General features: G+C 42.8%; 2 protein-coding genes and 1 long non-coding RNA gene across 4 annotated transcripts; 2 read left to right on the top strand and 1 right to left on the bottom strand.

The window, feature by feature from the left end:
• Positions 1-44,448: 44,448 nt before the first annotated feature.
• On the top strand, positions 44,449-104,077 carry SLC22A4 (solute carrier family 22 member 4). Its single transcript, XM_081893880.1, has 10 exons — positions 44,449-44,963; positions 75,327-75,430; positions 77,864-78,018; positions 83,427-83,598; positions 90,545-90,671; positions 91,991-92,088; positions 93,807-94,021; positions 95,128-95,310; positions 96,159-96,294; positions 99,728-104,077. Exons 1-10 carry the CDS (start codon positions 44,571-44,573, stop codon positions 99,810-99,812), a joined length of 1,668 nt encoding a protein of 555 aa, XP_081750006.1. The 5' UTR covers positions 44,449-44,570; the 3' UTR covers positions 99,813-104,077.
• Positions 104,078-115,936: 11,859 nt separating this feature from the next.
• LOC309360228 lies at positions 115,937-117,454 on the bottom strand. Its single transcript, XR_014163961.1, has 2 exons — positions 117,337-117,454; positions 115,937-116,829 (listed from the first exon to the last, which is right to left on the bottom strand). It is a non-coding gene; the product is annotated as an uncharacterized lncRNA (long non-coding RNA).
• Positions 117,455-117,463: 9 nt separating this feature from the next.
• Positions 117,464-143,523, top strand: LOC309359739 (organic cation/carnitine transporter 2-like). 2 transcript variants are annotated; one of them, XM_081893718.1, is made up of 10 exons: positions 117,464-117,862; positions 128,908-129,011; positions 130,795-130,949; positions 132,404-132,575; positions 133,651-133,777; positions 137,333-137,433; positions 138,804-139,018; positions 140,339-140,521; positions 140,799-140,934; positions 141,950-143,523. In XM_081893718.1, exons 1-10 carry the CDS (start codon positions 117,470-117,472, stop codon positions 142,035-142,037), a joined length of 1,674 nt encoding a protein of 557 aa, XP_081749844.1. In that variant the 5' UTR covers positions 117,464-117,469; the 3' UTR covers positions 142,038-143,523. The 2 variants fall into 2 exon arrangements, with proteins under 2 accessions (XP_081749844.1, XP_081749843.1); XM_081893717.1 differs by having other exon boundaries at positions 133,603-133,777.
• The last annotated feature ends 354 nt before the right edge of the window (positions 143,524-143,877 follow it).

The raw sequence follows: 143,877 nt of genomic DNA, 5'->3' as shown, positions 1-143,877 counted from the left end.
AATCACAAAAACCTGTTCGTGTAGGTATTCTTTGGCGATCTTTTTCAGACTTCTTACAAATAACAACACTGGCAAAGAAACAAAACATTCCTGGGCTCCCATCTGAACACACATTCTTTTAGGAATCAGAATTTCCACACATTTTTCTCCTGGCTACGTGTTGTTTTTTTTAATGAGTTGACAACTCACCAGATATTCCCAAGGCACATCAAGAGAGCCGCCTTGCCCAGTAACATCCTGTAGCTAACTGGCTTCTTTCTAGGTGTGTTTTCTTGTGCTGTGTTGAACTTGTTGCAAATTACAAAAATGAGAATGCAGCTTTACAAACCTCTGCCAGCACAACTGAAAAAGAATCTTTTTTTAATATTGTTTAGTGGCTGCTTAGTAAGGCAGCCAATCATTTTTAGGGAGACAGTTCATAATAGGCTTTAAATGTATTACTAGTCCTTTGGGCTATCAAATTAATTGTGAATGGGCAATTAACTTTATCACAACTGCAGAGGCCATAACAATCTTTCAACGGTATATCATATAATTTTATATTTGTACACTGAGGAATGCTGCATGTGGTACTTACATTCCAGTCCACCTGGGCCTTGCCACGACTATTAATCTATTTTTCTTTGATTCTGAACATATATTTAACTTCTATAACAGGAATTCCTCTTGAATAATAGAAAAGCAAATAAAAACATGTAAACAAACCTAAAACATTCTGAATATATAGTTCAGCTTACTATCTAATGTATATATACCTTTTTAACACAATTAACTGATTCTTAATAACTGTTAGGGTTTTGCAGCAGGCAGCTGTTCTGAAGCACTGAATGCGCCAGTGGTCTTCATCCAGATGTTAACAGGCAAGTGCCCATATTACATTCAATCATATGTACGGGGAAAGATCAGGAAGGAAATGGGCATAAAGGCCATGTCCATGGCACAGTACATACAGTAGTACCTTGGTTCTCAAACTTAATCTGTTCCGGAAGTCTGTTCCAAAACCAAGCCACACTTTCCCACAGAAAGTAATGCAAAACGAATTAATCCATTCCAGACTTTTAAAAACGATGCCTAAAACATCAAATTAACATGCATTTTACTATCTAACGAGACCATTGATCCACAAAATGAAAGCAATAATCAATGTACTGTACTATAAAATAAATAAGACAGTATTGTAGATGATAAAAATGAAAATTAATTTTTTTCTTCTTCCCTGCACTGATGATCGTCATTGTTTGGATTGGGGGGGGGGGTATCCATTTCCGCAGTCACACAATCAATCAATCAATAGCTGAACTGGGTTCCACATAACTGAAATATGTTTCAGTTAACATATTAACTGAAAAAGCCTCAAAAACAAAAACGGCAAATGTAATCCGTTCTGGAAGTCCGTTTGACTTCCGAAATGTTTGAAAGCCAAGCTGCAGCTTCTGATTGGTGCAGGCACTCCAGAAACAAGAGCCAACAACCACATCGGACGTTCAGCTTCCAAAAATCGTTCAAAAACTGGAACACTTGCTTCTGGGTTTTCAGAGTTTGAGAACCAACGCCTTTGAGAACCAAGGTAGCACTGTACAAACTTGCTGCTGCAGCATGTCTATGAGTGGAAGAAACAGGAACAACTAGACTTGGCATCATGAAACGAAGACAATGGCTTATATATGCTCCTGAAAGCAGCAGACTTAGCAAAATAAAAACCATGAGGTTGGAATCCCCGGTTGTGTTAGGGTAGCAGGAAAACAGGCAAGGGCAAGGCTTAAGTAGGTCTTTGAAATGCAACTCTCTCTTATTGCTACATTTCATGTCTGGGCTAAACTCCACCTATGAACATGCAGACTACAGGAGTTCAGAAGCTCCAATGAACACTAATACTGAATCACAGTGTCACCATATATTCAACGAGACCAACCAAAGTGCAGCTAACCTAACATACTCAAGATGTGTAGGACAATCCCATGCATATTTACTTAAAAGTAAGTTGCAGTGTGGGATGTGGGTGGCACTGCGGGTTAAACCACAGAGCCTAGGACTTGCCGATCAGAAGGTTGGCGGTTCGAATCCCCGTGACGGGGTGAGCTCCCGTTGCTCGGTCCCTGTTCCTGCCAACGAGCAGTTCAAAAGCACGCCATGTGCAAGTAGATAAATCGGTTCTGCTCTGGCGGGAAGGTAAACCGTGTTTCTGGGTGCTGCTCTGGTTCGCCAGAAGCGGCTTAGTCATGCTGGCCACATGACTTGGAAGCTGTCTCCGGACAAATGCCGGCTCCCTATAGAGCGAGATAAGCACGCAACCCCAGAGTTGGTCATGACTGGACCTAATGGGCAGGGTTCCCTTTAAGTTGCAGTGTGTTTCCTGTTTGTGGACCCATGGAATTTACTGCCAGGTAAGTGTGGACAGGAAGAAGCTGATTTAGGCTGCAATATCCTGGGAATGTGTACACAGCTTGTGTGTGTAACCAGCAGTATATTGAGATGCCCCCATCCACCATTAGCAGGAGGAAAGAAACCTGATGTGTTAGGGGAACCACAAAATTCACCAAATCATTATTTCAAACAGCAAAAGGCATTCTAGTTTGGGAGAAATTGTCAGTTTCTGAGCTCCTTCTGGGCTGAAAGAAACACTGTAACTGTGGCAGAGCCGCTATCTTGAGGGAAGATTTCGGGATCTTTGGAATGATAGTTGTAGATTTATTGTACTATAAACCGATGGTCTGGAAAAACTCCTAAAATGGGTTATGGGTTGAGCTTTTGAAACTGCACAGATTACAGGAGTGTGATAGCTACAGCAGAGTTCAACATAAGGCTTCCAGGTGAACATACATAATGATCTCCATTGCAGCCCCTTCCACAAACTTCTTTATGCAATGTATCTTGTTCACTTCTCATACAAATGTCTACACTGTGACAAAATATATTTTGAAAGTCAGGGGTGACCATCTTCCAACATATTTGCATGTTGCAGAGGAGCAGAAATCACAGGGTAAAGAGGATTTGCCACCAAATGCAGCTTTTATACTTGAAATCAAAATAACCTCCCACCAAGACAGCCCTCCAAATGGGCTTGAGGCAGATAGCATTTGTGCTGCATTGCTACCTTGGTCTTAGCCACACATGTACAGATATCTTCCTGCACAATACATCCCCATTCAAGAGGGCGGCTTGTTGTTGTCCAAAAAGTCGCTTCATATTGGATGTGGCGATAAATGTTCAGCCATACACTGCATTTGCTATGTAGCCCTTGCCTAATTTTGGCCCATTGTGGAGAAAATTTCAGAATAGTACATCTCGCCAAAATCTGAGCTCTCAAAGAGCCTATCCCCTCCTGTCTCTGTTTGTGAATATTGTCAAAAGAAGATTATCCTCGGAGTTTTCAAGGAGAGGCTGCAGGGCATATCAGTGATGCTAGAGCAGTGGATTTCATTCATCAGCAGGTGACCGAACTACATGGACTTCCAACTCTATGATTACAGGTGTAGGAACCCCAAATGTGGTTCAGACAAGTCCTCTATGCTCTAATCTGGTCCAATCGATTTAACAAATACAATGAGGCAAGAGCTGTACATAATGTTCCGAGTGTGGGTGTACCTGCCACACGACGTCTCATATGCCCTATGCAAGAAGGATTTGTGTGCTAATTAAGCAGGTCTATCACTCAAGTGAAGAGATGTTAATGAGTTTTAATAAATGATTCACTTAAATGTCTTTTTTCTATTAAAGGGAAGATTTATTTGTTTGTTTCTAGATAATGCACACATGTAGCATAGCAACCAAACAGAAATCATTAGGTCCACAGCTAAATAAATATTAAAATGGAAAGAGTAAATTGCTAAGCATGTTGAGGGACTTTAAAGAAATTGGGGGCCATTTTCGCCTGTGTGAACTGGAGCTTTTCACATGGTATCTGTGCTATGTTCAACGGTAGCGAAGGCAGAAGATAGCATGGTTGTACACTCCCACCGATATAGGTTTTTCCAATTCCATTACAGAAGGCGGCTGCCCCAAAAGCACATCAGCCACTCATGTGAAAATGCCCTTTGATTTAATGAGCTGTCTACCTAATATTCATCAGTATGCGGATGTTACCCAGCTCTACCTCTCTTTTAAATTAGAACCAGTGAAGGCGGTGAAGGTCCTGTGTGAGTGTCTGGAGGCGGTTAGAGGAGGGATGGCGGCTAACAGATTGAGGTTGAATTCTGACAAGACAGAAGTACTGTTTTTGGGGGACAGGAGGCGGGCAGGTGTGGAGGATTCCCTGGTCCTGAATGAGGTAACTGTGCCCCTGAAGGACCAGGTGCGCAGCCTGGGAGTCATTTTGGACTCACAGCTGTACGTGGAGGCACAGGTCAAATCTGTATCCAGGGCAGCTGTTTACCAGCTCCATCTGGTACGTAGGCTGAGACCCTATCTGCCTGCAGACTGTCTCGCCAGAGTGGTGCATGCTCTGGTTATCTCCCGCTTGGACTACCTGCAATGCGCTCTACGTGGGGCTACCTTTGAAGGTGACCCGGAAACTACAACTAATCCAGAACGTGGCAGCTAGACTGGTGACAGGAAGCAGCCGCCGAGACCATATAACACCGGTCTTGAAAGACCTACATTGGCTCCCAGTATGTTTCCGAGCACAATTCAAAGTGTTGGTGCTGACCTTTAAAGCCCTAAACGGCCTCGGTCCAGTATATCTGAAGGAGCGTCTCCTCCCCCATCGTTCTGCCCAGACACTGAGGTCCAGCTCCGAGGGCCTTCTGGCGGTTCCCTCACTGCGAGAGGCCAAGTTACAGGGAACCAGGCAGAGGGCCTTCTTGGTAGTGGCACCCGCCCTGTGGAACGCCCTCCCATCAGATGTCAAAGCGATAAACAACTACCTGACATTCAGAAGACATCTGAAGGCAGCCCTTCAGGCAGGGAAGTTTTTAATATGTGACATTTTAGTGTATTTTTCATCTTTGTTGGAAGCCGCCCAGAGTGGCTGGGGAAACCCAGCCAGATGGGTGGGGTACAAATAAATTATTATTATTATTATTATTATTATTATTATTATTATTATTATTATTATTATATAATAAGCCCCTGTTACAGACACTGGAACAAGTTCATAAACTCCACATAGCAACTGGCAGCTGGGAGCAGCGACACAAGACTGGCTCTTTGCCACTTTTTACCATGCCAGGACTGAGCGCCAAGGCCTGGTACAGACTGGTGAGTTTAGCCCACAGAAACAGTCCCGACTTGCTCCCCCCCCTGATTTTGCTGGGAAAGGACAAGCTATTGTTTCCCTCAAAGCAATTTCCTGATGCAACTAATAAGCTTTCAAAGGGGATCAGTCACACTTGGCACTTCATGGCTACTTGCTGGGCCACGACAGTTGCGTTTTCTGCTCGGGATTGTTTGCAGTATCTTTTTCCCAGGGCCTCAAGGTAAGGCATACCAGATATGCTTCTGTGCTTTCTCTTCCACCCTAAGCCCACTCTCATTCTGCGCACACCGAGTAAATGATCACAGCAGCTCCTTGATGACCAGGCTTGCCTTACATAAAACTGGCTGGGTTTCTCAGGGGCCCTTCCACCGCTTCATGTTTGACTACACTGTGCTGCCTCAGTCTCTATTCCTGCCAGTTTACTTCTTTCTTTAATTGTTTCTGACTAAGAGGAATGTGGGACAACATCCGAGGCCAGCCAGGACAGGATGCCAAGAAAGGGAGGGGGGTATTAAAAGGTTAGACTACGCACTGCTTCTCTTGGGAGAAAATTCAAGCCTGAGGGATAAGGGGGTTTCCATTTGGCCTCACAGCCAGATTGCTCCAGCAAGAGAGTTTGAGTTCACTGAGCTGACCAGGCCTGATATGGATTTGAGCAACCAGTGCAGAGTTTGCCACATTCCAGGACCTCAGAACTGGGTGGCCTGGTCTGCATATCATGCAAAACATTTGCCGTTGATGCAAAACTATTATTCCGATTTTGTATGGGAAATGCACTTTATGAGTTTTTAACATTAAAAAATGAAATGCATCTGCGTGCCATTCAATCGAGCGTGAGGCTTCTGCCTTCAGTTAAATGCTGGATTTGGGCCTGGGGAAATTAAACTTTGCTGTGACCTCGGGTGAATTGGAGGTGGCAGTATTTGGGACTGGAAATTCAAAGCAACCATATAGAGCAAGTGAGCAGAAGGAGCGTGATGGGGGTGATCAAAGAGAAAAACTGGCTGTCATAAACCAGTAACAAATATCCTGAGAAGAAGTGATCCTGCAGAGACTGTGTGGAGAATATCCACCCTGGGGGTTTCCATTTCACCCAGTTCTTTTCTCAACTGTATTGTCCCTTACACAGCACAAATGGATTGTAACAGCTAATATGATATTAGGAAAATATGGTGCCAGATTTTGTATTTAATGCTAGTAACCGTGATTCAGTTTGAATCATGCTTAGAAAGGTATTTCCATGACTAGTTCCATTAGACTGTGCATTCCAGATGGTAGTAATGTAAATGGGATAGTGCAGGCATGTCCAAAGTCCATTTCAAAGTCCATGGGCTTAATCTGGCCCGCTGGTCGGTTTAATCTGGTCCCTGTGGCAGTTTATTTCCTAGGGTAAAATCCTAAAAAAACCTCAACAACTTCAATCCTAAAAATAGCTCAAAAATCCTTCAAAAAGGTCAACAACTTTGGTCAGCCCTCACAGCCCTCCACTTCATCAAATCTGGCCCTCTTCGAAAAAAGTTTGGACACCACTGGGATAATGGATAGATGGCACTTGGACTCAGATGTACCGTGTGATGCATATTTGAGCACACATCAGATTTACAGTATCTGATGCATAGCAGATGATAACCCCGTAGAGGCCTGCTTACATGAGCCGATAGCCTGATGCTGGATGAGGGCATTTGTTTTAGCTGGAATTAGATAAGCATTATTTGTGCATGCCTTCAAAATATGTGTTTCCATTTTTCGTGGCAATAAAGAACAAAAGAAGGCCAGATGCGACCTGCTAGCTTCTGTTTCTTCCGCATGTTGCCATAACCGAAATAAGCATTCCGAAAACCACAAACACGGTCTGCAAAGAGCAGAGGACGGGACATTGTGCAGAGAAGCTATTAACAAGATAGGTGGTCCAAAGAGTATAAACAAGTACAAATCATGCTAGGTCACGCATAGCGAAGAGCATCTGGAACTTGGAAATGTTAGCTCTTTCTCTTTCCTAACATTTTTAGACAAGTTTCTCCAAAGAGTCTCACGCACCTGCCAGTCATTTGGCCGGACTTTGATTACTGCTAACAGTGAGTAGGAACAGAATAGCCTGTGTTTCATCTCTCACCAGGAAACCACTAGGCTCCAGGGGGAGAGAGAAACATGTGGGGAGGGATCCAGCAAGAGCCTGTTATAGGTACACAGCTAAAGGGCTTTCATAGATTTCTGTTTTGGCAGCAGCCCTTCCTCTCCTACCCTTGAATTCACAAAGAGAGAGAGGAGTCAAAATGAATTTGGAGGTTGGGGAGAATGGCTGTGGAATAAATGATGTCCAACTAAGTCACTGTAGGAGCAGAACAGAACTTATGCAATGAAACTGCTCTCCCTGCCATGCCCCCAAATCTGCTCTGCGTTTCTTCCCCACATCTCTCTGGAGAAGTTTTGTATAAAGGAGGGATGTGCAGGGAGAGGAGATGGAGAGGAAGTTATGTTGCACCATGACTTTGTTGGATTCAACCCTTTATATATTTATGTACCTATATACTACCTTCTACATAACAACCTAAGGCACACCACAACAAAAATAAAACAAGAAGTTGTTGTTGTTGTTGTTTAGTCGTGTCCGACTCTTCGTGACCCCATGGACCAGAGCACGCCAGGCACTCCTGTCTTCCACTGCCTTCTGCAGTTTGGTCAAGATCATGCTGGTAGCTTTGAGGACACTGTCCAACCATCTCGTCCTCTGTCGTCCACTTCTCCTTGTGCCCTCAATCTTTCCCAACATCAGGGTCTTTTCCAGGGAGTCTTCTCTTCTCATGAGGTGGCCAAAGTACTGGATCCTCAGCTTCAGGACCTGTCCTTCCAGTGAGCACTCAGGGCTGATTTCCTTCAGAATGGATAGGTTTGATCTTCTTGCAGTCCATGGGACTCTCAAGAGTCTCCTCCAGCACCATAATTCAAAAGCATCAATTCTTCGGTGATCAGCCTTCTTTATGGTCCAGCTCTCACTTCCATACTTTACTACTGGTAATGTACAAGAGGTTAACACAGTTTAAAACACCTAAACAGCAGTAACAACACAAGGAATAGTGACAATGCAAATCCTGAGGTGTCCATAGCAGTTCCACCCATTTGTGGCACATATACTTAATATTGGTCTTCCATCTGATATTTGATATAAACTGGTATTTATATGCCACAGACAACAGTTACTGCAACTACAGGATGCTACATCTATTCTCCTCCTACCCTTGATGTTTTTAAAACTGTTCATCCAGTGTGAAAGAGTAATGGCTGAAATGTAAAATACATGGTTTAATGTTCAAGTGGACTCGTGTTCAGTCAGTGAAATACACACACAGAGAGAGAGAGAGACTAAGGTTTACTCAACTATTTTAGAGATTTGGAATTGTGGGGTTTTGTTTTAGTTTAGCTTTTTAAAAAATCAGTTTGTGGTTTTTTTTAAATTAAGATTCTTTTCTGTTACAAATTATCAAAGAACAGTAAAACAAACAAAGCTATCCTTCCCTCGCCCTCTCCAGGAAATGAAATTACTAGATTACCGTGAAGCCAGCAACCATTAGAAAAACACAATTCCAGTTACTTATCCAAATGAATAAACAAATTATAGAATTACACTAGCCAGAAAATTTTGTAGCATGAGGAAAGTTCCACTGCATCTTCTTTAGCTTTATACATAATAAAGGTGTAGCAAACCATTGTAAATGTGTCCTTTTGTATCAAACCCATTGCAAGATTTAATTGGTTAGTAATTTTTCTACCCAAGTTAACTGCCATGCTTTCTTTCACCATGTGGCAACGGACGCTGCTTCCAGAAATTTCCAATACCTTGCTCCCAACAGTAACTGACCAATGAGATGTCTGAAATACAGGTTTGTGTTATCTCCCAAGAAGAGGTTTACACTTACACACACACACACCTTTCTTTATTCTCCACTCAAGTCAGTAACAGGGTTCAAGGACACATTCCATCCTGGCAAAAACACTCAGGGTAAGGTAAAGGTAAAGGTAACAGTAAAGGACCCCTGGACGGTTAAGTCGAGTCAAAGGTGACTATGGGGTGCAGCACTCATCTCACTTTCAGGCTGAGGGAGTTGGCGTTTGCCCGCACACAGCTTTCCTGCTCATGTGGCCAGTATGACTAAACTGCTTCTGGTGCAATGGAACACTGTGACAGAAACCAGAGTGTACGGAAATGCCGTTTACCTTCCCACTGCAGTGGTATCTATTTATCTACTCACACTGGCATGCTTTCCAGCTGCTAGGCTGGCAGGAGCTGGGACAGAGCAACAGGAGCTCACCCCGTCACATGGATTGAAACTGCCAACCTTCTGATCAGCAAGCCCAAGAGGCTCCGTGGTTTAGACCACAGCGTGTCCGCATCCCTCTACTGAGGGTACAATGTAGTGTCAGTGAAAGGTGTGGCCTGGGAAGACTTCAGAGGGCCAGGCAGAGAGGCCTGGAGGGCCTCATTCAGCGCTGGGCCTGAGGCTCCCTTCCCCTGCCTTAGAAAAACGGGTCCCTCCCAAAGAGATAGCAGACCTCCAGCCTTCTGTTCTTCTGATGCACACCAAAGAATAAGTTGAAAATAAGCACCAGAAAAGTGAAAACATGCATGTACTTTCTTTTGCCTGCCCCATCAGCTCCTGCATTTGCTTTGTGTAGGACAGAGACTCTCGCTCAGATTATAGAGCAGCCGCAGTGACATAATCAGCATGCTATCTGCAGATGTTGCTGGCTTTTCTGAAGAATATTTTCCTTTGACCACATCTGTAAAAATCTTTCTCAAAAAGCATGAAGTCACCCTCCTCGTTCAGTCACTGGAGCACATCATATATCCCAAACCAATCTTCTATGATAACATGCTCTAAATTTAAACCTGAAGCTCAGGAATTAAATGGAGAGGCTTTTATTATTGGTCTCCATACTGTGTAATCTGGGTTCCACTGAGGAAAATGTACAAAGAAATATGAGCAGATAGGAGAGGCAGATGCACTAGAGGAAAGGGGCTTTGAAAACTAAGCAGCTTTGTGTTGAGCAGGGCCCTTTTGCTTTCAACTTTAATAAAGGACTTGGGCTTGTAATGATTTCCATCTGGGGACACTTCTGCTTTGGAAAAGGCAATCAAGGATCTCCATCTCCAACTTAGTGAGCTGTAGGATCAGCAGAGTCCCTCTCATCAACGAAATGCTAGACCAGCTATATAAAAGTTTATTGATGTTCCATGGATTATGTTCTGTCCACCAAAGGGTGTCACCCAGAAGAACAAAAAAGAGCTTGGCTGATGGATCAGGTCAACAACCCACCTAGTCTAGCATCCTGCTCTCACATGGCCAACCAGATGTCCGTGGGATGCAGCTGACTGCCACAGTGCTCTGCTCTCCCCAGTCACAATTTCCAACAACTGGTTTTCAAAGGCCTCCCAGGGAGAACGCAGCCCTCATATATGGTAGCCAACAACAGCCTAGTCCAGACATAGGCCAACTCGGCCTTCCAGATGTTTTGGGACTACAGCTCCCACCATCCCTAACAGGACCAGTGATCAGGGATGATGGGAGTTGTAGTCCCAAAACATCTGGAGGGCCGAGTCTTCCTGTGCCTGGCTTAGTCCTCTAATGCAGTGTTTCCCAACCTTGGGTCTCCAGCTGTTTTTGGACTACAACTCCCATCATCCCTTGCTAGCAAGACCAATGGTCAGGGATGATGGGAATTGTAGTCCAACAGCAGCTGGAGACCCAAGGTTGGGAAACACTGTTCTAATGATTTGTCAATTCGTAGCCAGTACTATGAGAGGGTGTTTGTACTCACAGCTGCAGCACCTGTCAGGTGTCAGGAGTTACCATGGGTGCTCTAGCAGCCCTATTCAGGCATTCAGTCTGGTATGGAGTGATAAAGGTGTGCAGGGAGGCAACTCTGAGCATGATGGCCCTGCCCTCAATGCCTTCTGCATGCTGGACATGTCCTCACACACACACACACACCGGTCTTTGTGTGTGTAGCACTAAGATCTGAAGATGGCTTCTGGACATGTTCAGCTGTTTCTAGATCAAACAGAGTCTTCTAACCACAACCAGCTGGACGTGGTTAACAGCGCTCTTCAGACCTTTGTGCTAAATTCTCAAATTTTGTTGGAGGAGATGGAGCCAGCCCTCCCTACGCACACTTAGCCCATCAGTCCATCTCATCACCAGGCTAAGTGCCTGAAGAGGTTATGTAGTATTTGCAAATATTTTCTAAATTATTCTGGGTAGGTTACTGTAAAAGTCATCAGAAGATGCACCACCCATTGGTCTTAATTACAGCTGGCATCCTTTAGCCCAAAGGGAGAGTTTTCCACATGTAATGCCACATGCTATGAACTTGGCTCCAAGCAGATTCAGAATAATTTCAGCTATGTGGACTTCCACGTGACATGTTTCTTCCTCTGCCAACAATGCCTTAACAAAACTGACAAGGGATGGAAAGAATTAAGAAAGCAAGAGAAGCCATTCATGTGTGCTGATTGTCTGCTTGCCCATCTCTACCACTTCCATTCTTTAAAGGGTGTTTCATTTTCTGCTCTCCTTATAATTCTCTCTTATCATGTTTATTTTCATAAGATATATAAGGCCAGGGCTGTCATTTTTCTAAAAGGACCATTTGCAAATATTTTACATTATTTTAAAATGTTGCTTCCCTTATGCAGGAAGCTAGGGTCATCTTTTCTTTAACAAAGACAATGTAGTATACAGTATATCCTTTTCTTACCCCTTTCTGTAACTGGAAAGGAAGGTGAACGATATCTAGAGAACCCTGCTGGATTACTCCAGAGGTCCTTCTCGTTCAGCATTTTGCTCTCACGGTTACCTATAAGAAGCCCATAAGCAGGACATAAGCACAAAATTCTTCTCCTTGGGATTAGTTTCTTCATTTATAGTTAGCTGTAATATGAAAGGGAAATTTTATAGCAAAGGTCACAACCACCAGCACACTTACATCCATGCAACGTCCTTAGGACCACAACATTTGCATTCATGATGGTGAGAAATGTGTTTTCGTCTTAATTTTATTTGTTTATTTATTTCTTGAATTTCTATACCGCCCTATACCCGCAGGTCTCAGGGCAGTTCACAGAATAAAATCAAAATCTAAAACCACAGAATACATAATCAAAAGAAAAGCTACAACAACCCAATAACCCCTTTTCAGTGAAATGTTTCTTGGTGCAGTTTCCTGTGTTATGCAGTCATGTTTTCTGAAAACCCACCTTTTCTGTAAAACCTTTGGCACAACGCCCTAGTTCCCATGCCCTGATGCAACTCAGCCTGACAGGGCCAGTGTCAATATCTGGCAGGGTGAGGCAAATGCCAGGGACCAGCTTCTTATTTTGAGGGGGGTGATGTTCTTATGACCTGACGCTGTGAAGATCTGCAGTGTGCTAGGTAGCTGTGCAGCCTCCGCCACCATTATCCCCAATGATAATTCTCTCCCCTTCCCAAGTACGCTAAAACAATTTTGTATTGCTCCCTGTGGAGCAGCATGGGTGGTGCTGCATTGCTCAACTGGTTTCAGAACACTGCAGCTCACTACTTCTTACTATGACGACAGCAGGGAGGTCATCACAGTGCAGGTGCAGCAGCAGGAATGTCTGATTTGATTGACTCTGCTGCTGCACTTACACTGGCTGCTCTCTCCAAGCCTCCTCTTGTGGTAAGCAGCAGTGGTGCAGGTGTTCAGAAGCAGGAGAGCAACAGTCTCTGCCCTCACCCCCAAGCCAGCCATTCCTCCTTTCCAGGGGCGTCTTACCCATAGAGGCTAGTGGCGCAGGGCACCAGGGCACCAAGTTCTGGAGGATGCCAGGGAAGAGGCAGAGGCTGGATGCGGCACCTCCCGGCATCAGCTCACCGCCCTTGCCCGTCTCCACCATGCTGCACTGAAGCAGCGCAGCACCACACCCAGAGCCTTTGTCTGCCGTGGCCACCACAGCATGAAGCAGCCAGCTGAGCTGGGAGTCCAGTCTCCTCGTCTTCCCCGCCAGAGGAGCCACCCTCCAGCCACTGCCTGCCTCCTCCAGCCCCGCCGGCAGCGCTGTCCTCCCTAAAAAAAGGTTGACAACTCTGGGAAACAGGGTGGGGGCGCACCGGAGGGAGCTTTGCACCACGGCGCTGGATATGCTTAAGACAGCCCTGCTCCCTTCCTCTCTCGTTTCCCAGATGCCATGTTATGTACTGAAGTTCTCACCCTGGGCCAGCAGGGGGATACTGTAGATAGTTATGCAAATGAAGGATCGAAAAGTGACGTTCAGTGATTGGATAGTTTTAGAATGTTGCAACAGTTACAATTGTTCTGTAGCTCTATATAAGCAGGCTGACTGAGCTCCTCAGTTTAGTTCTGTTCCAGCTTACAAAATAAAGAGCTGCTTTGGAGAAATCGCTGTGTCGTCTGCTATGTCAACCCACAACTTAACATGCCAAATTTTAGTTTGCAAAGTTTTCAGAGCAGGGCCCTGACCTCTTTGTACTTGTAAGTGCAATGAACACGGATGGCCCTGTAAATAAGTAAAATTGAAACCTGCACCTGCTGTTGGATTCAGGAAATATTTTAAAAGCCTTTGGGGTGTATTCACCTAACCAGCCCCAACAGTGGAAGCCCTGTGCAAGGACCTCCACTTGTGAAACAAGGCTTTCCCCCATCCCCCATCCCAACACACCCCAAAATTGGCTCAGGAAGGGAGGGGTCAGGAGAACCTCCAGAACAGCATGCAAGGAGAGGAGAGTGGGGGGACAAACTGAAATGCTTATAGAGTACAAATGAAATGATTGGAAGAACACATCATTTAATTCCACCCAATATATGCTGCAAATTTTTCTCAAAGGTTAGTTGGATCTGTGCTGTCAGTTGCACTGAGTATGCAGTGAGAAATACGTTGTGCTATTTTTCTAGAAAAAGATGCCAAAACTCACCATAGAGACCTCTCTCGTTTTCTTAGAATGGCAATGGCGCCTGTCTGAGAGGTGCCAGAACTGAGTTCTGGTGAGTTCTGGCTGAAAAAAAGTCCTGATGTTGAGGCATTATGAGCTAATCAATGTGGACACACACCAGTCACATAATGTATCAGCCAGGATGCAATCTTAAAACTGCAATCTTACATGCACTTACTTTGGCCATACTAAGCTCAGTAGGACTTCCAAGCAAACCTGCATAGGATTAAGCTGCGTAGTAAAATTTCAGTGAAGTGAATAGGACTCTCCCCTGCGTCCAATTATATACTCAAGGCATTTGCAGCAGTAAGTCTTTATGAGACTACTACAATATTTCAAGTCATTAAAATGAAATGTTTCCAAGGGCATCAGGGCAACTGAAAGGCACATTTTGTTTTGAAACACTAATGTTGCAAAACGTTAGGCCCATCCCAAGTTGTTCCTAGTTATAAATGAGGGTATTACTTAGAAAGGCGGGGCTGGGGACCTGGGGAAACCTGGTTGTGATAAAGAAACATTTTCTTACACTGATAAATCACTATTTTTGTATTAGCTAATACTTGGAAAGTAGTTTTAGAGTTCAGCCATCAGTGTAGTTTCATGTTACTGCAATAGATTTAAGAATCAATTACCTGTCACAAGGTCAAAAAAACTTGTAGCCCTGCAGCTGGGATGTTTAGGACAGTAAATACAGCTTGTGAGCCAGCTGTGCACCTAACATTGTTTAATGTCCACCTAAGGGTTTTTGGGTGCAGGTGAAAATGTAAAATGTGAATGTGATCAAACAAACAGGGACATTATACAGTATCAAACAGTGACGCTTATCAGAAAATCATGCCGAGCAGCTCCAAGCTGAGTGTACTTTGAAATCATAGCAATTCCTATACTTCAAAAATAAATGGATTATATATATACTGCTTTGAAGCAGTAGAAAACACTGATTCTCATAAAAAAAGGATACTCCCTTGCAGTGGCGTAGCGTGGGGGGTGCAGGGGGGGCCGGACGCACCGGACGCAACATCTGGGGGTTAGGGAAATCCACAGGTTTTCCACCCAAATCCATGGGTTAGGGGGCGCAAATTACTTGCCTTGCCCCGGGTGCTGATAACCCACGCTACGCCACTGCTCCCTTGCCTACCGCAGACCTTTGTGCCTTGTCCCATACAGTTCTGGAGGAGCCAACCCATAGAAGCAACTTTGAAGAGGGTGGCATGGTGGGTAAGGGGGAAATCAATGACAGTAGAAAGCTACTGCAAAGCCAGTGTGTGTATCTCATGAGTAATGCAACTTGCCACCTTTAATGGACAAATACTTTGAACCAAAAGCAAATATATTGGGCTAGTCTTGTAACAGAAGCGTTGTGTAGCCATCTTAGTTGGACTATAGATTGAGGGTGATTCCCCCCCCCCAAATGTGGATATCTCTCACATCAGTATATTATGATGGGGAAAGTGCTGGATTTCATATGGAACATACATTAAAACACATGTGGCCAGCTCAGAGCCGATAGCTGGGTGAGAAATAGCCTTCTGCTCATGTGCTCCTCATTTCTCTTCTTCTTCCCCTTGTATACTCAGTTTGTTACTTCCTCTGCTGCTGTTATGTCTGAAGCTATGCCAGTCCTACAAACCAGGATGGCTAACTAGCTTTGCATGGCTTGCAATCGTACTTTGGAGGAAAATTACAAGCCTAGGTTGCTGCTATGGAGGGAATGGAAAAATTGTGCTTTGTACTGAATCAGAAGTAGCTAGAAGTATGCCAAAGGAGGGGGCTGAGAGAACGTGTGAGCACAACATTTGCTCCCATAATGTAGCCTTTGCCTTCCAGGTGCCTTCCAGATGTTTTGTACTCCAACTTCCATCAGCCAGCATGGGAGTTGTGGTTCAAAATATCTGTAAGGTGCTAGATTGGTGAAGGCTGCCATAGTAATGAAGCCTGGCTTGGCAATGCAGCTGAACTGAGCCACAGCCACTTTGAGGTGGCCAATCCCAGTTTCCACATACCAGCTGTAAATCTGGATTATATGAGAAGACAGGCTGGCATTTTGATTGCAATAACATCATGCGGACACGGCAGAGGCGAAAACTGTGTGCATGAGAATCAACACCCATCTGGAAGCATCCTCAATATTGTAAGGTTCAACACTGATTTAAGCTCCTTACCCAAAGTAGTAAAATATTAACAAGCAAGTCTTATTATATTGTTGGAATCCACTGCCCATCTCTGAGCAGTGAGAGAATCCAGGGGTTCCCGTGTCCTTGGAATGAGGTCAACGGAGACTGCGATGTCCTTAGGATATACACTCGGGTTACATACACTTCAGGTTACATACGCTTCAGGTTACACACTCCACTAACCCAGAAATAGTGCCTCAGGTTAAGAACTTTGCTTCAGGATAAGAACAGAAATCGGGTTCTGGCGGTGCAGCGGCAGCAGGAGGCCCCATTAGCTAAAGTGGTGCTTCAGGTTAAGAACAGTTTCAGGTTAAGAACGGACCTCTGGAACGAATTAAGTACTTAACCCAAGGTACCACTGTATGGCTTTATTTACACTTATATACAAACTGTGCATAGGATGGAGGGGCTCATAGCATTAACACCTCACCAGATCTTGCTTCCTCACTCTGTTGCCAGCAAGCCCCAAATTCCAGCACAGAGCAGCACGGAGCTAACCATATCTCTCCATCCTCAGCTTCACAGTGTCTCCTCCTCTCCTCCATTTACACAGCAATACTTTCCAGCCCTGCTTGTTGCTTCTTTGTCACCTAGATGCTACAAACTGAAACCCAATCTACCCCCTTTAGAGTGAAGCAGAGCACTAAAAGTGACCATCTGGTCTTCATCTACAAAGGAACCTGCTTGGCCAATTCCTTAACCTCCCCCAAACTCATAATACGATCAAAGAACTTCAAGACATTTTCCACATATGTATGTATTACAAAAAATATAATTAGTTTTGTGGAAAGTTCTTTACTTTCTGATGACATGGAACATCAGGAAGGGTGTGTCCACCATCCCAAAATACACTGTCCAGCCAATTTTGGTAGAGGCTATTGGAGTGTGGTTTTAATTTAGCTGGCTGTTTATACCACTGCTGAGCCCAGCTCACCTGGAGTCAATTGTCACCATTTCAAAACACAACAAAATGGAAGAAATGTGTACTAAAACACCCTTCCCCTGTAAAGGCTGTAACCATGGTACAGAATGGCCTAAGTTAAAACTCCAGCTGTGTAAACTGTTTTAATTCTGGACGAAACTTAATTATAGCAAGAGCCGAAATCTGATCCTCTGCCTTTCACCATATATATTCCTCCTTTTTAAAGGTTTAGATTCCCTGATTCTGATTTCTTGAACTGGGCAGGTCTGCAATATAAATAGATTAAAGGCTTTCTAAAAAAAGGGGGTGGGTTGCAATTTGCTATCGTGCAAAGACGCACAGAGGCGCACACAGTACATTTTATGTTTTCTATCCTGACTCTACGTTTTCCCTGGTCAATTCTGTAAGCCAGCAAATTACCTGTTCCATCGTGGAAGGTTCTCTCTCCAGGGCTTTTCTAATGCTGAATCTATAAACCCTGAAATATCCCTTTCCAAATCTCTTTCCCAGGAGTAAACATTTGTATATCAGCCCAAGACCAAGATGACATAATGTGACTGGACGGATTTCAAGGACTTCCACTTTTAAATTACTGCATGGATCTGCCTGATCTGTGTGCCTGAAGCACAGTTGCAGAAAGACAGCAATCCATTTCCCCACCTGGAATATGAATAGGCTTTATAACTTTGTGGTACAAGTGCTTTGTATTTCAGAGCTATATTGTGTATTGGAAGTCTTTCAAAACCGAGATGTTGATGTATTGTACTAATTGAGCTGGCAGGGGAGTGGGGATCGACGGAGTAAACGCTTCTTAATTGTTTACATTTTTCCATTAATCATTAAAAGTTTCCTACATAACAAAGCCCAGAGCTCAATGTCCATCCCTTTCTGATTCCTTTTCTTAAAAAATTGTTTTAACTTTTTCTCCTGTTGGATGCCTGCCACATCGAGGCACGAACAAGACTGAGACTGTTTCATTCCTATTCAAATAAACTGCTGGTGCCATCCTTAGTTGACAGATGATAACGAAAGATAAGTGGGAGAATGGCTCTATGCTAAAATAATGCAAAATGATCCCTCTTGCTGTTTTATTTTAAAAGAATATCAGGGCTAAAAATAAAAAAGGGACACAATTGTTACGGAATACTGACAAAGCCTTCCTGCATATCTTTTCAGTAGACATAACAAAGATTGTCTTTGCTCATAACCACTTAGAGAACTGTTATGTACTGAAGTTCTCACCCTGGGCCAGCAGGGGGATACTGTAGATAGTTTTCACTCAGGTCCACATATGCAAATAAGGGATTGAAAGTGATGTTCAGTGATTGCATAGTTACAGAAAGTGGTTACTGTTGCGTTCTAGTGGAGCTCTATATAAGCAGGCTGGCTGAACCCTTCAGTTCAGTTCAGATCGGAACTTGAAGTGGGATTCTCAGCTGAGAGAAGGAACTGTGTGTTCTCAGGATTTGCAGTTGTGCAGAATAATCCAAGTATGTTCAAATACAAGTAAGAGTCCATCTTCAGACCTTCCTAGGCATTCAGCGACAAATTCTGACATGCTGCCTTGCTGCCCTCTACACTTTTCTCAGCAATTGCCTGAAGAGGGCTTGTGTCAAATCCCTTTTTATGGCGTATCTACATGACTTGGGGGTGTGTGTCATGAAAACTCCCAGAAAAAGAACAAAGGGAGGAGGATCAATGCATCTGGCAAGCCAAAATGTTGTGCACACTGAACATGCAACATAGTGTGACATTGAATTCCACTCTGTGTGCCCAGAGAGTATGATGATAGGGGGTTTCTGGCTGATAGGTCTTTTCTAAGCCAACATATCTCAGCTATAAGGTTTTCTTTTTTAAAATAATAATAATAAACCCTGACTCAAGATATTTATCAGAGAAGACTGAGGTAAGAACTGTGGGTAGGTAAGGCTCTCAGAAACCTACATATCACACTATGCCATGTTTGAATCAACAAGGGAAGTAGTATTCCAGGGTGTCTAAGATGCGGCATAAAACCCCATTTTGTTACTGCTGAGCTGTGCCTTGAAATCAGATTCAAAAAGCCATGAAAATAGACTTCCGGAGGCGGCGCGAAGGGTAATGGCTGCCCTTTCCTAACTGGGAAGGGAGCTCCGACCGAAAACGGGTCGTCCGCTATGGCGAAGCGGAGACCCACATCGGAAAACTGCAGGCGGCAGAAGCCTGCAGCCTTGGGACCCGGCGGGCGCCAGAAGCTGCCCCCGAAACGTTGAAGGAACCCCGTAAGGGGCTCCGGATCGCGGAGGAGGCAGCGGCGCTGAGGGTCGTTCCGCAATCGGCGGAGAGAAGCCGCGAAGCCGTTGCCGGTGAGCGCCGACCTTTCTTCCTGGATCTGGCACTTAAAACACAACAACCCGTGAGTAACAGAGACTTTTAATCAATTGGAGACCAATTTGAGACCAAAGCTATTGAATTTGGCGGAAAGCGGAGGACGAAAAGGAAAAGGAAGTCCGTCTTCCGCTGCCATTGAACTTGAACGCAAAGAGCTGGAGGAGTGGAGGCTGTAAATAATTTTTTTACTGTTTGGATCTGAGCATCTATTGAACTGTATTTAAAGCCAGAAAAGGAGCTTAAGCATTGGATTTATGTGCTAGCATGGACTTTGAAGCTTTCTTCTGCTGAAGTTACAATTTTAAGAAGGAAACCAGGGCTGGAACTGCCTGGCAACAGTAGCAATCAGCTTGCAGACCCAAGTATTTTGATACATAAATTGGGAAAATTTGAGAGGTTTGGACTTGGTTACTTTATAACATCAACTGAAGTACCAGTAAGCACTGTTCTGAGACATTGTGTTTTTATAACACCAACTCTGCTAAAGATTTAACATTTGAAGGTTTTTGGGACTTTAACTTTTATTTTGTGGTAACTCTTTCTGAAAGACATTCTAGGCTCCCCCTAGAGGTTTTTGGACTTAACAACAGGGATATTGTTTTACTTTCTATTTCTCGGCCTGCTGGCGAAGTGCTGCACCTGGGCCGTCTTTTTCTCATGGGAACAACTCAGCCTGACCTTGACTATTAGATAAGTTTGGAATGAGTGGCGCAAAGAAAAAAGAGACTAAGGAAAAAGAGCAAAAAGAACAAAGACCAAGAACGAGACAAACAACTCTGGCCTCAACTTTACAGCAACGTAGATCGTCTGTGCCTCTTTCGCACTCTGAGGAAGAAGCTGCCTCCCTGCCACAGGCAGGGGGTGGAGAGACAGAGGATTTACAACTGGAGGATATGGCCTCAGGATCAGCTTCTTCTATTTTAGAAAAAATCTATGAAAAATTGGAATCTCTGGACAAGAGAGTGGAATCTTTGGACAAAAAGGCTGATGAGCAAACTGCGAAAATAGATCAGAACACAGAATGTCTAAATAGAATAACTGGACAAGTGGCACAGAACACTCAATCGATCGCAAAATTGGAGGAGGCTTCAGGGGAAAATAGGAAATTGGCTGAAGACACTAACCAAAGATTAGGACAGTTGGAAAAAGAGGTAAGACCACTCAACAAACAAGTAGGTGAACACCAGACCTACCTTTCGATGACTGAATTGAAAAATAGGGAGACCAATTTAAGGATAAGATCTGTACCCGAGGTGGAAGAAGATAAACTGGCTGAGTTCCTGACTAAAATATTTTCTGTGCAGTGGAAACTTGAAGAAAAAGACTTTAAGATTACATCAGCCTTCAGGCTGGGAAGATTGACAAGAAAAGACAAGCCCAGAGACTGTTTGATTACAGTGAGATCAAAGGAGGAAAGGGACAGAATCTTGGGCCTACACTACAAAACTCCATTGGACATTTTGGACAAAAGAATTGAATTTTATAAGGATATCCCTAGACAGCTGTTGGATTTGAGATCAGAATATTCGGAACTAGCAAAATTATTGAGGAGCAACTCAATTATCTTTAGGTGGGAATTTCCCCAAGGATTATCGTTTACTTTTAGAGGGAGGAAGATCAAAATCAGAACATTGGAAGATAGAGACAAATTCTTGAACCAGTACGGAGAAGACCTTCATAAAGGACTTGGATTATTGCCGGAGCCTGGAGCACCAAGGGAACCGGCACCCCCGGAGGACAAAGTACCACCCCCTGAAAAATAACCAGATATCTACAGGATGTCTCTTCAACTTCTGAGCTGGAACATAAATGGCTGCAACATTCCCGAGAAAAGGAAGAGAATCTTTCATATATTAAAAAAGGAACAATTGGACATTATTTGCTTGCAAGAAACACATGTGACTAGGCTCCATAGAAAAGTTTTGGTAAAAAAAAGACTTGGCCAGGAATTTATATCTTCAGACAAAGTAAAGAAGAGAGGGGTGGTGATATATGCAAAGGAGAGCCTTTCACCTAAATTATTATTCAAAGATGAACACGGCAGAATCTTGGCAGTTGAAATACAATATCAAGGAGAAAAAATTATGTTATTAGGAATTTATGCACCAAATGAAGGGAAATCGGAATTCTACAAGAAGTTGCATGAGAGCATGCTGGAGTATCTGGACTTTGATAACATCATTATGATGGGAGATATGAACGGGATTGTATCAACTAACATGGATAAGTCGCAAGGTCAAAAGGTTACTAAAGATGGCAGACTACCAAAGACCTTTTTTGAAATGACAGACAATATGGACTGGATTGACATTTGGAGAACGAGAAACCCCTTGGGAAAGGAAGGAACATTCTTCTCTGAAGCCCACCTGACTTGGACAAGAATCGACCAAATATGGATTACTAGAGGTCTGGCACCTAAGGTTAGGAAAGTGGAAATCTGCCCAAAGACCTGCTCCGACCATAACGCTTTGAAAATGGATTTGACACTGCTCCCAACCGGTTCCTTTCGATGGAAGATGAATGACAACTTACTTAGAGATCAGGAGATTATCAAAAAGGCCCAAAAAGCTTTGAAGGACTATTTCGAAATAAATTTGAATACAACGGTGGAAAAAAGAACAATTTGGGACGCAAGTAAAGCTGTGATGAGAGGGTTCTTAATACAACAGAATGCCATTAAGAAAAGGAAACAAAATGAAAAGAAAGACAAAATTTTGGAGAAAATAAGAGAATTAGAGAAGAAGTTAAGAGCAAATCCGAAGTCGCAGCCGATTCTGAGAGAAATTAAACTTTACCAGGCACAATATTCTAAATTGATAAATCAGGAAATAGAATGGAAGATTAAGCTAATGAAACAAAAAACATTTGAATCGGCAAATAAATGTGGGAAACTGCTGGCTTGGCAGTTGAAGAAGAGACAAAAGTTGAATATAGTAACAAATTTAGAAATTGAAGGAAGAAATATTCAGAACCCTGTAGAAATTAGAAAATCCTTCCAGAAATATTTCAAGAAACTATATACTCAAGGGCCGCAAAATGAAGTTGAGATTGAACAATTTTTGAAAAAACATAGTCTTAAAAAATTTACACAAGAAAGTAGACTACTCCTGAATAGTCAAATAACACGACAAGAAATTGAACATGCCATTCAGAACATGAAGCTGGGCAAATCTCCAGGACCAGATGGTCTGACCTCCAAGTATTACAAGACAATGAGTGACTATTTGATTCAACCTTTGATGGAGGTCAGCAATGAAATTTTGGAGGGAAAGAAGGCGCCGGAATCGTGGAAGGAAGCGTTTATCACGTTGATACCAAAATCAGAAACTGAAAAGACACAACTGAAGAACTACCGCCCCATCTCCCTTTTAAATGTGGATTACAAAATATTTGCTGATGTTTTAGCAAGCAGACTTAAAAGAGCTTTGAATGAAGTGATTCATAAGGACCAGGCAGGCTTTCTCCCAGGAAGACATATGTTTGCAAATACAAGGAACATTATAGACATTTTGGAACTTTTGCAAACAAATATAAACACTAAAGCAGTTTTGATTTTCATAGACGCGGAGAAGGCCTTTGACAACATTTCTTGGAAATTTATGAAGGGAAATTTAAAAGAAATGGGAGCGGGGCGGGGTTTTCAAAATGGGATTGACGCAATATATTCAGAGCAAAAAGCCAAATTGATAGTCAACAATGTGGTAACGGAAGAATTTAAAATTGAAAAAGGAACACGACAAGGCTGCCCGATTTCCCCTCTGTTATTTATTTCTGTCCTGGAGGTGCTCTTGAACTTGATTAGAGGTGACCGGCTGGTGCAGGGGATTGAGGTCGGAGCGAAACAATACAAACTTAAAGCTTTTGCAGATGACCTAGTTTTGACATTGCAGGAGCCAGAATCTAGTACGAAAAGAGTTTTACAACTGATACATGATTTTGGACAGGTCGCAGGATTTAAACTAAATAAACAAAAAATGAAGGTGTTAGGGAAAAATATGACAGATGCAGAGTCAGAACGGTTTCAGAGAGAAACAGAATTATCATTGGTGAAAAAGGTAAAGTACCTAGGGGTTAATATAACAGCTAAGAATCTGAGTCTATTTAAGGATAATTATGAAAAATGTTGGTCTGAAATTAAGAGAGACTTGGAAAGTTGGGCAAAATTGAAACTTTCTTTGTTAGGCCGAATTGCTGCCATTAAGATGAATGTGTTGCCAAAGATGTTGTTTTTGTTTCAAACATTGCAAATTGTGGACAAAACGGAGTGTTTTCGGAGGTGGCAGAGAGATATTTCTAAATTTGTCTGGCAGGGCAAAAAGCCCCGAATTAAGTTTAAGATATTAACAGATGCAAAGGAAAGAGGGGGCTTTGCCCTGCCAGACTTAAGGCTGTATTATGAAGCCGCAGCTTTCTGTTGGCTGAAAGATTGGCTACTTCTTGAAGACACTGACGTGCTAGATTTGGAAGGTTTTAACAATGCTTTTGGGTGGCACGCATATTTGTGGTATGACAAAGTTAAGATAAACAAGGCCTTTAAGAACCATATTGTCAGAAAAGCAGTGTTTAATGTCTGGACAAAATACAAAGACTTATTAGAAAATAAAACTCCGAGGTGGCTTTCACCCTTGGAAGCTAAGGCTTGGAAAAGACCCAATATGGAAGCCTACTGGCCGAAATATTGGGAACTGTTAGAAAAAGATGGGGACAACTGGAAATTGCAGAGTATGGAGAAAATGAAGGATAAAGTGCGAGACTGGTTACATTACGCTCAGATTAAGGAAATTTTTAAAAGTGATAAAAAGCTAGGATTCCAGGTGGAGAAATCGAAGTTGGAGACAGAGCTGTTAGAACCTAAGACTAAGGTACTTTCAAGAATGTATAATTTGCTGCTGAAATGGAATACGCAAGACGAAATGGTTAAGTCGGCTATGATAAAATGGGCACAGGACATTGGGCATAACATTATGTTTGAGGACTGGGAAAGGTTGTGGACCACTGGGTTGAATTTCACTGCATGTAATGCTTTGAAAGAAAATGTAATGAAAATGATATACAGATGGTACATGACCCCAGTTAAACTTGCCAAAATATACCATTCGTCTGATAACAAATGTTGGAAATGTAAAGAAAATGAAGGAACATTCTTTCACCTCTGGTGGACTTGCCCTAAAGTGAAGGCCTTCTGGGAAATGATATATAACGAGTTGAAAAAGGTGTTTAAGTATACCTTTACCAAGAAACCAGAGGCTTTTCTTCTGGGCATTGTCGACCAGAAGGTGTTAAAGAAAGATAGAACATTTTTCATGTACGCAACAACAGCAGCAAGGATACTACTTGCTAAGAACTGGAAAACTCAAGATCTACCCACACTGGAAGAATGGCAGATGCAACTGATGGACTATATGCAATTAGCGGAGATGACCGGCAGAATCCGAGACCTGGGAGAAGAAAGGATTGAAGAAGATTGGAAGAAATTCAAGACCTACCTGCAGAAATATTGTGATTTAGTGGAATGCTAAGAAGGATGCTTGGTTATAAATAATTGGCCATCATTAAAATAGATTAAGAATTGATATTTAAGCATGTGGTTATAGATTTGGAAATAAGATGATAATTTGCTTGACAAAAATTATTAAAGATGTAAATGGGAGCGGGAGACGTGAGGAAGCTCAAGAATATTATGAAACTTTGTTAAAACAAAGCAATAATGTTTATTATTATTGTATTCTCTTTTTAAAAAACCTTAATAAATATTTATAAAAAAAACAACAAAAAGCCATGAAAATACGTTCACTGTGATGAAATTCATGGTGCTGCAATTTCAGTGAGACAGACAATGTTTCTCTAAATGGGTGCAAACCTTTCCAGGGCCTCATTAGTTTAGTCTGCAAATCTAGGACTGTAACAGAAGTTCAGGGACACACAAAAAATTAGATATGACCTGAGCATTTCCTGAATGCTCTGAATCTCAAAGTATTCTTCCTCTTGTTAGATAAATAAATAAATATAAATAATGAGTTTTTTATACCCCACCCATCTGGCTGAGTTTCCCCGGCCTATAAGCAGAAACAGGTGCAATATCTTTTCTTGGGAAGAAAAGCACTCTTTGGGGAACAGTCAGGTAGTGCAGACATCACCAAAGCTTCAGAATGCAAGCAGCAGGGAGGGATGAGATTTTTCTTGGGATGACTCTGAGTTTGTTTTGTTGGAACCCCCCTTTCCCTTTCAAAAGCTAAGGGCGGCAGCGATTTGTTCCTAGACACTCTCCCATCTGAACAACTTACAAGGTGAGCATGAGACCCACTTAGCTTCAACTGTAGTAATAACATGACATGCCTTTTAGGCTATTCTCCAAGTTCAATACCAGCTAATAGATTTCAAAAGCTATCTTAAATCAGGCTTTGCTGTACCAAGTCCAATCTTACATCTCATAATAAGCTGTACACCAAGCATGGTTTTCCTGCTATACTAGCAATGACGCAGTGTAACTCCACAGGAGTCAAGGGCAGGTTTTCCTGGATCTGCCATTGAAGCAGGATTTGGCTAACTTACATAAACTTCAGCTCTGGAGGCTCAGCACCTCTGGACGTCAGCCCAGTATGCTTTTGTCATGTTTTCATAGGCACACAATAATTCAGACATCCCAAAGAGCTCAAAGTCAGCGGGCAGGATTAAAAGCGGGATTCTAACCTCTTCTGAAAATGTAAGTCCTCCGTTACAAAAGCTGAGATCTTTTGAAAATAATTGCAAGGTCACTTGGCACTGAGATCAGATCACACACTGTGCCTCTATCCTGATAGGAACTGAGATGAAAGACAGTCTGATAAGGATGGAATGAAAATGCTTAACAGCCTTTGTGATTTTATTGAACTAGACTAGTTCATCCCATTCCATTTATATTACATCATAACCATTCTTTGGGGTGGGCTATGCAGACAATGTACCAAGGTAACATGGCTTTGACTCTTCTATTCAATTAGAAATAATTGCCTCCTCAATGCAGCTGCCCAACAAACATTAAAAATCACCCTCTCTCTCTCTTTTGCAACAACATATTGTTAAATTTACCAAGAAGTGTGATCACACGCATAGGCTGGAATTCTACATGTACTACCTCGGGAGTAAGCCCTGATGAACCTAGCTGGTTTTACTTCTCAGTAAACATGGCTAGGACTGCACTAGCAGCAATCCTATCATGTTTACTCAGAAGTAAACCCTGCTGTATTCACTGGCTTACTCCCAAATAATTAGTCATAGGACTGTAACCTTGGTGTCTCTTCTGCAGCTAAAGACTTGGGTTTGGGTGGTTTTATGATTTGTAGGTCCCAAACTGCGGGAGGCAGTGGAAGACACGAGTGCCTGGCATACTCTGGTCCATGGGGTCACGAAGAGTCGGACACGACTAAACAACAACAAACAACAAACTCAAAAAAATAATAATAGGCCCACCATCCCCTTACTAGTCAGGGCATGATGACTAGTTCCTGCTCCAGCGGCATCACATGTCACAATTTTGAAGTTACACCCTTCACTGAAAACTGGATGCTTAGCAGGAGATAGGGTTGATAAACAACAAAGGCCTTTGCTTCCTTACTTTTTTTGGCCTGGATACAAATCAGTTCCATCTCCCCTATGCAGATCCCCTCCCTTCAGGCTCAGCCTTGGTGTTAGGGTGACGACACAGGGCAAGCATTGGGTGATGGGAGTACCGTGGCTTCAGCAATATCAGGGGGTCATGCCTTTTGCGCAACTATACTCCAGTCAACACTCCAAATGGCTTGCTGAGCAAAGGATTCTATTTTCTCAGCAGAAATATATAGCTGTTTGCTGGGGAAATGAGATATTCCTAGAACAAAAATTCTGCCACGAATGGACGATGTTTTGATCCTGTGCAACAAATGGACTTTTGTTGCTGGGCCAAGTGGTGGGAGCGTCCTATGTTTCACTTTCAGTCTCACATGAAATAGGTTTCCTGAAATCAGATGTTTGCGGTTTTCAAATTACTCCAACAGTGAAAGCCTATGCATACGTGCTCCGAAGTAAGTCCCACTGCATTCAATAGAGCTTCCTTCCAGGATCATGGGTTTGTGATTGCAGCCTCAAGTGAACATTTCAGTTAAGAGAGTCTTAGCGTGGGCAAATAAAGTTACGGAGGTATACTTTTTAGTCATGATCCAAGGAACAAACTATGTTCTGTGTTCTATAGTCCTGTGTGTGTGATTTTCTACTGACTTTTTAAAGAAGAGGCTATGATTGAGAGGTGGCATGAAGAGATAGTTGCATAGCAAATGGGTTTCATGGCTGTGCAGGAATTTGAACCTGGGTTTCCTCAGGTCTACAGGTCAAACTAGATGTTACACAAGAGATAAGCTGAACACGTTCCTGATTTTTTGTTTTAAATGTGAAGCAGTCATGGGAGTATATCCGTTTGACTGGAGGAAGGGCTGGAAACTTGCAACCCTCCAGGTTAGAGCAGCCCAAATTTCACACACACCAGCCCTCACATTGCCTTCCGAAATCCAGCTAAGTGAGGTGCTGGGCTTTGGGAATGAGACACAAGTCTCTGGCAAGGTCCTAAAACCCTCCCACCACCTTCCTAAAGCTGGGAATGTGCTCACTAGGAGGATGGAGGACTCCAGGTCCCTGTCAAAGCCTTCACGCTTCCTCCCAAAGCCCAGCGCCTCACTTATCCAGCTTGGAAAGGCAGCGCCAACAGCCACCAAAAAGGTCCTTGAGGGCTACATGTGGCCCTCAGGCCACGTATTGGACTACCCTGCTCCAGATGTTGCTGGACTACATTTCCCATCATCCCTCACCACTGACTTATGGGAGTTGTAGCCCAGGGCTAGCCCAGGACATTTCGCCACTTGTGGCAAAATGCCTCCCCTCCGCAGAACCAGGCCATGGAGGAAGAAGAGGTGGAGGAGAGTGGTGTGGATTTGTTATGCTGGCCAGGGCTGATGGGAGTTTTAGTCCAACAAAATCTGGAGGGCACCACATTAGCAAAAGCTGCTATAGGTTTCTGTAGAAATTGCTTCCTGCAGTAGTTGGCGTATTCACACATTCAACAATAGGAACAGTTACAGTAATTGCTTCAAATAAGCTGGACCAGCACAAAGCAGGAACAGGCGAGACCCAGGAAAGGATTGGGATTCCCAAGATGGCAATACATCAGTATCAAGCAGAAAAAAGATATGAGCCCCAACCGTCTATGAGGCAGTGAGGTCTAGAGCAGGGTGAGGAGCCTGTGGCCCTCCAGATGTTGCTGAATTCCACCTCCCATCAGCCCCAAGCAGCACAGCAGGTGTTAAGGGATTATGGAAGTTGTAGTCTAATAACATATATGGGGGCCACAGGTTCCCCATCCTTGTTCTCTAGAGCAGGGGTGGTTGTTGAGCTTTTTTTAGGGAGGAGGAAAGCACCGTTTTGGGGGGTGCAGGGCTAAAATGTTGAGCTTTTTTAGGGGACCCAAACTTGTTGAGCTTCTTTGGGGGGAGCCAGTGATCTACCAGTGATCTACCAAAGATGCCCAGTAATCTACCAGTAGATCACGATCTACCTGTTGGACGTGCCTGCTCTAAAGCATCTAGCAGGACAAACAGATTTCTTGTTCTGTTGGGGCTGTTTTTTCCTACTTTATGCTCACACTGTAATGCAGGGGAAACAGTCAGCTATTAATATTTTTTTTAAGTAACTCAGATAAATATTGTTACACGAGAACCTTTTGGTGGTCAGCTTGAGAGTGTATTTGTTATGCTGACAAGCCTGCTTTTTTTGTAGATCTAATGGGGACTGGGCGCCCCCTGGTGGCCCTCCATTGCTTGATACCTATATGGCTTTTACTCATCAGCAAGTTTCAACACAAGCGTATTCTGTGGTAATTGTATTGCCGTCTTTTCCCCTTGGTGCAAAAAAGGAATCACTGTAATAAACGAATGTTTTGCTATGTGTGAGAGGGGTGGGGAGCGTGCAGATATTTCTTATTGGTTAGAAAGCCAAGTTAGGAGACACATCAATTGTTAGGTAAACTGCAAGTAGAGAGGCCCCCAGGCCTAGAAGATAGTCAGAGGCATATCTATGCTCAAGCTGTAGATTTATTAACTAAAATATAACAACACATCATAAACCTCCAATAACCTCCTCCTATAGGAAACCCAATCTGGGTAAGTGTTCTACCTCTGGAACGTCTATGAGTCTATCATTCTGTTTCTTCCCAAAGTAGGTCATGCAGAGTTGTGAGATCTGTTCTGTTTGCACAATCTGCTGTTGTATACGGATGATATCAGCATAGACATATGAACACGTACACCAGTGGTGTGCGGTGATTTTTTTCATAGGGGAACAGTTAGGGTAAGGGGCATGCAGGGGGCTGTTGACGTAACCCATGTGATGTCCTAACGTTGTGCACCTGAGCATCGCACCTCCCTCCCTAAGCTGGACAGAAGCTTCCCAGGCTTTGTGAAGGAGGTGGCAGGGCTCTGACAGAATGCTGGAACTCTCCTGCCTCCTTCCAAAAGCCGGATGGGCTTTGTGAAGATGGCAGGACAGATCTTGGACCCATCTAAGCCTCGCGCCTCCCTCCCTAAGCCAGGCAGAAGCTTCCTGGACTTTGGGAAGGAGGCACCAGGGGAACATTTATGGGACTAGCCTAGTCCCCTTAGCCCAATGAACGCACACCCCTGACATACACACATATTGTGAGTGAACCACTCCCAGATAAATTCCTTCATGTAACATTCTTAGCACGAGTACCATGTGAAGCACCGCTTTCTGCTTGGGTGTACCATCTGATATACCTTGCTGAACTTCTCTGAACAAGTTGTTGTGCTTCTCCAACGTGTGGTCTCAGAATGAAATAGGGTGGCCAGGAGAATAGTAGGGAGGGCTTCAGCCTCTTTAACTGTTGTACAAAAGAAGGAATTTCAGCATCTGCTGAAATGTCTTCTCCTATACAGCAATTCGAGGTGTAGGTGCCCTGCCCTCCTTTTCCATCTGGGCTCCTTGGCATGAAACCAACAGATTTGTGAATTCCAGGACATTCCTATAATTCAATAGGACCATAGTGATAATCACTTTTGCAAGATTTAATATGGATAATCTCTGCCTACATCAATCAGTATTGCACACTAAAACATCAATTTATGTTGGCTGAAATGAAAGGCCCACACTGTTAAAAAAAACTGTCATTAAACACAGCTTTTGGTTTACACCAGTGGGGGGGAACCTCCAGATGTGCCCCAATCAGCCCCAACCCTCCATCAGCCCCAACAACCTGGGAAGGTGGGAGCTGCAGTCTAGCAACATTCCCTGCCTCTGAATTACAGATACAATTTTGATTCATCTATAGAATATCTCCATAAATATACAGTGGTACCTTGGGTTAAGAACTTAATTCGTTCCGGAGGTCTCTTTCTTAACCTGAAACTGTTCTTAACCTGAAGCACCACTTTAGTTAATGGGGCCTCCCGCTGCTGCCACACCGCCGGAGCACGATTTCTGTTCTCATCCTGAAGCAAAGTTCTTAACCTGAGGTACTATTTCTGGGTTAGCGGAGTCTGTAACCTGAAGCGTATGTAACCTGAAGCGTATGTAACCCGAGGTACCACTGTACCTAAGCCCCATTGCTGCACTCCCTGACCTTCCTTGAAGAATCCATAAGCAGAACTGAGAAACAAATAAATGGAACATTTATAAAATATTAATCTTCTAGAAACTAATAATGAGTTGAGGGAGTGGAGGACCTAATGGATCTGTCCCAGATGATACTCTCTTTGCCCTCCTGAGCTCTCCCCGTTTCCGAGATTCACTCAGAAGCTCTGCATTCAGGATCTGTGATTCAACAATCCAAGTTTTTCTGACTTAATTTATTTAAATAGGCAAATGGCAACTCCGTTCCCTAGAGTGAGAGTATATTTAGAAAGGCAAACATTACACTAGCAATTTCCACTCATCCAAGGATCAGATTTTCCACTAGTGAATGAGGAATTTATAAGAGTAGGCCTCTTATAAAAAAATTAAAAAAAAAAACTGTAAGCAAGGAAGGCCCCTGGACATTTGTGAAGCTGACAGGAGAACTTGCATTTGGGCTTCCCTCCAGTTTTTCCTGGGTATACAGCTCGCTCTAGCTTGCTCCAAAGATAAAGGGCCCCAGGTGGGATATTTAGAAATCTCTTAGGACAGTGTAATCCTATATGAGGTAAAAGGTAAAAAACATCCCATATATGCCTACTCAGACATAACCTCTATTCGTTCCAGGAAGTAGAATCTAAAAATTGATGTCAGTAAATAGATTTTCTGGGAATAGGAGTATTACTGTCGGTTTGCCTTAAGGTAATTCCTGCCCAGACTTGGGCTTGACAAAGGAAAAACGAATCAAGGAGAAACTGTTTGGAGAAGGGAAGTGGAGGACGCATGATTCCATGCTTAAATTTTTTCATTATTCACACTTTCCTTGATGTAAGCCCCACTGAATCCAATGGTTTCTGGCTTCTACTAGGGTGTTCATAGGACTGAATAGTTAATCAGCAAACATTTTCATTCATTGGTAGCATATGCATATCTATAATAAGTTTGTGAAGCTTCTGTACTAGAAATGATATTTTCCCCTGAGATTTTTTGCAATAAATGCCATTTTAGAAGTCATCTGTCTTCTCTTGAAAATGAACTCACAGTGGAGAGCTTTGCATAGATAAAACACAAGTTAAATACTGACCGCTGCCAGTCATGTATGGTTGCTCAATATACTCTAAGTGTCCGTGTTTACCAGGAATGACCCTTATTTTCCATTCTTCGTAAATCCACTTTCTTGGTAAATCCCAGCCCCATTTTTGCCTTTTGGGGATGCCAAGTTAATTTTTGTTTTCGGTGAGATTCCCTAGTGCTGACATCCTGGAGGGTTTAGCTCCTTTCCCCAGAGTCCCTAAAACTTTGCCTGGAGGTTGGATGCCTCACATTTGCAGTGCACATATAAATGCAAGCATATGAAATAGTGTAGAGCCACTCTGAAGCAGCTGATCTCCTTCTTAACATTTGCCACTGAAGGCCATATGGTTGGAACATGTTTGGCAACGTAGTGTTGTTTTATTGACATCAGGTTATATTCTCTACTATCTATCAGTCTACCTTGTATTTAATCACTGTTATTTCAAATGATACATGCATGGCAATACATTGAGTGAAATTTGTGGAGGGTGAATTCCAGCCAGCACTCAATTCCCCTTTCTCATTCTTATCTATGTGCAATCACATTCGCACTCCCTTGGCAAGACACCACCTCTACCTCCCCTCACCATATACAGTGGTACCTCAGGTTACAAACGCTTCAGGTTACAGACTCCACTAACCCAGAAATAGTGCTTCAGGTTAAGAACTTTGCTTCAGGATGAGAACAGAAATCGTGCTCCGGCAGCAGCAGGAGGCCCCATTAGCTAAAGTGGTGCTTCAGGTTAAGAACAGTTTCAGGTTAAGAACAGACCTCCGGAACAAATTAAGTACTTAACCCGAGGTACCACTGTACACATACCCTAAGCTGAATCCTGGGTAAAACTCACAAACTGCAAGAGCTCGTTTAGAGGTACAAGCAGCCAAGCTAAGTTCTGTGGCCATCTGCCAAGAATGCTATAGTTGCATCTTGCATTCAAGATCTTGAATCCAACAGGGCGTTGAAGTAGATGACCTCTGACATGCTTTTTAAACTCTTAAAATCCTATGGTGTATGGGGAAGGGTGAACAGGGCTCAGGCAAGATATTTTTGCAACATTTTCTGAAGGAGAACCTTCCAGGGTCAATGGTAGAAAACTGTTAGTATGGCAGCTCCATTACCAATTAACATCCTGAGAGTAAGAAAGAAACAACACGCCAGAATAATCCATAGCACCACCTTCATAAACCATGTCCCTTCATGCTATTCCCTCCAGCAGAAAACATATTTGCATAGTGTGAGCATATGTTGCAAGTGAAGATGAAAAAAAACTGCTGCTTGTTCTTTTGGTTACGGCTTTTCCCACAGCGCTGCAAGCAATAAATACATTCCCAAAAGGAGATGTAAAGCCTTGGGTGGAGGCAGGTGGTCTACTGTTACAAAACTAGGATTCTGCCATGATTCATCTCTTGTGAAAGTGTCCATTATGTCTGGAGCTGCCTTAGGACTTGGCTCTAAAGTTGGAATATTTCCTTGAGAAAAAGCCTTGGAGGGAAAGGGCTACTACACTGCACATCCTGTAAATACAGCAAAGGGACAGCTACCCAGACTGTGTCTCTCTATACCCTGACTGATTCAAGGAGGATAGGCTTTCTTAAACTCCTCCAGGATTCTTTATGTAGCTTTGCAAGGACTCTGAGATGCTAGGCTTTACTTCTTAGAAAAGATCCCTGTATTTATTGCACAGGTATGTGTGAGAGTGGTGAATTATGAGATTGCAATATGTTCTTAATTGGGGAGAAAAGCCATCTGTTTGGGCCTCTTCAACAGCTGATTCTTCTTCTGCAAACAAATTAAGCACATGTTTTAGGAGTGACAAAGGACTGTAATCCAGAAAGGGAAAGACTAATCCCCTAGATGAACTACACCCCCTTTTTCATAAGCACATCATCCTGTTTGCTGGAAGGGGAAAAAACCAGAGGGGAGTTGATATAAACCTTCTTCTGAGCTTTAGCGGGCCCTATCTGCTTTCTGGGGACGCAGGTGGCGCTGTGGGTTAAAGCCTCAGCGTCTAGGACTTGCCGATCGAAAGGTCGGCGGTTCAAATCCCTGCGGCGGGGTGCACTCCCGCTGCTCGGTCCCAGCGCCTGCCAACCTAGCAGTTCGAAAGCACCTCCGGGTGCAAGTAGGTAAATAGGGACCGCTTACCAGCGGGAAGGTAAACGGCGTTTCCGTGTGCAGCTCTGGCTCGCCAGAGCAGTGATGTCACGCTGGCCACGTGACCCGGAAGTGTCTCCGGACAGCGCTGGCCCCTGGCCTCTTAAGTGAGATGGGCGCACAACCCCAGAGTCTGTCAAGACTGGCCTGTACGGGCAGGGGTACCTTTACCTTTACCTTTATCTGCTTTCTGAGGCATTGAGTCATGGAGTCAGGCACAAACGTTTGCCACAATTAACTTGATTTATGCTTCTCAGTACATTTTAAGATGCATGCATTCATAGGTGCCAACTCCCTGGGGCCGTGGGTGCCCAAGCACCCATAAAATTCCCCTTGTGGGCCAGGCACCCACAAATTTTGGTGCCAGGGCCTGCATGCTGCATGGCACCCACAGCCCTGGGCACTGACAATCACGAGGCCAAGCTGGCACTTGTGCATGTTTTCCTGTGGCAAGTAATGGTCTTGTGTATGTTCTTCCTTTATAAGGGACCTTTTAATGCATCCAATGAACCTTCTAATGATAAATTATGTATCCTTTCTTCATAAACTGCCTTTACATTTCAACAGTCTTGTTCCTGACTGAGTGTAATATGAATCCACTGTGATTAATGCCAGTGACAATGAAGGTTTCAGCTTAGATAAGCAACAGGCAATGTTAGCTTCATCACAAGGCTTGGTATGTCAACACTGCCAGACAAAATGGGTCAGGGATGCATGTCAAAGCCTGGAATGCCTAAGCTCTTCAGAACTACAAGGAACAAAATCCAGCCAGGCCCTTGTGAATGTGACCTCAGTCCAGAAGAACACCCCAAGATCAACACATACCCAATCACTGGTGCTATAGGACTAACATCTCTCTGACCACGTGCTGCTGACAGCCTGCAGTCAAGATAAGAATATGAAAGGAGAAGGCTTGAGCAACTGATTGCCAGATGGATGGAGAGAAAATAGTACAAAGCCTAGGCAGAAAACAGCATCTTTGGGGCAAGAATTTTGCATCCACTTGGAGCATGGCGCATCTGGCACTACAGCCCTGCTCCTTACTCCTCATTCTGAACTCCTCGCAGGTAGAGAACCTATTCTTGATATCCCTGCAGTGTGTGAATAAGAGCTCTTTTGATTTTCTGAACTGTATTCAATAAATATGCTGTTCTGAACTCCCAGCCCACCCCTCCACAGAAGAAAGGCAATGTGGCAGAATAGTGGTTAGAGTGTCAGACTAGTACCTGGGGAAGACCAGGGTTCAAATCCCCATGAAGCTCACTGGATGACCTTGGGCCTGTCACTGCCTCACAAGCCTAACCTACCACAAAGGGTTGTTGTGGGGATTAACTGATGAGAGGGAGAACCACGTACGCCGCCTTGACCTCCTTGGTGAAAAAGGTGGGATGTAAATGCAACAACAACAACATTTTAGCAGTTTGTTTAAGGTTGGTCTTTACACTCACTAGGGGTAGCCTTCCTCCCAGCTCTCACCACCATCTCTTCTTCTCTCAGTTCATTCCCATCAGGGAGGTAAAGTGTTCTTCTTTCTTCAACTCTAATATTCCTTTATAGTTTTGATATTTAGTCAGCCTCTCTCCATCAAATGCCCAGTTGTGCCCTCCAGCAGCAGGCTTCAGGCACGTTGTGGGGCAAGGTAAGTAGAAATGTTTAGTCCCATTGGTGCTAGTCTCTCCAACAAGCATCCCTTCATATGGTTCACCCTTACAGGCAACCACAGAGACCTCACATCTTTAACCCAGTCCCACGCCAGCTAAAGTATTCACCTGCAGGGAGGTGAGGGCAGGTAACTCAGCAGGTTTTGCAACCCCCAGCCCTTCACCCCCATCACATCCTCAACACAAAGTAGGAGCCTGAATAGAAGTCTCCACAGGGAAGTGTTTATCAGGCATACCAACAAACCGAACCAGGTCCCATTTCATGATATGAGCTTCATCGTGATATGCTGCTGAATAACAATTATTTTGCTTGTTTGTTACATTTATACCCTGCCTAGAGCCAGGGAGACCCAATCAGCCATGATGCTCAGTAGGTGACCATTTTGAGTCATCATCTTTCAGCCTAGTTTACCCAATAGGTTTAATTTTAAGGCAAAACATGGAGAGGTGAAGAACTATGTATGCCACCTTAAACTCCTTGGAGAAAAGGGTGAGTTTTTTTATAATAAAAAATACCCAAGACAGAACTCTTTCACGCACTTAGGCCTTTAATTTTTTTACCCACAGCTCTCAGATTTAGGAATGCTCAGCTAATCCTCCTCCCCCCTGAACCGGCTTATAGGCTCAGAATATTTTAATGCCAAAGTACATGCCTAATTCCACATACATAATTAGCTTTCTCCTGAAAATCCTGATTAAATGATTTGCCCACAAATTCTACAAATTCTGATTTGTACTAATCAGCATTGATGACAGGATCATTCCTCTTTGAAATGTCAGCAAATGATACGAAATCAATCTGTATTCTGCCTGTTCTTTGAAAATGGCTTAATTGAAAGAACAAAGCCATTGGAAGCCATACATAGAAGTATTATAGTATTTCATTATATTCATATTAGAGATTTAAGACATTAAATATTTAAAAGTCAATAATTGTCAATGTTCTTCTAAAGCACTTTGTTTTGATGCACTGCTCGCAATAATGGAACATGGGTAATAAATAATTTCAGGAATATACAGGTATTCCTAATCTAGAGATTAGGTTCACCTGCGCAGTATCCTGTTTCTGGCAGTGGCCAGCCAAATGCTTTCAAAGACACGAAGAAATAAAAAAATCACTTTTCCTCAGATGTGTGCCAGCACATGACCAAAAACAAAACATCTGCCATTGGAGAGGATGAGAGTTATATTCACCTTATGTTTACCCATAGTCACATTGAAATTAATTGACCTATGTTAGTTATGGCAATTTCAATGGGTCTACCCTGAGTAAAAGTTGGCTGAATACAACCCATACATTTTAAGCTTTTGCAGCACTGACCTGGAGGCTTCTCAAGTACAGTATAGTTTGATCATGACATGCTGTTGGCTATCTCAAGGGAGTGGAAAGTTACATTTTCAGCTCTTCGTGATGTGGCCGATCTACTACATGGGGGGAAAGATAACATCTTTGATGGCTACTACTAGAACTGGCAAAGCTGATTTTAAAAGGCCTTTCTATACCTCCATGGAGGATAAGGCTATCAATGGCTACTAGCTATGATGACTATGCTCTGCCTTTGCAGCTGGAGGCAGCAATGCATCTCAATACTAGTTGCTGGAAGCCATAGGAGGGGAGATTGCTAGTGTGCTTGGGTCCTGCTGGCTAGTTTCCCACAGGCAAATGGCTGGCCACTGTGAGAAGAGGACGTGGACGAGATGAGCCAGTGGCCTATTTCTGCAGGATCTTCTTGCGGTGTTTTGTTCTTACCCGTTTCGTTTTGTACATCAGAAAGATCATTTTTGCGCACTCACAAAACGATCAGGCAAGGAGCAAGCCAGGCTCAGTCAACTTATAAGTTAATCTCCTTCTCATTGCTCTGTTCCGGTGATGGTATACTCCATTATTTTGTACCATAGTTTTTGCATTTAAAACTGCTTTAATTTTCCCACTGTTGGTCTGTTAGCAACTGATCAAGTCTCACAATATATTATATCAGGCATTGATTGGTTGTCTCTGTGTAAAATATGTAATCCTTTCTAGACCTGTTGAGGTGTGCGGCATCGCAGCCTCTTGGCCTTTTCTTTACTCCTCTTGAGTTGCAGCCAGAAGGGTCTGGCCCATGGGCATAGTCAAAAGGGACAGGGAAGGGCAGCTTCCCCAAAAAATCAATAAAAATACATGGCTAACTGAGGTTTTGCCTCCCCTAATGAAAAGCCTTTCCTCCCATAGTCTGGCCTTCCATTATCTTTTCACGTCCTCCATACCATCCCATTTATCTCAAGTCACATTCAACCTGCTGTCAATTTTTCTGTCACAGCAAAGTATTTTATCTTTACAAGTTGTTTACAGGTTATTTTAAAAGGGCAACAGTGATTTACATTAAAGGAAATCAGTTTAGCTGACTAGAAAGAGACACAGCCTGCGCTGAGGCTAGGAACTGCATCCTACTTGTACATATTTTTCTGTTGCCAACAGTGTGGGCAACACTTCTACCTTGATTAACATTTGTTAGTCGCACCAAGGGCAACATAAACATTGCTTTGGTTATGTCAACTTGTGGAAACAAGTCATGCAGTTGCTGTGTACTCATTGCACTTTTAAAACACATCTGAAACACACACGTGAATTCTGGGTGCTGTAGTTTGTTAAGGGTTGCTGGGAATTATAATTCCGTGAGGGGTACAGTGCAGGGCTCTTGGGGGAAAGAATGTGCTTCTATTGTACTTTAAAGGTATAGTGATTAGGCAGCATAATATGAAAGGCTTTGGTTCCTGCCCTAAATAACTTGGGAGGTCTCCCTATTGATCATGTTTATGTCTGCTTCTTCATGGACACTTTTTTCCAGGTTTGACCCAGCCCTCCTTCCTGGAAATGGGAATGTCTACATGTCTAGATTTGCTTTTTTTAAAAAAGACATTAGCGCTAACACATATTTGTGCATGATATGCAATTAGCTCCTTTACAGTTTTTAAGTGTACACTTAAGATCTTTTATGCGTAAAGTGCCCTTAGGATAAGTTTCTTCACATTAAGGGAGACTCCTTTTGAAAAGGGTGGAGTGCTGCTGTTGAAACCTGCACTGATATAGAAAAAATAGGGGTGGTTGGCTTTTGCTGCCCAATTCCCCGAGGGACTGAGTCCCCGAAGTCCATGATCAGTGAGAGATGAATGGATGAATCGAGGCAGGATAAAGTGAAAGCAAGACAGATCTTTATTTTTCTGTTGCAACAGAGTTCCCTCCACTCCTTGCAAGGAGGCAAGAGAGACCCAGAAACATGGAGAAGAAGCACATCCCCTCTACAAACATTCAGAAATTATATCACACACAAGGTGAGGTTACTGTGGCTCAGACAGGCCAAGGTGCGATATTCCTGAGGATTTAGCAGGTTTTACATAGTTCCAGACACAGTTTACACAAAACATTAGCATTCGATAAGATGATCAGGATGCCCATCAGACATCCCTCAGTGCAGAGCATCTGGGAAAATAATGACAATTAATACAATGGTGGTTCATAGATATAGGAGAGGATTGCTGTCTGCCTACCTGTTCACAGGCAAGGGGGGTTTAGGAGGCAGAGGAAATATTTAGAGTCTTCAGGAGATCCAAGATGGCTTTTGGATTGCTCTCCTGTACAAATTTAGACGTGTGGTTTATATACTTATGTATGTGTATTTACCTTGTGCAATTATCAAGAATTATTACAAGAACAGTTGGTACCACTGTAAATATATACAGTATGTACACTGAAAGGCAAGCTGTCTACTAGAGCTTAAAATCTTTGGTCTTCATTTGTAAGCAGACTGTTGTCCTGAGGATTTTGTCCTCTCTTTGTAATTAAGTGAAGTCACTCATCTAAGACCATCTGCCAATTCCAGCTGTTCAGAAACAGCAGAATGCATTTTAGATCCAAACGCACATAACAGTATATTTCTTGGAGAAAGGCCATAGCCCACTAAGGTACTTATGTAGACCTACTGGCCTCCATTTTCATAATTAAAGCAAGGTCTGGAAAACCTTGCTTAAATTCACTTTTTTGTAAAAGAAAATGGGAGGCCAGTAAGTCTACACAAGTACCTTAGTGTACTATGACTTTTCTCCAAGAAATATACTGTTATGTGTTTAAACAAGTTGTGTTCAACTTCTTGTATATGCTACCCGTAGAAATTATAGGATATTGTATAGAGTGTGTTAACTTGCTTGACATGTTACAATCTCAAAAGTGTGGTTCCTGATAACATTTGCACCTCCTCTCCGCTTGCTGGAATCCTGGCCGTCCTTACAAGTGAGGCAGCAAAAGCTTCTGTCTGCTTGAACCCTCATCTCTCCTTCTGCTCTTGGCAAGCACACAAACAACATGACTTCTGAAGACCATTACATACCCACTCATTAACAAGAGCAGTTTCTTGCCAGAGGAAAGAAAGAACTGCTGGCCTGGCCTTTAAAGAAAGAAAGAAAAATCTTGTTATCTTTAGTTCAGAGAGTTCCATTCCTTCTTTATTACACAGCATTTCCAGCAAAGGTTACAGGGGCTGGGACAGCAATAACCCTATCTCCCAAAGCAAGCCTATAATTGCTTGATGTAAGTCAGCTGATAGGTGAAAGACCCAGGAAAATGCAGATAAAAGTTAAAGGTAATGGGAGAAATTCAGCATCATCCTCTTCTAATCATTTGGCGCAAGCATTTCTGTTTGCTAAGAGGAACAACCTCCTCTCTCCTCCCCTGCATGCTGTGCTGAGGGTTCTCCTGACTCTCCCAAGTGAATTTGGGGAAATGCGTGGACAGGAGGAGGAGGAGAAGAAAAGCCCCCTTTGCATTAGCAGGAGCCCTTGGACTGACTTCTGCTAGAATGCAGAGTTAGCTGAATCTAGGCCAAAGAATTATTTTTATTAAAACAACTGTATTTTAAACAAAGGTGTAGAGTGAGGTCTTAAATTTTAATAAATAATAATAAATATACTCAATAGTAAGAATATTTCATGGCTGCCTGACCCATTTTATCTGGTATATAGGCAGTGGGATAGCTCAGTTATTAAGAGCATGAGACTCATAATTTCAAGGTCATGGGTTCGAGCCCCACATTGGGCAAAAAGATTCCTGAATTGCAGGGGGTTGGACTAGATGACCCTCATGGTCCCTTCCAACTCAATGATTCTATGAAGATACTGAGTCATAATTAAAACCTAATTTGGAACTGCTTATGATACTATATTTATAAGAAATATGGAGTGGACTTGTAAATATTACACCTTTCCTTTTGATTTACTCAAGCGTACAATAAATTCACTAACCAAACTATGTCATATATTCAATTGTTCTTGTAATCTGGATATTGCCTTAAAAGTAGCATTTAAACTGTTCTTGACATCTTCATTTTATCAACAGTTGCCTCATTGGTGAAATGGGATTCTGAAGACCATCAGGCTGTTGTTTCGTGTGCTTTGTTCAGAATGCTCCAAAAGAGAGGCACAGAAAAGGCCCTGTTGTTTATTTTATGCTCACTTTAGACTGTGGGGAGAATACCGAGCAGGGCTCAGTCCATGAGCAGGAGGACAAAAACAAACAAACAACCAGTTAGATTAATAATACCAGATATGATTTTGGGAAGGTCTACAGACCAGGAGTTGGAAAATATATAACAGACCTACATCATCACACTGTTTTGTGCTAAATCTACAAACTTTGGCATGAAGCAACATAAAACTACCAGATTAAGGGAGGAACAACTGGGAATACAAGACCCAGTGTGCTATTCGGAAATAATCTATTTTGGTGACATGGTTCAAGAGCAATGTGACTTAAAGGAGGAGGCAGTTTAATATGGGTAGAGATTATTCCTGTGCCCTAAAGATAAAAAACAGCACCTTAAATTAAGTCTGAAAACCAGAGCAGATGTTATAATTCTCTCTCTCTTTTTTAGGAGAGTTATAATTGTGACCTTCCGGCTTCACTTAATATTATGGTGGTGGCAGTCTGAACCCATTTAATTTTCTTAACTGTCTTCCTAAACATCCCCAGATGTATTGCAATAATGCAACCTGGAAGTGACTAGAACAGGAGAATGAATGAAGTTAGGCCAGGCTTTTCACAAAAAAGGGAACCAACTGGAACTAGCAAAGAGGGCACTCCACTACTGCATGATCACTCAGGAGCATGGCTGGTTCCAGAATCACCTTCAAATGTCATACCTGATTCTAAGGTTATGCTCTTCTAAACCAAATGTCTTTCTTTGAGATATTTACTGTACCTGTGATGTCTTGCTTTAAGATAATCATCTTGGTGCTTGGGAGAATAATACGTCATACATTTGTGCCCCAGGCAAACGTGTGCAGAAGGACAGCACACTTTATAATGTCATAGCCTACCATAACACTTCCGTCTTGGGATCCATTTATCACTGTGAGGTCCCAGCACTGTATGGGAATTATGGGCATCAAAAGCAGTCAATGCAAAGAACAGCTATAGTAGTGCTTGCTTGATGATAAATAAAAAGGAAAACATTAAAACATTATTCTTAGCCTTTACATGAAAGTGGTGGGGAAGGCAGATCTAGCTGTATACTATTGGAGGGGACTGATTCCAGTGAACTGTTCACAAATTCCCAATGTATTTGCATCTTCAGGCTGTCTTCTGTAACTTGTTTAAATATTTGTTTGTGCACTCTTGCTCATTAGTTCACAAGTAGGCAGAGAAGTTAAAGAATGTTCTCATTCTTTCATTCTCTGTTGGTCTATATGTGAAAAGACTCCTTTATCTTAGGCCTCTTTAACCAGGCCTTGGGCTGATTGACATCCAAGGCCCTTTTAAAATGTGATGTGGAAGAGAGGATTATTGGGTTGTCTTTGTTTTTATTATGTATTTTGTGTTTTTTATGTTATAATTTTTATGTTGTGAACCACCCTGAGATCTATGGGTATAGGGTGGTATAAAAATTTAATTAATAATAATCTTAGGCAAGCCAGTTACTGACAGTGTTTTCAAATTGTGCTCTCCGTGAGTCCAAAGATAACTACTGATATATGATTTGTCGTAAACTCAGGGAAACCCCAAGCTAGCAAGCCCCACTTGGGCTGTGGGTCCTTGCCTGCCTTCCATCAGAACTGACAGCTTGAGGTCAGGGGTGGTACATTCCATTTCACCACTTGAGGCAAAACAGGAAGTGCCATCCTGCTCTGCCACACCACCACCACCCACAGGCAGTCACCACCACTGTGCCACCTGCCAACATTTCTCCGATGCAAATAGGGAAGTCCCATGCCATCATTATAATTTTACTAAGGATTAGGATACCACATTTCATCGTATGTGAATGTGGTGCAGTGGTTAGTGTTGAACTAGGAGCTGGAAGACCAGGGTTCAAATCCCATTTAACCATGAAGCTCCCTTGAGCTGGCCACTGTTTTTTAGCCTGAGTGTATCCTAGTACAAAATGGGAGATATATGCCACTTTGAGCTTATTGGAGGAAAGATGGAATATAACTGTAATAATAAATAAAAATAAACAAAAGGCCTGCCTGTTCAGTCAGCATTCATTTGTCTTGGGAGACAACGGAGGAATGTGCCTTTAAGGGTGAAGTCAAACTGCTGGAAGGCTGCAGCACTTACTGTGGCTGTAGAGACCAATAGAGGAGATACATGGTTTATTGCAGCTGGGGCAGATTAAGGTGTCTAGTTTTGCTATTACAGATGCACCATGGCGTTTCTTCTCTCTGCGCTCCTCCAAGCGGTCATCCCTTTCGCTGGACATAGTCAGGACAAAGAAAATAAGGTTCACAAAAGAAATGCACCCTGCAGATACTCAAGAGTACTTTATCCTTGGGTCATAAAAAACCAGAACAAACCACCCTGTTATACAAGGTGAGGAGCCGTAATTTTTGAAAACGAACATTAGCACCTTTAGAGCGACACCCCTTTCAAGGAAGTGTTTTAAAGTTCTTTGCACGGTGCTTGGCCACCTTTCTCTTAATAAATTCCTCACAGAAGCTATTTTTGCCTCTGGAAACAGCGCGACCGGCAGCCCACCGGGCAGCGAAAACCAGGGCCTTCGTTCTGGTGCGGCGCTCTCTGCCTCACTCCATCCCGCGCCCGCCTGGGCGGCAGCCTCCTCCAGATTGCTTTTCCCGCCCAAAGGCCCGGGCGCCGCGAGGCAGGCGGAACGCCTTGGGGCGGGCTCGTCGCCGGCGCCTCCCTCCAGCGGCGGGAACCCGCTCGCAGCCCCAGCGAAGGTTATCTCGGTCAGGACCGGTTAGCGCCGGTCGCCCAGGCGAAGGGGGTGTGCGCGGGAAAGGCGGAGTCCGCCGGGGGAAGACCCCACCTCCGGAGAGATGACAGAGCCAGTCAAGAGAGCGCAGCGCGGCTGCCGCTGCCTCATACCCACTCGGCGGTGTGCGCTCCGCTGCTGCGTCTCCGTCAGCCCGCCGCCGCCGCCGCCGCCGCCGCCGCCATGCGAGATTACGACGACATCATCGCCTTTCTGGGCGAGTGGGGCCCCTTCCAGCGCCTCATCTTCTTCCTGCTCAGCGCCAGCATCATCCCCAACGGCTTCAACGGCATGTCCGCCGTCTTCTTGGCCGGCACCCCCGAGCACCGGTGCCGGGTGCCGGCCAGCGCCAACCTGAGCCGCGAGTGGCTCAACGCCAGCATCCCGCTGGAGGAGCGCGGCGGGCGGCAGGTCCCGCAGCGCTGCCGCCGCTACAGCCTGGAGGCCCTGGCCAACTTCTCCGCCCGCAACCTGCTGCCCGGGCGGGACGTCAACCTCAGCCAGGTGGAGCAGGAGAAGTGCCTGGACGGCTGGGAGTACAGCCGAGAGCCCTACCTCTCCACCATCGTCAGCGAGGTAGGGAGGGGCGGCGGGCAGGCGCCGCAGCAGCTGCTCCGGGAGGCTGATTATTATGACTGGGCTGTGGCGCGCGTGTGTGTTTGTGTGCAGAAGCGTCAGCTGTGGGTGGAAGGGAGAGTGAACTGCGTGCATTGCCGGCGTGAGGGAAAGGAGGCGCGCGTGTCTGGAGCCTCGGAGTCAGAAAATGGAGGAGCGGGTCGGGGCTCAGGAGGGGCCTGGTCGGCTGCAGCACGCGCAGAAGATGCGCTCCGGGGCCGCCGCGCCGCCGCGCTCCCCTTCCTAAGAGCGGAGGCCGGCTCCGGCGCCTGTCCTGGGGGCACGTGTCGCCGGCGCGGTTGTATTCGTTTCTGCCGCCGCCTGGCTCCCCGGAGGAAGGGTTGCATTTAGGCTGCGCGGGGTCTACTTCTCATGATTTCCTGCTTCTCTGGCATTGTCTCGTGCATCGCGCGGCACCTCGGTCCGTTTGTCTCTCTGAAGTCGTGGCACAAGCCTCTGCTCCTCGCCCTTCCATGCGTAGGGACAATGCTGCTTTGTTCGTGATCTATTGGGTGTATGAGGAAGGGACCGAGAAAGGCCCTCAGGCAACGTGCATGCATACATTGGGGCCCACGTAACAGATCCCGGTCAATGCATTTAGCTTCGTATGGTTAAGATCCAGCAGTTTACCCATCCAACCCAGGAAACATTTAGGGCCCCAACTCTTATAGCCGCTTGATGCCACGTCGCTATACATCACCATTAGACCACTGACTGTTGAACGTGTGGACTGGCTCCATTGCAAAGTGTTGTATGTGCTGTGTGTAGGTGGATGATATGTTGGTTTGGTTCACACGTGTAAATAAACTGATTGCACCCATAACATTTTGTGTTAATGGATTCTGCTCTCAAGGGAATCATATTAGAGAGAAAAAATATAACTGCAAAACACAACACCAGAGTGAGGCTCTAAGTTATCTGATGGATCAGGCTCTTCTGGGTAAGGGGGCCATGATGCTGGGAAAGATTTGTTGTTGTGTACCACTTCTCCCTGTGTGTTGTTTTCCAGCTGTCACTCCCTTCCCAAGCTTCTTCTTACCCTATGGAGGAAAACATATAGGCACCCTTATGATCAGCAACCAAAATACTGCATAGGTACCTCCCATTGCCATCTGTATCCTGGACTGGTAGGCTACTGTAAATAAATAAAAAATACAGCTATTGCTAGCATGCTAATTATGTCAGGTCAGATTAGATCAACTCCTTAGAGTTCTGTTGAACTGTGTAAGTGTGGGCACTGGTGTGGAATAACATCAATGTGGTAGCTAAGGGTGTGTCATATAAAGGGTGTTGTCATAATACGATTTTTAAAACATGTTATTTCACCTCCTTAAGGGGAAGAAAAAAGGAGCACAGTCCAAAACAAATTAGATTACCGTAACTAATCTAGGAAAAATCTGGTAGTAATAATTACCCAATCTCCAGAACTAATCTAGAGATCACATCAGATTTCTCTTTTTTCATTTTTTTAAAAAAATATTTATTTCACAAACAATTGTTCTAATGGAACTGTTTTGTAGATGAGAGTTGAAACTCTGACTCATTTCTGAAACATTCATGCTTAATATTTGGATGATTATGGATTAGGTTAACCCAACACGTACCTTTTGTATATACTCGAGTGGTAACAATAACAGTCCAATCCTATACCTGCTGACTCAAAAGTAAGCCCCATTGAGCTCAATGGAATTTACTCCCAGTAAACTGGTCAGGCCACTGTTCAGACTTGCTTGTTTGGGAACCGCTACATTGCCTCATGTTATGGATGCTATCCGGGAGACTGCTTGAAAGACTTATCAATTTAAACTCTATCCTTTCTGTAGTTTAATACTGTTTAGACATTTACTGTAAATGAAGACTTGACTATTCTTAACTGACTCTTGTTGGTCCTGAAAATGGGGTCAGTGAAACGGAACATATAGTTATGAATAAGACGCACAAGCCCATTATTTTTATTGTGATCTTCCAAAATATCTGAAAAAGCACCACATCTTACCAGTAGTCAGTGAACTGCAGTTTTAAGTTGATGTGGGGTCTTTCAACAAGATTGACTGTGCATTAAGTCACTGGATGCGATAATGTTTCCTAATACCAGTTGCTGGAGGGCACAGAGGAGAGAGTGCTCCTGTGCTCATATCCTGCGTGCGAGTTTCTCACAGGTTTCTGGGTGGCCACTGTGAAAACAGAATGTTGGACTAGATGGGCCATTGGCTTGCTCTTGCTCTTATTATGTGTGCAGTTGTTTCCCAGTCTTAAATACTTCCTCAAAGTCTTCACTTTGCAGAAAGACAGAGAGAGCATTTCCTAGCCACTCACAAAATAGTTTTTCTCCTAGCATTTGTTTCTGTTGTGGTTGCTGTGTTGAATAGAGTTGTACAGGGACACCTACAGTGATAGGCAATAATATTGTCCCTTCGTTCCTGCCCTAGCAGCATTTTGGAAACCTTGTGTTGAGGTGGATGTTGTTGTTGTTGTTAAAAAATGTTTAGATGCTGCTTTTCAGTTTAAAACTCTTGGGGTATCTCACATAAAACAGCAACAGATACAGTATAATAAAACAGTGTTAGCTGACCTTTATCATGAGCAGGAGAGTACCATATAATCCTGTTGTTGCTTGACCGTAGTATCCCCCTAAACTGACTTTGTGCAGTGGGATTGATGGCACTGTAATTCAAAGCAGGCAACAGACTTTGTAGGAAAACTGTGTGTGTTAGTGTGTGTGTGTGTGTGTGTGTGTGTGTGGTGGGGAGAACAGCAATACCGAATTGGCCTGAATATAAGCCTCCCTTTCCCCCCAAATTCTGACCATGAAAAGTTAAGACTTATGCAGAGTGCGCATAAGTCCACCCCTCCCCATTATGCCCTGTTTTCAGTCGTGCATCAATCAGATATGCGTAAAATGGTTGCTGCCTGTTGTTAACTTCTAGCTTTAGGACAGTTCACAGAGTATGGCTTTGTCCAACTGTCCATCAGCCCACTGGCATTTGCACTATGGGGTCCTTCTACCATAAGGAGAACCTGCTGGATCAGGCCAGATGTCCATCTAGTGTAGCATCATGTTCTCTCAGTGGCCAGACTGTAGGAAGGTCACAAGCAGGGCATGAATGCAACAGTGCTCTCATTGCTGTGATTCCCAGTGAAATAGTGAAGCAGCACATGGCCACCTTGACTAGTAGCTACTGATAGCCTTATCTTCTACGAATTTTTCTAATCCTCTTTAAAGCCATCTAAGTAGATGGCCATGACTACCTCTTGTGTAAGCCAATTCCATAGTTTAACTATGTGCTGCATGAAGAATTACTTTCTTTTGTCTGTCCTGAATGTTCAAAAATTCAGGAATCTTCCAAAAGTCCATAGTGCTCTGACTTCTAGTGTTAGAGAGGGAGAACACTGTATCCACGTTGTTTCATACTATGCATAATTTTATACACCTCTAATTGTGTCACCTCTCACTTGCCTTTTCTCTAAACTAAGAAGCGCTCAATGTTGTAACCTTTCCTCATAGGTGAGTTGGTCAGTACTCTTGCTTCTGAGATGAGCCGACCAGAATTGTACACAGTATTCAAAATGGATTCATGCCTTTGGTTATGATATTGACAGCCTTATTTTCAGTCCTTTTCCTATTGATGCCTACCATCTTGCCCCTAATGCTTTTTAACATAACATTGAAGCCTTTGGGTGCAGTCATTGGGATATTTGGAACATATTTGGAACATGGTGTCATCAGTATACTGAAGACACTACGCTGCCACATCTGAAATCAATTGAGATGATGCAAGTTCTGTACCAACATGGCTTGAGTCAGTGATGGGCTGGATGAGGGCCAGTAATCTGAAGCTGAATCTTGTTAAGATGGAAGCTCCATGGATAAGCGGTTCCTAAGTTTGCACCTGCCCGCTGCCTCCTCCTCAGGATGCCACTCTACGGCTGTGAGGGAGGCAGCAGGTGACTGCATGCAAGCTCCGTGTTGTGCGAAACTACTGTAAACTACAATGTGTTTCAGTGATGATGGTTTAGACCTTAGCCTGGGGCTTCCGTGCTCCCTATCCATCCTTCTTTCATGTACTCTGATCCCACCCACCCCACCCCCCGCTGACGTCCTGGTTTGCTGTAAGCATAGCTTCCCCCACTGCATCCAGTCCAGGTGAAACATGTTTTTTCTGCAGACCATAGTTGGAAACCATAGGCCACATTTCTGTGTGCTCCTAAAGGACTGCAGCATTAAAATATATATGTGAACATGTGGAATAGATGCCCTTCCCTCCCTGTTTTCTTCCCTAGCAACAATTCTTTTTGCCACCATTTTAGCTGCATTTACCCTAGATAATAGCTGCCTAGGCTTACCGGTTGGGCCATCTGTTGTCCATTGTCGATTTTTACAGAAAGCATTAGCATGATACAAATCTTTTCATCTGCATTGTTTCAACATTTGATGGTACTTGGGGACTAGGTTCTTGGAAATAGGGGCAAAACTACTTCATTGTACTGCTTTCCCCACATATACTTTGGCCAGCTTCTACTTTGATTTAAAGGTCTTTGTTAATTGTAAAAAAATGAGTAATTAGAAATGAAGCTAAGGGAGGGCACCCTGTCGAAAGGGCTTAGTACTTAGCCAATGTACATATTCAGGGCTGTTTTAAATCAAATTGGCCTTATTTCTACAATTTCCATAAGTGAGATCTGCATATTTTTCTCTGTGTGTTTTGTGTTTCTAGTCCAAATTGAACATAAAATACGTGGCTTATTTGGGATTGAGTTGTCCTGTGTGCTTCCTCAATCCCAATCTCCTAGCTTCTTCCCCGTGCAAGCCAGCTTCAGTACTTTGATTTTGGTCTCTTTAAACTAGTTCCCCATTATTATGCCTAAAACAGAAAACTAGTTTAATTTCACTTTTTCTATCAGAAGCCACAATCAAACTGTGGTTTCGGATCCTGATGAATCAACCAACACTGAAGTACAATTCAGTTTATGATTTAATGGAATAGCAGACCAGATTCAGTCTGGTGCATGGATACGTGCTGGAAGTCTAAGGAAAAAGAGGGTACCTTTTGCCATATGTGGTGGTTATGTAAGATTAAAAAAACAGAAGCTTTACTTTTGGGAATAATAGGTCAGGTGATACCCAAATGTCAGGAAAAAAGTTTATTATGTATGCAACAATGATTTATGATTATTTACGCGCAGAAATGGAAAGAAGAAAAAGTTCCAACCAAGGAAGACTGACATAAAACTGATGGAGTATACAGACAGAAACACATGTGGTTTCATTATTTGTATGCTTTGTTATAAAATTGGAAAGGGATAAATAAATTATATTTAAAAAGGATTAATCTGGTGCATGAGGGGTAGAGCAAAGGATAGGTAGCACAGTGGACCTGACACTTGTTCCTGGCATAAAAAATCCTATGGTTTGTTAAGCCAGGAACATTATGTCAGAAACATCTCTTGATCTTGTTAGCTTTTTGAGCCTGCTTCCATGATTTTATCCCTTTGTTTCATTTTTACTTTCCCACAGGTTTCCAAAGATTGATACCAGCTTTTTATTTTGTCAGGATTTGCCCTGAAGGCAGGCTTGTTGAGTTTTAGGCTCATGGACATTTGCTTCTTAGGTTAATACAGGTGCTCTATTGTGTTTGAACTCTATGATGTTTCAGTTCATTGCAAGACTTGGTTTATTATCAATTAACCATGAGTTACAATTTATTTCTATAACTGTATTTGCCCATATATTGATTGTCTTTGTGTTCAGTGGTTACAAACAACAGAGCAAGGTATTTATGTCAACAATGTTCTGTTCTCACCCTACTATTTTGATTACTGGTGAAGGCTCAGGAATGTTCACCATTATTATTGCGCAAGAAAGTATTAACCTGTTTCAGAATGTTGTTGTTCCTTCTGAAGATGAGAAAGCTTGCAGGGATTTAAACCATTTCCTGTTCCCTTTATGGTTATTATTCCTACAGTTGCAGACCCACTGATATTTCTTTGACTTTGGTCCTGCAAACTACCTGTATAGTACATTTGCCTCCTCCATTAGCCGGACCAATTTTTTTAATTCACAGGTGGCACTGTTGAGCCAGTCAGTCCCCTAGCTAGGATAAAGCTCAGGGGCTTCAGCAGGTGTGGGCAACCTTTGGCCCTCCAGATGTCACTGAACTACAACTCCCATCAGTCTTAGCAAGGAACTTCCGAAAGGCCAGACATTCCGCACACTTGGGCTAGGAGATGCAGCAAGCAGGGTGATATTGAAAGGAGATGGAGGCTGTGAGAAAGCAGCCTTTCCACAAAGTGTGTATTGTGAATGTGGCAGGAACAACATGATTGCTTTGCTTATATGTGATGGAGGGCTGGGTAATTGTGAAGTGAAAAGCTGGAAAGAGCAGAACCATGCCACAAATGCTACTTCGGAAGTATCTATTGTGTGGTTTACTGTAAATATTTCCAAACTGGTGTTGGTTATGGGAAAATATGACTTCTTTTTCCTTTGGGGAGCAGTAAAATCTCTGACGTTTTGAGATTTTAAAAAGTTACATTCTTGGCCCCCAGTTACAGAAGATTTGTAAACGCAGAGAGAAGAGCAGAAATGCCCCATCCCAGGGGTTAGACTGGAGAAAATAAAGTTCTCTCCTTTACTTCTGTTTTTCCTTTGAGATAGAAGAACTGAAAGCATATTACAGGAAATTAACTCATATTGGCCAGCACTGTGCACATTATGAGGTAGAAATAAGAAGAAAGTGTGAAAATCCTGTCTTGCCTTGATTTATAAGTTGTTGCAGGATCATTTGGTTTTCAGGAGCAAACTAGATAGATGCAAATCATATAGATTAAATTCATCTATGCATTTAATGCATAGGCTCTTAAAAATGCAGGTTACATTAGTTGAGAAGGGTTGATAATGAATTGTATCAGGACAGGCTTGGAGAAGAATTCAAACACTTTCCTCCCCTGCAGTGTCCTGAGGAGAACCCCTTTTCTCAAACTGATATCTGCTGTGGGGAGGGATTACCCAGTGACTCAATGCATGGCCAGAAGGAGCCAGAATGAAAAACTGCAATTTATAGTGAGCCCAGAGATATAAACTTTCACTTGGAGTTTCACAGCTTCAAAAAATAAAAGACACTTGAATCAAAATAATACTGTCACGGCCACCCAGGACGGGCCCCAGCTCACAAGAGACCTCACTCCGTTGCAGTTTATTTACAGGAAAAGTTTATTGAAGATTTCTGCTTCTCGTACAGTTCAGCATCGTGGCCGTACGTCTGTCACGTTAGACCGCTGAAGTCCCCTCTGACTCCTCCCCTCTTCCACACCAACTTAATAGCCTGGCTCTAGACCACCTCTTCCTCTCCTTTCTTTTCCGCAGGGTCTTCCTGCCCCCCTGGGTTCCCTCTCTCCGTGACTCGCCTGAGGCTGAATCCTCTGCCGCCTCTTCCCCCCTCCTTCTGGCTTTAGGGCCGGGCTCCTCCCCTGAGCTCTCTCCACTTCCGCGCGCCTCTACGTTTGAACTTGGCGCGCGTACGTTGCTGCTGACCTTTCTTTCGACCGCTACACCACCCCTTGTTCTGCTCTCCACCCTTTCCGGCTGAACACCTTGCTCCAACCCCCTTTCTCTGTTCTCTCCTAATCCTGCTCCCTCCGAGAGGCTGACGACTCCACCCCCTTTACTCCGTTCCGGCTGAGACGCCTCTTGCTGCGTCTGTCTTCCACTGGGCTCCTCTCCGCTTCTCCCTTCTCCTCCCTTTTGCTTGATTAAGGTAACCCCCTTTTGAGAATCCTCTGACTCGCTGCTCAGACTCGTGGATTCCCTCAGAATTCCGTCATCTTCTTCCTCATCCTTCTGCCCCTCCTCCCACTCGCTCTCCGTCTCCTCTGTCATCTCCTCCTCTCTCCCAGAAACCCTGACATCCATCCCCCCCTCGAAGCCCCCCCTTCCCCCCTCCCGCTCGCCGGGTGCAGGTTGAGGAAAACGTGGTTCTTCCGGGGTCGGTTCAGGATACAAGTTGTCCACTTCAACGTTCTCCTCTGTCATCTCCGTATATGTGTGTTCGAACTCGGGTTCCCCACCCACAGACCTCACAGTCTCTTCCTCCATCACTGCTTCTCCTGGCGCTGCCTGCCAAGGACCTACCATCCATCTCTGACTCCATGCCTCCCTTGGCTGATCCACCCACCAACAAGGGCCTGTCTCCTCCCCCCCCAGTCTCGGATCCCTGGTCGGGCTTGTTTCGGGCGTATGGCCCTCGGGTGAGGAGAAACCCTCGAACGTGCTGTCTGACAAAGTGGGCGTGAAAAGCCAATCATCAAAATACTCCTCGGGCATGGGCTTGTGCGGAAAAAGTGCATGGAACTCCTCCTTCAACAGGGGTTCGTCCAACGCGTAACCCGGCACCCAGCTATTGGCAGAGGCCGGAGTGCCTTCCCTGGCTAGAAAATATTCAACTCCCTCCTCCCCCCATCTCGAGTCCAGTATCTCTGTGACCTCGTTAAGAGGTTCTGGTCTTGGCGATTCCCCCCCCTCAGGCGCCCTCCTACGTGGCTCTGGGAGTGCTCCTGACTCTTGAAACCTGTGTGGGGTTTTGTAGGGAGTGAGCACCGACCTATGAAAGACCGGGTGCACCCTGGAACCCTCCGGAAGGGCTAGACGAAAAGCCACCGGATTGATCTTAGCCTCAACTTGATATGGCCCTAGCTGCCTGTGTCCTAACTTCTTCTTGGCCAATGACCTGGCCGGCATCGCGTGGGCTGCTAACCACACCCAGTCCCCAATCTGGATGTCCTCTCCCGCCCTCCTGTGCTTATCGGCCTGCACCTTATACGCCTGTTTTGCCAGCTCCAAATGTCTCCGCAGCTCCTCGTGCACCTCTTGCAACTCCGCTGCAAACTGGTCGGCATCTTGAGGCCCCCCCCCTCCTGGTGCCGCAAATCTCGGGAAGGTTCTGGGATGACGGCCATTGTTCGCGAAGAAAGGCGTCACCCCGGTGGATGCGTGTTTCGTGTTGTTGTAGGCGAATTCAGCCATCGGCAGATAGTCCACCCACGCCGCAGGTCGCTGGTTGGCGTAGCACCGCAGGTACTGCTGCATGATCGCGTTGACCCTCTCCGCTTGACCGTTGGTTTGTGGATGTCTCGCCGATGTCAGGTTGATTTTGACGTGCAAGATGCCCAGAAGCTTTCGCCAGAAAGTGGAAACAAACTGGCGCCCCCTGTCGGACAAGACGGACTGCGGAAGTCCATGCACTCTGAAGACGTGATCGATGAAGAGCTTTGCGGTCTGTTCTGCCGTCGCCACCTTGGCACAAGGGATGAAATGCGCCATCTTGGTGAACAAGTCCACCACCACTAACACCGCCGTCTTACCTCTGGAGCTGGGCAGGTCCGTAACAAAGTCCAACGCTACCCTCTCCCACGGTTGCTGCGGTGTCTCCAGCGGTTCTAGCAATCCCGCCTGCTTCTGGTGCACTGGTTTGGACCTCTGGCAGATATCACACCTGGCGACGTAGTCCGCCACCTCTCCTCTCATCTGGGGCCACCAAAAGTCTCTAGCCACCAACTCCATCGTCTTCTCTTTGCCGAAATGGCCTGCACTAGGGGCGTCATGCAATTGTTGCAGAACCTTGGCTCGAAGATCGTCGGTGGGCACGTAAAGGGCACCCTTACGAGTCAAAAGTCCATCTTGCAATTGGAACTCATCGTTGTCTCGCGACCCTCCGCGTAGCTCCTCCATCTTGGACTGTGCAAACTGATCCCTTTGCAACGCGCGTCGCACCGCGTCCAGGTCGACTGCGATGGTAGCGCACGTCCACGCCTGCGGTGCGAAAATGTGCTTTGCTGCGATTGGAGCTGCTTCCTCCAAGTATTGCGGCTTTCGGGACAGCGCGTCTGCAATAACATTGGAGTCTCCTGGGATGTATTCTATTTTGAAGTCGAAATCCGCAAAGAACTCCGCCCAGCGCATGTGTCGCTGGGTCTGTAACTTAGCCGTCCGCCAATACTCTAAGTTCTTGTGATCCGTGCGGACTTGCACCGTGTGCTTGGCTCCTATTAAGAAGTGTCGCCACGCTTTGAAAGCTGCATGAATGGCCAACAACTCCCTGTCCCATATGGTATAATTGCGCTCCGTCTTGCTGAGCTTCCGGGAGTAGAACGCACCCGGTCTCCAGTTGCCTTGTGAATCCTCTTGCAAAAGAACGGCCCCAACCGCTCTGTCTGACGCATCGGTCTCTACCCGCATGGGTCTGCCGGGATTCACGTGGAGCAGCTGCTCTTCGGAGGCGAAAAGACCTTTAAGCGTCCGGAAGGACCGCTCCGCTTGTTCGGTCCAGACGAACTTCTTCTTCTTGGAACTGAGGGTGTCAGTGATAGCCGCCGTCGCGTTCGCAAAACCTTTAATAAACTTGCGGTAAAAATTGGCAAAGCCGATGAACCTCTGGACCTCTTTCCGATTTCGAGGGCTTTTCCAGTCCAACAGCGCTTGAACCTTAGCCCTGTCCATGGCCAGTCCCTCGTCGGACAACTTGTAGCCAAGGAAATCAACCTCTCTGACATCAAACTGGCATTTTTCCAACTTGGCGTACAGCCTGTGGTCCTTCAGCCTCTGCAGGACCTCCCTCACGTCCTTATCGTGATCCTCCGGCGATTCCGAGAAAATCAGGATATCGTCGAGAAAGCAGACACACTTCTTGTAGAGGAGACCTGCTAGCACGTGGTGCATAAATGCTTGAAAAACGTGGCTGCCATTTTGGAGACCGAAAGGCATGACTCTGTATTCGTATGTGCCCAGAGGGGTGAACATGGCGGTCTTCCACTCATCTCCTTTCCGGATGCGGATGAGATTGTAAGCTCCACGTAGGTCCAGCTTGGTGAAAATCTTGCCCCTCCTGACGGTCGCTAAAAGGTCGTCAATCTTGGGCATGGGGAAAGCTTTGGGCTTAGTCAAGCTGTTTATGAACCTGTAATCCACTATAAGCCTTTTTTGGGGCGTGTTTTTCTTCTTCACAAAGAACACAGGGCTGCCACCCGCTGCTTTAGATTCCTGGATGAAACCTCGCTTGAGGTTATGGTCTATGAACTCCCGAAGCTCTTGCATCTCGTCTTCCGACATGGAGTACAGCTTGGCAGCAGGCAGTTGCGCCCCTGGCACTAAATCAATCGCGCAGTCGTAAGGTCTGTGAGGCGGCAACTTGTCAGCTTCCTTCTCACAGAAAACCTCCAAGAAGTCCTGGTACTTGTGAGGCACTGTTTGCACCATACCCAGATGCAACTGCTGCTCGGCTTCTCCTCCCTGATCGGTCTGAAAGCAATGCTGAGCACAATACGATGAACAAAAGGTGATCTGCCGCTGGTACCACGCAACCGCGGGACTGTGCCTCTCCAGCCAACTCATGCCTAACACGATGGGTGTGTCCGATAAGTGGGTGACATTGAAACTAATAAGTTCTCGATGGTTGCCAATCTGCATCATCATGGGAGGGGTTTGCTGCACCACTTGCCCCCCCAGCAACTTCCTGCCGTCTACCGTGACCACGTTTAGAGGCGTCGTTGCAGGCAGGAGCGCCATGTTGTGCTGCTTAACGAACTGCAGTCCCACGAAGTCGGCGTTGCTTCCCGAATCGATCGTTATTGGAACCTCGAGGAGTCTCCCATCAGGCAACTGGAGTGTTGCTGTGAGCAGAACTGCCGGTCTGGGAGGCAAAGGGTCCACGCTCTGCAGTGATGCTGGGGGCTTGTCTACAGATCCGCCTGGCTGAGCCCCAGTAGCTCTGCTTCCAGCCAGGCACTGTCGTTTCCCTGAAGCTGCTCCCCTGGTTGCACCTCTGCTGTTACAGTTGCCAGTGCTGCAGTGTGCTTCTGGAGCCTCTGGGGGCACTCTTTCGCCATATGGTGCGCACTGTCACAGATGTAACACTTCCTGGTTCCTCTAGGAGGCTTCGCTTTGGCTGCACCAGGGACAGGGCTCTGGGATGGCTTCTGAGCCCTAGCACCACCAATCTCCATCGGCTCCCCGCTGTCCTTCCCCATTGGCGAGGGGTGCGCACGGCTGAAATCCCTGTGCACAAAAGGGAGAGTCCTCGCTTGCGCACGCGCTTGGGGCCCGTCCTCCTCGTGCCACGGACGTCCCTCATGTCGAATTCCAATAGCTAAAGCCCGTTGCACCACGTCTTCTAGGGTCTGGGGTCTGTCCCCCCTAGCGATCTCATCCCTGATGGGGGGGCTCAATCCCTCCCAAAAAAGATCTCTGACCGGCTTACTGTCCTTTGGCCAATCTAAGGCGGTGAGCAATGCAAAAAATTTAGAGTGGTATTGGCGCACAGTCGCTTTCCCCTGCCTCAGCCCGTGCATTTGACGGCGCGCAATGTCCACATCCACAGAGGATTGAAAACAAGAATCCATCGCTTTGATGAACGCAGTTGAATTGCGACGGGCCGGTCCATCTTCGCGCCACAGATTGCGTAGCCAAGCCCTGGCCTCCCCATGCAGGTGCGAAACAATGAACCCCACTTTCTCCTCCTCATCTTTAAAATCGTGACGGAGTAAATGCAGTGCATATACGACGTCCGCTCTGAAATTGGGATAGTCTTGCAAGTTGCCATTAAAATGCGGAACCAGGGCACCCCCCCTCCGTCCAAGCGCAATGCCCTCCGCTCTGGAACCTGGGGCCCCCGCCCTGTCCGCGTGTTCCCACCTTGCCTGCAAATCCTGGCACGTCTTCTCCAAGTCGTCATTCTTCTTCTGCGAAGCAATGACTGCCGATGTGAGAGCGGTAACCTGATCCCGCAGTGCAACCAGCTGCTCCTCAGCGCTCATGGCTGCTCCCGTTCGTGAGCTTCGCAAAAAAAAATTTTTTGCTTTCTGAGAGGGGACTTACTGTCACGGCCACCCAGGACGGGCCCCAGCTCACAAGAGACCTCACTCCGTTGCAGTTTATTTACAGGAAAAGTTTATTGAAGATTTCTGCTTCTCGTACAGTTCAGCATCGTGGCCGTACGTCTGTCACGTTAGACCGCTGAAGTCCCCTCTGACTCCTCCCCTCTTCCACACCAACTTAATAGCCTGGCTCTAGACCACCTCTTCCTCTCCTTTCTTTTCCGCAGGGTCTTCCTGCCCCCCTGGGTTCCCTCTCTCCGTGACTCGCCTGAGGCTGAATCCTCTGCCGCCTCTTCCCCCCTCCTTCTGGCTTTAGGGCCGGGCTCCTCCCCTGAGCTCTCTCCACTTCCGCGCGCCTCTACGTTTGAACTTGGCGCGCGTACGTTGCTGCTGACCTTTCTTTCGACCGCTACACCACCCCTTGTTCTGCTCTCCACCCTTTCCGGCTGAACACCTTGCTCCAACCCCCTTTCTCTGTTCTCTCCTAATCCTGCTCCCTCCGAGAGGCTGACGACTCCACCCCCTTTACTCCGTTCCGGCTGAGACGCCTCTTGCTGCGTCTGTCTTCCACTGGGCTCCTCTCCGCTTCTCCCTTCTCCTCCCTTTTGCTTGATTAAGGTAACCCCCTTTTGAGAATCCTCTGACTCGCTGCTCAGACTCGTGGATTCCCTCAGAATTCCGTCATCTTCTTCCTCATCCTTCTGCCCCTCCTCCCACTCGCTCTCCGTCTCCTCTGTCATCTCCTCCTCTCTCCCAGAAACCCTGACAAATACTTTCAGTTCTTTCATGTCATAGTTTGTTCCTTAATTAAATGTGGGCATCAATATTCATTTGATGCAGAAATCTGAGACAAATGAGAGCTCAAAGGATTCATTGTTCAAGGCCTTGCCACCATGTTACAGGAGCAATATGCTTGTGCAGATACCCAGATTATAAACATCTAAACATGGCACTGTATTCTTCAATATGTAAAAGTGCTTCCACTTAGGGCAGTGGCCGTAGGGAAGCACACACACCCCCAATCTAGGTCAGTGTGCATACATTGCACCAACAAGTTTAAGCTGGGCCAACAAACAGCTGTTTCCCATTCATGTCTCTCCCTTCCTTTGCACTTCAATTGTATTTCTTTTCTCCAGTTTTGTTTCATCTATAAGGCAGCAATTTCATGTTCTGGTCATCTTTAGTTTGTACACCAATATGATCTGGGTTTATTGTTGCTGTCTTTTTTTAATGCAGTGGCCGGACATTGCTCTGATTATTTTTAATACAACCTAACTGAAACGATTTCATTAATATGATTCCATGTCATTTTGATGGGTGATGACAGTTGCTATTTAAAATAAATAAATGCCACAGTCTCTTGTAATGGAGAGCAGAAACACTAAAGCTGTGCTTATCTGTCTTTGCTTCACTAAGTCTTCTATTTTTATATTTATTTATTAGATTTATATGTGTTTCTATGCCTTTCTTATAAAGTCTGCGGCCAACACTCTGGTAACCTCTAGGTTGAATTACTGCAATGCATCATGCGAGGGGCTGCCTCTGAAGGTGGTTCAGAAACTTCAGCTGCTGCAAAATTTGATGGCCAGAACAAGATGTGAGCTGATCCTGGCCTGACTGCGCTGGCTGCCAGTTAGTTTTCAGAGCCAATTCAAAGTGCTGGTGTTGACGTCTAAAGCCTTACATGGCTCAGGACCTCAATACCTTAGAGTCTGGTTCTCCACGTTTGAACTGACCAGGACCCTACACTTCTCATCTCAAGCCCTTCTCTGTTTCCCCTACTCAAGAAGTTCGGAGGGTGACTACATGAGAACAGGCTTTTTTCTGTGGTGGCTCCCCATCTTTGGAATGGTCTCAGATAGGGTTGCCTAGCGCCATCATTACATGTCTTTAGGTACTCAGGTCTTAGGGCCATTAAATAATCTATGACAGGCATCCCCAACCTTTGGCCCTTCAGATGTTTCGGACTACAGTTCCCATCATCCCTGACCACTGGTCCTGTTAGCTAGGGAATATGAGATCTATGACCTGTTAAATGTGTGTGGGTGCGATAGTTATGATTATTTTATTATGTCATTGTTGTGAACCATAAATTATGTTCTTAATGGTGTACACCACCCTGTGATCTTTGAATAAAGCGTGGTTTAGAAATCAAATAAACAAAAATGCCAGACTGCTATGTTGATTTTGCCAAAATAAAATTTTCCATAGAAGGCGGGGGGGGGGGGGGTTGCCATTGTTTCAGTATGTTCCAGACTGCAAAGTATGTTTTGGAAAAGGGCTGGACGTTGTGGGAAGTAGTCCTAATCCACTTTAAGTCATGGGATCTGTGACACTTACTTTAATAGAATTAGGATAACAGCTAATTTTCTTTTTGGGGAAAAACCTAAATATGTTTCATAAGACTTCAAACACACAGCTTTCCCATGGAAAAAAGTCAGTCTGATATCAATTTAATAATGCAGTCTAAGCATATAAAACACTACATTTTTGTTGCCTCTCCCTTTTTAAGCTTGTTCCTGCAGTATTTGAATTACTTGTGTAGCCTTACCGACACCAGCATGCTGTGCCTGATGCAGGCTTGTGCTTCTTAACTACCTAATCTCCATACCAGATGGCAAATACATTTCAAAAGTGAGGGAAATTTTGAAAGCTGAGTGTGATATAACATTATATAGCATTTCATTTTTAAAAAGTTTATTTATTGATTTATAATTTTAGATTATAACCAAAAAGAAAACATTTCAACAATAACTCTTAACATTTTAAGCCTCAACTTCCCTCCCCCTTCCTGTGGTTCCTTAAAGTTGTTTTCATCTTTCCCTGCATATCCTAAATTATCTTGTCTTATTCTTTTTATTCCTCTATTATTATATATGTTTTGAAAACTGCAAGTTTTTACAATAATCCGGCTAACGTCTTAATCTGTTTACAGCTTGTATTTCAATAAACCATTGCCTATCCTTAATAGTTTGTTATCTTGATTTCTAATTCTTCCAGTAAGTTTTGCCATTTCTGCATATTCCATTGATTTCTGTAACCATTCTTCTCTTGTCAGAACTTCTTCTTTCCATTTTTGGGCAAATATCATTCTTGCAGCTGTAGTTCTATACATAAATAAGTTTCTATACTGCTTAGGTAGCTCTGATCCCATTATTCCCAAAAGAAAAGCTTCTGGGGTTTTTTTTTTTACAAATATTATCTTAAAAATACTTTTTCAATTCATTATACAGTTGTACCTTGGAAGTCAAACAGAATCCATTCTGGAAATATTCCAAATTGTTCAAAAATCAAATCGCGGCTTCTGATTGGCTGCAGGAAGCTCCTCCAGCCAATCAGAAGCCACGGAAGCCCTGTCGGACATTCGGGTTCCAAAACACTGTAGAGACCAATATGGGAGAGGCATGTTTTACTTTAGGTGAGGCAAATGAATGCATCTGGGGTTTTGCTATTATAGGCGCATCACAGCTTTTCTTCTCTGTGATCCTCCCAGTTCTTATTCCTCCTATAGTCACTGCTGTGGATACACGACCTATGACTCCAGGCACTACAATAATCTGCAATGGATTCTCATACAGCGGCGTTAATGTTGCCAGCCTTCATGTCATGATTGCAGACATCTTTGTAATGCAGAGATGGTCTGCCATAACAGCAGCCATAACAGATGGCCACCTTCTTTTCATAGACCCAAATAAATATGTGCTAGTTAGATACTTAGAACTGCTTCAGGACCACTGAGTTGAGTGGTTTTAGAAGCTCCATGCCAGCTGTTTTAATAAGGCAAAGACCAACAAGGCATTGGCAGTATCTGAAGCCATGTGTATTAATTCACTTGACTAAAAAGGGAAGGCATGTTTGGGAATCCCAAGATGTGAACCAAGCTGGAACTCCGTCTGGCAGAAGCAGCCCATGTCATCAAGGATAGTAATGTAGGTTTATTCTGTAATGGACTAGTTGAGCATTTTTCCATGGAAAGCAGTGGTATGTAAACTACTTTCACCACGCTCTTTTAAAAAAAAGATAATCATTTAAAAAAGTATTGCGCTGGTATTTCTGACTGTTGTGTGCTGTGTATTTACAAGAGATTTACAGCCGGGTGCATTTCAGCTCAGAGGTTCTGTTGAGTTCATTGAAACTTACTTTCTATGTAGGTGTATGCACATGCAAGAGAGAGAGGGACCATGCCCAGGACCAGGTTGTGTATATTGGTTCCTGAAGATGGCCTACCTCAGATGTTCCAGCCAAACCACAGTTTTAGCTATTGGGCATGTGCTGTGGACTTGTATGTCTGTGGCATTTATTATTTCCCTCCTGTACTTCTTGGTTTGAGATACAGTAACTATAAGTACAGTCTTTGACTGAACTGTCATAGACTATTGTCTTGAGGTACATTCTTTTTCCTTCGTTCTGTCTCTGAACGTGTGCTTGTGAAAGGCGGGGGTGGTTGTTGTTTGATCCTTAAATTGGGAGTGTATGGTTAGAATTATCACAAGTATGCGCCCTACCCCTGCTGGGTAGAGAACTACATAAAATATTTTTTTTTATTTTTGATTGCCAAGAGATTTCCTAATAATAACTCTGTTTGATTGCCAAATGATTTCCTAATAATAAATCTAAATAAAGTTCCAACACAAACTGCTGTTTCTGTGTATAATCCACTCTGCATAATCCACTGATGTGATTTTAATGCCAGCTTTTGTTTTGGTAAACACATGTAGTAATGATGAATAATTTCCTTTTGCTATGACAACCAATAGCTATTTTGAGTTCCACATGCTTGGTATTATGGTTGCTTTCATAATTCTAGAGCCATTCTTTTTGGCAAGGCATTGTCATCTTAGGTTTTATAAAAGCAGTGAATATAAAACTGCTGTGGCCTTTTGATAGGGTTTTGAATGAAGAAAATTTGCTTTTCACTTTTGTGTATTCAGGGTTTTCCAAGGAATATGTAAATATTGGATCCTATCTTTGTGAAACTTTGCAAGGCTGTGGCCTGTGGCACCCTGGAGCAAAGAGGTATGTTAATTAGTAACTTCAGAATGGGTAATAGGCTACTAAAGTCTTTTCTATGCCACAAGAAAAGTGTATTACTAGAGAAATTCCTCACATTAGAGAGATGATATGTTCTGATTATTCTCAGAACTAGTGCTCATGGCACAACTTTCTCTTGCAGCTTGCAACCACGTATAATCTCATATTAACAGCTAGGGTATATCCTTTATTCATATAGGCAGTGTTCCTCTACATGTGCATAACAGAACTCTCCCTCTCAACCTCACCTTCCTGGACATGCATAAGGCCCCATATGCAAACTGTATGTCACAGCACTCTGGAAATGAGGAGGCTTGTGAGTACTGCCTTAATCCCGTCCAGTCCTCCCATTCTGCTCAGTAAAACTATGTCAGCAGCATCCATTTGAGGATTCTGAATGGTGTAGAAGTGCTGACTTGGAATATTTATTTTAAATATCTGTACCCTGCTAGTTAGCTAAAGGCTCTCAGTAATAAGCCTCTACCCTCAGGCTTGGAATCTGAAGTGACGAATGAAAAGGGAAAAAAATGCATCTCACAGATGCCAAGCAGATTGAGGATTTAGGTGTAATGAACATGCCAGCATACTGAACATCCTGAAAACAGCATATCTTTTTGGCATCTGAGAATTATTCTTCCTTTTTGCTCATTATTTTTGAATACTTTCCGGTTTTAGTGTGTGTGTGTGTTTTCTTAGTCTGAAATACACAACACAGAAGGAAAAGGTTTTATGACTGAGGAAGAAAACAAATGAGCTTGGGTGCTAGTTCTTAGCTGCATAGTTCTTGTAAGTTCTCACTGCCATTGTTCATTTGGCTGATGGATGGAACTAGGTTTGTCTTCCCTTTGCTATGATGTTCTTTCTGGGAGGCAGGGACAACAGCTTCTCATTGACCCTTGGTTCCCTGGTCAATGATTGAGGCACAGCACCCTGCCCTGTGGTCTCAGAATAACTTACACGTGCAGCTCTCCTATTCCTAGTAATATCCCATTGTATGGTTCACAGGCAATGACGAGAGAGTGCAATGAAGAGAGAGTAATTTCCCATTGTATGGTTCATGGGCAATGAAGAGAGAGTGCAAACGGAAGTCCAGTGCAAGGAAGAATCCTATCCATAGTGGATAGTTATGAAGTTGAGGGATTGATAATTGCAAAAAGCCAAGGCCAGTCCTTTAGTATGGGATTCCAGTCCCTACTTGCACACTAGTAAATTGTTTTATGTCAAATTTCCAGAGACTTTGCCCTGTGATAATGTTTAATCAAATGACAGAAACTCATTGCCTAGTTAATGACTAACATAGCGCTTCATTTGTTTTCATACTGATGTATTGGTGCAGCCCTCATACTCAAGTGTTGTTAACCTTGTGTTTGGTAGTAAACCCAAACATAAGAGCTCATAAGAGCTTGCATGTTAGAATACATCCCTTCCAAACCAGCATGTCTTATTTTCTGCATGCAGGAAAAAATATATGGAGCAGTATTCAAATGTCTCATTACTTTTCCTTATAAAAACAAAGCTGGACCAAACATGTAGGGAAAAGGTGTCAATTACAATCTTCCCTGGTGCCCACAAAAAGCAAGGATGAGGGAGGGGCAAATCAGTGGGGACCATGACAGTAGCAAAGGATTAAAGACCACCCCACCTGTCACATACATACATAAACATGTGACAGCTATGTCACACATGTGTGGTGACTATTATTTTAAATGGTCATCATAGCAGGATTACCTTAGGGCAGTTGGAACTGTTTTAATTAAGTAAAATATTCCACAGTAACACACAATTACTGAAGTCAGTTTGTCAAGTTATATGGCAGTATCCTTCATGGTTCATGACCTGTTGGTCTTTAACGGTGTGTAACACTTGTTTATCTGAGGCATACAGCCTTAGTGACACCAACTCTCAAATTGTAGATTATTACATTTCTGTCAAGTAATTAACTGCAGTCTACGGTGAACTAAGATCATACTGGCAACAGTTCAACTTAGCTGTTAAAATTCTAAACGGATATGACCGGCAGAATCCGAGACCAGAGGAAGGAGGCGGTGGAGAAAGATTGGAGAAAATTTAAAGTATATCTTAAGAACTACTGTAAAATATTGGACGGTTAAGATGTTGAGAGGCTAGAAACAAAGAATTATAGCTGTAAATCGTAAATTAAAGGGGAAAACTTAATGAGAATATATAAAGAAATGGACTGAAGGGTTGCTGACACATTATAAAAGAACAATGCAGAGAAGGGGAGGTATGGGGAAGTCATGTTTTATGTATTTGTTTGTGATGTGTTTGTTTTTCCTTTTTCCTTTACCCTTGTTCCCTGTTTTTTCTGTTTTGTAAAAATAATAAAAAAATCATTATAAAAAAAAAAAATAAAATTCTAAACGGATATGACCACAGGTCTTTATATAACAATAAATAGTAGCAAAGAAAAAGTGTGTGTTGTACACTGCCCTGTGAAATGTCTCTCAGCTCTATCTGTTCCTTCCTTGGTTATCAGTGCTATGCACTTTGGTTCATAGAACATGAAGGTTCTCCTATGCAACTATGCAAAATTCCGAAGATTATATATTAAAGGTAGGGGGTGGGGGTCTTGGCAGAACACTCTCCCCACCCCTATTCTTCTTCTGTTTCTGTCATCTCCACTGTCTCTCTTCTTACCCTGAGAGAAGACAGAGGCTGGTACAGTACTGACTGTTACTGCTACCGAGGCTGCTTAAATGGGAAAAGACCATGGGGTAAAGGAGATATCTATCCAGGCAGATAATCAGGCTCTAGAAGAAGAAGAAGAAGAGTTTGGATTTGATATCCCGCCTTTCACTCCCCTTCAGGAGTCTCAAAGCGGCTAACATTCTCCTTTCCCTTCCTCCCCCACAACAAACACTCTGTGAGGTGAGTGGGGCTGAGAGACTTCAGAGAAGTGTGACTGGCCCAAGGTCACCCAGCAGCTGCATGTGGAGGAGCGGAGACGCGAACCCGGTTCCCCAGATTACGAGACTACCGCTCCTAACCACTACACCACACTGGCACCACACTACACCACACTGGCTAGGAGGTAGGGGAGGAAATAATTGGTTCTCTTACCCGCTCTGGTCACTGTCTAGGGCAGGGGTCAGCAACCTAAGGCCCATGGGCTGGAAGCGGCCCGCTGCACTAAACCAGCATGGCATGAGGACTCGCTTCCATGGCGCTGGAAATTGCATCTGCACATGTGCAAACACTGGAAATTGCAGGCATGCGCGTGCGATCCGATCCACGGAGGGATCTCTGCGGGACTGATCCGGCTCAGGCAAGATAAACCTTGCCAATCCCTGGTCTAGGGAGTAACTAGAAGGGTTGGAATTGAGCAGCGAGGTTTTTTTTCTAAAAAAACAAACAAACAAACAACTGTTTTCTAGAGAAAATCTTTAAAGATAATTATTTAATTTTAATTAATTATGCCATTTATAGCTGCTTCATTTTCTGGGTGATTGAAAACAGCTTTAAAAGCAGTAAAAAATTAAAACTCACATCACAATAAAATACAGTATAGTGCAGCAAATAAAGCATGTGCATTATAGAAACTTAACTTGTGGTAACTACAGAAGTCTATAATGGTAGATAGGCCTCCTGTTTTTACCATACTAGTCCAAACTGGATTGCATAAGGCTTATATGTGTCATTTTCATAATGTGTCATACCCACCGGTTTAAAAAAAATAACAATAGTCATTTGAAAACTGTGTGTAAACATTTACCATTCCTTTTAATGGGTAGCACTGTAAATTGTTGTCTTACTCGGAGACATTCCTTAAAGACCATAGGCTTTAAGACACTTGAATTGCTCATGGGGTTTAGACACAGAAACAGGCACTGGAATGTTCTTTTAAAAATGAAATCTGTTCCCCTTGAGCACTGTATTGGCCCGGATATAAGCCGCACCCAAATATAAGCCGCTCTATTCCTCGCTGCTCCTGGCTGCATACTGGGGGGGTGAGCTGCGCTGCGTTGCTGGTGCCCGAAATTTCCTCTTCCTCTCTCCCTTCCTAGCCTTGGGGGAGAGGACAGAGTACTACGTGCAGGGCGGGCGCCGCTTCGCCGCACTCCTGGCCCTGTTTGCCCTGCACTCCTGTCTGCATACCACAAGGTTGCGAATATAAGCCGCACTTTAACTTTTCATGGGCGGAATTTGGGGGGAAAGGGAGGCTTATATTCAGGCCAATGCAGTATTGCTGTTCTCCCCACCACACACACACACACACACACACACACACAGAGAGAGAGAGAGAGAGAGAGAGAGAGAGAGAGAGAGAGAGAGAGAGAGAGAGTTTTCCTACAAAGTCTGTTGCCTGCTTTGAAACGCTCCTGCATTTCTTAGTGGAGATGATAAACGGCTTTCCTTTTATTTTAAGAGGCAGTTGATTGGTTTTCTTCATTTCAAGTTCCCAAAAGGAAGTATTTTTATAAATAAATTATTTATACCAAGGCTCTAGGAGTCACAATGTGAGAATAATGGGGCTGGATTCTCATTCCACCCTTCCTGCTGGCACGAGTGTTTTGCTACTCTTTAATTGTGTCAAGTTATATAGCACACTGGGTGCAAGTATTTCCTAGCTGATGCTGCACACCCTGATCCCAATCTTCTAGCCATCTGGTGAGATGAAATGTATTGTGATGTGAGAAGCGCTTGCAAAACCAGGAAATCTCTACCAGATTTTTCCATAATAAATGGCTTCCCAGCTGCACAAATAAATATCCACAGTACAAAAGAGATACGTACAAAGTTGCAATGTAAAATTCTGTGGTGTTTCTGCTTCAGCCCCTCATCTTGGCAGCAATGAAGGGATAGTACTGGGGTAGTCAACTTCTTGACTACTTGGGAGACAATTCATTCACCCAAGTCTATAAGACACGGTAGTAGAATGCAAGAGGGGACTTGAATAATTTGCCTTTAAGTGCCTAGGACATAGAGTGGGAAATACCAGGCTAGCTGTCTGGGGTTTGGAAATATGTTAATTGTGTCTGGTGAAGGAAATGTCTTACTTAACCTGAGGCCAATGCAGTACTTCCCAGAACTCTTGGGCTTTCGGGGACCAGATATGACGCACATGCAAGTATGCTGCGCAAGAGGCAATTTGGCTTGATTTTAAACGTAGAAGTAATGGGGGGAACAGAGGTGGTGAAGATAGCAAATTTAGCTGCGTCTTATCAGGGCTATGGGGAACTCTGGGGAGAAATTTATAGAGGCAAACTAGGTCATAGCTCTTGTCACCCTTATTGGGCTGTTGTTCCACAACAGAAGTGAACAGATAATACTGGGCTGCCATTGTTAAAGCTCCTTTTAAAGTGGTGTTGGAAGTGTGGTTATACAAGAGACAAGTCAAAATCTCAAAATTCAGCAAACTGTAAATTAGTCAGGAGTCAGGACTAACTACTGTATTGGCTAAATTTCTGAACTGCAAAACAATTCACATTCCATTTTGTCTTTGTTATGTGCTGATGACCTTTGGCTTAATTTTAAAATAAAGGAACAAGATAAGATGGTTTTGTTTAAAGATGCTGCACATTTTAGCCTGTATACTTTAAGTTAATTTTCCATACCAGCTTATAGCATCTAAGAAGTATAATGGATTTTAATTTTTATTTAATTGTGGTATGTAAATGCAAGCCTAAGGCAAGCATTTGAAAAGTGGACTGTTCTTTGTTTGTGATATACCAGACGTCAGGGACTGGCGAGTGTGCAGGGGGCTGGAGTTTGACTCAGGAGAGCAGGACAGTGGTTTGTAGGGACCTGTTCCAGCCAGGAGGCAAGAGAAGCTTCAGAGCTTTAGCCTTATTATTGTGTCTACAAAGAAGCAAAAACTGTAAAATAATCACATTGTATTTTAAATTGTGGAAAGCAATGTGTGGCCTTCATTTTCAGAACATGCAGTTTACGGATGGCTGTGTGGAGTGGGCTTCAACAGGAAACACAGTTACAACACTCTGTTATCTCTGTTTTGTCAGGCTGCACCTCTTTATCTACCTTAGTCATGCCTAGCATGTGTCTTTCAGTACTGTAACATTTAACTTTTACTGACTATATTGCTATAGAGCTGCGGTCAAAGCGTTGAACCGGGAGAACTGTGCCTTACTTGTAATCTGACATTGCCCAACCTGTGTGGGCAGTTAAGTGACCTTTCTTCATGGTTTTAAAGCATGAGCTTGCTTCAGATACTTCACTTGATAATCCTTCTGACCCGCTTTCGAAAACATATGCCACCTTCAATTACTTTGTTAACTGTTGTTTGCTTGAAGCTTTCTCTGCTCTGAATAGAATAGTTAAAATGCCCAAGAAGCATGCTCTTAGTTTTAGACGTCTGTAGCTGTTTAATGTCCTTTATTTTCAGATACGTATTTCAAAAAAATCTCAAAACATTTTACAACCTATCTTAAAGCATGAAACAGAACATTGCAAAAGATCAAAATAACTAGACTGTCATATACAGTGTTTTTAGCGGGGTGGACGACTTAAATATAAACATTGAAGATAAAAACTGAATACAAAAATGCAATAAAATTCCACATATACTGCATCATTTGCAATTAAACAAAATAAGTAAAATAGAAGTTGCACCACATTCTCCCACACACCTGGTACTATAACCTCTCCCAAATACGTCCTTTACAACCTTTCATTTACAAGCCTCATTCTCAAGCGTTCCCACCAATCATACTGATAACACAGGTAATGCGCAACCAACCATTTGACATAAAGAGAATGCCTGGTCTGCAAAAAATCCCAGACAGTTTTAAGCATGATTAACAACCTGCTCATTCACCTATCACCATCTAGGGCAATAAAGTAACATACAAACAGCAACATAACCACTCACTCCTTGTCTCTCATCCAGGTAGCACCTTAATTGGTTCGCTCTCCCAAACTATGTGGAATTAAACAACTTCAGAAGACACAAACACATTACAACCCAGACTTTCACTCTGGGCAACCAAAAACACAATTCCAGTTACCACCATAATACCTCCGGATATGTATATCTAGATAATAATGTAAATTACATTATGCTTTCTAAATATGAAGGAGAGAAGGAACTTCTTTTGAAAAATTCTGAGAAACAGTGCTTCAGGCTCCCCCGTGCCCAGTTTAGGCAATGGTAGACATCTCTTCCAGCCACCTGGCTAATTTTCAAAATTCCAATATTGCATGATAAAGGGACATTCTCAAAGCCAAAAAATCTTGAGTAGAAAGCTAGTGTTCAGTTAGAAAAATTCTATTTCTTCACTAGGTTGGGGCACGCCTATTAAATTACATAAAAGGGGAGAGAAACACATGGGAATGGCAAGTTTTAGGAAATTCCAAAGAAGCATGGTAAATAAATGCAAACAAGTAACATCTGCCTCTGTGCTGTGACTCAGTGGGAAGGATGGCGGTTCAAGCGCTTCTTCAAGGAAATGTCACTCTGCATAGTTGCAGTTTGTGCCCCACAAAAATCTGAGCAAAGCGTATTGGTGTTGGCCTGCTGGAATCACTTTTTGCTGAATAAAAATGTTTTTTTACTAAAGGACTGAGGAAGCAAAGAGAACCTAGGAAAAACGCTGCTGGATCTGGCCAGAGGCCCATCTAATGTACCATCCTGTTCTCACAGTGACCAACAGTTGCCTATGAGAAGCCCACAAGCTGGACCTAAGCGCAGCAGCACTGTCCCCACTTGTGATTCCCAGAAACAGTCAAGCACTGGGGCCAGAATCCAACCTTCCTTCTGAGGCCAGCTGCCATGTAATCAGAGCACTGCTGCCTCTCTGTCTGCAAAGCTTTTATTAGTCTTATAAAAGCACACTTCACACCCACTCCAATTTAGATACAGCTTTTAATATGTATAGAGTTGGAACTGATCAGTTCTAGGGGTCTGCCCAGTCATGTTATGGATACCATTTTCAGCGTGTTCACCCTGAGGATGAACAGAGACATGTACATGCAGGATCATGACACTGGTGATGGTTCAGCTTCAGGTGTTTTCCCATTAAAAGTACAGTTGTACTTACCTAAAGCGTAGTTTTCCACTTGGAATGGGAAAACGGAGTATTTGGAATGCTTTCCAGTCTTACTCAGACCAGCTTCCACCTTGGGCTCTATATTGGGGAAACATGGGGTATAAGACAGACAAACAGATGGGATTCTATCCAACTAAGTTATATTCAGAGTAAACCCACTGAAATTAATGGACCTAGTATTTGTAGAACTAACATTGGATAAAATCCATAGTTTTGGTGCAGAAACTACATTGGTTACCCTGGTGCATGACTGTTTCTGGGAGATGGATGAGGGGAGGTGCAAACCTTTTTATTCTGCTGGACCTCTCACGGCACTGGAAAGCATCAAGGCTGCTCTGCACCCCCATGAATAGTCATCCCCAGACTTAAGCAGAGAAAGCTTGTGTATGTAGAACCTGAAATACGATACAAAATGTACAGGCACTATTCTCATTTTGAAGGAAAAACTTTACTGCTTCCCCTTTTAGTGGTTTATTTTCCCTCACCCCAGAAGAAATCCTGTGAATACCCCTGTATCAGTAGCTTTTGATACCATCAGCCATAGTATCCTTCCGGGATACCTTGTGAAGTTGGATTTGAGGCCATTGTTTTGCAGCTTTTCTGCCTTTTCCTGGGATGTTGATCTCATAGGATGGTGTTGGTTAGAACTGCTGTTCCACTCTCTGGCCATGGACTTGTAAGGAACCACAGGTTTTCATCTTTTCCCCAGTCTTGTTTTAATCTTGTTTTGATTATTTTTTGTGACGTACTTTATATTTTGAAGGCTTCTTTAAATACTTTGCAAAGGAAAAAATGGACTAAAAACAAAAACTTAACTGGTAACTGCATGCTCCTCAGCCTGAGTTTGTTTAAGGAATAGCAGTTGCCTAACGGGACACGGGTGGTGCTGTGGTCTAAACCACAGAGCCTAGGGCTTGCTGATCGGAAGGTCAGCGGTTAGAATCCGTGTGACAGGGTGAGCTCCCGTTGCTCAGTCCCAGCTCCTGCCAACCTATCAGTTCAAAAGCATGTCAGAGTGCAAGTAGATAAAAAGGTACAGCTTCGGTGGGAAGGTAAACAGTGTTTCCGTGCGCTGCTCTGGTTTCGCCAGAAGCGGCTTAGTCATGCTGGCCACATGACCTGGAAAAACAGTCTGCGGACAAACGTCAGCTCCTTCGGCCAGCAAAGGAAGATGAGTGCCGCAACCCCAGAGTCGTTTGCGACTGGACTTAACTGTCAGGGGTCTTCTACCTTTACGTTTAAAACTTGGTACCATATCATCCCCCCCCCCCACTGAAATGCCCCCACATGCCTCTTCCTCCTAGCACAAATTGAAACAGAATACTTTATAGTTAACACTTTTATGCTTGTACAACATCACTGTAAAAGCAAGTGGGTGAGATAATATCTTTTCTTTCTTTTCTTTTTTGCTATGATTTCTCTCTCTTTCCAAAAGCTGGGTATCTTAGTCCATAATAAATATAAATAAAGTCTGATAATGTTTCTGGACTGTATTTTCTTTCAATCATACTCTCTCTCTCTCCCCCCACCATCTCTTTCTCTTCTGCTTCTCCTCTTCCAGTAATCTTCGCTCGATGAGTTGGAAATAGATGAAAGATCTAAATAGTTTACAGTAGAAATGAGAGGTTAATTTACGCTCTGTTGAAAGTGATTTGACTTCTGGTTTGTTTGCCAATTGTCTGCATGTTGCAGAGCATGAGTTTTGTAATCCAAGCTTTGCGGGAGCAGAGCTGTCTGTCGGCATTTCTCAGCTTTCAACTGAAGAATATTTGGCCTACATTTGCAGAGTATTGATTTTATCTTCAGCAAATGCCTGTTATTAACTCTGTACACACAGACAAATGCATTGTAATAAAGAGTTCATTTCTTTCAGATATACAGCCGTACCTTGGGAGTCAAACGGAATCCATTCCGGAAGTCCGTTCGACTTCCAAAACGTTTGGAAACCAAAGCGTTGCTGCTGCTGCTGCTGCTTTTTACATCCTGGCCATTTTTATTTTTTTAATTTTTTATTATTAATTTACATCCATACACAATCTTAGGTACATGTACAGCCTTAAATAATTATACCATTAAATATTGATTTAAACTTGTATTTGTACATGCTCCTTTCTTATAATTTCTGACTAAACAAAAATAAACAAAAGTAAAAAATCCAATAAACTAAATTGTATGAAAACAGACTTCCCGTCATTTCCCGATGTAAGTTACATTTACGACATTGAGTTTACTTATACTTCTTACCTTACTCTTACTATAGTTTGTAGTACTTTATTATAACATATCGTACCATTTTTCCTTGCTTAGTAGTATTTAATTTACACAAGGGTCATTCAAATGCTGCCATAGATGTTATGTTGTTGTTATATTTTTGTAGGTATTTCTTGAGCATATCCCATTTTTGCGTGAATGATTGTTTTGTATTTCCCCTTAATCTATCTGTCAGTTGAGCCAATTCTGCATAGTCTAATAACTTATTCTGCCATTCCATTACTCTTGGTACTTTCCCCCCTTTCCAGTTCGATGCAATTAATAACTGAGCAGCGGCTGTTGCATATAAAAAGATTTCTTTTAGATTTTTTGGGATATCACTACCTAAAATTCCAAGTAGAAATGCTTCTGACTTCTTTGCAAATGTTAATTTAAAGCTCTTTTTCATCTCATCATAGATGAGGTTCCAGAACTCTTTAATTTTTCGGCATGTCCACCACTTACGGTACATATCTCCTTTTGTTTCCCCACACCGCCAACATTTGTCTGAAATATTTTTATACATTTTGGAGAGTTTTGATGGTGTAAGGTACCACCTGAACTGCAGGAAGCGCTGATTCGCTGCAGGAAGCTCCTGCATCCAATTGGAAGCCCTGTCGGATGTTCGGCTTCCAAAAATAGTTCGCAAACCGGAGCAGTCACTTCCGGGTTTGCGGTGTTCCGGGAGCTAAAACGTTTGAGAACTAAGCTGTTCGAAAACCAAGGTACGACTGTACAGTATAGGTGTTAGTAATAAAAGTATTTTATATTTGTAAACAAAAAAGATCTGTATTTCGGTGAATTTGCTTGTGTGTTGAGAGTTCATAGGGTAGCTTAAGATTACATTGCAAAGCACATCATCAGATGTTAGCACAATGCTATACATGTTTACTCAAAAGTCAGTCTTATTAACTTCAGTGGGGCTTACTCCTAGGTGATTATGTCTATATAGGATTGATTTGTTTGCCCCAGGTTGTTGCAGTACACCATGACTAAGAAGAAGATGAGTTCCCAATTTTTGAAATACCTTAGGAGCTAGCTAAATTTGTTCCAGAGCTTGCTTCTCCTCCTATCTCAGGGTTAGCTTCTGAACATCTTCAAAATCCTTTCTTTACAGCCATATAAGCTAGTAAATATCTCCCCAATTTAGGATAGTAAATGGAACAGTTCATATCATGACTGCTCTTATGCAATACTGTGTACATGTATGGTCAAACCTTTTTCAAAAATGGCACTGTAGAACTGGAAAAGGTGCAACCAAAATTTAGCAGAGAGCTGGAGCACTATTAGGTAAAGCTAAAGCATTTGGGGCTTTTTAGTTTAGAAAAGTACATCTAAATGCTAGGGGTTTATAACCACAAAGCAGAACTTGTGGTCTTCCAGATGTTGTTGGACTACAGCTCCCATCACCCCAACCACAAGTTAGGGCTAAATACAGTGACATCCGGAAAGCCACTTGTTTCCCAACTCTGGTTTATAAAATTATGCATGGTATAAAGAGGATGGATACAGATAAGTGTTATTATAGAACCCCCAGTTTTATTTTCAGTTCCATTGCTAATACAGGTGCTCCCCCACTTACACAGGGGTTCTGTTCCAGGCCCCTGCATGCACAAGTGAAATCACATAAAGTGGTTTGCACGGGGAGGAAAGGAGGAGACTCACACGGGCTGCAGCCCAGCCGGTCCCAAATCTGCCTGCCTGCCTGCGGAGAGCCAGAAGGGCACCCAGCAGAACTGGTGTCAGAATGGGGGTGCAAATGCAGCAGAGGTGGGGAGAAGGCACCACCCACCCCATTCCACTGGTTGATCAAAGGCGGCCTTCCCTCGCTTGGGCAGCAGCCCCAAGAGAATGAAGGGCTATTTATTTATTTCATGGTAAATATGGTTGTGAGTGATGGGGATGCTCATTAGTAGTGTGTGTGTGTGTGTGTGTGTGTGTGTGTGTGAGAGAGAGAGAGAGAGAGAGAGAGAGAGAGAGAGAGAGAGAGAGAGCGCGCGCCAGCCAGCCTATACACTCTAGCCTGGCATTTGGCTTTTTCTCAGCAGGAGCACATTCAGCTGATATTTTTACTCCATATAGTTAGTGGCCAATTTAAACTAAGTTTATGCCTTAATGACATGGGATTTGCTTTGTTGTGTTTCTCTTGCAGTGGAATCTGGTGTGTGATGATGACTGGAAAACCCCCTTAACTACATCATTGTTCTTTGTGGGTGTGCTGCTTGGATCCTTTGTATCAGGACAGCTCTCAGACAGGTAAAGTACACAGTCAGCTGGCTGCCCTAGGATTTTCGCCCTGCACTTTTGAGGGAGCAGGATCATGTTTGGTATTTTCAATTCCAGCTCTGAACCAAAATTAGACGTACGCAGCAGGCTTCAAATAGTGTGCCATGCTCAGTGTGAATTTCCCCTTTACTTTCTAGACTATTTTAGGCATGCCTCAGTAAAAAAAGAAAGACACATACTTCCTTGACTGCTGCATCTTATTTATTTACCGTATTTTAATAAAATTTATACACCACTTGATTGTAAAAAACCTCAAAGCACTTTATAAGTCTTACACATGCATATGAGGGAGAGAGGGAGACTCCATGCTCTATATGGGTATTCATTCTTGCCTACAAAAAGTAAATAATAATAATATTATGCAACCTGTTTATGCCAGTACTTTCAGATTAATTTTCAATTCCGTAAAAGGACACTGTGAGTATGAGTGTAACACAGGAAAAGGAAATAAAAATACACCCGAGCCAGGATGAAGATAAAAGAAAAAGGATTGTGGTAAACCATTGCTGCAAGGTTTTCACAATCAGTGTTACAATTTGGGCAGCAAAATGCTACTGTTATTTCTGTGATTGTAAGTTGTTTTCAACTCTTCTAATATTCTGTTTTAATTGTTGTAACCTGCGCTGGGATCTTAGAAAGAAGGGCAAGTAATTAATTATTGTGAATGCTAATATTCTGGACATGTTGCCTTGAGAGGCTGTGATCTTGAGGACATAAGTAGAAGGAAGTGTGTGCTGAACCCTTGTTTTACTGGACTTTTTTTGTTTGCTTAATCTCCCCCCCCCCCATACTGTTCCCTGGTGGGTTCCAGATGCACATTTACAAGGGCAAATATTGCATCTGGAACTTCAGAGAAACTCCCCAGAGGCTATTTCATTTAAAAACAAAGTTAGTGCAATACATGTATTTGCATGTAGTTTGCTCCTTGAGTTGCTGGACAAAGGCAATCTTTGCTTTCTGTCATTTCTATTAAAACCCCCAACAAATTCATGCATGGCATAAATATGTCACCATGTTCTATTCAATAACGCAAAATTCATCCTGTGCTTGCCACCGGATGTTCCATGGCTGTAGATTTTCATCTCTCATCAGGAGATAATGAAAATGACATGCTGCCACCATGTGTTCATCTGCTAAGAAAGGCAAATCCAGATTATTTAACTTTATTAATTGTAAAATTATTGTGACATCAGCTGATACTTAAAATACTTGTTATCTGGTTATATCTTGCTTCTCTTTACTAAGTATCACTCCGATTAGACAGAATAGAGAAAAACCCCAGAATTTTGTCCAACAATATTTACATAATTTCAATGGTTTAAAGCAAAGGTACTTGTAGCTGTGCTGCCTCTTGGTGTGATGTGCATAATGAGATAATTGCCATTTTAATTTGCAATTAGAGAATGCACAGGACAAATTGGTGGTAGTCAAGCTTTATTAATTTGAGTTCAAAGAATAGTCTACATCATCATCATCATCATCATTATTACAAGCTGACCCCATGGGTGCAACCCTGCCTAATTTTTGTACTCCCCCCCCCCCAAAAAAAAGATTCTGCCAACTCCCTGCTTTTTATAACATCTTGCCTGATGCAGAGTTCTGGAGAACTCAAAAGATTGCCACATTTTTGTGAGTTGTTGGTTAATCCTTGGCATCCTTCCGGGGTGACACACCCATGGTGGGCAGGACCAGAAGCAAAAGTGGGCAACATGTAAATTTTACCTTTGCATATAATAGTAGAGTTTTTACACACACTCGCATGGCCTACTCTATCTTGCATCCATGCAAGCAAAAAGCATTATTGGAGTTCAGGGGCACACTCCAGCCAGGAAATAACACGCAAACGTTCCTGTAAATTAGGGTTTCCCAAATTTGGATCTCTAGCTGTTTTTGGACTACAATTCCCAACATCTTTGACCACTGGTCCTGTCAAAGGGACGATGGGAGTTGTAGTCCAACAACAGCTGGAGGGCCAAGTTTGGGAAACCTTTCTATAAAGCAAGACCATTGAAGGGTGTGGCTGGGGAAGGTGTGTGGCCTGGGTTGAGTCCCCATGGCCAGACAAAGGAGCCCAGGGAATTCAATTTGACTCTATGGCCCATCTCTGTACTAGGGTACTGTTTTCATTTTTGAAAAGTGGGGCTCATCAAATGTCACACGTCTGTGTTCTAGTGAAAAATAATGAACAGGTCGTGCAATGTTGGGTGAATATTGCCAATATCTAAACTTTCAAAAGGTAAACTCAACGTTCCAGCCCCTCTCTGCAGGAGAAATGTCTGCTCCTTGAGTCTTAAGTTAAATCAACCTGCTAGGTTTCTTTGCTTTCTCTAGAACGCGGCAATAACAATATTGTGGATTCATTTACGCTCTTGCTTGTTTGTTTTTTGTTCTTTTCCTCAAAAGGTTTGGCAGAAAGTCTATTCTATTTGCAACTATGGCTGTGCAGACAGGTTTCAGCTTCCTGCAGATCTTCTCAACCAGCTGGGAAATGTTCACAGTTCTTTTTGTTCTAGTTGGCATGGGGCAGATTTCAAACTACGTTGTGGCCTTCATATTAGGTAAGACTATTTCCACTCCATTGAAATGTCCTATTAGCATGGTAGTTTGAGTATGCATACTAATTTCACTTAGTAAGAAATGATTCTATGTAACTGATAGTCCTGTGCCTAAGAGCGTAAACTTCTTTTAGGAACATTTCGCAAAATTGATATAGATAAATTTGCCATAATCTATTCTGCTCTGTAGGTCAGGAATTTAGGTCTGGTTCTCAGGGCCAAACTAGATGGGATGATGAAGATATTTCTTTCTTTGGCCAATTGCAATTTCAGCAATGGCATGGAAATTATTTTTAGATATTTAAGTTTCCCAGTAATTTGGTGAGAAATGAGCAGAGTTCATTTCATTTTGGGGGATGGAAGTTCATTTTGGGGGATGGAAGAGTTCAAAAACTCTTCCATCCCCCAAAATGTGGATGAACAATAAGTTGAATGGGCATTTCAAAAATGTTACATTCCTATGGAGACTAGAGTGGTATGCATCTGCAAAATTTGTCAAAAATTGTATTTTTTTAAAAAATCTGATTATCTCATCAAATAATCTCATCAGATAATTATCTCATTCAGATTATCTTAGGTGTTCCACGCTGCTGGTATTATTATTATTATTATTTGATTTATTTGTGTCATGCCATCACTGTATACAATGATTCACAGGGTAAAATAAGTAAACAAAAATAGCTCATGCTCCAAAATCCTTTATAATCTATAATCTAAATGGTGGTTGGAAGAAAAGGGGGCACAAAGGAGGTAACCCTCAAGTAAATGGTTTACTTAGTAGAGGCAACCTCCATAAAGTGCCATTTGAAAGTGGCTACCACATCAGAGCTGTTTACATATAGGTGCTTGTCTTTCCCATTTCAAACATTACTAAGTTTCTGTAAATTTGATTATACTGTAGTTTCATTGACACTTATTTAAACTTCTCCTGTATTAATATAGTTTTTATCGGGATGGGATATTTTAATCTTTCCCCACCCCCCAGAAAATGTTCAGCTTTGTTTTGAGGTGCTTGAAGCCTCTTGTGGTGGGTATAGGGTCAGAATGTTATTGCATGATGCATTTTAACATGTAGAAAGCGACTCTTTCCATTTTAAAAAATATGTTTCTATTTGTTGAGGCAAAATTGTGTTTCCTTGAACTGCCTTGCATTATTTTTATTGTACTGGACCAAGCTGGGCTGAAGGCAGCCGGGGTTAGCAGGGGTTCTCAGGCAGGACAGTGATGCATTCCTGGTGTCCCAACGCTATGCATTGCTGCCGCTGACCAAGAGGAGGAAGAGTGAGATGCAGCATGCTCAGCACCGTGTGGGCACTGTGCCACACCATGCGGAGCTCCCAGCGCCTTGCCCCTCCCCCCTTGGTAAGTGGCAATGATGCTTCGTGTTGGGAAGTCAGGTGTGCACCCCACCCCCGCCTGCAGCATCCTATCGACCACAGCTGACAGAATGGTGAACTGCATTTTAAAAATGGAAAATTTTATACCTGTGGGTTGGTTTTTTTAAAAAAAATTAAACCCACTTTGTCCATGCCTCATGTCTTTGTGCATTTAAGTAAAATATGCTTAAGATGTCTCTCATTTTCATTGTCTCTCCAGCAGCGTAGACTGAATAACAATGCAATTCTGTTAACTGACATATTCCGTACTTGTACAGATTTTCCTTCCTCATTTGGTACCCTTTGCTGGAGAAATCTCAAAGGCTGTAGCCACAAATCCCAAACACTGAAGCAGGATTGTACAGGGGACAGGAGTGGGGGTATAGGCAGGGAGTCATGCAGTTGTGGAAAGTTACATCCACTAACTACTGGAATCACTTCATTTGGACATGCTTTGAGTTCACACATGCTCATTTCAATAAACTGGAGCAATGATTTTCTCTTTTGGATGAACTGTTGACTTTTTTGTACTATGGGGCACTTTTTTCAATCTAATAATCATACTGCACAGTTTGGTTTATTTTCAAAACCTTTCCTAGGCTCATGTACCCTCTGTGCCTTAACACTGTGTTCACACAAAAGCAAGCAACTTCACTTGTATATGTATGTAATTGTTTTTTAAAAGGCACCTTTTTTGTTGCCCTACTAATCCTTTATCAGGCTATTGAGTACCAACACCTCATCCCTCCCCCAAAATCACTGCCCAAAATTGTTTGAAGCACATCATGTTTTTGCCCCAGGTTTCTATTATGTGTTGTCATCTCCATGGGTTTGATCCCCAGCATGAATCCCAAGTTTGTGTGAGTGTGTCATTCCTTAGTGTTCAGAGGCAGACAGAAAATGCCACCCTGTTTTACCTTGATCAAACATACCCACATTATCAGGCTGGCTCATAAACTTTAGTACTACAATTTCTTTATCACCCCTCCATGTTGGCAAAACTATATTGCCACATATTAATTTTCTAAGCATCATCTGACTTCCAAGAATGGTTAGATTTATAACCTTTAATGACACTTTAAACAAGGTTTCATAAGGAGAATTAATATAAATTTCCTCTTGGAAATAAAAAGAGAGCATTCTTAAGGCAAGATGTTCTCTTTTCCTACTGCAATAGCAGCACTGAGGGCCAGGAAATAAAGTGTACTAATACTTTCTCCTTCACCCTGGTGGTATATAAAGGAATATTGCCACACTATCTTAATTAAGATGGCGGTCAAAAAGAGCACTCATAACCCTTGTGTGCACATTCCTTCCACAACAAATGTTGTACTGAATGCACTGTTCTTTCAAGTAATTTTCAAGAATTATTCAAGATGCCAGAGTCTACTTGAAAATGACCTGATGTATATTTCTGGTAGCACAGCTCTTGAAAACCTTTTTGAGCATGCTCCAACTAAGACAGAACAAATTCCCGAAAGTATCTTCCTTCCTCTTTTTATTTTCTGCAGGGGCATTCATCAATGAAGCAATATGATTTATGAAATGATTCCACACAATTCCAGCATTACAAACTTGTGTTTTTAAAATGTGTTTAAGGAGGCCACAAGTGCAGGAAATGAAGAGAAAAGGGAGAACTCAAATATGTACAGAAATCAAACAAATACATTTACTAGCTAAGAATCACGTAATATATTTTATAGAAACTGATTTGTATGCAACTTTGGAGCCTCTTTTCTTAATTCATTCCAGAACATACAAAGTTGTTTCATAAATGTGTAAGGCATACTGTAAAATAGGGGGTAGGAGTGGGTGGGTGGATGAAAGAGAGCTAGAGACCCGCCCCATCTCCCAAAAAATCCATCTGAACCATCCACTTGATTCTGCTGAATTCAGTCTTCTTCATAATAAGAAATTGTGAACTGAAATGCAGGATTCAATGACAAAAACTCAGATACCCATTGTTGAGAATCTTGTCACCAGTAAACATACTTGATTATTTCATTTTCCATAAACTGCTTCAGAGAAAAGTTCTTCACAGAACTGAAGAAAATATAAAATTTGCTGCACCAGTTGGTTCATCACTCATATCTTACAAGATTTCTGACTGGGTTTACACAATGGCCTTTCATTCATGGGGTGGCCTATTGTGATGAGATACCTATGAAATGGGAATTTAAAGGTTAAACAATAATTAGATTCCCTAGGTTTGGCCGTCTTGATTTTTGAACTTGCTGGATGCTAAACTGGAAAAGGGCCTAATACAAAATAGTAACGTGACTTCATCTTAGAGAAGGAAATGCATAATGGTACAGTTTTATGAGTATCAATGGCAATTGTACTGTAAGAGATGATGTAGCATAGTGGCTATGTGTGTGAAGTCCCTCATTCAAATCTTGCCTCAGCTGCAAACTCACTAGGGAGTTTTACACAATAGTATTCTCCCAGTCCCCAATATGGGAATAATAGTAATATGCACTTTTATGACAATAATAATATGGACCTTTCTTCCTTTGCTTGTTGAGGGAATTGCTGAGATAATCCCTCGGATACCTTGTGCTTGGTTTCCCTCTTTTGATGCAGCTGCTAGGACTGCACTTAGAAAACCCAGTTTTAAATGTGTGATTGTTCCAATCAACTGTTCAAGAGGAGAGAGAATTGTAGAGAGGGCTGCCCTTAGTTACCTACCCTGCTTCCCCTCTCCACAGATGGACACATTTCTGCCTGCATTGGGGGCACTAACAACTCCATGGCCCTAACAGTTTCATGAATGTATACCGGTACTTGGAGTGATGATGATGAAGAAGAATTTATTCATATCCCATCTTTTTCCCTGGTTTAGGCCAATGTATGTGAAGGACTTCGAATATTTTAAAGGACTACCTAAATGATAAGTGCATTTTTAATGACACTGAAGGTTCACCAAAGAAATAATTCATTAGCCCCCATAGTCTTCACAGAATTACTGGCACCAGGAAGTTCCCCCCTTCTTCAAAGCTTTCTGTTACAGATGGTTATTGGGGAATGTGGCAGGTGTTTTTATTATTCTTCAGAGTGAACCAAAGTAGTACTTAAATCTCATTATAAATTTGGATATTATAGCCCTTATTTTCTGTTTTTAAAATTAAGATTATTTTTCTTATTTAAAGCATTTTAAAGCATTTTTCAACATTTGACGCAACCCCAGAGTTTGTTCTAGTGAGTCTGGGCTCTTCAGCATTCACAACAGGGCAGTGTCCCTCTGGCCTCCCAGAAATCTCTGAAATTGAGCAGGATGAGTCTGGCCCTGCCCTCAAGGCCAGGTGGAAAGGGCCTTGCAGGGAGCGGTCTTCAGCACTCACAGTAGGGCAAACATCTAGTCATTTTTGTTAGAATTAATACTAGTTGTAGGGTTGAGATAGGATCAAATGGGACTCTGCTTGTATGACAGGGATATCCCGACTCCCCACCAAAAAAGCCATCTGGGTCCCTGCAAAATCTTCCCTCTGGAGCCAAATGGGCTGGGCTACAATGCACTGCTTTGGCTGCGAAAATTGGAGGAATTTGGGAGGGCTGCTTTTCTCAAGCAGAATTGCTTTTTCGCTTGCACAAGACATCTCTGGATCTAAGCTATGGTTACAAATGGAATGACTCATACTTTCATACTCTACTTGTGAGTGTCTGGAGAGATATGATTCGCTGGTGTTGGGAACATAATAATGGATTATCTGAACCTTGGTCAAACCTAGCAAAGGCAATTCTGATATTTTTTAATAGAGGTTGAAACAGATTCTTAATAATGTTATAGCTGTGTTTGATAATCCCCTCCCATTTCTTCCCCCTCCCCCAGCATTATATCCTATCTTACACATTAAACCATAGTTACAAGCATAACTTAATTCTGGGCCATACTTCTCTTGAAATGTTCTAGGACAAATGGCTCCATTTTAAAGACTGTATTCATTTTTCAAAATGCAATAGAATATTTCGAGTAACTTTTTTTTTAAGAGGGGGGAGAGAGTTAAGATGCTAACCCACACTCCTTGTTTTGAACAGGCACAGAAATTCTTGGCAAATCAGTTCGTATTATATTCTCTACATTAGGAGTTTGCATATTTTTTGCAATTGGCTACATGTTGCTGCCACTATTTGCTTACTTCATCAGAGAATGGCGGATGCTGCTACTGGCTCTTACTGTACCTGGGGTTTGCTGCGTTCCACTGTGGTGGTGAGTCTTAATGTTTGAAAGGCGTTCAGCTTCAGAAATGTGTCATCTGTAGCTGATAGCCTTCAACTTGCATTGTTATATAACCAGCTGGAGGATTTTAACAGCCTTTGGTTGCTGTGGATATATTCCCCACCCCTGGCATTTTGGTTGCAGAGAACAGAATTGTCTTCAATGCTGAACATGTTCTTTACAGATAAATTATCTTTCTTTTTAGAGCCTGACTGACTCTGGTAGCTTGGTTGAGTGCATCCTGTGCCGGCTCTTCAATGCAATTTTGAAATTATTTCTCTCTTTTCTTATTCTTTTTCCTCCAGCTTTTTTATTGCCTTTTTTGAATCTTACTAGATGAGCACTCTTTTACAACCTTTCCCTTTCTCTAATTTTTTTCCATCCCCATTTTCTTCATAGTTACAACTAAAAATTTTCCTGAAATATCTGTTATAATTTACATAAAATAGACAATTCACCTTGCTCCTCCAATAGTAGTCATAGAAAAGTAGTGGTTAAATCTTCCGGATCACATTATATAATTTCAGTTGGATACCTTCTGTGTGTACAGTGGTACCTCGGTTTTCAAGCATCTTGGAAGCCAAACGTTTCGGTTTTCGAACGCCAAAAACCCAGTAGAAAATGTTTCTGTTTTCGAACGTGCCTCCAAAGTCAAACAGCTTCTGCTGCATTTTTTTCAATTTCCTCCATTGACTTTGCCAATCGCCCTTTGCACCTCAGTTGTTGAACGTTTCGGAAGGGGAACGGTCTTCCAGAACGGATTACGTTCGGCAACCAAGGTACCACTGTATTTGATATATGTAGCCTATTTACTTATTTGCAACTCTGACATATCTAGGCATAGTGAGGGATTGGGGAAGGCATTGCAAGTTCATCTTTGGGGGGGGGGCGGAATAGCTCCCTAAAAACCTTTGAATGACCTAATGATTCTTAACACGGATGCTGAATCTAACTCAACTTCTAAAACCAGAAAAATATTGAAAATACATATGTACCTGTCTTGGACTGGGTGTGTATGTTTTGCTTGGTATTCGCTCCTGCATTACTGCTCAGTTTGGGATGTGATGTTAACTTTATTCCAGCATCACCATTTGTAGCAGCTTAATGCTATAGCTATTTTCACTAGTAGGGTATTCAGATGGTGAAGTAGAAGAAGAGCCACACTACCCCCAACACTTTGCTCCTGGGCTAATTCTGCCCTCCGTCTGCCCCTGTCTGCCCTGGTGCCCATGGATTTCCCCTGACAGAATTTTTTTCTCCAGTAGCTAGCAATATGTTGGCACTAAATATTTCAGTGATAATAGTTTTTTATTCATTCTATAGTTGGTGTCTGCTCCAAATAACATGAACAGGAGTATGGGCCTTTTTATTCCCCACCCTACCCTCCAGCTAATAATTTTTTCATATTCACTGAAAAAGCTGTTAAGTTGATTCTAAAATGTGGTGTACAGCTCAAATGTTCTTGAGGGACATATCACATTTAATTTAATGTATTTATGCTAACTCATTCATCCCTTGTTCTCTCTGTACCCCATAGTGCGCACACACTCTCTTCCCTGCTTCCTTCACCACCACAGGGCTCTCTGAGTCCCCCCCACCTCTTCTGCTCCATAGCTAACACACCTTTCCCCCCACTACCTCAGGCCTTTCTGCAATCCCAGCTCTGTTTCTTTCTTTTTCTTGCATTAGGCCTTTTGTTTTGTTTACACACACACTTTTGAATATTATTATCTGCTTTCCTTCTCCTATTCCCCAAGTTCTGGGCAACAGAACATAAGGCATTCACTCTCCTAGAAATTGCACAGTAGTAATTCAAGTGGTGGCTAGTTACAACAGGCTAGAAAAACTAGTACAGATTCTACCTTGTAGGCCTATTGATAACGGTATTTGACCATCTCTGCACCCACTTTTGATGTGCTTGAGTGAGGTGGGAACAGCTGCAAACAAAGGGTTATTTTTAATTTTCTGAGAAGGATTCAGTCAACTTTTTAGATTTGTTGACTTGAAATAATGATTTGGCAGTGGCCTTAAAATTTCACTATTGTGAACACATCAGTTTCAGATGCTCTTAATATACAGGAACTGTGCATTTTTTAAAGGGTTTTAAGAATCTGCTACCCTGTTAAGCAATTTTGCTTAATTACAATTTAGTCTACAGGGAATGTGTATGGTGTCTTTTCTCCACCCATACTCCATTCCTCCCAACCTCAGACTACTTGTTTGAGTTCTACATAGGTGTCCTCCATCTTTAATCTTGTCCACCAAAGCCCTCTCCCTAAGTTTCTGGTGGTTGATGTTTGATGTGTGTTTTTGCTAGGGAGAAACTTCTAAAATGAATTCCCCACTTTAGCTGCTGAAACAAAAACGTGTTCAACCTTGGTCCCAGCTGCTTTCTACTCTGCTAATCAGTTTGCCAGTTTGCTGAAGGGTAAAGCTGACTGTTAGAGATTAGAAATGTGCCTTGGGGTTGACCTGACTCCCTGAAATGTCCTACTTTTTAGCCTTGGTTCCACAAAAATAAAATAGCAGATAGTTTTAATCAAAATCCTGCTAGCTACCATATGTATTGTTTCCTATGGTGGTTGCACTAGAGAGTTTTCCCTTTAGTTACTTCTTGTGTCTTCATATAGTTCTTCCTTCCACTTCTTATTTTCCTGCTTTTTGTTCCTGCAAATCTTGAGTTGTTGAGCTCATAGCTAGCCAGTGTCCATGTGATTCAGCAGCTACAAAGTAAGAGACCACATTTTAGAATGGGCCACATTTTTAAAAAGACTGTCACAGGTATCTGTAGCAAACTCCCAAAAAGAGGTACTCTCCTTTTCCAGTTCTGCTGGCCAAATAACATAAGATTGAAGGAGATGGGTTGCAGCAATCTGAGATCCAAGTGGAATCTCTCTTTTCCAGTTTGCCTGATACACTTTAGATGTGAAACTAGTTTCTTGGAAGATGGGTATTTATAGAAACAGCTTTAGGGGTCCCAGAATGGAAAGTAATATTGGAAGGTAATTATTAGACAGTATGTAGGGTGTAGGAAGCAGACTTTGGCTTGAGTTGCCATGTTATTATGCTCAGGAAACAAAATGCACTCTCTCTCTCCCCCCCCCCCTTTTGGAGAAGGGTTAATTTTGTGTTTTCCATGCATTCTTCCCTCATGTTCACTACAACTCTTGGATTTTCATGCATTTCAGCCTTGGCCATTTCAACACTTGCTAATTCCCCTGTGTGTGTACACAAAACTACCCCTCTTAAGTGCTCTTGGATATTTCTCTTTTGGCTTTCAGTTGCAGTCATTTCCTTTACACCTTTTTTTTCAAATCAATACAAATTTAAACAAATTCTCACTGAACTCGCTTCTGGCTGGTTATGTGGTTTCAGTATGAAAAGAGATTATATATATACATATATATATATTTAGAGTTATTTTGTCCATGACTTGGTGAAGTAGCATACAAGATAGTGGTGACCTATTATGCTTAGCTTGACGCTCAGAGAAGATCTGTGATGTGAAGTGAGTTATGCCAAACAGACAACTTCTCAACTTATTTTCATGTATAGATCCGAACTTGTAGAATCCTCTCTCAGTGAACAGCCTCTGTTTTAATATTAAGGTGATAAAGAGAATGTGGTTTAATGGTTTTTATAGGTTTAAGCAAATTAATTCACTTTGTTACAGAAATGCCTTACTACTGCCTTTTTTATTATTTTTCTCTTTTGTATTAAACAAAAACATCCTTGCAGGCAAGCACCTGCATGTATAGGGTTTTGAGCTCTGTGGACTGGGCATTATAGGAAATAGAGGGAGCTTCAGACCTCTTGTGTCTCCATCCAGCCCTTTTCTCTGAATGTCTGTATGTATTAGTCACCCCATAACATACATTCTCTGGGCAACATTTTAATTTATATTTTAATGTATTGTATTTTCTTTATTCTTTGCAAACTGCTTTGAGACCCAGATGAGGTGCAAAGTGGTGTATAATTTAAAATAAATACATAAATAATAATCCTACAATAACTTAAGTTTAAAATAAAATACAACACTAAATATACTAAAGCTCATGTTCCTCAAAAGTTTGCAAGGAGCTGGATGGGAATAAGGGACATGCACATAGACCTCCCATTTCCTGTCGGAGCTTGGTTCTCCTTCTGTGCACATACGGTGGGGTTTGGATAGAGGAACCTGTGCATTATACCATCGGGATTCCTGAACAAGAAAGTATTGGGCTCATGAAATCAAGCTGTTGTGAAATTCTGTCCTCTCCCCTCTTGGTTGCTTGTGGAAAATCAGTCCTATTTTATATTGGTTAAATTACAATGCAGACCAATTTGTTTGCAGCAGAAATCTAAATACTTGTTTGCTACAGTGTGACATATTTGTGTCTGGAAATAAGCTCCATTGAGCTCAGTAGGGCATGCTTCTAGTAAATATGGCCTGGATACTATGCTTAGTATTACTGTGTTTTGAATTTACTATGTTTAGCATTTAACAGTTGTTCTTAATTAAAACTAATGTTTTTATTTGAAAAGTGGCATTTATGCATTTTTTTAAAGTATGTGGGAAAGATGGTTCTTTTCAAATTCCCATTGGAAATGTATCTATAAGATGATACCGTACAAAAGCCCCTGACATGAGATCAGATCAAAGTGCACTTGTGAGAAACTATATTTTTTTCTTTTATGGTCATGAGTGGCCACCTCATTCTTTATCAAGCCTTCTAGAGATGGCAGACGTGCCCTAACTCAGTGGTGGAACCCTTGCCATGCATGCAGAAGGTCTGAAGTTCCTAGGCAGGGATAGGAATGTCCCCTAGCTGATATTGTGAAGAGCTGTTGTGAGTCAGCATGGATAATTACTGAGCTGGATGAACCAATGGACTGCCTTGGTATAAGGCAGCTTCCCATGTTCCTTTTCACAGAGATTTAGAAAAAGCTTATGCAGTGTCTACCAGTAGTATTCGTTCTTAGCATTCCAGTCCCATAAATGCCTCGGGTGTTAACCCTATATAAAGTTCCTAAGCTTTGCAAGTATTTACAACTGTTACCTGGCCAATTAATGGCCCATAGAGTATCATGTAAGGGGAAAGCCTTGCTTTGGTCCACACACACACACACACACACACACACACACACACATACATACAGAGTGTGGCACTACCCTACCGCATAAGGAAGGGGGAGCAAGAGAACCGGTAGCTGTGTAGGGTTCAGATCAGTTCTTTGCCAGAATTAGAGGAATGGGCCATTATTTTGTGCCAGCTTATGATGACTTCTGTGAACAGAGGAGTCCTAGTGAAGGAACAAGTAGTGTTTTGGGGTATTATCCATGAACAAATCAGCAAAACAGAAAACAAATCCATAATGATCCACAGGGATAAAAACATCTTTCTGTTGTCAAAATCTTAGGAAGTCCAAATGTGAAATCCTAGCATTTGGTTTACACATTCTATATATTTCATCTCTGTTATAAAGGAATTGACATTTACATTAATATCTAAGCATTTGGAGGGGGGGACAGCAGTTTCTTATCATTCAAAACTTTCTACAGATACTAGAATATCTAATTTCTGAAGTGTTTTTCTGTAAAGAGGGACCATTTCCCCTGTGAAAGAAAGCAATGCCACAACTTATGAGAATGATATTTCAACCTTAATGAGAAGTAAGGATGTACTTGCCTTAATCACATGCACAGTTCCTGGCTAACTTCATTTGGATTCTGCTTGAGAAGCAGCCAAGCCCACAAGATGGCACTACTAACATTTCCTCATTTTGCTAAGTTCCTGCTGCAATTCAGTTTTGCAGGTTTTCGTGCCACTGCAAAGAATGCCCTCAAAATGTCAAAGCAAGCTCTTCCTCCAAATTGTAAATGAGCATTGATGTGTACACACGCCATGCCCAAAGCATTTTTTTGAACTATGATTCATTTTTTTTAATGTATGCAAGCAAGAAAAAAGCACTCACGAAGCCTACTTCTACATTACATCTGTACCGTTACCATATTACTGACGTCGAATCAGGGCCAGCATCACACTACAGATATATTTCCAATAATCCCTGCTGTAAGTAGGGTTTGCAGTCAGTGCCAATCCCAGCTAGGTTTGCAGTCAGCCCCTTTTGGAAGGTATCCTCAGTTGCAGCTCAGCCTAACTTCGAGCCAGGCTGCAAAGGAAGGAAGAATTTGGAATTCCCTTAAGAGTGCACTTCCAAGTCTTTTCTTTGAAGTTGAGTCACCTGATGTCACGACCTGAACTGTTTGACAGGTGTGCCACCCCACTCACCTGCCAAAGTGACCCGCAGGAGATTGGGGAGTTGAAGTTCTGACTGCTGGATGGATCCTGTTCTCCACCATTGGTATACAGCCTTAGTAATGGTTGTTGTACATTAAAGCTGCTGTTAAACACGCTTTCAGTTTTACTGAAATTCAGTATTATTAATATTGAGGCAAATGTGCTTTAGAACCAGACTATTTGGCTTTTCCTTTTACATGGGTCACAGGTTTGATCCCCATATGGGACAACTGCATATTCCTGCATTGCAGGGGATTGGCCTTGGTGATGTTCAGAGTCCCTTCCAACTCTACACTTTGATGATACTCTTCTAAAGCATCAATATGCTCCATACCATTGCTGAAACAGATCTGATAGTTTTTATTTAGCATTACATTAAACGAGGAATACCTTTTTATGATTTGTGACATATAAAATATAGCCATGAGGTAAGAAGAGTTTGGCTCACCTCGCCCTCATGCACCTTTTTGATATGAAATACAGACCTCATTCCCTGCATGACACACAAACAGGAGAGACATGCATAAAACACACATAGCCTGCTCAATCATATCTACAAACTCCAACTAAGGAAGTAATTGGCTTACAAAGTTCCTTTGAACCAGCAAGTTCATAGTTTTAAAAATATCAGCTTGATTATTTGACGCTTGTTTCAGGCTCATTCCTGAGTCTCCCCGGTGGTTGATCTCTCAAGGAAGATTTGAAGAAGCTGAAATTATTATTCGAAAGGCTGCCAAAATAAATGGTGTTCCAGCCCCAGCAATACTTATAGATCCTGTGGAGGTAAATATTTCCATGTGCTTGACTACTTTGTGATCCTTCTTTGTAACTGTTTCAAACGAGTTTTGTGGTTACAATAAGCCAGTAGAGTAAACAAGCCACAACTGGAACATTTGTCATACTAATAAGTAGTAAATATGTGCCACTGGCAGTTGATGGCTCATGCAGTCCTTACATTTATTATTACTTTCAGGGCCAGCCCACCCATGAGGCAAGGTGAGGCAATCACCGCCAGACATCAGGATCCCCAGGGGCAGCAGATCCTGATGTCTTTCTTTCTTCCCTGCCTTGTTCCCTCACCCCTTCTTCCCTGGCAGAGAGGGGGGCACTATTTTAGGGTCTTCCTCACCTGTCAAAATGTCTTGGGCCCGCTCTGATTACTTTAGCAGCAAGAACTCTCTTAATTTGCTGAAAGATAGGTGTGTCTTGTTTGCCTGTTCTTTGTGGCAAGATCTTTGGATGCTTTCAACAAAGAAGTAAAAATAAGGATCTCAGTTTGGTGGGCAAATCATTAGCTTTGAAAAATATTTTCACTGAGATAAAATGGTGTTTAGCATTAGATTATTATTTTTTAATTGGCAACCTGTGACTTTCTAACCTGTTGCTAATGTGTTAGTAAAATAACTCACTTAAATTCCCTTAGTCTCTGAGCAGTGTTGTAGAAACATGTGCAAGGGCCAACTGCTAGTCTGCTATGGGCTCTAGTCTGCTATGGGCAAAGGAAAACAGGTCACCTGATTCCATGTGGCATCAAGTGATTGACAGGTGGGCCGTCCTGCCAGCCTATCAGAGTTGGCCCATGAAGGGTAGTGATAAGGACCTGACCCACTGGCTGGATCCAGTTCCCCACTCCTAATTGAGTTGAACTCATCTAGCTTTCTACTGTAAGGTAGATTTCTAACCTGTAACCCTCTTCTGCACCTTACCTTGAATTCTGAACTTGGTTCCACCAATGGCTTTACTATTGCTAAAAGAAAAAGGCAGAGCGGGACAATTCTAGCCTTGTGTTCATTTTACACATAAAATAGGTAGCTGACATACTGCAGTGAACAACAGAATACATTTGATAACAGGACCACTACAAAAGGGGAAGAAATCAGACTCAGAAATGTAATCGTGTCTCAGAACTTCCCTTAGACATATGATAGTGGATTACCTGTATCTAACAACTGATTTCCAGCTAACTTGAATCCTATTTCATGACTTCAGATTTTTTGCACCACCACCCTGATCACAATTGTTTCCCATTTTGGGTACTGAGGGCTTTTAAGCTTGTTTTGTTTTTGGGAATCATTTTCACTTTCTTTTCCCCTACTCCTAAGATACAAGATATGAAGGCCAAACAGCAGCAAGGATTACTTCTGGACTTGTTCAGAACCCGAAATATTGCAACTATCACTGTCTTTTCTCTTCTCTTGTGGTAAGTGTGTGTATGTTTCTAAAGCACATAAGGATCAAGGGAATATGGACACTGCAAACCATGTATGAACTGAGCTGTTCAAATTCCTACCTAAGTGTTTAAATAGCAGGTTCAAATTCAACATACATTATTTTGCGAGTTGCTCAGCAGTCTACTGCAATTGTGGGAATATTTAGTTTCTACATGTTTCTAGCCCCTGCGATATTAAATGGATTCCTTATGAAACTGAGGACAGTGATGGGGGCTACTCCCTTAATGCATGCAGAAGTGGCCCAGTAACAACAATTATGTCTGGCAATGTTCAATAAAAGAAAAACAGTCAAGGAAAATAGTCTTTTTAAAAACCAAAGCAAACCTAATAATTGCCCACTAAAATTCTTCATCCTGGCAGGTCAAATACCTATCAGAATAAAAATGTCTTCACTAAAAAGCAAACAGCTGAGACAAACGAAGAAATCAAATGGGCCTCCCAGGTCAGGGAATTGCAAAATAGCTGCTTCCTTGTTCTTTGCACTAAAACTACTAAACATTCTTGAACATTTCTACAAGATGGAAACAAGAGGAAAAAATGCACCCGCTTGAGGTACAGTAAGTCCACAACTTACACAGGGTTTACGTTCTGAAGATCGTGCCTAAAGCCAAAATCACATATAGTAGAAACCCACTGGGTTCAATGGCAGGTGGGATTGTCAAAATAATTTCCCCAGAACCCTGCCTCCTTTCTGCCCACCCCTTCTTTTTGGCATGCATGTAAAGCTGAATGCAGACAAGTTAAATGTTGTGGGCTTAGTATACTTAGCTCACTAAATGGCCATTAGGAAATCCAGACCATTTTGAAGATTCAGAGCTGTTACTAATGAAAGCACTTCTTACAAAGAGCTGTAACAAATGCTGGCACTGCATGGATGTGGGTAACTGAGTCAGATAATGAGTATCTATTAGACCACATTTCATCTTCAGAGTAAAGTCCCCTCAGTTACATAGCAACTGCAGAACAGCCACAAAAAATAATAATTCTCCCTGCTCATGAAAATCTCATATAGTGTAACTCAGGCCTAGGGAATCTTTGACCTGCCACATGTTGTTGGATTACAGTTCCCATCATCCCTGACCATTGGCCCTGCTGGTTGGGGCTGATGCACTTGAAATCCAACAACAGATTCTCCACTCCTGGCTTGAGACCTTGGGTAACAGAAACCTGATAAGGTTCTTACCTTCCTACATATGTCAGGATTAAAAGCTAGAAAAGTTCTTTCCATGGCTGGGCCTAGTATAGAGGCTCTTATTTAAAACCTCTTATTTCAAACAAGAAAATAAAATCAAAGCTATCAAATGCCCAATGTGTCTTAGCTATACCTTTTGAAGGGGCAAAATTCTGTAAATGTTGTTACTACTTGCCTCTGACTGAGAGTAGTGCTCAGTGACCTTTGGTCTGATTGGTAAGGCAAGTGTTATGCTTGTCTTTTGGGATGAAAACATTTTATTTTATTTATTTTTAAAATGTGTAGAGCACTCTGTATCTGAAAATGAATCTCAGGGTAGTATACAAAAAAGTTTAAAACCACAAATACATTCTAAAACAAAGTGTGACTACATGGAATGGTAGCGTAGAAAATAACTAGCTATTGTTGTATTGGCTAATACTTTGAACATCAAGGCACATTATTATTATTATTATTATTATTATTATTATTATTATTCTCCCTTTCCTATTCCAGGATGTTTACATCTATTGGCTACTTTGGCTTGTCACTCAATACCCCCAATCTACATGGAGATGCCTACCTCAATTGTTTCCTGTCAGCAGTAATTGAGGTTCCAGCCTATGTGATTGCTTGGCTTCTGCTCCGAACCTTACCTCGGCGTTATTCAATAGCTGGCACCCTTTTCTTGGGTGGAGGAGTTATTCTGTTCATTCAGCTGGTACCTCCAAGTATGAACACCCACCAATGCTATAGATGTGTTGATATTTGACCGTACTGTGCAAGGCAGGGGTGGAGAACATTTTTCATTTCAATGGCCACATTTCTTTCTGGGCAACCTTCTGAGCACCAGATAGCAGTGTTTAGGCTGAGGCAAAAGTGTGAAGCATAAACTTTATATACTGGGCTACATGCAATGCCCTATCCTCCATCTGGGCAAGCAAGAGGCATTAACAAAGTTCAAGGACATATTCCAGGCAGACAAAAACACTTGAGGGTGTGCAGCTGGGCCAGTGAAGGCTGTGGTCAGGGAAGTGTCCTGAGAGCCACACATAAAGCCATGGAGGGCCATATTTGGCTCCTGGGCCTAGGGTTCCTCACCCCGGTGTAAAGGATTGGGTATTGGAAAAGACCAACTAGAGCTAAGTATCCTTGAGTTTTGTTTAGCTCCATTATCCTAGTCGCTTATCCATGTTGCAAGTTAGATTATGGACTTGCTTCCTCTGTACTTTAGGACGTATCATCATGCATTTATTCTAACAGAGATTTGAAGAATGAAAGCTTCACTTCCTAGTCCTATCTATGTGCATAAATGAAAGCTATGTAGCTTAGAGGTTGACTGGACCAGGTCCTTGCCTTCTTAGTGCCTTCATTTACTTGCACCCATGCAGAAAACGACAAGTCTCTCTTGCTGGTAGTGATGGTGCAGCCTTCAGATGTTTTGAACCACAACTCCCATCAGCCTTGTCTAACTCTGGCAAAGGTTAATATCATGGATGAAGGCACACCTCTTAATGGCCCTGCCTATATAACAAATGTGCAATGTTAAATAGTTAATTTGGTGCATTTAATGCTATTATGGTTAATTACTTAGATTTTCTACATTTAGCTATTGGAACTAGTATACCTGCAGCTTAGTCTCAGACCTGTTGTGTAAATCAAGTATTTACAGGTACCACTAACCAACAAGGCATATATGCTGACATGCTGCAGTGCTCTTAGCAACATTTAAAACAGTTTGTAGGATAAGTAAGAATAGTTGGGATAAAAGGAGGATTTCTGGAAAGGTGGTGAATAATAATAGAGGTCTTATGACTCCGTTTCTGTTTTTCTGCAGACCTCAACCTCCTGTCTGTTATCTTGGTGATGTTGGGGAAATTTGGCATCACGTCTGCCTTCTCTATGCTTTATGTTTACACCGCAGAGCTCTATCCAACCATAGTAAGAAACATGGCCGTAGGTGCCACCTCCATGTCATCCCGTGTGGGCAGCATCATTGCTCCTTACTTTGTTTACCTTGGTAAGAAGTATCCTATCATTTTAAGAATCTTGCAGTTCACTTTTCTGTCATCTCTAGGTAGCTGTTGCATAAGTTCAATTCTGACTGCCTTATCCGTCAGTCACTCCTTGCTTCAAAACACTTACCCTCAAACTTCCAACATGCAGTAATGTAATTATTATTTATTATGCATTTGAGCTATGTTTTTAAAACAACCTTCCAATTCCCAGTTCCCATCTAATTTAGGATTATGAAATTGAATGACCTTAAACTAGGGGTGGATAATCTGACAGCTTTGTTTTCACTTGATTTTTATTTTTTTTAATAACCTTTAATTCAGTTTGTAACATTTTCACATCAGTTTGCTTTTTTTTTAGTTCTCATGAAAATTCATCAGCATTTTAGTTCACATTTCTCCTAATATACATTTTGCAAGCGAAGCAATTTCCCCTCATATAGTGCAATTTTTGATTATGCTTTTACCAATGTATATATTTTTATGCAAACTGAATATGTGTATATTTGTGTTCACATTTTTGTGTGTGCAAAATTCAGAGAAATATGAATTTTGAAGGATAACCGCATTTCAGTTTGCATATTGTTTCAGGAAGTCCAGATTGGCTAATTTCATGTTAAAATATGAAATCCCCCCCGCGCGCCGCTGCCATATCTTGAAATATTCACTGTATTTTAACTTAGCCTACCTCATAAGAACATTGTTGAGGATGAAATGGATAAACCCATGCATGCTGCCTTGGTGTCCTTAGAGGAAGGACAGTATGCAAATATGATAAAGTAATAATTACTTAAGTTCTTCTGTAACTATATTGGAATATAATCTAAACTTTGGAACTTCTGTCTCTCACCAGGTGCCTATGATAGATTTCTACCTTATATCGTCATGGGCAGCCTGACTGTGCTGATAGGGATTCTCACCCTGTTCCTCCCAGAGAGTTACGGGAATCCTCTGCCAGAGACGTTTGAAGAGATGCTGCGAGTTAAAGGGTAAACACATTTCACTAAAATAAAGCTCCCCCTTGCATTGTATTTTTGCAGTCATGGAGTATAATGAACTTTTGGCCTGGAGGCAGAATGTCAAATCTACTTAGATGCTATGCAAGCTTCAACAGGATGCTAGGAGCTAAACCAAACCATAAAGGAAAATAAGTTTGTTTCTTTAAGGTTCTTATATACTACTTGGTACTTTGCCCCTGCTTGCTCTGCTCACCAATCCCTCTGCCTTTCCCACATGAACACTCCATAATAATAGAATTGTAGAGTTGGAAGGGACCCCAAGGGACATCTAGTCCAACCCTCTGCACTGCAAGACTCCCAGCTAAAGCATCCATGACAGATGGCCATCCAACCTCTGCTTATAAACCTCCAAGGAATGAGGGAGACCGTTCCACTGTCGAACAGCTCTCAATGTCATAACGTTTTTCCTGATGTTTAGAGCATCTGCTTCCCACCCCAGTCAACTACTAAGCTTGCTTTTCACCATCCTAATTCTATTTCTGAAGCCACTTCTCTCTTTTATTCTGGATCTCCGCTTTTTACGCCATGACCCTACTGCATTCTTCCCCTCCTTTTGTGGAACGCCCCCCTGGAACACGACCCCACCCATGGTAACCTCTGCCATCTTCCTCCTCCCAAGCATTTAAACTGCAAAGCACCCAGTAGCGTAGCGTGGAGGGTGCAGGGGGGGGGCCGGCCACACCGGGCACAACATCTGGGGGTTAGGGTTAGGGGGCGCAAATCCACGGGTTAGGGGGCGCAAATTACTTGCCTTTCCCCGGGTGCTGACAACCCACGCTACGCCACTGAAAGCACCCATCTCACTTTCTGCCCACTTATGAAGCCACCATCGCCTCCTTTCACCAGAGGTACCGCCCCTCCCCTAGCACCCCAATCATGACAATAATACTACTATTAAGATAAACCAGTGTTACTGTTAGGGAATACAATGTTCAGATTGTACATAATGTATTAGAAATCGGCCCTACTAAACATCTTCCAAAACGTTTACATCACAAAGAACTCATAACCCACCTACTTTCAGCAGCCAGAAACATCATAACCAGACACTGGAGAGACCTGTGAGGAGTAAGCATGGACCAATGGTACCAAATAGTATGGGAAACAGCCCTACTAGAAAATTAACCAATAAACTGAAACTGACATGGAGCCAAATAGAAGACGCCTTCGCCCCGGTATGGCTCCCCTTTACCACATACACGGCCCAACAAGACAACGACAAGAATCCACCAACAGCATACGAATCAATATGGCTAACCTGATCCAAAACACCCACCCACCCCACTCACACATGAAGACAAAGCTCACCACAGCCAATCACAAACAAGCAACCACACCCTAGGCCAACCCCAACCTCTCTCACCACCAAAGGAAAACAAGCGAATAGCAGAGAACCTGCACAAGTGACAATGACACAAAACTCCACACATACATTAAGTAAAATAGAAACATCGCCACCCGACCCCACCCCCACCCCCACTTGCCTTTCCCCCCTCCACCTCTTTCCCCCTTTTCTTCCTAATGTAACACTAATGTCTCAACAAATGAAACTGATCTGTAAAATTGTTACCTGGAAAAGAAAGAGAGAGACGCTGCTCATACTTTTGTAAACCAAGAATTTTTTAAATAAAAATACATTTTAATCTCAAAGAAAAAGATTGTACATAAAGCCTTCTCATTGTGAATGCTGAAAAACAAAAGGATGAAACTATCCCCAAGCCCATCCCCACTAATCCCCCTGGCGCACCACCCATTATTCTACCATGCAGCACAAAACCTCCAGACAAAAACCTGGCGAACCAAAGGCTTATATCGCCTAATAGACTTTTATAAAAATAACAAACCCTTGTCAACACAAGAAATACAAGACAAACTAGAAGACACCCAAATGACCTGGTTAACACAACACCAACTACATGCCCTCTTAAACAACCCAACAGTAAAATCAGCAGCAACTAGGCCCCTGACAACCTTCGAAAACCTCCTCCTAACAACAAAGGGAAACGGTAAAGGGACGGTATCCGCAATATACAAAATACTACTCCAAAATCCCGCAAATCCCCTAGACGCAATCAAAAAACAATGGGAGAATGACATAGGCTATGAGATTAACCCCACTCAATGGACCAGAATGTGGTCTAAACCCCCCTTTAAATCCATATCAACGAAAAGAAAAGAACTCACACTGAAACTCACCTACAGGTGGTACCTAACACCAAGGAAACTAGCGCTAATACACCCAGGAACCTCACCAAAATGCTGGAGAGGGTGCACCTCCACAGGCACATACCTCCACATGTGGTGGGAGTGTCCCAAAATTCAACTATTCTGGACAACAGCCATACAAGAAATATGTAAAATAACTAAGCAAGTAATAGACATCACCCCAGAATTGGCCCTACTAAACATCTTCCAAGACAACAATGCCCATTTACACCACAAAGAACTCATAACCCACCTGCTCTCAGCAGCCAGAAACATCATAACCAGACACTGGAGAGACCTGTCAGGAGTAAGCATGGACCAATGGTTCCAAATAGTATGGGAAACAGCCCTACTAGAAAAATTAACTAATAAACTGAAACTGACACGGGGACAAACAGAAGAAGACGCCTTCACCCCGGTATGGCTCCCCTTTATCACATACACAGCCCAACAGGACAATGACAATAATCCACCAACAGCATACAACTCAATATGGCTAACCTGATCCAAAACACCCACCCACCTCACTCACACACGAAAACAAAGATCACCACAGCCAACCACAAGCAAACAATCACACCCTAGGCCAACCCCAACCTCTCTCACCACCAAAGGAACACAAGTAAACAACACAAGCAACGCTGACACCAAACTCTACATACATTAAACATAATAGAAACACCGCCACCTGACCCCACCCCCATCCATCTTCCCTCTCTCCACCCCCTTTCTTTTTTCTTTCTTTTTTCTTCTCCCCCTAATGCCTCAACAAATGAAACAGATTTGTAAAAACGCTACGTGGAAGAAGAAGAAAAAAAAAAATACGAGGCACTACACTCCTGTAAAACAAGAAAATCCTTAATAAAAAATATTTAAAAAAAACAAAACAAAAGGATGTATCTGAGTGAGGACATTGTCTTAAATGCTCTCCTTCGGCAAGTGTCAGTTCTAAAATGACCCCAGTGCTCTTGCAGCTTGAGCCTCTGCATGCTTCCTCAGAAGTAAATTCAACTCAGTTCAATAGATCTTGCTTCCCACTAAGTGTGTTTAGGATTGCCTTAATTGGATTACAGATGCTCTTTGCTGAAATATGATGCTTGAACAAAATTGTATTGTAGGAGAGTTCCTGTGGGGAAAATATAAACCAGTGCTTTGCTGTTTCTGTTTCTAATGTATGTAATCTCCCGTTTATTTTCAGATTCAGAAATAGAAAACACACCTACAAAATTGGGAGTTCAAAGCAGAGTGAACTGAACTCCAGGACTATGAGAACATCATTGTGATCATATATCTTTGCCTTTTACTGAAATGAACAACCAGGACTTGTTAAATTCAACTATGAAGATAAATGAAAAAAATATTTACCATACTAGGCAACAGTTGTCCTAATAATCTCATGTTTCAGAACACTGGTGTACCAAATGTGTGGGTTTTTATGCTAAGTCATTGTCAGCATGTATAAAGCTCCTCCATCTTTTTTTTTCTTTTCGTTTTTGTGCCTTGGTTTTGGGGTTTGTTTTGTGAAGCCTTGAGCACTTTTTTTCATCTCCTTGGGATTTATGTAGTACTGTATGTACATTTTAAGAGCAGGCCATCAATGATGGTTGGACGAAGTAGAGGTAGTTACTGTAGAATCTTCAGTTGTGGTTGATGGCACATCAAGCTGCCCTGAATCCCATATTTCACTTTCAAAAGGCCCTTAAATAGCTGGATAGATTGTTTTAAGGAAATAAATGGTACTGAAATTAATGGAGCTGTTACCAGAAAGTACTTGGAGAACCAAGCTTCATTTTCTTACACTAACTGGAAAATCTTGAAAAAGAATAAAATTTTAGTAGACAACACTTTATCCCCAATAAATCATAGATGTAAAATTTTAAAGCCATTTTTGAAAATAGCCGCATTCTCTTTAGAGTCTATGTCATTCTCAGGAGTAAACCTGAACCATATTTCCATTCACCTACCATCCCAGATGACATAGCTGGAATTCCACACCCTTAAAAGCAGCTGTCATTCACCAAGTGGTACCTTGCTCTTCATCCTGATAATTTTTCCTAAACTATGTTCACAAATTGAACATTTGGGTTTCTTTCTCTTTCACTCTCACCAATTCCCCTCTTGCCCCTTAAATCCTACTAATTATGGCTGAGGAACATGTGTTCATCAAACTATAAAGGTTTGTACAGAAAGCAGTACTGTATATCAAAGTACTTGCAAGTTTTATTCACTTCAATGAAGCCCAGGCAGGGCAGTGTTTCTGGAGACTGGGTCTTGCAAAAAAAATTGACAGTACAACCATGGCTGCAAACCTATATACATTTGTTTAAGAGCAAGGCCAACTGAACCCATTGGACATATTTCACAATAGATATATATAGGCTTCAGCTGAAAGCTTGCAAGTTGCATTTCCTATTGTTATGCCAAACACTCTTATTCCTCCTAAGTACCTAGCAAATGAAAGTTAGTTCAATATAATTGCTAAATTAAATTTTCTGTAGCAGATAAAATTCTTGGAACTGGATACAAACCGACATTTAGAGAGAAACACTGGTTTTTCTGGGACCAATACTACTGCAAATCAGATCTTAGGTTGCACTTGTGCCATTCTGCCACAGAAATCCGTTGTGAAGCTGGAATCTTCTAATTTTTTATATTATGCACACTGTAAATTTCTATATTTAGGACGAAGTAGAAGTATTTAAGTAAGAGAAGACTTCATTACCTAAACACGCTTTGTTGTTTCCTTAAGAGATTTTGAGACATTTTCTGCTGAGAAATGAATATTGGTGAGAGAGTTAACAAGTCAAGTATTGATTGACATTGACATTTGTGCCAAGTAAAGTTCATGTATAGATGGCAATTACCCACTTAACAGTGAAATTATCTGCTTGGAATATATATTATATAATCTCCTGGTTTGTTGCCTCAGAATGAACAATTTCCTAGTGCATATTTTGAGGACCTAGTCATATATACTAGCAGCCCTGTTGGGGGAAGACCATGGTGTGTCTGCTTCCATGCTGCAACTTCCACAAAATACAGTCCAGCTGAACTTAGAATGATCAAAGACTGAAGTAAAGGGACCTACCTTTTCTGTTTTTAAAGCCTAAACTTACCAATGGACTTGAACTCCACAGTATATCGTTGCTATGTTTTAAATATGGTTAGAACCTGCTTCATGACATCACATCTAATCCATAATGGCAGGGAATGTGGCAAGGTGATCCTGTTTTGCAGGTTCTTGGCACCCAGTTCTCTAAAGGACTATAAAGATCTGGTGCTCCACATTCTATATGGGTGATCATTGCCTTCCTTTAAACAGCAGGGGAGCAGCTGGCTATGCCAGAGTTCTTAAATGGAAACACCTTTCTGATTTTGCAAGTGGCCTAACAAATGTTATTAATGTTCCAAGCCCAATATTTCACCATTGCAAAATTAGCCAGTTTTTTCCAGAAACAATTTAATTTGCCATATGAAAGCCTATACTATTGATACACCATTGTGCCAAAACAAGGTACTCCTTTATTTTCTGTGTGTTATGTATGTGTATTTTTCTTGGGGGGGGGGTTCCCACAAAAAATATCTCTAGCCCCATGTGTAGCATCGCTTGGTTGTCTTGGTTGCTGGTAAGATGGCCAGTTTCTGAGCCAGAGACTAGTCGTTGCTTTTATATGTAAATATTTGGCAACATTGTTTCATGGGCTTGCTCTGCAGCAGAAATTCCAAACGCAGTCTTTCTGATTAGGTTTTTATATATATATATGGAGCTCTTGATCCTAATAGATTTCTCAGCACACTCTTAACATCTGCAAAGGATAAAATTGTTTACATGCAGTTTGGCAATATGTACCATGGCATCTTTTTATGTATATATTTTATACAAAAATAATGGATTCTTATTCTGTTTTACACTGTTGTAACTGTCACTATTTCTAACATATACACTTTAATATCTCACTATATATATTGTGGTATTTTTGTGGAAGACTTTGTTTTGCCAGTGTTTCTGTAACAATTTAAAGTTCTCTCAATTTTTAATTGGGCAAATTCCAATGTAGCTCCTTAGGCAGTGCTTTTAAAAAATCTTTTGGAATCTTAAAACATGAAGCTGCACTTTCTAGAGGATTGTGATGAGATATAAAATAAAGGCCTTTTAAAAGGGACCAGTTCTGTAAAGATTCCCCCAATATTGCTTGATTTGACTAAAAGTTCTCGGGGTATATTTGCCTTTAAAGTATGGGTGATGGTTTCATAGATAATGAGATCAGTTACGTTACTAAAAGCTGTGACTGTCAGGGTCTGCTTCCTGCCATGCAACACGGCTTCTGGTCTGAAGAGATCTTATTTAGTAACTACATACAGTATGTGGTTGAAGAAACCCACCATAACATTTCTATGTGCTTTGCTATTAAAACTGTAGGAGCTTGGGGACTGGAATGGATTTTTATACTAAGTCTTTACAGTATTGACCCTAGAAAGAGTTGCTTGATTCTTGTGGAGCGTTTACAAGGAAAATGTACATTCTCTGCCAAATGATGATTCCTCTCAGGGATTTGCCAGGTGGTATCTGCGGTAGTCCAAAGATTGTGAAAGAAAGAAGGATCAAGATGGAGAGACTTCTGTTGTTGGCACCTTATTTTTCTTTTTCTTATTTTTCTTTCTTACTGTAAATCTTCCAGAAGGTGCTGGCAAAAGCTTTAATTTACTTTTGTGGGACTGTTCTATCTTTTTATTACAGGGCTGTACAACTTTGACCCACTTGGCAAAACACAGCCAACCAGCAGCTTAATCTGCCTGTTTTTGCTGCCTGCCTGGGATGGCACAAACTATAAAGATACCAGACTCCTAGTAGGCTGTGTATGGCTCTGCGGTCACAGATTTAAGTTGTGCAGGCTTGTTCAGCTGCAATCTTTGTAAAGTGCCTGCTGGTCAGGTTGGGCCCAGGATAGTTCTTTATTAGAAGGGAGAAATATTTGATCAAAGTATTTCTACTAACCTGAGTGGAAGTCTCCCTTTTCTTAGACCTCACCTAGCTGCTATCTGAGATGCCCCTCTCCTTTCCATGTTATATCTGAATAATGTATACACTGTTTAGATCTACAAATGTTTTGTGTGTGATTTTTAAAATATGCTATGCATCACCATGTAGCAGTTGCCTCTTTATTTTTCCATACTGGCAGGAAAAAAAGAAATACAATTGCACTGATCAGTTTCCTCTAGGTATTAAAAAAAATTTCTCTTTCTAAGATATGGTTGCAAGACCAAAAAAACACAAAAAAACGCTGTGTAAATACTCAGATATTGTGTTAAGTAAGTGGGACAATGAGAGAAACAAGCCAGTACAAATGTCCTCACCTGAAAATGGAAGAACTGGTATGAATTTGCACTGAATAATATAGACATGTCAGTATGAATCATTGTTCTAATTGGTTCTAGTAAAGGCACTACAGTTACTGTTCCACCATGTTCTCAACCTTTGTTGCATGTTCTTTGGTATAATAAATAAATAATAAAGCCACGAAATAAAGCTACTGTGATTACCAGAGAATTTGCTCTTTTGGTCTGAAGGTGGGGGAGAGTAGTAATGAGCATCTTGGAAGTCTCTAGTCACTTTTTCCACCATTAGAATTTTTGATTCCCACAATTAACTTGCAGAATTGGAAGAATCCGTGCATGCGTCTATTAGTACATCAGATAGGTATTCTAGAATTCAGCAGCAGCCATTGCATCCACAAATTCCAGAGGATTAGCCATGTCGTTCTGTTGCATGATATGATGAAACGGAGAATCACAGCACTATAAAATTGGAAGTAGCTTAAAGACCATCTAGTCAACAAATGCCTGTGATTCTTATTTCCAGACTGAAATAGGGTGACAGCCTGAGTATTTTATTTATACATTTAATATTGCAAATCTGTACTCTTCTATCTGAGTATCACTACAATATGTACTCCAGTATGCAACAAATGTGATTGCTTTTGGCCAGGTACAACCAAACAATTGCATCTATTTTCACAGTGAATCTTAGTAAAATCTGTCCATTTCCACACACTCCAAAACTTCAATTAGCCACTTCTTGAACCTTGGTTGTTATAGCTGCAAGCTTTTACTAACACTATGCAATACAGTCTTGCCTGCTAACAAAAAGTTAATAAGCCTAAAAACATCCATACTGTTCTCATCTTAAGTCCAGTTATTGGTTACAAACTTGTTGCTAACTCATCTATGTTAAACTTGAGTGTAATAACCCATGCCTAACGTTATTGAGGTACCATTGTACTCTCCCTGATGTCAATGAGAGCATGCCAAGTTGGGAGTAATTTCTATTGGTTAATTGCCAAATCCAATTCTAAATTGAGCAGAGGGCCGTTCACCCATTGCTGCTTAAAAGTTTGTATTGTGGTAACTCAGGTTTTCTGTAGCTGCCTGCCACAAAACTTAAGTTTTTTAAAGTGGTAATAAAATTTTATGAAAATAAATACTTCGTTTGCACCATTTTCCAGCCACTCAGAACTCCAGGTTAACAGGATTAACATATACCCTAGCTTAATTAATCAGCTTCACCATATGGTTGGAGGCTACAGTTGCTGTCCTAACTTATAAGCAAGCAGCTGCCTTTCCCATAGCTCTGGGTGGTTGGTGAGCAACTTGGGATTATACACTAGAAAAAATGTTTTTATTAGATGACTAATATATTAAATAAACACACAAATATAAAATATTCCATCATTGTTTATCCAAAGCAAATATTAGAAAGAAATCTTTGCCACGTCTGAGAAATTAAGACCCAGTTGCTTTATTGAACAAAAGTGCAATGAAATGGCCTTTTTTCTAGGAGTTATCAGTGCTGTTGAGCAATTTTTATTGTGAGCTCGGATGTGACAAGATAAAAACAATGTGTGCAGACTTCATTGTCGACGCACAGAAAAGAATAGAGAAGATAAACTGTATTGCTGTCCAGTGAAATCACGCTATTCAGTCTTTGAAGATATTCCTGACCTTGTTTAGTTGTGCAGCCTTCACTAGTAAAGGCCTAATGTTGTATAGTCTGAGTTTCTGTTTTGAAAAGCTGTGGAATTTTTCCGTTGGATTAAAGCATATCTATATCAGAGCTATCTTGTGCTTTGTGAAATATGTATACAATGAGGAGCTTTTCATGGGACCCAGAAAAAAGGTATGTCTTCCTCATGATTGTTTTTGCATCATTTCAGTCTCCATCAGCAGTCACAGCATTTTATTATGGCTGAGTCTGAAATTCTAAAGAACTTTTTAACCCTTATGCGGGCATCTTGTCCTGTCCATTTTTGCAGGACCTGGAAATCCAAACAGCTCCAGTTGGGGGCGAGAGAGGTTTTCTAATTCATGTTGCATTTTCTGAACAACTCCAGACCATACCCCAGTTTAGATGACACATATTAGGGCTTAGTTCAGCACAGCAGCAAAATGACCAGGAAGGAGTAAAACAGGCACAGTCTTCTGGAATCCGCATATGTGCGCGATGTGTAAACCAGGAGTGTCAAATACAGCATCAGTGCTCAAAAAGTAAGGCCCAAGCTATGCATGATTCTCACACAGCAGTCCTATGCATTTCTTCTCAGAAGTAAACCCCACTGAGTTCAATAGGGCTTCCAAGTAAGTGTACACAGAATTGTAAGTTTGTTTAACCCCCTTCCCCATTTCATACCCTTTCTAATTTTTGTTATTAATTTTAACTAAAACCATCCATGATACTGTTTTAGCAGAGGACTAATAGGATTCTCCTTAATCCCTGTTCCGACTGTTTTTCCCTCACTCAGAATTGCCTCCCAGCTGCTTTTTGCCTCACAAGGAAAAATAGGTGGGTACCACTATTTCCGCCCCTGCATGTGGATATGAAACATAAGGGAGATATCTTCTGCAGAAAAACAAGGGGAAGTGAAAGGTTTGAGCTACCCTTTCACCTGGCATTCCTATGCTCTAATGCACTGGAAAAGTGGAGTGTGAGGCAGTGAGTGTTAATGTAGCTTGGACCAAAGTCCAAGAAGCCAGCATATATATTTTTTCAACTTTACCCTCAATATGTTATCTTTCACCTGCTATTTTAAAGGCCAAACAACAACAAAAATCCTAGTAAAATCAATGTATATTGATTTTTTAATGTAATCATTCTTTTTTTCTGTTGAAATGGGTGGTGCATACTTTATACATAAATGTCAAGGTAACAGGTTTTTCTGCCCTGAGGACTGTACTACATGCTGATGATTATGTATTCAAGCACTAAGCTGTGTGGCTTTACCTTTCACCTAGTAACTAAGAGAAACAGGTTGGAATTTTTACAGCCAGACATGCAAAAGGTATTTTTTGGACAAATGTTTTGTGGAAGCATCACTCTATTCTAATAAAATAAAGTATTATTTTGAGAACTAAACCATTATTTTAGGTAGCCGTTTGTACCTTGGCCCCAAAAATATTTAGATTCTCTGCCAACAAATTGGTCAAGACTCACTAGGTCTTAAACGTGATGCAATGCACTCTAGGTGATGATTGCAGGCAGCAACACTCGCAGCTCCATTGTCTCCAGAGGTCTTGCAACATTGCCTTTAGGCTCATATCGTACTTTTTGGCTATTAAAGCAATCAAAACAAAAATGTTAGCAATGCACTGCTGAAGTAATTATCTGCAAAATAATTTATCCTTGTTTGACTTAGATATAGGTGGAACCAATAACAGACCAGGAGACAGCACCCTGCACTTTAGGCTTGATCATTCAAAGCTTTTTTAAGGTCCCTGACCACAAGAAATCTCTGAAATAAATTATTCCCTATATGATTATGATTATGAAACTGTAGAACTAATGTATCTTTTCTGCTTAGACTTTGGTTTGGTTTTGTGGGAATGGGCACATTTGTGCTCAATCCCTGCTAAATTAAAATCTAGGATTATTCCATTGATTTCTATGGGAAACTCACTTCTGCCCCTGGATACGTTTAAAAATAACTTTGTTGTGAACAAGGAAATATGGCCAGACAATGAGACAGTTCTCTGTACACTTTTTATATAGAAACATCTCCACACACACACACCCTGCCTGATTTTCTGTTGCTCCCTTGTCTCCCCACAGTCACTCAGCATTCTATACCTACTAAGCACTCTCAGTCCTCACTGGGCTATTTTTCTTCTCCCCACCCTCCAAAATAAGGTTCCTCCAAATCTGCCAATATATCCCCATTTTAGCTGTGTAAGCGGAAGGACCCTGAAGGCTGGAAATAGAATATATCACAAAGACAGCCTAGCAAAAAGTCATCAATGAAAGAGCATACAGTGGTACCTCGGGTGACATACGCTTCAGGTTACAGACTCCACTAACCCAGAAATATTACCTCAGGTTAAGAACTTTGCTTCAGGATGAGAACAGAAATTGTGCTCTAGTGGCGCTGCGGCAGCAGGAGGCCCCATTAGCTAAAGTGGTGCTTCGGGTTAAGAACAGTTTCAGGTTAAGAACGGACCTCCAGAACGAATTAAGTACTTAACCCGAGGTACCACTGTACTTTCACTCTGCAAATACATGGTAGAGAGGGATGGCAGAGGCAGGAGAATTAATCGGGCACCACCCAGAGGAAGTGGACAGAGACATTTTTCTCCCTCACAAAAAAAGAGAACCAACTCCTTCACAAAAACACTCAGAACCAACCTTAAACTTGGTTCGCAATAGATTCAGGATGCTCAGGATATAATTAAATGTGTGGAACTGGCTACCACAAGCTGTGATGGGGATCACTTGGTAAGATTGCTTTGAAGGGGACTGAGAAATCTTACAGCTTTATGAAACCCCTAGCTACAAAGGCAGTATACTCCTGAAAAGCAACTGCTGAGGAGGAGCAGCAGCAGTGACTTGCCTTCATGCCCTACTTCTGGCCTTCCTAGAGGCAATTAACTGCTATGGAAAGCAAGATGGATAGAGTAGATGGACTGTCAGGGAACTGACATCTAAAGCGCCGGAGGCGCAAAGGCTCACTGAGGGTGAGAGAGCAGTAGCAGCGGAAGAGGGAACCAGTAGAGGGCGAGCAAGAACTCCAAGGCAAAGTGAGTCGGAGGGATGGCTCAGAGACGCTTCAAGCGAAACCAGTGGGGAGGTCTCAGGACCTCCTATAGGGACACCCACACCTCGACGGAAACTGTCACGCCGAGAGGCCAGACGACGTGTTTCCGTTAAGGAGCTTTTATGTTGGAAACGTTTCCGAAAGCAGCCACTTTCGGATTCTACTAGTGATTGACGCAGCCATGCTGGAGGGGCTCCGTCACAGGCAGAGGTTTGAAAGCCTGATCAAACTCTGAGGGACTTGCATTTTACGCACAAGCAGCTCATCGTCCCATCACAGCAATCCGAAAGTCTCCGAAAGCCAGCTTGTGCAGGGAGAAGCATCATGAGCAATCCAGCCGGAACCGGGGGAGCAGGAGCAGCTGGAGGAGGTCCAAGCCTGGAAGAAAGGTACAGGGCGTTGGAGATCCAGTTGGCGCTGCAAACGGCGAGGCTTGAGGAGAGGAGGGCTCAGGATGCAGAAAAGGGAAAGGAGAAAACCACCCCGCTCGCCAGAAAGGTGCCAGGATTGGTGCAGAAATTCGGGGGGGATCCCAGGAACTATCATGCCTTTAGAACAGAGATGCAATACGCTCTAAACTTGCAGTTTGATGACTTCCCCGATGAGGAATCGCGAGTGGCGTATGTGATTGGCCATCTCGAATCCGGGGCGAAAGATTGGGTTAGACCCCTGATGGCAGCGAATAATGAGATCTTAAAGGACACGAGGAAGTTTTTTCGTGCCATGGACCTGATGTTTTCCAGCGATATTGAGCAGGGGGTGGTGCGAAGGCAGTTAATGGCTTGCCAGCAAGGAAGCAGATCTGTCCGTGAGTACTGGACTGAATTTACCATGTTGATTCACAAATTGGGGTGGGACCTATCGGCGGAGCCCATCCAAATGCTTTTCGAAGAGGGGCTTTCTTCAACCGTCAAAGATGAGCTTTCCCGGGGCCCCAGGGCGGAGTCTATGGACCAGTTAACCAAATCTGCGCTGGCCATAGGAGCGCGCCAGGAGGCGAGGGCTATGGAAAAGCGGGAAGGGAAAGGAGACCGTTGGAGGGAGTTCCGCATTCCAGACATTCCAGAGCCACCTTTCCCGCCGGCAGAGCCGATGGAAGTTGGAACAGCGCGGGCGCGCGCAGTTTCAAATCCCAGTGAAGGGCGGAAAAAGGAGGGAAAGAGCGCCAAGAGATGTTATCTCTGCCAACAGCCAGGGCACTTTGCCAGAGTTTGCCCACAAAGAAAGGAATGGCAAGGGATGGCAGGAGCTGTTGGGGGAAAGGAAGAGGAAGGCAAGGAGCAAGTAAAAGCCAACGCCTGGCTGCCACCGTTGGGGCACAGCAGCCAGGCCAAAGAGCAATGAAAGTGCCCATGCCAGAACCCCCCAGACCCGCTTTAGTGATAGAGGTGTTACTAGAACTGCCAAACGGACACCCACTAAAGGTCAAGGCGCTTTTGGATTCAGGCAGCTCCTGTAATTTCATGAGTAAGGAGTTTGCAGCTGAGCACCAGATACAGACTATCCCTTTAAGTAACCCCTTGCAGGTGACTACGATTGACGGCAGAGAGCTGTTGGGGGGAGAAGTTAGCCAACAGACTGTCCCGATGATAATGAGAGTGGCAAGGCACACCGAACAGATAGCGTTTAATGTGGCCATCCTGGGAGGAGCGCCCATCATTTTGGGGATGAGCTGGCTGGCGCTACACGATCCGCTAGTGGGCTGGCATCAGAGGGTGGTCTCCTTTGGGTCAGCGCATTGCCTAGAACACTGCAAGGAGGGGAAGGTTTCGGGAGGAGACAGAGTCACCCTAGCGGGGATGGAAGTGATGGACAAAGGGAAGGTGCCCCCGCAATACGCAGATCTGAGCAACGTATTCAGCGAAAGGGAAGCAGACAAACTGCCACCGCATAGACCCTTTGACTGTCAAATCAACCTACTCCCAGGGGCCCAACTCCCAGTAGGCAAGCTGTACGCCATGTCAGACAGGGAGATGCAGGAGCTGAGGGAGTTCATTGACAAAAACTTGAAGCGAGGTTTCATCAGAGAGTCCCGAGCGGTGGGGGGCAGCCCAGTGTTCTTTGTGGACAAAAAGAACACAGACAAACCGAGACTGGTGTGTGACTTCAGGGCCCTCAATGCAGTGTCGGAGCCCCTGGCTTTCCCTATGCCCCGAATTGATGACATTTTGACCAGAGTAAGGAAGGGAAAGATTTTTACAAAACTGGACCTGCGGGGGGCGTACAATCTGATACGCATAAGGAAGGGAGATGAATGGAAGACCACCATGTTTACCCCGTTGGGAGCCTTTGAATACCTCGTTATGCCCTTCGGTCTACAAGGGGGCTCCGCGTGTTTTCAAGCTTTTATAAACCACGTTCTGGGACCTTTGCTCTACAAGAATTGTGTGGCCTTTTTAGACGACGTGTTGGTGTATTCGGAAAATGAGGAACAGCATGTGAGGGACGTTCGAGAAGTGTTGGGCAGGCTGCAAGCCAACCAGCTGTGGGTGAAACTGGAGAAGTGCCAGTTTCATACCAAGGAGGTGGAATTCCTGGGGTACCGCTTGTCAGACAAGGGATTGGCCATGGATCCAGGCAAGGTCCAAGCGGTACTGGAATGGAAGACACCGAAGACCAAGAAGGACGTGCAAAGATTCTTGGGATTTGGGAACTTTTATCGGAAGTTCATCAAGAACTTTGCCCACTTGACGGCGCCCATCACCGACTGTCTCAGCAGCAAGAAGAAATTTGTTTGGACGGCAGAGGCGGATCGAGCCTTTGAAGAACTGAAAAGGGCTTTCGCCTCGGAAGAACAACTTCTGCATGTGGATTTACGAAAACCCATGAGAGTGGAAACAGATGCATCCGACCGGGCGGTAGGGGCGGTCCTTCTTCAACCGGGGAGGAGTGCGTCGGAGTGGAGACCGTGTGCCTTCTTCTCGCGGAAGCTGAATAAGTCCGAGAGGAATTACACGGTGTATGACAGGGAACTACTTGCCATTCACGAAGCATTCCGGAGGTGGAGACATTTATTAATTGGGGCACAACACAAGGTGCAAGTGTGCACCGACCACAAAAATTTAGAGTATTGGAGAACAGCTCGAGTGCTCAACCAACGACAAGTGAGATGGGCACAGGAATTCTCCAAATTTAACTTTGAGATTTGTTATGTGCCAGGCCCAGAAAACGTCAGGGCGGACGCGCTCTCACGCAAACCAGAATATTGGGAAGGGGAGGGGGTGATCGAAGAGAGACATGTCATCCCGGAGGACCGCTGGGTGTGTGGGGCGGCGATGGTGGGGCAACGAGAACTGGTGGAGGAAACGGAAAATGATGAATATGCCCAGGATAAGCTCAGAGGTCTCAGGGGGGAGGGCGAGAGCCCCGGAGGTTTTGAGGAAAGAAATGGGGCATTGTATTACAAAGGGGCACTGTATATACCCGAAGGTGAATTGAGGGGGAGAGTACTCAAGCAGTTGCATGATAGCCCCACGGCGGGACATTTTGGGCAACACAAGACCATGTGGTTGGTTACCAGGGAATTTTGGTGGCCTAAGGTGAGGGAAGATGTAAGGGAGTATGTAAGAGGGTGTGACCAATGTCAGCGAGCCAAAGGGGAAAGAAGGGCGCCGGCAGGGTTATTAGAACCTTTACCCACACCAGAACGGCCTTGGGAAGCGATATCAATAGATTTTATGACGGATCTGCCAAGGTCCAAGGGGAAAACAGCCATCATGGTAGTAGTAGACCTGTTAACTAAGATGTGCCACTTTGTAGCATGCTCACATGCAGTCACAGCGGAAGAAACGGCGAAGTTGTTTGTGGAACATATCTTTAGGTTGCACGGGGCTCCCTCGAGGGTGATCTCAGATCGAGGCAAACAATTTACTTCCAGGTTCTGGAGGAAGCTCATGAGCTTGTTACACGTGGAAGTCAATTTTTCAACTGCCCGGCACCCTGAAACCAACGGGCAGGCGGAAAGGGCAAATGGCATTCTTCAACAATATCTTAGGTGTTATGTCAATGACAGAGAGAACGATTGGGTCGAAAAGTTGGCGTTGGCAGAATTTGCCTACAATAATGCGGAGAATGTGTCCACAGGGATGAGTCCCTTTTTGGCTAATTACGGGTGTCACCCCAGGGCATTTCCAGGGGAAGGAGGGGAGAGATGGAGCGTCCCAGCGGCTGAACATTTTGTAGAAGAGATGGAAGCCATCCATCAGCAGCTCCAGCTCAACTTAGAAAGGGCTAAGGCACAATATAAGAAGCAGGCAGACAAGAACAGAAGGGAAGGTGAAACCATAAGGGTGGGGGATCAAGTGTGGTTGTCAACCCAAGGGTTGCCGTTCAAAGGGGGTTGTAAGAAACTGAGGCCCAGAAGATTGGGACCCTTTGAGGTGATTCAGCAGGTCAACCCGGTAGCTTTCAAACTCCGATTACCCAATCACATGAAATTGCACCCAGTGTTCCACAGGTCGTTACTGTCACCATACAGGGGAGGAGGTGAAGGGGAGCACGTCAGGGGACCAGCCTTGGAAGAGAGGGAACGCCGCAACCATGTAGCGGAAATCCTCGATTCCAGGTGGAAGGGAAATCAGGTGGAGTATTTAGTGGCGTGGGAAGGGGAACCGGAGTCAGAAAACACCTGGGTAAGTGCGCAGGAAGTCAATGACGAGGTTTTAACAGAAACGTTCCATCAAAGGTTCCCGAGGAAACCTCAGCCGATAGCAAGGTTTAGGAGGGAGTATTTCGGCACCACCGATGAGGAAGAGGAAATGGAAGGGTTCGCGGAGTCGGAGTTGGAAGAGGGAGTGGACTCTGATGACGAAGAGTACCTAGAGAGTAGGAACAGCAACAAGTGGAAGGAAGTGTTCGCGACGTCGGAAGATGAGGGAGGTTCTTTCAAGGGTTTTACCTCCTCACCGCCAGTAGGAGAGGAGACGGGAGGGGGTGAAGGGGGCCCTGGAGGGGAGGTGGATGTCAGGGAACTGACATCTAAAGCGCCGGAGGCGCAAAGGCTCACTGAGGGTGAGAGAGCAGTAGCAGCGGAAGAGGGAACCAGTAGAGGGCGAGCAAGAACTCCAAGGGAAAGTGAGTCGGAGGGATGGCTCAGAGACGCTTCAAGCGAAACCAGTGGGGAGGTCTCAGGACCTCCTATAGGGACACCCACACCTCGACGGAAACTGTCACGCCGAGAGGCCAGACGACGTGTTTCCGTTAAGGAGCTTTTATGTTGGAAACGTTTCCGAAAGCAGCCACTTTCGGATTCTACTAGTGATTGACGCAGCCATGCTGGAGGGGCTCCGTCACAGGCAGAGGTTTGAAAGCCTGATCAAACTCTGAGGGACTTGCATTTTACGCACAAGCAGCTCATCGTCCCATCACATGGACCTTTTGGGTCTGATCCAGCAGGCCTTCTCTTAGGCTCAGCTAAAGAACGTAGTATAAGCAGATGGATGCTAAAAGGTAAAGTAAAGGTAAAGGTACCCCTGCCCGTACGGGCCAGTCTTGACAGACTCTGGGGTTGTGCGCCCATCTCACTTAAGAGGCCAGGGGCCAGCGCTGTCCGGAGACACTTCCGGGTCACATGGCCAGTGTGACATCGCTGCTCTGGCGAGCCAGAGCTGCACACGGAAACGCCGTTTACCTTCCCGCTGGTAAGCGGTCCCTATTTATCTACTTGCACCCGGAGGTGCTTTCGAACTGCTAGGTTGGCAGGCGCTGGGACCGAGCAGCGGGAGCGCACCCCGCAGCAGGGATTCGAACCGCCGACCTTTCGATCAGCAAGTCCTAGGTGCTGAGGCTTTAACCCACAGCGCCACCTGTGTCCCATAGATGGATGCTACTCATCAGCAAATTCACAATTAAGGCGAACAAGATGTTTCCATTTTCCTTAATATACATCTGCGCAGAAAAGCATACATGTACCAGGGGCATCAGTGTAACTGAAACCGTTCTTGGGAGCAGATTACCACAACCCACTGAGCTTTGACCTAGATTTATATGTTTAGGATTACTAACTCCCCCTACTTTTAACTTTCTCATAAAATCTTGCCCTTGTGCTCTTTTTTTATCGAAATCGTTTTATCCAAATGCTTGCTTATCATAGCCACATGCAGTGCCTTTGATTTTGAAGCAATGTTGATCGGGAACTCAGCCAGAACCCAAACACCCGCAGATTTGGTTGCATCATGGAAAAAAGAGGTCACATGTCTCACGATGTGAAAGCACTTCAAAAAGAAAGGAAAATGTGAATATTAGTCATGGATTTGTTTCAAAAACAAATGCTGGAACCTAGAGAGATGTGAACATGGGGGGGGGGGCACAGTAAGAGCTCAGAACATCTGTGGCACCAGGCACCACAGTGTATATTATGTTGAAATCTCATATCATTTTGATAGTTTGAAAGAATGTCCTAGTGCTGAAACATGGTCACATTAAAAATTCCCTATATTGCTAAAATCCCAGCACAGTGATTTTAAAGAAATGAAAATCTGAAGCTGACAAGTGCATATACAGAGCTACCGGCTGCTTATACCATGAGTGGGGAGTTGCAGACCCAAAGTCTGAATGAAGCCCTCAGGCACTCCTAAGGTCACCCTGTCCTGTTCCAAACCCTCCTTATGTGCTTTAGTCTAGCTAGAATGTGTCATTGAAACCTGATAATGCCTCTTGCTTGCCTGCATAGAAGATAGAGAAGTGTTTATGTGTGTAGAAACTTGACTGTTGTGTAGCTGGAATACAGCCTACTGTACAAAGGCAAGTCACAAATATTGCTCCACCCACTTTTACCTCTGGTCCTGCCCACTTTTGCTTTTGGCCAACCTGCCACTGGCATGCAGTCTCCAGAAGGTTGCTTACTAGGAAATGTGGCCTGGTTTCCAGTCCCTGTTTATATGACATTTCTGTAAAGCAAAGCAGCTGGCTACTTAAATGAATGTGCATCTATGTCCAAAGAAAGTTGGATTCTTGGCCAATTATCAAATGATGACATCACTTTTGTATATTATTCTGTGCCAAATTAAAGCTACTGCCATGTTGAATATTTACTGCAAGATAAAGACTACAATCCCATTCCCAGCACACACACTTACTAGTGAGGAAGCACCATTGAACACAGTAGGATTTACTTCGGAGCTAAACCTGCAAAAAAAATTGTGTTGAGTGACAAAAATGTTTTCAATACAATACTTACTTACATACATTATCTGTTAAATTGCCAACAGGCCATATTTCTCCCCCGACCAAGCCTTTCATCTTCTCCTTAAAAAGCCTGATGAGTTATTCTTTGAAATCAAATTGCACAAAAAGAAGGTTTCAAATGACAGGACTAATTACTTCAGAGATGGAAGGCCTGCCTTTTATTTTACTTTCTCAAGTACTGAACTACTGGTTTTTCCAGAAGTGAAACAAAATACTTTTCTGTATGATTTCATCCATCCCCTTTGTATCCCTTTATCCAAGCAGCAGAGTAGTATACAGATAGCTCAGTTTATCTTCACAATAACCTTATGAGAAAGATGAAGTTGAGAGAAAGTAACTTGCCTAAAACTTTGCTGGCTGAGTAACAGATATCTGATTATTTATTTATTTATTTATTTAATAGTTTTCTATCCTGGCTTTTAGGAGAATACAAAGCATTAAACATGATACACAAACTAAACAGCAATCAATAAACAATATATAAATACACCTTAAACATTTAAAACACTCAAAAATTTTAAAATACCAACATAAAAAATAGCAAAAACAACATGAATATAACAAAGTATAAAGAACCCCACCACTGCTGCCGCCCAGTTAAAATCAATCCATGAAAGCAACAACAAAGATGTTTCAGAGGCTGGTCAAAAAATTATGCAGAGGGTACTCTATGGGACCACCTTCTGCAAGTGTGGGGCTATAGCAGAGAAGGCCCTGCCCCGTGTTGCCCTGCCCAACACTACCCAGGCCACACTCGGAAAAATAGAGCATTGTTCACCTCAGGTGCACTCAAAGTGCCAAACATACACAACACCCCCCCCCCCTTCCATCAAACCCCATTTTAGCCTTTGCAGAATTTGCTCATGAAACCCATTTTTCTTTATGAAAATGAATCCACGTTGAATGAACACACTATAGACCCAGGAAACTGGAGGGAGGGGGCACATGTTCAGTGTCCCTTGTGAGAGCGAAAACCCATTCAAAAGTATTGATACAGGGCTAGTCTCTGCTGACAGTCAGGATCCAGGGCGACCTCCTAAATTATTATTATTATTATTATTATTAGCCACCCATCTGACCGGATTGTGGCTTCCAGCCCTTATAAAACCAGGGCAAAACATCAAACATTAAAAACTTGTGTCGTTGATTATCTGCTGGAGCTTCTCTCGTCTAGTGTGTTGGAGGAGTTGCACTGGCATTACATTCCGGGCCTGTGCGGCCGACGTAGAGCTCGACGTCAGCGTTTCTCCGGGCCGGCTCCGAGGCAATGCACATATTGCCCAGACTACGGTGCGGTAACCGCGCCCCGGAGCCAGCTTCTTCGCCGAGGAGGCCGCCTGCATTACAAGTGACGGGAAATGCCGAAAGCAAAAAGAGACCCCGTAACTAGGCTGGCCGCCTCCGCCTCACGCGCGGGGACGCCGCGGCCTCCGCCTTGGCTCTGGGCCCAGCGCGACTCTAGGCCTTTGTGTACAAACCACACCCACCCGCTCCCCGTGCGAAGAAGCACTTGCTGCTGCCGGCAGCCGCGGCCGCACTTTACCTCATAGCGGCGGCGGCAGCGGCTCGCCTGTTCCCCGCCCAGGCCGAGAGAGGCTGCGGCCACATGTCGTAGCAGAAGGCGGCTCTTCGGCCCTCGCTTGTCCGTTGCCGGCCGGCCAGGGCGCCTGCCCGCTATGTACGACTACGACCAGGGCACCGCCTTCCTGGGCGAGTGGGGCCCCTTCCAGCGCCTCGTCTTCTTCCTGCTCAGCGCCAGCATCATCCCCAACGGCTTCAACGGGCTCTCGGCCGTCTTCCTCATCGACACCCCCGAGCACCGGTGCCGGGTGCCGGCCAGCGCCAACCTGAGCCGCGAGTGGCTCAACGCCAGCATCCCGCTGGAGGAGCGCGGCAGGCGGCAGGTCCCGTCGCGCTGCCGCCGCTACAGCCTGGAGGCCCTGGCCAACTTCTCCGCCCGCAACCTGCTGCCCGGGCGGGACGTCAACCTCAGCCAGGTGGAGCAGGAGAAGTGCCTGGACGGCTGGGAGTACAGCCGAGAGCCCTACCTCTCCACCATCGTCAGCGAGGTAGGGAGGCAAGGAGGGGCGGCTGCTGGCGAGGTGGCTGGCCTCTTCTGGACGGGGCATGGAGAGGAGAGCGCGTGCGTGCGTGGGACTTGAGCGGCGCTGGATCAGCCCTGAAGTTCACGGGGTGACCTTGGGCCAGTGGCCGGATCACCCCGTGAACTTTCCTAGCCCCACCTCGCAGGGTCGCTTTAGAAACCTTGGACGCCTCTCGGGGCTCCTCAGAGAAAGGGATCGGAGGGCACAAATCCAAGAGTCCTAAGGAGAGCGATGCTTTGAGAGAGAAGCCTCAGTTCGCGCACCTGCTCTGTTGCCAACTTGACATGTCTTTGGCATTTTCCCTGCTGTGGTCGTTCCTTTAAAAAATTAACCTGCCAGGCACTTCTTTGTGCACTTGCAAGATCTCTTCTTCTTCTAAAACTCAGGTATCCATAAAATTCCGAGATCGCCCTGGCCCATGCGTGATGGGGGGTGCCCTTTCTTCAGCACCCCTCTCTCTTCTCTAGGTCACCTCCCTTTTAAAAGTGAACAAATAAGTCCAAACTTGCTATCTATTCCTATGGTGCCAAACATGACCAGTGGCTCCTTAGCTTCTCATGTTCATGACAGATACTTCTTGGTTTTTACCCCCGGGCATGCAGGAGGAAGGAGGAATAGCCTGAGTGACTTCTGCCACACAGTAAACGGAATGAGAAGTTGGTAATGTCCAGGCTCGTTGTTAACGAAAACTTTAACACAATAACATAAACAGGGACCTGCTGGAGCAGGCCAAAAGCCCATCTATTTCGGTCTTCTGTTCTTACATTGGCCAACTAGATGCACTTCTGGGAAGCCTACAGGCAGGACATGAGCGCAACAGCACTCCCCCCCCCCCCCAGTTTCCCTTTCATTCCTATGTTGACTCTCCCTGCCATTAGGGTCCTGTGACTTTTATGGAGAAGTAACTTTTAGAGGAAGAAAAGAGAACCATCGGAACAAAATTGGAATAATGGCAATATTATCTCCCAGTGAACACATTGTTCTTAGTTGACAGTGATTCTAACTGGCTTACTTTAAAGTTACTTTAAAGTAAGCTACACCATATATTTGCATGTAGAATGCTTTCTTCTCTCTCTCTCTCTCTCTCTCCCTCCCTCCCTCCCTCTCCCCCTGGCAAACAGAATTGAGTGCAATTTGAATTACTCCAGTCAGGATTTTGTAATTGTTGTCTAGTAGCTTGTCACACAGTGTGCACAGATGGAACTGCTGACAAATTGCTACAGATTTATAGCAGAAGAACTTAATAGTAGTATGATTTATGAAGTCACATAACAAAGGTCAATGTTCCAAACATTCCCTGGCATGTGATGGGAATTGAATGGCCACTCATTTTAGGGTTCATTTGGGTGCTGCAGTTGGGTTTAGAGTTATTAGTAGATTATCAGGGTTTGGACTGTGACCCTCTTAGCTCCTACCAACTTTACTATTCTGTGATTTCACCTACCTACTCATTTATTTGTATATCCAAGAAAAGCATGGAAAATATAGTGCAGTATTGTCCAATAACAATGAACACATCCACACATACAATTGTTCTATTACTTGCTAAATTACTGCAGGTAATAGCTTCCTTCAGTACAATACAGAGAAAATTTGCATGCTACCTTACTTCTTTTTGGAAAATTGCAGAAGGAGCAGAGACAGTAGAACTGGCATGTTACTTTCCCATACTTAGAAACATGGGAAGCTGCCTTATAACAAGTTAAACCATTGGTCCATCTAGCTTCCTGTGGTCAATACTCACTGGCAGGCTTGCAGCAGCTCTGTTGGATTTCAGACTGGGGAGATTTGCATCTCTATCTGGAGATGCAGGGGATTAAATCTGGAACCTTCTACATGCAAAGCAGTTGCTCTACTGCTGAGCAACATCCTGGGCATTTCATGTTTCTATTTTGTTTTTATTCTTAAGAAATTATTTAGCTCTTTAATTATATAATAGTTGTAGTCAACCTTAAATTATAATTGTAATTAAATGGGTTGAAATGGTTAAAAGAAAATTGAGGAACATGCCTTTCCCATAGCTTTGAAGTAGTTTAAGTTCTTATGTGCTTTGGGTTTAATTATCTCAGATTAAAACAAATGTGTTCTGGCACATCATTCTTATGCCTATTTACTTGAAAGTAAGCCTCACTAGTTACAGTGGAACTTACCTCAAAGTGTTATGTTAAGGTTGGATAGCGTTATAAGTTTCTATAAACAAACTTTCCCATGTGTAGATGTGTAGCATTTTCTGAGTCAGTACTTTTAAATGCATAGTAACTTAGTGAAATATTTTACTAACATATGCCGAAAGTTTGCATAGTCCATAGCACTGCTTGACAGTATCAGATCTATGCACTCTAGAAACTGCTCTTGATTGACCCTGTATGCAAAACTTGTTTTGCACAATCACAGGAGTTGGAATGGACCAAAGGTCTGTTTCGCTCAAAACCTGCTTCAAGGCAAAATTGTTCCCGCTTCCTCCCACCTCCATCCTACCTTCGTAATTCTGACTGCAGTGTCCACAACCAGGGAACAAGTGCTCTTCAGGAAGGAGAAATATGTTTCAGTTCAGACCATTAATACTAGCCTTAGTTGATAGAGGTTCAGGGCCCATGGGCGTAGCTGGGGCGGTAGGGGCAACCCCTCCCCCAATCAAGTAAACCAATGCAAATAATTAACTACTTAAAAAACTGAGGTTCTGCCTCCCCTAACATAAATCCTGACTATTTCCATGTCAGGTCCCCTTGTTTGGTGGTGACTACTAGTCATTACAAAGTGCAAGTAGATAAATAGTTGCCGCTCCGGTGGGAAGGTAAACGGCATTTCTGTGCGCTGCTCTGGTTTTGCCAGAAGTGGCTTAGTCATGCTGGCCACATGACCTGGAAGCTGTCTGCGGACAAAGGCCGGCTCCCTCGGCCTATAGAGCGAAATGAGCACCGCAACCCCAGAGTCATCCGCTACTGGATCTAACGGTCAGGGGTACCTTTACTTTCACTAGTCATTACTGTATGACTATGCTCTGCCTCCATTGTCAGAGGCAGTAATGCTTATGAATGCCAGGTGCTGGGTACCCCCAGAAGGGAGAGTGTCCTTGTGCTCACATCCAGCTTGCGGGTTTCCCACAGGCATTTGGTTCAGCAATGTGAGAACAGGATGTTGAACTGAATGGGCCATTGGCCTGACCGAGCAGCTCTTCTGAGAGGGAAGAGCAGTGGATCAGTCCTGATGCAGCTGATGCCACCACTGACCAGCCAATCACCACCTCCAGCCCAGCCCCTATGATTCTAGGGGCGCTGCTGTCACATTGCTGTTGCAACACTCCTAAAGCGTTTCATGTGCCTCACTCTGAAGAAGGGTCCTTTCTAAGAGTGAACCATTGTGGATAAAGTGGCCTGGAGAGCACCTGTTTGCAGTTCCACAGTTTACTACTGGGAATCCTCAAACTGTATTTGTGACTGCAAAGTGACATCAGTCCAGGCACTTTGTGGGACTACCTTGCTCATGGAGGAAGGGACCCATGTTCCTTAGAGCAAGACATGGGTGAGATTGCCCCAAAGGGCCTTTAGAGCATCCACAAAGCAACAGGAAGAGCATATTGTGGCAGTGGCTGTAGAAGAGGTTGGTGCATGGAGACGGGTTGATGTCAGCTGGTCTGTCTTGTTTAAAGATGCATATCGTCTTGCATACTGTTAAATTCAGGTTACACAATTAAAAGTGGACCTGATGCTCATGCACAACAAACCAGCTTTTATTCAGGGGTCAGGACCTGGACTTTATTCAATGAGGAAAGTGATAGGAAACTGCACTGGATATTGTAGGACAACAACTGCTTGGCACGACGTCCAGGCAAACAAATTGGGTTGCATGCTCAGTAAACAGACAACATCATAATAACCTTTCCACAAACTTTATTGAACATTAGGTCATCTGAAAGCAACCTTTGTATTCAGAAAGGATCACATACTCAAAAAGCTTGCAAATTGCAGTCTACTAGGTCCCCTGGTACCAGCAAATGTATGCACTGCTCACACTGAACACAGTAAGACCTCAAATTCCATGGCTAGAATCTGGCTCAGAAGTTATTATGTTTGCTAGCTAATCCTTCTTGCAATTCACTGTAGGAGACCATGTCAGTGCAAGAGCCAAGAAGGCAGTTCATACTAAGGATAGTTCAGTGCGATGAAATACAAAGCAGGCAGTTCTGATCCAAAGGCTATTTGACTATTCACTTACTAGAATAATTCAAAGTTTTTTGGGGGTTATATTAAAAAACCAGGTGGCGCTGTGGGTTAAAGCCTCAGCGCCTAGGACTTCCCGATCGAAAGGTCGGCGGTTCGAATCCCTGCGGCGGGGTGCGCTCCCGCTGCTCGGTCCCAGCGCCTGCCAACCTAGCAGTTCGAAAGCACCTCCGGGTGCAAGTAGATAAATAGGGACCGCTTACCAGGGGGAAGGTAAACGGTGTTTCCGTGTGCGGCTCTGGCTCACCAGAGCAGCGATGTCACGCTGGCCACGTGACCCGGAAGTGTCTCCGGACAGCGCTGGCCCCTGGCCTCTTAAGTGAGATGGGCGCACAACCCCAGAGTCTGTCAAGACTGGCCCGTACGGGCAGGGGTATCTTTACCTTTACCTATTAAAAAACACCTCTTAACCAGGTATGCAGCGTTCATACTTTTATATTATTTTTGTTATTTTCTTAATAATCCCAGCATTATATTTGCTATGCTTCCACGATCTGTGGCCTTTTTCAGATCCAGGGCCCCACTGTTAACTGCAGTCTGCAACATGAAGCCCACATTTACCTTTTTAAAAATATACATGCCACCTTCCTGCTTTTCTTTCTGAGGGTATGAAGTGCGCTGTATGCTTGTCCCATATAGTTCATAACATTGTGGACGATCCAGGGAAGAATGAATGCCATTTTACAAGAGGGAGTGGCATCAGAGCCTCAAAGGATACTGTAAGACTACTCATGAAGAAACCTTCTTAGGATCTGGATTTTAGGATTTTAACGCCTATTGGTTTGTCACATGTGGAATGCTCTTCCCAGGGACTCTTACGCTCCTTTGTATCTGACCACCTAGAGTGACTTAAAGAAATGTTTTAGTAATATTTATAGGGCTTGTGGTAAAATATAAATACCGTAGTACAATTCAATCCAATAATCCCTCTTGTATGTCCATGTAAGACAAAAGATTCCAAAATTACGTACATACACACAGACATTAATGCAATATTGGGAGGCTTTTTTTGCCGCACTTTCACGACCTGAAATCTACAAAGGTGAGCTGGGCAAAATATGTACAGTATATGCCCAGCACTAATTTAAGGAATTTAGCCTTCCCTTATTGGAATACCTCTAGAGTTCAGTCCTAAACCCATTTACTAAGCCCCATTGAACACAGTGGGACTTACCTTCAAATAAATATTCGTGGGATTATGCTGTTGCACTGTGTAGTCTCCTATATTACATTCCTGTAGTAATGTTTTGGAAATATGAACTCTGCTTGTCTCATAAATAGGTGAGACAAGCAGATATAAATATTTTACAGTTTGCCATATTCCATAGAATCTTAGTTTGGACCCTGGAGTTTCATCAAATAGGACAAAGCCTAATATGAGTGGCACACAATCTTAAGTAATTAGTACAAAGGGACTGGGGAAAAGGTGCATTATATGCCCATGCACTGAATTCAGCATAGTGTATAAAGATAACATAAAAGCATCTAGGAAACACAGTTCCCTTTAACCTACTTACATATCTTCTTTCCTGTAAAGCCATGCCCCACCCTACATACAAGTCTCTACCCATAAGTAATATATGCTCTTTGCCCTAGTTTTCAGAACTTCCATATACCTACTCCTATCCTCGCCTTAAATGACACTTATTAAAAAAAAAAAAATTGTATAGCTAGGTAAAAGGACAGTTGGCAATTCATAGCCAAAGATGTGGAGCAACTAAACACTTTATAAAGTTGTGTTTATGTTGTCTGGAGCAGTTGCATAAGTGGCCTTTCACCTACTTTCCCACTTTCAATTTTAAATGTGCTTAACTCTCTAATCTGTTGGTTCAGTCCTATCTTGCCTTACCTTGCCATTTAGTCAGGGTGACCTTTGCCTGAGATTCAGCCTTACAATAAATTTTTTGAAGGGGTGGGGAGTGTTCATGTTTGATGAAGAATGAGTCCCATTATCTGCATCCATCATAGCCCTCTGTGCTCTACTGTGTTTAAAGGTCACTAAGGATACCAGCGTTGGATTTCTATGACAGGAAAGGAACCCTCGCTGTGTCAGATCTTAGCCCTTATATGTGCCAAAGTTACACACGTGGAGAGTTCAGATGTCATGATAAGCCAGGCCTTCATGGTTCCCTTCCCCTTTCCTCTTCCTGTGTAACCATAAAGAAGAGCTCAGAACTTTGGCTTCCATTTTTGATTGAACACAGTTTAGTGTTTCATCTGAACCATAAACGCTTGTTAATTTTAACTATGTTTTGTTGAAACAACCCTGCTTCATAAGTAATGGTTTGAAGTTGACCTGTTTATTTATTTATTTTTTATTTTTAAAAAAAGGTTTTCTAAAAAATAGTAAAGGTCTTTCTTAAAAAGGAAAGGAGGAAATCTGCTGTATTTCTGTTACAGCATTTCCTATTGTCCAAATGTTCTATAAAGTGAGACTGCTATCCTGTGGACAGTTACATTGGAGTAATTATAGTTGAATTCAGTGTGACCTATTTCTCTTAGTTAGTAAAGATGCATAGGATAAGGATCCCAACCCAGGCTATTATGTCTTTCTCCCTCCTGATCTAACACATGCACAGTCTACAAAGGATCTCCACTTCTGTCATGCATCCTATACATAATTAGGTATATCTGAGACAATTGGAATCACTGGGTTTAGGCATGCCTAAATCTGATTGAGATCAGTCTGTGAAAGTGTCTGTCACTGTCACAGAAAGTGTCATTTGGACCCAGGAAATTCAGGCTCACCAGACTGAAAAAACTACTCTTTGTTGAAGGTTTCCACTGAGTAATGTACCGTTTCCCCAGGAACTTGCTTTCTCACCTTCTTTTTCAGTGGCTTTAAACAGCCAAAATAGCTTATGATAAACGTTGGTAAGAGTGGGTCACATTTTACAATGCAATATTTCCTCCACACAAATGTAAAAATCTAATAACCTGGTAGTTCGATAGTGACTACTACCGTACATATGATTCAGTGCTGTATTCACCTTGCGAATATCCACAGTGCATGTTGGCAGTGACCATTTTGACGATTGACCTTAGTTACTTACCTGTACCTAGGACTGTCAGTAAACAGATTTTAAAATTGGGTGTGTGTGTAGAAACACGTTATGATAGCAGGGTGAAATAAAAATGAATATATCAACAGCATGGTCCTAAGGTTATTTACTCAGAAATGAATTCCACTGAGTTTAGTGAGACTTACTTCCTTGGTTGAAAGCTCAGATTTGAAAACATTTCCTATTAGGTTTAGAATGAAATCATTTGTATGTCCCTGAAAATAGACATCACATACTTCAGTGATGATATTCAAGTTTATGTCATCAGGGTGGAATTGAATATTCGGAGGCCATTCTTGATACTATGTTTATAAGAGCTGCACTATGGAAACGTTTGTTAATATCAAGGCCACATTCTGCTATGCCGGGCCTGCAAGTTTTGTAACCTGAGAAATAGGTCTCCTTCAGGAGATGCCCTACACATCAGACCAGTGCTGTGCCACAATGCTTCTGTAACTTTCCAGTCCAAGGCAGAAGTGATGCAGCCCATTCTGTTAATTTATAGAATGAGAAATTTTTGACCACAGCCCCTGTGGAAAACCTATTTGTGTAATTCAATCCGCGGAGTTGCAAGATGCCCATAGTTAATACACCCAATAGCTTGGCTACTGTGGTCTTGGCATTGGTGACCCCAAGACTGGAGTGCTGCATTGTGCTCTGTGTGGGGCTTCCCTTGGGTTTAACCTGGAAGCTGCAGCTAGGTTATTGACTGGGGACAACATCATCTAACCCTTAATAACTTGGGACCAGTTCACCTACAAGATTGCCTTACCCCATATGTGCCCACTTGACCACTTTGATTGGCGGAATTGGCACTACTACAGGTGCCACATAATAACCGTTCTGCATTTGTAAGAACTCAATCATTTAGTTTGACAGGATCTACACTTTGGAACTCCCTGCCTATTGATATCAAGCAGGTGTGACTTCACTGCATTCTTGTTTAGGCAAGCCTACACAGATGCTTAGAAATGCTGGTGTGAATTTTAATCTGTTTTCATATTTTAACTTTTTGTATCTTTTAATATATTGTACATTTTTCTTGATTTTATTGTTTTGTAAACTGCCTTGCGGGTGTGTTGTTGTTGTTGTCTTTAACAATCAAGCAGCATACAAATTTTGTGAAATAAATAAAATAGATAAAAATAACACCCCTGTTGAGGGAACTGCTCTGGCTGCCGGTATGCCACTGGGTGTAGTTCAGCATTTTGTTTTTAGCATTTAAAGCTCTAAACAACTTGGAACCAGGTTACCAAAGTAACCACCACACTCTATATATCCCTGCCTGGCAAGTGTGTTCCTTAGATGGGGCACTGCTAAGAGTACTGCTTGCCCAGGAGCTGTGCTTGTTCTAGAAAGAGGTATTTTAGTGTTGCAGCTCCAGCCCCATGGAATCAGTTACCAACCAATATTTGACTGGCACTCAGTGTCATGAAGTTTAGGCACCTACTAAATGCATTTTTGTTTAAGAAGGCTTTCCCTGAGGTGTGACCCAAATATTTCTTAAATATAAATTGTACACTTGTATTAATGGTTTTGCTGTTTTTAGAGTTTGTAGCCCTGTTTAGGGAAGTTTTTAGTGTTTGATTCTATTTTTAATACTCTGTTGGGAGCCGCCCAGAGTGGCTGGGGAAACCCAGCCAGATGGGCAGGGTATAAATATATTATTATTATTATTATTATTATTATTATTATTATTATTATTATTATTATTTAATTGATTTTAGAATTTGTATTGTGTTTTGTTTTATCTCATTGAACCCCACTTTGATGGCCTTCCACTATCCCACATTGTCAGTCTACGTTATGAAATTTGTCTTTCATCTTAAGTGGAGTGCCCTGAGATACGTAATTAAGTGGCCACCACATGCTGAATGACTTTTTGTGTCACACCTTGCAGATAAAGCATTATCATCATGCGCAACGCACACCCTTCTAATCCTCTCTGACAATGTTTTATGCACTATCTGGCCTGATACACTAAGTAGCAGCTCTTGTGATTGTTAGGATTTGACATGCCTTTGGCAACTTTGAGTGGATTTCATCATCTGAATTATCTCGGTGGCAGGGAATAGACTAGTATGTGAAGGTCAGGAAAAGGTAGTCAGGTATATATTTTTCTACTGCTAATGATGTTACATGCTCAGCATGAGAAATGGCATTACATTTAGCATTATGTGAGACCTGCAGCCTAGCTCTGTGAACTTCAGTAACCTTGCCTAAAAGGTATCGGAGAATGAAAATAGCTCTTGCCTGAGTTGATTTGCTATATTCAGTTCTGAATCTGTCCCAAGTAATGCTACTAGGCTACACTGCAATTCTAACTGCTGCTGAGCTAAATACATGCTAAGCTTACACGGAAACAGCACAGTCTCACCTGTGCAAACACAACTTTGGGTGGCATTTAACGCCGATTCCCCTCCAATTTCAGGGCAGATGTCTCACTGATGCAGATTAGAAGGCCTTTGCACGTGGCAAAGTCAATATAGATAAGGCATAAAAAAGCAATTTGAAGCTGTAACAAAAGTATGTTCTGTGGGCTACAATTCAAGAAGCATTTCTATGTGCCTCGGGGAAAATCCAGTGTTCATATTCTACAAGAGAGTTGGTGAGCAGGGGTGAAAACTCAACCATAATTTGCACCCCCTAAAGAGGAGGTATATATTCTGTGGCTCTCCAGATATTGTTGGACTCTAGCTTCCTTCATCATCTCTGACCATTGACCATACTGCCTAGGAGGGCTGCAGGTTGGTCACCCTTGCCCTAAAGTGTTAAGCATTGGTCCCAGACTCTGCTGTTTTGACAGTCTGTTTTCAACTGTTCTTAGGAAAATGTGCACATTACTAAAAAAAAAAAAACCGTACTCACTGGCTCAGATCCTAACAACCCTTACATGAATATAACAGAGTTTTTGTTCACAGAATAGGGCTTTCACACCTCTCACCTTCCCTCTGCATCCCCTGAAAATCTGCTCCTGGGGATTGGGGAAACCCTTGAAAATAATGTGTGATAAGGTGGTGCAGTGTGAGGCAGTAGTTGGCAGCAGTTGACCTCCCCTTTTCATGAATGAAGGAACAACTTAGGATCCAAGGCATTGCGCTTGCTTGTGTATCTAGGAATATATTGTCAACAATGTAACATTCAAATTTAAACAAAAAAATCCTTTCAATTCCACTCATTTTTATCTGAATCACCCTATGCTAAGAATTCAGCTCTGTAGTTCAGCATCTGTAGAGCCTTGTTCTTTGATGGTTTAACCCAAGGCATGGGTAGGCAACCTAAGGTCCGGGAGCCGGATCCAGCCCAGTTGCCTTCTAAATCTGGCCCGCAGACAGTCCAGGAATTGGCATGTTTTTACATGAGTAGAATGTATCCTTTTATTTAAAATGCATCTCTGGGTTATTTGTGGGACATAGGAACTCGTTCATTTCCAACCACCAAAATATAATCCGGCCCCCCACAAGGTCTGAGGGACAGTGGACCGGCCCCCTGATGAAGAAGTTTGCTTACCCCTGACCGAAGACCTCAACAGATAGACCAAACAGGAATTTGGTGTAAGATATTTTAGATCAAAACATTGTATTCTGATTTACACATAAAGGTACTTTTTAAATTTAAAAAGTCCATTCTAGTAGTAATCTGGTAGGTTACTGTTTGGTTGTTGTAGAAAATGGGCCATATATATTACATGCATGCCAGAAATATTGAAACTCTCTCTCTCCTACAGTGGGATCTTGTGTGTGAAAACGACTGGAAAGCACCTCTAACTACCTCTTTGTTCTTTGTGGGCGTACTGATTGGCTCCTTTGTATCTGGACAACTCTCAGACAGGTATATATTAATGGGTTTGTGATTATTATTTTTTAGACACAACCCTTTAAAATTCAGTTAGAGCTAAGTTTCTGCATTGCAGTGGATTTATTTTTCAACTGTAATGAATTAGCTGATTTCTAATTAGGTAACACCAAAATGCTTGGTTCTTCTTGCCATAATTGCATAATCTGTGATGGACTTTGAGAGCACAACATGCTTTCCATAACTTTTTTTTTGTTTCAGTTAAGCATGAGGTATTTCAACAAATTTTGTATTTACAGTAGCATATCAAACAATAATTTGAGTGATGCCATCTTTCCACCCTTGAGCAATCTTAAACAATCAACATAGCCACCAATTTAAGCTGCCAGCACAACAGAAACTAATATATTTGATATTTTCCTTTATCGTTCAGATATGCTTATCACAACTATGAATGATGCCATTTTGACATTATGAAATAAGTAAAACAAAATTTCATTGTGATGTGTTTTATGGCCAACCTTTGGCTTAACCTACCTCCTTAGATATCTCTGTGTATGTATGTAATGCAGTAGCTCTGATGAAAATGAAATTGGATGTTATGTACTGAACATATTTAGGATACAATTGTACTTTTCATGCCTGAACCTCAGCTTAAATTCTACACCTTTTTTTCAAGGGGCCAGGCAGGACATAAAACACAGTGTAAAGTGATATTGCCCTTGAACATTCAAATGTAATAATGCAACTTAGTATCTGCATAGACAACACAATTTTCTGTTTGGAGTACATACAGCGCAACTGCCGCTCCCATTTTTCATCCCAATCCAGTTCACTCTCACAACCTGTTAAAAATCACTTGATAACAAGATACATCATAAAAGAACTACTCAAGAACAGCAACAATGTAAAAACATCATATCCTTATTCTGTTTGAGTTTTCCGTCGTATTTAAAAAGCAGAGCAAATTTGGTTAAAAATAAAATGTTTCCCTTTGGAGATAAATGTTTACTGAAAATGTAAGAATTTATCCAAAACCTTTAAAGCAGTAATTTGAAATACCTGCATATGTTTAAATAATCACAGAAAACACATCAAAATAGCTATGCTTTGTTTAAAAATAAAAGCAAGAAGTCATAATTCATATCACACCTGAAATGCAAAGTAAACATTGAATACATTGGGCAGATGACAATTATTGGATTTTTACTCTAGTGCCAACCTACCTTACAAGTTGCTTTTTTACAAGCCACAGTGTTTCTCAAACTTGGGTCCCCAGTACAGCAGTTTAAAGTAATGGGAACAAAAGTTTGAATCCAGAGAAACTTCCTCTGCTTCCAACCCAAAGAAATGTTTTGGTTCTCTTTAAGAACATAAGAAGAACCCTGATGGATCAGGCCAAAGGCCAACCTAGACTAGCAATCTCTTCTAACAGTGGTCAACCTGGTGTCTATGTGTAGCCCACTGAGTGGACCTGAGTACAACATCATTCTCCCCACTCACAGTAACTAGTATTCAAGGGCATACTATCTCTAGTAGGGGAAAGGGTCCCCATCAACCTACGGTTCCCATCAACCCCAGCTAATGCGGCCAGTAGTCAAATATTATGGGACTTGCAGTCCAGCAACATCTGGAAGGCACCAGATTGGGTACCCCTGATGTAGAGAGAAAACAAGGCTAAGGGAGATGTGATCAAGAGGACCCCCATGAAAGTTAATAGATATTAATTCCCACAAATATACACCCCAGACCCTAGATTTCTACTATTTTCATGTTTCATAAACTAACATGATTTTTATTTATCTTGGTCCCATGATAGGTTTGGAAGGAAAAATGTGCTGTTTGTCACAATGGGAGTCCAGACTGGCTTTAGCTTCCTCCAGATCTTCTCAACAACCTGGGAGATGTTTTCCATCCTGTTTCTCATAGTTGGAATAGGGCAGATTTCTAATTATGTGGCAGCGTTTGTACTTGGTATGTAACAGTCTTTAAGCAGAGTATGAATTCTCAGTATTGTTGCCAACTTTCTCAATGAGTGATGTTATGTTTAGGGGCTCTTCCTCCTCCCACAATACATTCCTCCCTCTCCCAGTGGATGCTAAGCCATTATAAAGATTGGGCAAGCTGTACACCAGGGGTCGGCAAACTATGGCCCCTGGGCCGGATCAGGCCCACCTGGGTTCTAAATCCAGCCCGTGCCGCAAAGCTGAGACTCCCGTTGATGGCAACAGGAGGAAGAGGCTGACCAGTGGCGGCTCTGCCACTCAAACACTGCGCCTGGTTTACCTCTGCAGCGTTTGATTGGCAGAGATGTCCCCATTCCGCGGCATTTGATTGGTAGAGCTGCCACTGCTCAGCCTCTTCTTCCCGTTGCTGTCGCCGCCCTGGTGCTCCTGTGGGCCAGAGAGTGGAGTGGACAGGCTCGCTGTGCCTACCCACGAGAAACAGAAGCAGCAGCGATGGCAGCAGCCCCTGGGAAGGTAAGCGCAGCAGCTGGGGCTGGGGAGGAGGACTACTTGTCCCCCTCGCCTCTTCTTCCAGCTACCCCCCCCTGCTGCTTTTCTGGCCCACCACAAGGTTTGAGGGACAGTGGACCAGCCTGCTGCTAAAAATTTTTGCTGACCCCTGCTGTACATGTTTCCCTTAGCCCCATCCAGCTCGTTCTCTTCACTCTGTGTAAGACACTCAAGCTCTGAGTTTTAAGTTACCAAATTGAAATGGCAACAGAGTCTGCAGTGGAAGATGTTAGGGTGTGCAGACCTTCCAGTCTTCGTAACAGCCCAACATACACATTGAACAGATAGAGAAGACAGGGTTTTATTAAACCTATAGCAGTCTTCCCATAAGCTAATTGTGCATTTTGTCCTGTGGCTTCAGTCTTTCATGCTGTAGAATTGAATGGGATTTAAGCAGTGTAAGGGTCAAATTAAGTATTACATTATAAAGGTATGACTGCATCCCCAGTGCCTTTTTATTTTTTACTGGAAAGATATCAAAGAGGCATTCACACATCTATTTCTTTCTAACCGAATGAATATACTAGCCTGAAGTACTGGCAAAGATTAGAGTGTGAATTCTTTGCTAACCATTCATTTGGTCTTGCATCCAGTGGCCATTAGAGAGTTAATAAATATCTTATGTGAAGGCTAGACTGTCTTTTTGAACTGTATTTCAATATATTACGTCCTCTTAACCCAGAATATTATTTACTATCATATACAGCAAAATGCTTGATCATGAGGAACTCACACATCACTATCAATCTAAATACTCTTCTTTATGTAGGATCAGGGACAGAAGTAGAGGCATATCTTAAATCCAAGGAAGATGCACCGGGCTTTTAAAAATGTTTCCCAAACACATTTGGGCAAAACAAGAGGGCTTTTTAAAAGTTAAAAGGCTAATCAACACTCCCTTGTTTTGAACAGGCACAGAAATACTTGGCAAATCAGTCCGTATTATCTACTGCACATTAGGCGTTTGCATATTTTATGCATTTGGCTACATGCTGCTGCCACTGTGCGCTTACTTCATCAGAGACTGGCGGATGCTGCTAGTGGCTCTCACTATACCAGGCCTGCTGTACGTTCCACTGTGGTGGTGAGTGTATTTTGGTTTGATTTCAGTTTATTTAATTTATTTTTCAAATTACATGCATACATCATTTTATTCATATACTGTATGTCCTTTCCGTAGTTCAAACTGTGCTGAGGCAGCTTACAACATGATAAAATGCACAGTTCCGACATAACAGAAGTAGTGGAAAATAATGAATAAAACATAAAAAATATACAACCAAACGGAACAATTTCCACAGAGATCATAAGATCTGAAATAAAGATACAAAAAATTAATATCAATAGCAGCAACAATCTCCCCAGCAAAACTCCCAGCCCAAGTGTCTGTACAACAGCCTCAGATTTTGTAGCTGGAGTCAGTCTGGGCCCCATGCTCCCAGGTAAAGTGGAAAAGGCCTGCAAGACGGGAAGCAGATCTTTTAGGACTCACAGCCTAGATATATAGAGATAGAGATAAAGATATATAGATATATAATTTTTGTTTTCATATCTATATATTTATATTTATAACATTTTTTTGCTACCAGACAACTTAGGTAACACATAATAAGTTACAGTGGGGGCAGGGAGGGGAAAAGGAGAAACAGGATGCAATGTGAAACTAAGGAGTTAAAACCAAAGATGCATAGTGTCATACAGTTCAGTCTTTAACTTATTTTAATTCACCACATTTCAGATCCTAAGAATTTTAATTTCTGTTGTTTCTCCAAGAACCCTAAGAGTTGTTTTTGGGTGAGACTTGCTGAAATGTGTTATTGCCACTCGTAGAAGCGACTTCACTAACGTGTATAATACACACACACCCTTTTATGTTGCTAGGTTTTTTAAGGTATAGTCACATGTTAGAATTAGCAGGGTTGTTGCTTCCTGTAACCTCTGCCAAAAGCCCATTCATATGTATAGAATAAATTGCTCCTTTTCATACAGGCTAAAGACCCTAATCTTGCTCTGTTTATACACTGGCTCTTCAACATTGGTTTTCTATGCTAGGAGGACAGAGGATAGCATTGCAGTTAAAGTCTTTTTGACCATGGTGGTTTGGGATGTAGGCTTAACAACCCTGGCTGTTCTGTTGAAGTTACGTTGAAACATCACAGGTTCATTCCAGAATCGCCTCGATGGCTGCTGTCCCAAGGCAGGATTAAAGAAGCAGAAGACATCATTCGGAAAGCTGCAGAAATGAACCATGTTGCTGCTCCAGATGTAATATTTGACCTCAGTGAGGTAAACCTGCCCATGTGTTGCATCTGTTTACATTTTCTTCCCAGTGTCTGGATATGGCAGTGCCCATTAAAACGTTCTGCCTCATGAGATGAAATCCAGTTCTCCAATAATGAACCTATTGGATATACAATCATTTTCAACCCGTTTAATGTTATATGAAGAACATTTTATACTATGGGTTGACTCCAACTAAGTTATACTTAAGAGTGGACCCATTTAAATTAATGGACCTCTATTAATAATGTCTTAGTAACTGTCTACTCTGAGTAAGATTAATATTGGATGCAATCCTATAATTTGTGATTTGGCAACATCCTGAATTTGCTACTCAACTCCTTTGAAATGCAGCACTCTACTTATTCTTCATGTTAGGCTGGCATATATGTTAAGCTAGGATCTTTTTAGATCATCTGTTTATAGTACAACAGGTGTCATTTGTATTTATTTTCCCTGTTTCAGGGATATTGCATTTTTTCAACAACACACAACTCATAGTAATTGTTACACGTCACAGTGGACTGGTCTCCCCTGTAACCCACCTTGCTTGGGATGCCAGGAGATTCTTGCTTCAGAACAGATCTGGTAGGCCCTTGGTTCTCAGAACTCAGGAGCCAGCTTCATCCTTCCTATCGGCTTCTCCTGTCTTCCTGTGCCTAGGTTCTTCCCCCTGTGCACAATTAACACAGAAATTACTAGCGCTCTTTCCCTCAATACCACCCTCCTGCGTCCACCCCACCAACATTCCTTTTGACTGTTAGGAAATGAGGTTGCCACCCTCCTACTTAGCCAGTCACCATTCTTGGCATCTACAGCATTGAGGTAGAGGGAACCACCCTCTTCCTTGCCTATTAGGCATGAACTGTGGCTCTATAATAAAGTACCAGACACCATGGGACATTTTCTGCAGCCATCTCTTCCTCTATTTCTGTTGCCCTCAGACTCGCACTTCCCTCTCAGCATTTCTGGTTTATTTCTACATGCTGAGAGAGGAGAGAGGAGATGTGTTATTGCTGCAGAAGCTTCCCACAAGGACTCACCAGTGCCTCCTCACAATCCTGTTCTGCAAAAATGTAAATTCTTCCCAGTGAAGAGTCCATTATGTTTTGATGTCCTGAGTGAAATGAAGCCGTTCTTAGTTACTGCCCATAACATCAGCAATAACAGTGCAGTTCTACCATGTCCATGTTACGCTGAGACTCAAATACCACTAATCATTTCTTCGGACTCACTGCTGGGGTGAATCTGATAGGGAGTTCTTCATACTTTACTGTGAGACAGTTTTGGATCTTTTGAGTGCCCTCTTTGCTGCTCTCCTGTTCTACAACCTCCAGCCTTTTATTTGCAAGGAGTGGCTCAGAGGAGCGACACACCTACATAATTACACAAGGCAACAAAGCTTTCACATCCATTGCACGTGCACATGATGTCGTGCTGTTAGCTTTTATTGAAATTGCTGGATTGTTTTACACAGTAATTTGCAGTTAGGGTTGTGGTTTGAACTTCTCATTAGAGGAATTCCCCAGACAAATAATTGGCAGTTCATCTTCCAACCCAGACATGGCAAGTGATGTTTAATAAGGCAGCTGACATGTGCCTGAAAACTCACACTGACCCTCCTGCTGGCTCCTGCCTGTGAATACTCTGGATTTTTGGCATAGTACATGAGATGCCATCTAATTGATTTATTTTTGGATCAAAAAGAAATGTCAGCAAAAATCTAAAGCTTCAGGATAACAGTACAAGAGAACAAGACAACCGTGTTCTTAAAAAAAAAAAATACACACCCATGACTTTACATTAAAATGGAATTAAGTTGAAAATGTAATTGCTATATTTAGTTTTACTAAATATATATTTACAACTGAAGGCAGCCCTGTTCAGGGAAGTTTTTAGTATGAGATGTTGTGCTGTGTTTTTACTATTTTTTGTTGGGAGTCGCGCAGAGTGGCTCGTGCAACCCAGTCAGTTGGGCAGCATATAAATAAATTATTATTATTATTATTATTATTATTATTACTTTACATAGTCCCTTTGCAGTCACATGATTGGGTTAATATTAAGTGCAGTTGAGTATTTCAATTGAAACTATATCATCATTTGCTAAGTTCATTTTTTTCTCCCCATTTCCCTCTAAAATTTGGACTTCTGTGATGCAGTATAACAACAGCATATTGATATTAGTTGTATTTGGAAACATTCTTCCGATATGGAGCCGCTTGAGTTCTGCACTGTTTCTGAGGCTTTTCTCGTTGAGCCTTCTCTGGCTTAAGTGCTGCCAGTGAGCATGGGAGGTGGCTATTTCAAATGATGCCTAAACTGTGGAATAGCCTTCCAAGAGAGGTTCATCAGCCCTCTTTGCCTGCTTTTAAATAGGTTCCTAAAACTGTTTTTTTCTATCAGGCATCTGGCCCTTTGATGTGAAATGATTTTAGTTGTGAATATTGTATTTTGTGATGCTGAGGTTTTTTCAGGGGACTTATAAATAAGCCTCATTGAGTTTGATTTTTAATCAAAGAAATGTGAAATCTAAATACACATATAAATAAATAAAATAATGGATATTGTTAAATAGTACATTTATCTTTTTCTAGTATTAACATGGGTACTTTTACTTGAAATGCCCTGGATTTATACATAAATGAATCTTTATAGCAGGGTTCATGAAGAAGATCCAACAAGATCCTTAGGTTCCGCACTCCTAGCAAATCAGTTTTGACAGGTTCACCCACCTGCTGATCACCTGATTCTATAGTAACATCAGGTGATTGACACCTGTCAAAGTTTAAAACAGGTGGCTGTAACAGCAGTTTGGAAGGGTTAAATTTAGATTAGGAAAATGTAACAACACCACTCCTCCTATCAAAATCAGAGAGCCACTGCTCCTCTATTTGCATTTAAGTAGAAAATAGAATTCTTGGGTGACCCAGTATTTTGTACTTTAGTCTTGAGTCAACTCCTGTACAATTTGTTGGCAGAAGTGGAATGAACTTTAAACTACAAAGCAACCTGCTTAGAATGCCAGGATGTTCTGTACATTGATATAAATTAGTCACACATGTACAGTTTTATGACACTTCCTACTGAACAACCTGTGGTTTGCAGCCTAAAATCTTGCAAATCTACTGTTTTGTTCAAAATCTATATATTAAACTTGCACACAGTGACTACAGTTAAACTTGCTGGATACTTTATACTGATCCCCAGGAGAAAGCCTGAATTATGGGAAAAAGCCTTTTAGTGCAGCCATGGAAAATTAATATAGTGTCAGTCACAGAAACCAGAAAATGTAGTTTCACATTTATTCTAAACAAATACCAGATCACACTACTTACGGCAAATACCAACATTTCCAGGAGCTGTCATTCAAATTAGCAGTGGCCGCTTCTGCACTGAATCATCAACCATATACTTTTTTAAAAAACTACAGCACTTAACAGCAAAGATTCCTTATTTACCTTGAACATGCAACTGAAATTTCCTGCTGCATGAAATGCCACTTTATTTTAGAGAAAGAAAACAGGTTTTCATGTGTGCATCTGTAATTTTTGTCTCTAGCTACAAGATGTGAATTCCCAGGACCACCGGTCATACAGCATTCTGGACCTAGTGAGGACCCAGAATATCCGATCGATCACTATCATGTGTGTGATTTTATGGTAAGCAGTTGATGAACAGACACAAAGCTTTCCTCTCCTTATGAGACAGCTGATTCAGAGCAGCTTCCCCCAAGCTGGTGCCCTCCAAATTTCTTGGGGACTGCAACTCCAATCATCCCTGACCACTGGCCATGCTTCCTGGAGCCGATGGGAGTTGTGGTCCAAAACATTTTGAGGAAACCAGGTTGATTCACAGTAGCTGAGACTGTGGCTGTAATCACACACCTATAAACACCCAGGAGCCACATTGCATAACATTATTTACGTATAAATGCGTGTGTGTGGCATTTCACATAGCAGCATATTGAAATGTCTCTGCTCCAGTCTAAATCCCAAACTCTTATCTATTATTCCAGCTAGCATTTGCTTTGAGAATGTCCATCAAAGATTCACTCACCTTGGTTTTTTGTGTGTTTACTGCAGCAGATAAATCCTGCTGTTTTGGAGTTGGACGCTACGCTGTCATAACTAGCGTCACATAATTTGTCTGCTGCCGTTTTGCTTCCATTGGCAAGTTTAAATTCACATCCACATTAAAAATCTATATATTAATATATAAAAACTAACATGTCAGGGGGACACTTATGGGCTCCACCTCTTTGATTTGCATATTTTGAATGTATAGGGAGATTTGTACATGAGGGAGCATTCAGAGACTGTGTTCCCCACCTGCAATCAAAAGTGGTGCAATCTGGTAACATGTGAAGCTGCAGATCCTGTGTGTGAGGTCTAGGAATCCCTTTAGTTCAGATACCTTAAAAGAAGTCGGTGGTGGAACTGGTATGTGTACCCATGCTCTTCACAACACAACTAAAGTACCATTTGAAACAAGCAAACTGCCAGGAGGTCTAATTAATGCAATTCTTATGCCTGATCAGATTACTACAGATCCAGACCTCTGTTGGGTGTCCCCTTCTCATGCCACTTTGAGTGGTGGAGAGGAGAGGAAGGACACGTTCCCTCCACACTGTGAATGAGCCATTACCCTAGCAAGGTGTCTGAGCTCCTGGGATTAATGCAGTTGGGACTGGACAGTAATGTGAACGCCAACAAATGGAGACAGATTGCATTTCTTTCTACATGGGAACACTTGCTATCATGTGTAAATGTATGTGCATTTCTTTTATAAAATCTGTTGATTTTATCAATATTTTGATGATTTCATTATGTTTTTAAAGCCAGTTTTATTGTCATTTTTAATGAACATTTGATACCATTTTATGCAAACCGCTCAGAGATTTATTTATTTTTTATTAGGCAGTGTATAAATTTTGCTAAATAAAACAAAACATAATTTTCAAAGCCTAGTCCAATGCAGCACTTATTCTGAGGCCTCCGAATATTTATTACAATATAGCTCTGTCTTTCAGGATGGTCATTTCCATTGGCTACTTTGGCCTCTCTCTGGACACCCCTAACCTGCACGGAGACATCTATCTCAATTGCTTCCTTTCGGCAATCATCGAAGTCCCAGCTTACACCATCTCTTGGCTGCTCCTCCATTATCTTCCCCGGCGGTATTCAATGGCAGGAGTCTTGTTCTTAGGAGGATGTGTCCTTCTCTTCATTCAGTTGGTACCTGCATGTAAGAACATTTTACTTGATGTGAACTTTCCCCCTGCGTTTGTAGATATAATCCACAAGGTCAAGCAGGTTGAACTGTGGGCATTACAGGTAAAATAGTGAGCGGGTGACTGTACTTGTCCATTAGTGCACAGTTTAAAATAGAAGCCTATTCTGCTTCTGTTCATTATATCTGAAGACCAATATAAGACAGAAAGGGAGCTTACAGTGCTGAGAATATGCTGTCAGGTTTGGGGGTTTTATGTTTGATTCTGTATTTAAACTGTTTTTACACTTATTTCTTGTCAGTCTCCCAGGGACCATTATAACATGGCATGGCATACAAAGTTTGTACATAAATAAATGAGCTCTCTCATTTGTTCCTATTATACCAGCAACTGAACACTAATCTGACAATCTTTTTATTTGGGGTGGGGTTGTTCTATCAGCCACTTCACATTGTGATATCAGCTTTTGAAAAGAACAATATATTGGATATTCTTTTTGAAGTGCCGTGTGATTCATAGTCTAGGTTTTGATTTTGGCTTTTTGCTGCAACAGACTAACATGACTAGTCTTTGTGAATCTATTTATTTATTACCGTTTATCACCTAGTTTTTTGGGGGGGAAATAAAGGGGGGGAATTTCCTTTATTTCCCCCCCCAAACCATGTCGGGGAATCCAAACCAGGTCAGGGAACATCGGGATGGCAGCGCTCCGCCTCCCCGCTGTCCCCCAAGCTTGTGGGGCTGGCGCTGGGGAGAATCGCGCTTCTCCCTAGCGCCAGCCTCCAAACCAGGTCGGGGAACATCGGGATGGCGGCGCTGTGCCTTCCCGCTGTCCCCCGAGCTTGTGGGGCTGCCCGATGTCTGCCCGAAGCACCAGGCGCTCTGCTTTCAGCGCGCCCCGCGCTCCGGGAAGCAGGCTGCTATCCGCAGCCTAGGGAGCCCTGCGGGAACTCCCATGGGCTCCCCAGGCTTGCTGATAGCTTCCTGAAGCCTGGAGAGCGAGAGGGGTCGGTGCGCAAAAAATACGATACATATGTGGACGACTTTTTCCTCCAAGGAGCTCAAGGTGGTGTACATTGGTTCTCCAACCCAACCCAACCCAGTTTTGTCTTCACAACAACTCTGTGAGGTAGGTTAGGCTGAGACACAGTGCCTGGCACAAGGTCACCCAGTGAGCTTCTCGGCTAAGTGGGGATTCGAACCCTGGTTTCTCAAGTCGTAGTCTGACACACTATCCATTACAACAGGCAGGTTTAAAAGAAGTAGGATAAAGTGAATGGCAGAAGGCAGATAAACTTACTGACACTTACACATAGCTTGATTGTCATTTGCAGACCTCACTGTGTTCTCCGTTATGCTGGTGATGATTGGAAAGTTTGGGATCACAGCCGCGTTCTCAATGGTTTATGTCTACACTGCTGAGCTCTACCCAACGGTTGTGAGGAACATGGGAGTCGGTGCCAGTTCAATGGCCTCCAGATTTGGCAGCATCCTTTCGCCTTACTTTGTATATCTTGGTAAGTTCCCAGCTATCTTATTTTCTGCCAGGCAAAATACCACTACTCTCCCTTTTAGTGCTACAAAGCCACTCAGTTCAGTATTATTGCAGGGTACAGTGAATAGTACGGGCAAAGTTGATGTACCATTAACCGATCTTTGTGTTGAGAGGCTCCAGATAAGCTTCCAAGCAACCTTAGAAGTCCTCAGAACACAGTTTGCAAAGAACTGGTCTCTGCAAAACATCGTGACAATAACTACTTATTACTTCCCTTGCCCCCCTGTGCTTCCTATCAGGTGCTTATGATAGATTTCTTCCCTACATTCTAATGGGAAGCTTGACAGTGCTGGCAGGAATTGTCACCCTGTTTCTTCCGGAAAGTTACGGCATGCCTCTCCCAGATACCATTGAACAGATGCTAAGAGTTAAAGGGTAAGGAGAAACCATTTCATCCATTATTTAAACAAACAGGGATTGCAGCCAGTATCATTGTGGGTCATGCTGTAAAAATGTTGGGAATCAAATTATAGAAGAGATTAGGACAGTATAGAAGAAATTATAGAAGGGATTAGAGCAGTATACAGTGGTACCTCGGGTTAAGTACTTAATTTGTTCCGGAGGTCCGTTCTTAACCTGAAACTGTTCTTAACCTGAAGCACCACTTTAGCCTCCTGCTGCTGCCGCGCCGCCAGAGCACGATTTCTGTTCTCATCCTGAAGCAAAGTTCTTAACTTGAAGCACTATTTCTGGGTTAGTGGAGTCTGTAATCTGAAGCGTATGTAACCTGAAGGTACCACTATATACAGAGAAGTCAGTAGTGTTGCTTGGAGATCTGAAAAAGAGGTTTCAACAAGATATAATGAAAACAAGAAAAACAGATGGCTTAATTCCTGAGAAACAGTGGAGTGGTATGCCAGCTAGATAAATATTAATTACTTGTCTCTATTGTAGCTTCTTAGATACAAACCAAACACTCTAATTTTAAAAATACGCTCAAGCCAACCAATTTATTATGAAGGAGGAGCAGGCGATTGGATCCCTCTCTGGGTCAGAGCCCCTCTCCAGTTTCCCAGTGGAAATTCACCCCCCACCCCCCACCCCAATGCTATTTGCCTCCAGAGATGCAATTGGCAGTAGCAGTTTAGGGGGTAAATATCACCATGGCAGGGCGCTGCCATGGCAGAAGCTGTTGTAAGAATCTAATCTGGATTGGTGCTCCATATGAAGTGGCCAGTTGAAGCATACTTTTTACACATTAAAGGTCTGATTAATATACTATGTTCTTTGGGCCGTGGGGCTAACCAAAGTCAAAGTTTGGTTTTACATGTAGATGACAGATCTGCCTATTGAATGAAACATTTCCTTGAATGTAAATGTTAAATGTATGACAGCATTATGCAAGCCTTTGCTTTAACAGTTTCCTGTTTTTCTTTCTATTTATTTACAGAATTAATTACAGAAACACATCTAAAAGCAAAAAGACATTAAAGGATGAAGAAGAAAATTCAGTGATTATAAAAGGCACGACTTTCTGATCAAGCTGCATACCCTGTTATGAACTAAATAGTACCTAGACATACCCTTCAATTTACTTCCAGAAAGGACTAATGGAAACACTTTTTCTATAATCAACTTATTTATTAAACGCACATTCATTTTTGTGAATGTAGATACTGTATATCCCACTGTGGGATCTCTGCCAGTAATTGTACGGGTTACAAGGAACAATATCCGAAAAGGTAGGGGCAGGGAAAGCCTGTTTCCCATTAGGACTGTTGGCAAATGTCCTTTTTGTAAGATTAAAACATGCTTGAAGTTCTAGATAGATGGACTGACTTTACTATTCGGTTCATTCAGTGCACAATGGCAAAAGGTGAAAGATGTTACTGAATTTAAATATTGTTAAGTGTCGTCACCCAGCTTGGGATGCTGCTTCTGTTCAGAAAACCTGAAGCTTGAAATTATGTGGATGCTAAATACTAGACAAATGATTTTATGCACTGCTTATGCTGGTTTTTAAAAATCAACATCAGTTTTAGAAATGGAGAGGTGGTTTTCATGTGCAAAACATTGGCAGTCTAGTTTTGCTTGCAAGCCTACTTATTTCAGATGTAGTTTTAAATATTAACCACTAGGTGCAGTTGTTTACATCTGAGAATGATGCCTTATTTAGGCTTATATTTATTTTTTAAGGATTACATTGCATCTGTAATGCATCTCTTTCAATGTTCCATTAGTCGATTTTTCTATAATTTGCCTCTAATTCTGAAAGGCACTGCAAACTAATACATATCTGTATTTCCAAATAATTTGGTCTTTTCCCATCTCTGCCTGAAATGTCTTCAGTTACATACTAGGTATGTAATAAAGTTACTTTATAATACAGAGCTTGCTGCTCTAAATGTACCAGTCAGGTGCCTTCAGCTTGCTTAAAGACATAACTGTTGCCTTTTGGGAACAAAGTGCATTATTTTAAATGAGTATCATGAATGATAAAAACAAGTCTTGTGTGTGAGCAATTGTGTCAAGTCTACCAAGAAACACTACCCGTTACTGGGGAAGGAGTTACCTTGATTACGTTTGTTACTTTACATTATGACACAATTTAAAAAGTATGATACAAATATGGTGCATTTTAAATAGTTTGATATAAAGTCACATGATATTGTATTCTTCTTTTAATAATTTGTTAGCTGCCTCAGAGGTTTTTAATGACAGAAAGGTGATACATATATATCTTAATATAAATAAAATGTGATTTTTATAACCAGAGTTGCTAGACAGCACTTACTTCTGTTAACACAGCTGTTTGCAGACATTCCAGAAATTGTGATATTATGTGAAAGTTATCCTATGAATGTAAAATTCTTCCCAGTTCTTACCAACTGCTGCTCACTCCAGTTTTGACTGATGCCTACTGTAGTGCTGTCCATGTGATGGTAACATATACAGGGCCAGTAGACAATTTTTGGTACCTTTAGGGTATAAGTATCCTAAATAAATGGTGAGGGAGACTGTAAATTTCCCAGCACTCAAGTTTCTGATTTTCTTAAAACTGGCATTCTTATCCCAGAGAGAGCAGCTACCATACTTAGTTTATTGTGGAGATAGGAATTGCACTAGTGTTAACGTTACCTGCAGAATGGTACCCAGAAGGTCACTGCACGTCCTTCACATGTGGGGGATGGGGCAATGGCAAGTGATGTAGGATGTTGTTTATGGAGTTCCTCAGCCTGCAGAAGCAATCTGGCCTTCACCTGGAACCTTTTGAGGCCCACCTTCAGCAAAACCGCAGGATTCCAGACTAGTCAAGCTGGCCAGCATCCTCTGGAGTACTTAACATTTCAAACTTGTTAGAGTCTTAAAACAGAGGAG

Source organism: Podarcis melisellensis, assembly GCF_964234715.1.
Source record: "Podarcis melisellensis genome assembly, chromosome: 2".
In the NCBI taxonomy this organism is placed as follows: Eukaryota; Metazoa; Chordata; class Lepidosauria; order Squamata; family Lacertidae; genus Podarcis; species Podarcis melisellensis.
This window is presented reverse-complemented; position numbering and strand designations above follow the sequence as displayed.

Bases quoted from the DNA above. Each gene is read 5' to 3' on its own strand.
- LOC309359739 (XM_081893717.1), top strand. From the start codon at position 117,470: ATGTACGACTACGACCAGGGCACCGCCTTCCTGGGCGAGTGGGGCCCC. The intron at 117,863-128,907 runs GTAGGGAGGCAA...TCTCTCCTACAG, and splicing joins TCTCCACCATCGTCAGCGAG to TGGGATCTTGTGTGTGAAAA. The intron at 130,950-132,403 runs GTATGTAACAGT...TGTTTTGAACAG, and splicing joins TGTGGCAGCGTTTGTACTTG to GCACAGAAATACTTGGCAAA.
- SLC22A4 (XM_081893880.1), top strand. From the start codon at position 44,571: ATGCGAGATTACGACGACATCATCGCCTTTCTGGGCGAGTGGGGCCCC. The intron at 75,431-77,863 runs GTAAAGTACACA...TTTCCTCAAAAG, and splicing joins TCAGGACAGCTCTCAGACAG to GTTTGGCAGAAAGTCTATTC. The intron at 83,599-90,544 runs GTGAGTCTTAAT...CGCTTGTTTCAG, and splicing joins TGCTGCGTTCCACTGTGGTG to GCTCATTCCTGAGTCTCCCC.